The 144,179-nt window shown below is 35.5% G+C and overlaps 1 protein-coding gene across 8 annotated transcripts; it reads left to right on the top strand.

Moving 5' to 3' along the window:
• The first annotated feature begins 36,008 nt into the window (after nt 1-36,008).
• Nucleotides 36,009-117,516, top strand: dpr17 (defective proboscis extension response 17). Of its 8 annotated transcripts, none has more exons than XM_067763830.1 (7): nt 36,009-36,079; nt 40,115-40,643; nt 95,530-96,269; nt 112,861-113,095; nt 115,952-116,163; nt 116,434-116,539; nt 116,642-117,516. In XM_067763830.1, exons 2-7 carry the CDS (start codon nt 40,274-40,276, stop codon nt 116,755-116,757), a joined length of 1,779 nt encoding a protein of 592 aa, XP_067619931.1. In that variant the 5' UTR covers nt 36,009-36,079; nt 40,115-40,273; the 3' UTR covers nt 116,758-117,516. The 8 variants fall into 8 exon arrangements, with proteins under 8 accessions (XP_067619931.1, XP_067619928.1, XP_067619929.1 ...); XM_067763827.1 differs by having other exon boundaries at nt 36,026-36,964; XM_067763828.1 differs by having other exon boundaries at nt 36,026-37,008; nt 40,232-40,643.
• Nucleotides 117,517-144,179: the final 26,663 nt, after the last annotated feature.

Below are 144,179 nucleotides of genomic sequence, written 5' to 3'. Positions count from 1 at the left end.
ATCTGTATGAAAAACTGCTTATGTGTCGGAGCTATAACTTAATTACTTTTAAATTTATATGTCATTCTTTGACACCTTGCTCTTCGTGTGCCTGCTTAAAGCTACCCAGCAGTGTAGAAACATTGGTGCGCAATGTGTATAATTACGTTTCCAATAATTCTCAGAGAAGAACCTACTCAATTGAAAAATATAATTGCGCTATTGGAATTGCAGCCAAAAAAGATGCTGCATCCATATCAAACTCGTTGGCTATCCTTAGAGGCAGTAGTATACCGAGCATTAGAACTTTATGAGCCATTAAAAATGTTTTTTAACTTCGCTGTTAATGTTGACAAAATAGAGAGTGCAAAAACCATTCTTGGTAACTTGGTTGATATGAATGAAATTTATCTCACCATTCTGAAGTATATCCTTCAAGATATTAATAAAGTTAATAAAATTTTCCAGAGTGAGGGGCTTTAAGTACATAATATGTATTTCTAAAGACTTTATTTAAGTATATTGTATAATTTTGTAAAGCCAGGATATATTGCATTAGACATCATAGAAATTATAGATTATAAAAATATTTCAAATATATTGCAAAGTGATCAGATTTATATAGGAGTTTATGCGATGGATAAGCTTATCACCTCTAACATTTTCGAGCAAGAAGAAGTCAAATTTAAACAAGATTATATTATTTTTTATATTGAACTGTGTTATCAAATTAGAAAGAGTTTTGATTTTAACAATGTTGTTCTACAAAACTTAAGCTTCGTGGATCCCAAAGAAGTTGTTGGAAAAAAAAATTTTTTCTTGCAACGTTTTTCTCACACAATCAACCAAAAAATTGTGCAGGATATTGATAACGAGTATAGGGAATTAAAGTGTTTAGAACTAAAAAATTTATTTTGAAGATATTTCTAAAATTCCTCCAGAAGTTTTTTGGAAAACTATTTCTACTATCAAAATAGCTGACTCTACATACGCCTTTTCTAATTTATGTGCATTCGTTGCAGATCTAATATGCTTGCCACATTCACCAGCGAATGTAGAACGAATTTTTTCTAAAATAAATTTAAACAAAATAAAAATCAGAAACCGTCTGGAAACTGATACATTAAAAGGAAAATTGCTAGCCTAAGATTATTTAAAATTGAATGACTTTTTCTGTCTTAATATTGAATCGCAAATAAATATGCTAAAAAAAATTAACGCGAAAATGTATAACTTAAATAACTAAAATAATATAGGAGCTTATGCTAGGTTCGATTCGAGTTCAAAGAAAAAAATAATTGTTAAAATTACTGAAAACAAGTACCTTTTGTATATAATACAAAATTTATCTTTTAAGAGGTTTTTGTTATTTATAAAATAAAACGAAATGATAACAATCAAAAACAATTTTCAGAAAAGAAATCCGGCGATCCAATTTTGGTTTCCGGCGAATAAAATCGTACGTCCCCTGGTAATAACCCAACTTCGTTTTAACTCAACTTTGGTTGTTATTGGTTGTCGCCATAGATATGACGATTTTTTGGGCGGCGTCTGATGACTTGGAAAAAAAATATATGGCAACGCTGTGTGCAAATACTAAATAAATGCTTTGTAGTGTGTGAGCATGAGAGAGTGCGCGACAACCGAACTCATTGGTTTCAGTTGGGGTGAAATGTGAATTTTGGCAATAAAACAGCGTAAGTCGACTAAAAATGCAATTACATTAGCGGTGCCGGTATCACAAACAGTTCATTGGCCAGCCGATCAACCGCATGACCGAACGGTCAACAGCAAAGCAAATCTACAACCATTCTAATGGCAATTACTTAGTTGTTTCGAGTAAAACATAACTGAATGTGAACTCAAAAATACAATATACAATAACACATCAGTAAGTTACCAAAACTATAAAATTGGCTAGGTTTAAGTGTCTAACAACCTATAATAAGGGATTAATACATAAAGTACGGAGACTTGCAAAGGTGAAAATAAGCGATTTTAAATCCCCGCTGTTTTGTGAAGTTTGAAACTGAAAGCATAGACTGGCTGCTTCTATTATAAAGAGAAGAAGTAGTTTTAGTGCTTAAAATATACGTCAAATGTAGGTATCGCACTACGCTGCGCCGGTGTTGTTGTCATCGCAAAAACACTCACCGAATATTTGCGAAAATGGTAGGTCCATTTCCGGACATGAGTTCTCTACGCTATTACTTCTGTCTCGGAAACTATTTTTTTACCACTTTTACTCCTTACAGCTAACGCAATCTGTCAGCATCAAGTTGAAAAATTTCTCCCCACATTCCTTTATGGAAGAAAATTCTAAAATTGCTTAAAATGGATCTCGTCTATGATGGGAGTCCCAAAAGATGGTTTTGCAAAAGCAAGACTTAAAGAGTTCTTGTGTTATTGTCTCCAGCACAAAATTAAAGAAATAGCACGATAGGGGTCACCCTGTCTGAAACCTCGTTTAGTTTCGAGAGGTCCTTCCCAATTCTGACTGAGCTGATGGGGTTGCTCAACGTCATATTTCAAATCGGTATTAGTTTTGCGGGGGAATCAAATTCCGACATAGCGGTATATAGGCCGCTCATTTTCGATGGTAGATTTACGAGGTCTGAAGCCGCAGTTATAAGATCCAATGATCGCTTTCACGGTGTGCTTCAATCTTTCGTACAATACACTTGACAGGACCTTATATGCAATATTAAGAAGGCTGATTCCGCGATAGTTGGCGCAGTTTGCAGGATTCTCTTCTTCTGGATTGGACTATTATGAATTCATCATAATCGGGTGTGGGGATATTTATTCTATCATCATCGATTGCGGGATCGGGTTCGTCATCCCTGTGCAGTAAATCGCTGTATCCGCTTAGGAGAGGAGATAAGTGTTCCCTCGCTGAATTGTTTGGCTAAATTTTCGGTCATTATTCCTGGTGGCTAGCAGCTCAAGCTCCTCGCACTCACGCCTTTCTGCCTCTGCTTTTTTATTCCTGAAAAGGCGTCTCGCTTTCCTTTTCAACTCGCGGTGGCGTTCACATACTCCTCTTGTTCCGCTCGCCTTTAACGTAGCATTGCAGGCAACGTCTTTTTTCGGTTGCAACGCTTTCATCGTACCAGTTGTTTTTCCGTGGTCGCTGGTAATCAATTTTTTCATCGGCGGGAGTAAGAAGTGTATAGGAGATATGCTCCCACTGCTCCTGCATTCCGTCGGGTTGAATTTTATTTTCAGAGAGCAGGTTCGACAGTTGAGTTGCGAAATAATTGGCAGTCTGTTGCGATTGCAGCCTTTCGACGTCTAGCTTCCCTTTTGCTTTTTTTTCCTTGGTTTTAGCTTCGCAGAGGCGGGAGTGCATTTAGGCTGCGACGAGATAATGGTCCGGGTCGATGTTAGGTCCTCGGATTTTGCGAACATCTAAAACACTGGAGGCATGTCGTCCGTCTATCAAACATGGTCGTTCCGATTGCATGTATCTCTGTCGGGAAACAGCCATGTAGCTTGAGAGAAATTTCATTGTATAGGCTGAATTTTCCGACTGTGCGGCCATACACACCTTCTTTGCCCACTCTGGCGTTAAAGTCACCAATCACGACTTTTATATCATGGCGGGGGCAGCGCATGTATGTGCGTCCTAAACGTTCATAGAAGGCGTCTTCCACCTCATCGTATTTCTCCTCTGTTGGTGCATGGGGGCAGATGAAATGATACATTGAAAAATTTTGCTTTTATTCGGATAGCGGCGAGACATTCGTCCACAGGCGAGCACTTCAGTGCTTAGCAACAAAGTCTCTCTAACACCACGAATCCGAAGCCGAAACTGTAATGCCACTCTAACAGATGCCACAATTTTTAATCTTCTTTCTTCCTTGCTTCGTGCAACGCATTTCTTGGATGGAGGTGGTGTCGTATTTTGTTTTGACGTGGACATCAATCAGCCGGGCATCTGCACCAATCGCATTTAGGGAACGGACGTTCCAGGTGATGCCCTCAAATCATTGTCCTCGATTTGCATTGGAGTGCGGTTTGATGAGAATAATACGTTGTATAGCGAGCCGCGTGATTCATGACCCTGCTCGCTGGCAGCCGCACCTCGTGGTGGTGAAAAATCCCCCAGCTAGCCCTCAAACCAAGTATGTCACAGTGGATTAGCCAGGTTGTCGCCTTCTTACATTATCTCACAACTAAACGGATGTTCAGTGGCTGTCCAGAAGATAATTGGCCGCAAGCGACCGGCAGTAGTGGGCTGCTTGAATCGCATGCAAAAGAATCCCTCTGGTCATTCCCAGGTGAATGGCGGTCCGAAGCGTTCCCCACTTTCGTGAACTTCTACGAACAACTCCACCCTCCGTAAATATACTTATATATTCATAAAAACGGGCGAGATAATTTCGGTATCAAAAACAATAAAGAAACTGCTAAGCTAACAAAAATCGATCGGATTTATTTCAATGGAATTTCCTTTTTCTTGTTTGAGAATTGATTATGAATGTTTAAAAGCAAATTATGTATAACATAGCGAGTAACTTTTTCTCCCGCAAACCAAAATTCTTATTATATAAGTGCATTCATTCACTTCAGTGCTTGACAGTGAACCCGAATGCCTTTATGAATGTTTGGTATTATATTTAAGTGTCAACGCGTCATACATAATTTGGTCCTAAGTTTCCCACGTAGATTGAAATGGCTTGCATGCTTAGTGTTTGCAAATCTTTCCGATAAGAATTGGCTATGTTTACTGATTATTTTTATTGAATAAATTTAACAAAGGGATATTCTGCGGTACAAACAAGAACGAGGCTTATAAGTATTTCATATTTGTACACAAGTAAAGAATAACACATACATAGTTAAATGAAAATAAGAGCATAGACATTTTGTAGTTTGTAGGGGTATTGGGTGCTGATCTTAAGTTTCGATTCTGTAAACATTTTTTATGTAGTATTTATGCAACCATTTGTGGAAATGTCTAAAATACTCACAACACTTCAAGCAACATTGCAAAACAGCTGCTGCCGTATATTTCATTCAGCGCCGTACTTAACATATGTACGTATGTATTGTAAAGTTTGTAGCAAAATGAAAAACAGAAAAATGTTTAGCCATCTAAGTAAAATGAAAAAGCAGCTTACCGTTGTTCAGCCGCCACAAATGATGTGTAAATAACAAAAAAGCTGCAAACAAAACTAACCTACTGATTTATGTATTTCTGTACGTTTTATGAATCCCAAGAGATTTCAGTTTCAGCAAAGTTAAGTGCTTCATAGGCCTGCGGTTTTTTACTGAAATTTATATGGCGCTTTCCAGGCGCGAGCTGAATGTATAATTGTTTCTATTTAGATCAAAAGAGTTTTTTTAAAATCAATCCGTTTGTTACCTGTAAATATTTTTGTGCTGATGTGAGTGTCACCTGTCGCATTTTTTATTGTAAGCCGATGTATGCCTGAAATTTCAAATTATAAATTAATATGTAAAAGAAGGGAGGATGAAATTCCTCAATCTTTACCTGACACTGGAAGACCACATTCCTTATCTACATATTTTCACCTGAACCCTGTCTTGTATTGGAGTGTCAATGGCCAAATAAGCTGTACATTCAGCAGTGACACTCCACATTCCCCAAATAAACTCTGATATTCGCCAGTTTTGTTGTATTTTACAACGATTACTGAAATTGATGCAGCACTGTTCCAAATTTCTTTATGATTCATTTTAGGGTGACTGGGAATTAATATTTTCTTTTGAAAAAATTCATTGGAATTTGTATCGGTTTACTCTATTTTCCTCAGTCTTTTGTTGGGAGCTTTGTTTAGGCTTATGTGCCCCTGAACTTAACTGGGTACATATCTTTGATATCATTGGCTTAAATATTTACTTTTACTGCCTTTAGCATCAATTTTTATATCATTGTGTTTGGATTTTATGGCATCCAAAAACATAACAGCATATTAATGTGACGTAAGCATCTATGTACTTAATTCCAGCTGCAGCATTAAATTCAATTGACTTGTAAATGTATACATACATACATTTTAAGTATTATCTGAGTTTAGCAAAATTAAAAAAAAATTATAAGCGAATTGCGTTTTTGAAAACTTTTTAGAAAATAAATACATATATATGTATACAAATTTGATGGTTTTCACATAACAAAATAACAATAGTTTCCAGTCCCAATCCTGCAGGCGGTAGTACCACCGTAAAAAATACCACAGATACATACCGATATAGAAATGTATAATATATATTTTTGACCTAGGTTTCGCCGTCTGAAGGAATGAAATTTGCAAAATCGTTTATTTGATTTAAAAGGACAACCTCAATACACATACATTATTGTTTACATCTGCATCCAGTTCGCAGTATTAAAAGCATTTCTAATATCCAAAGTTATCAATGCACAGGGTTCAGCGGGCTATATTGACAACTGTTTATATTGCATCAATCGTGGATTTTGTTTTTCGAAATCCAATCTGACTACTCGAAAAGCCAAACGCTGCTGCAAACGCTCACTAATAACACGTTCGAGGCTCTTTCCTATAGAATTCAACGTACAAAGTGACCTGTGTGAGGACGGCTGGTCTTTGACGTGTCCATAAGCGGGAGAACACTTCCTTGGATACAGGTGTTGAAGAGTTCGGTAAATACTGATATTCTAGACCTTATCGCAGATTTATGGCTATATATGTTACTCCATCTGGACCTGGGGACTTATTAGCCGCAACTCTTAGGGTTGTATCCAGCACTTTCTGCTATTTTATTCCTAGAATTTTTATACTTTCCATGCCCTCTTGATAGGCCCAGCAATTTTTTGTCGGGAAAAGAGTATCTACGATTATTTTCACTAGTATGGGGAATATAGGCTGCTCTGATTTCCTCCCTTTCATTTTAATCTCTACATCTACCTCGACCTCTTCTGCCACACAGAAGTTTGAATATGTTCATAAATTGTGATAAATCAAGGTCGGTATTACTTAATTCTCCCATACAAACATGCGTTTCCTTGTACGCACTCATTGAAATCAAATCGATGCGAAAACTCGTAAATTTATAACAATAACTGAGTGAATATAGAAATAAATCAAAAATTGAGATTCTAATAGCTTAACTCGGAAGTAATAAATAATTACTCTAGTCATGTTAATTTTATTTAACAAATAAAGTCATAATATTTCCATTTCATTAATTCTTCTTTTGCAGGCAACATAACGAAACGCATAAGTAACCATCTAAACATCTAAACTAAATAAGTGCAATTGCAAGCCAACGCAATGTATGTATGTATATATGTATATTAGACTGGGTCGATTTATTAACCGATATCGCACCATCGATTTTTCGATAGGATTCGGGTTCAGGAAAAAAAGTTCCACTAGGCATACCCAAAAAAATAATTTTCGAGCCTGCGAAATTTCACTTTTTTTACCTTCTTCCACTTTGATTTTTAACGTTTTTTCATGACCTACTAAAAAAATTTTCATTGATTGTAAAATTTTCATTTTTTTTCACAAAACTGTTATTGATAACGTTTTTAGCGGACATTTTTGATACATATGAAAATTTTTTTAGTAGGTCATGAAAAAACCTTAAAAATCAAAGTCGAAAAATGTCAAAAAAATGAAATGTCGCAGGCTAGAAAATTATTTTTTGGGTATGCGTAGTGGAACTTTTTTTCCTGAGCCCAAATCCTATCGAAAAATCGATGGCGCGATATCGGTTAACTTTCGTTCATACAAATCGACACACCCTAATGTACATACATACATACATCTGTATCGTCGTATGTAGTTAAAGCATCGCAATGTAAACATAATCTCAGAGGAGTTTACAAAAGTCAAATATCATTTATGAAACGCTGCCTTGGCATTAACGAAACATCAGTAAGTGCTGAATTTTGCTTTTTGTTTTGTAAATTCATTCGTTTGCTTGTTCTAAAGCTCGTACATACTCACACACCCTGCAGATAAACAGATCGAAAGAAAATTACCCGAAAACTAGAGTGTACGCGCTTCATAACTTGTTACAATTATCTTAAAGAATGTAAGCGTAGTTACCAGGCCACTTATCGGAGCCATAGAAATGTTATCAAAACCGTGTTATCATTTTGTTATCAGCGTATTATCGATTTGCAATCGTAAAGTTCTCAATTTCTATTAAAAATATTTTCGATTTGTTATTGTTATTTTTTGTAATTTTTTTATGGACTTGGTACATGCACCCTTTTTTGTTTTGAAGGAAGGAAATCATAGTCATTCCATTTGAAAAAAAACTAAAATGCAACAGCTTCAATCAAAGGAATTAGAATCAGTTTATCAACCTTAATGTTAGCATTTCATTTTTTTGCTAGATATTCTGTTTTATAAAGTGGCATATGAAGAACAACAATTCTTTGGCTTTCCGGCATAACCGATAAATTGAAATTTAGTTAGTACGCGATTCGGTATCTGTAAATTGTAATCGTTCCAGAAAATATCAATTTATTCTGGAATATCCACCATTTGGCTCATACTAACAAGCAACTGCATTTTTCCCGGCATAACCGTACAACTCATAGTCTTCCTGGCATAAACAAAATTTAACCATACCTATCTTTCAATTCAGATTAGTTGCAGACTACGTCTTTGGAAGACTATTTCGATTTTTCTTTGTAGTTTATTAGTTTTCGGGTGTGTAGTTCCTGGTTTTATGTTCATGTGGGTAATTTGTTCAGCTACAAATAATGGTTGATACACTGAAGTACCTATCTAAATGCATGCGAGAGTTACATATGGCAGTTTCCACCAAATTATACCCCTCTGATCTAATAAATAAATTGCATTTCGCACCATCCAAACACATCAACATGGTCCCGACCATAAAAGGACAACGGGATAAAGTTGAATAATATGATAACTGCATCCGGATTTTTCAACTATCCGAACAAACCGGATATTCGAATAAACGGATAGCTTGAGAAAAAATCCGGATATCCGCTGTCCGGCTATCCGGATACGTAAAAGCAAAATCCGGATATCCGTATGTCCGGATACTGGAATATAAAAGTTGAATATCTGCATATCAGAATTGAGCGAAGCAAACATCGAAAAATTATTCACAAAATATGTTTGTAGATTATTAAATTAACGTCAAAATTTAAAAAACTACAATTTTACAAACAAGTGAAAATAGGAAGAGTGCCATTTGTTTATATTGTGAAAAAACGCTGTTAATTGAGCTAAATGCCCACGAAGTTATTTTTATTAATGTTAAATAAACATATATGGTACATCAATTTGTTGCTTTCACTGGATATCCAAAAATACGGTTATTAACCGGATCTTCACAAATCCGAATATACGGATAGTTTCACAAACGAATATTAACCGGATATCCATGCCGTCCGGATTTTATCCATACGGATATCCGGATATTTGAATATACGGATAGTCCCAGCCCTAGTCAAACAGCATCTATATACTAAAATACCAAAATTTCAGTAGGAAATGTTAGACCGATTTACTTGTTTCTAACGGAAATTTTTTTTTCAATCATGTATAAAGATAAATAGGCACTTATTAGATAGTGATATTCGTGAAAAGTGTAGACCGTAGAAGAAATAGGCGAACAAGGCATCTGAGGGTATAGAAGAAACGCAAGCTAAGGAGTATTCAGTCAGTTGATTTTAAAACGTTGTAAGTGAAGTACGCGAGTAATTGTGAAGTACTTCTACCATAGTAGTGTGGTAAATAAAGAGCATTTTGATATAATAAATATTCGAGTTATTTATTCAACACTGCAGAGATTCGAACGATAACAGGGCTGCAAAAGTCAAGAATATCCAAATTTGTTACAGCACTAAAGAGCATATATTGCATATATTTAAATGTGCATTGTGCATTAATTTTTTATAACTACGTCGTGTGGGTGTTTTAACGCATTTCACTTTCGAAACGCTGATTTATGCTATTGGCTGTAATTATCTGTAATGAAAATTATTTAATTTATAACATCAGCCGCAACAGCAGCCGCAATACAGATAAGCCAATATTATTGGGGTCTCAATTCTACATAAAGTTTTTCAAGCGAAACGCTAGTTTGAAGGGTCGTACAGCACATTTTTGGGAAAGAGTCGTTTTGTTCTCACTGCTAGTATTGTATATTGTTACAAAATGCAAATTTTTTTTGGTCCCCACTCTTCGAATATAAAAAAACTAGTAATTAAATAAACTACAACACTTTTCAAAACTAAACATGCAAAAAGTTTCGTATAGGTCGCCTAATACTTTTAACCGAATCTGTACTCGTTTGTTTATACTTATGGGCGTAAAAAAGTTGAATAATAAATAAAATCCCTCATTATTTATACCTAGCTTTGTTGAATTATTAACTAACTGTGCTATGTTAAATTATTAAATGACATTTGTAAATTGAGACTTGCGGATATTATTTATACTATAAACTAATAAAAATGTAATTTCTTTTTCGCTTGCCGATTTTATAAAGGATTTATTTTTTGTAGCTTATAGAATTCAGTTAAGTTAAAATTTACAAGATCTAATAAGCATCATTCTCTAAATCTCCCTAAGTATTAATAATTGAGGTTTCTCTTCGTAAGTGACGTGAGATTCCCTAATTCTACTCCTGAATCCCTAAAAATAGTGATGATTACTTTGGTAATAATATATGAATGTACATTTTGCAATAAACTTGTTCATTATCCTTTGTCTTTTGCTCTATTTTAAAATAAAATTTCTTAATGAGAATTGCATTTATTCTTAGAGAAATTTCGTGATTTTTTATTATCTGTAGAAATTTCAAGTTATATTCATACATTTAAGGAAACATTAAGTAAGTTAGGTTAGGTTTAACTGGAGGAGTTAGATTGTACCAATTTGTCAGAAAAGAGTCCTTGTAATAATGAGATACTAAATGAACTAAGTAGAATGAGAAATAATAGACAATTTAATAAAAACTAAAAACTTGCATTAAAGTAATTTAAAAAAATGTTTAAAGTTAAACGGTTTTATTGAAAAGAATACTTACATTACGTAGTAATAATACTAAAAGCTAGAAAATAATTAGGTAGGTCCTAGGTACTAGTCAACACACTCCTCATCAATCTAGGGCGTTGATCAGACAAATAAATAAACGCCTTGGGCGCGTAGCACATCCTAAAAATCTCCTGAAACTTGACAGACAAAATTGTATTGCGCCAATATCCCAATTCTTCCATTTGCAGGAGATGTAATATCGCACTACACGAACATTGTTTCATGTCATACCTTTCAAAATCCAAACTCTATCAATATTTTTATTTAGTATGACTTTTTATTTCCTTAGTTCGGTTGAATGTTTGTCCTTGTCCGCATTTTCAATACAAATCTTGCAATCGATTTTTAAATAACGTTTCATTGAGCTACAAACGTGAAACTTCATATATAGGTTTAGACACCGTGACAAAGGAACAAAAGAAAAAAAAGACAGAAAATAATGAAAGAATTCATTTTAAAATAAAGTAAGATTTTCTTTTCATTACAGGATGCTACATTTGAAATGTGTGTTCGAGATAAATTACCATTTAGTGCATTCATATAGCTGAGCTTTTAAACGTATACTTATGATTAAAAGAATACCCTTAGATAATAACTAAACAGCTCCACGTAAAAATTAGTCAATTTATTCATCATCGTTTCATTTAAACAAATTAGCCCCTAACGTAACAACAAAATTGTGTGTAGCGTGAAAAATCGATAAATTTAAGAAAACCATTGTCACAATTAAATGTAAAGTGAAAGTATCTACTCTACTGTCATCGGTGCGTACAAAAGCAAAAAATTTGCGATTCGTGCAGATATACACATGTACATATATACGTGTAAATATTTACAGCATATGTTGGTTAGGTGTATATGTTTTCTTTCAATTTACCTCCCTATGACTATGGCATATAAAGGTGATCCAACAAGATTTCTTATAACCACCTCAGTTGTTTGTACAAAACACTACACGGGTTACGTTAGAACATGGACTAGTGTTATTACACGATTCGATTCGCTAAGGGAACGAACCCGTAGGTATAATGACAGTTAGCCGTGCTTGCAGAATGGCAAGTTATTTTTTTAACTCAAAGTTAACTTCACGTGATGGGTGTAACTCATACATTTTTGACGAGTTTTTTAAACAAATTCTGAGCTTAAAAAACTAACTTGCCGTTTGTCATGTTGTATGCACGGCTTAGGTGATTCACTATTACAACTTTATTTTTTTTTTTATTTCATATCCAAGAGCCGGAAATTTTAAATCTCTTCACTTCATACCCATCTTCCAGGGGCGTGGCCATAAATGTGACATTTGTATAAAAATATCGACATCTGAAATAGTGAAAAAATGCCATGGGGTTCAGACCTAAAGTCTGAAAATGCATCAAAAATGATACATGCATGGAACAATAACGGATACAAGTGAAGGCTCCCATAAAAACATAATGTTTGCATCATAATTTAGATCAAGAAGATTGGTCAGTGTGAGTATAAACTCCTGTTAAAGTCGACAAGAGTTTAACGCAGCCAATTCTGCAGCCTAAGCCAAGATGGGCAGTAACATTTTTTGTAATCGAACAAAGTTTCAAGGTTAAGCTCTAATCAACTTTAACTTGATTTTAAACTCGCATTGAAAAATGTATGGAATAAGATTGAGATAAAAATAAATCGAAGGAGATACTTGTGTTTTTAATTAGTATTCCCTTAAAGCTATTACAACCTATTTAATAATGTATTATGTAATGGCCCGATTAGCGTCAGATAGCCGAATTAACACCTTGAGCGAATGTAGCGAAATAAATTTATGGGATCAAAAATACTCAACGGAGCGATTGGTCAACATTTGTGTTCGTTAAAGGCGCCCAATATCTCCATAAAAAAGTAGTAGAAAACTATGCTTTTAATTGAAAATTTTAAGCAATATCATTTCTGTGTTTTCAAATTTCTCCGAAATGAGTGCATTTTTTTATAACCAAAAAAACAAAAAAAACTCCGCAATTCGCAGTAAATAAATAGTTCCTCCATGGCACAAGGCAAAACTGGTCTTAGGCTCAATTTTTCAATGCGAGTTTGAACTCCAGTTAAAGTTGACTCGACCACTTTGTTCGATAACATAAAATTTTGAACTGAAAACTGGATCGTAACCGGAAAAGTTATGCTCTAACAAAATTTCACTTTAGATTTTTCTCAACTATTATTTTTTTAGCAACAAAGCATATTTAATGATGCCAGTGGTTTTTGTAAGCAAAGTGCGTTAATGCATAATTTTCACCTAAAAATGCTAACATTATTTCGAAAATTTAAAAAAATGTTTCCACCCTAATGCTTATCATACATAGTAGAACACATCGCAGATTTTTTACTGTACTCGCTTGCCTAAATAATAATAGTAACAATAACTTTTCTAGAATAATTAAACTCTTAAAGATTAAGGCCAAGCTTCCGTTCTATTTGAAAAGTGGCGGTAGACTACTAAGCGATTTTGTGGAAAAACCTTTCAAATTACTGATCTTGGTTTAGAACTCAGGACGTGAAGTAAATAAGTAAGCAAGCAATCAACAAACATTAGTATAAATGTATGTGGGAGCCTTAAAGTAATTAAGACATTTTACAACACTGTATGTCATAAAGCGACTGCAGGCGGACAACGGACTAACAGCAGAAACATGAATAAATAAGATAAAATGCAAACAAGCAACAAAGGGATAACGGAACTTTTAAAAATAGCGAATAGACAAATTTCAAAGTCATAGTTTGCGCTTGAGGACAGTTCATATGAAGTTGAGTAGTGAATCGGACGCGCCACGGCTAGTAAAAATAACTTCTTTTTTGTATATGCCGAAGCATAAGTGCAAAGTAAAAATGTTTAACTAAATAAATAAATTTGAACTAAAACATTTGTAAATGTGAACTAAACGTGTCTATGTAACCTATAATAGTAGCGTACAACGCAAAATAATACGAGCTTGAAATGTTAATTGTAAAACGGAAATAAATGAAATACAAACAATTTGACGTAATTTTAAAGAAAAGAGCGTGTTAATACCTTTTGAACCCCACAAATGGTGTCAGAAGTGCGGAAATTTTTTTAATAAAAACTTATTTCATGCGCCGTCCGATTATTTGTGCTAAAGCCGTTAAGCCACACACGTACATACAAAAAAAAAAGCTTGTCACAGATCGTTGTGAAAAATTCAGTGCTAGAAATGCAGCAATATCTGCATAAAACTGTACCAAAAATTCATATCGGGTTTAATTGAAGTCATACGATAGAACAGTTATACATTGGGGTGCCTATATGCAAAACCCTATCGTTGAAAAGCCGTTATGCTCATCGCTCATATTTTGCGTGAAAAAGAAATAATAAATTTTGTCGCTTTGCGGCGTCCGTTTAATGAACAACGGAACACGAACCTTGAAGTGTTGCTATACTGTGCTGGCGAACAAGTTGAGTAGCCAAGCAGTAAAACTTAAATGTTGTTGTTGTGGGCGACTAAGTAAAAGCCCCACCGTTGATGTGTTACTGTACTGTTGTTGGTGAACAAGTCGAGTAGCCAAGCAGTAAAACTTAAATGTTGTTGTTGTGGGCGACTAAGTAAAAGCCCAACCGTTGATGTGTTACTGTACTGACATGGGCGAATAAGTCGAAGTAGCCCAGCAGTAAATCTACGATTCCGATGATTGATAATATTTGGCGAACCTATGTTGCAGTTGATGGAAGAAACTTTACACCTACTAAGTTGCAGTTGTTGATACGAGCCGATGCCGCACTTACAAATGAGAAAGCTGAACACTGTCGAGACAAACTAACGATAAGTATAAGTTTATATACTAACTCGATTGTATTGTAGAATTGCTATTAGTACTAATTTTTGCAAAAAATAAGAATATCCATTTCAATACATTATAACAAGGTAGATACCAAAAAAAAGTTATAAAGCTTACCGTGGCACAATGGATAGAGATGAAATATTAGGGTTGACCGTAAGTAATTTGAAAAGCAAACTCACTGAACTAGGGCTTTCCACAAGTGGTCGTAAGGTAGTCCTTCAAGACAGACTTATGGAGCATTATGGAATTGAGCTTAGCGATGACGAAGACGAAGTCTTCGAGAATGCTTCCTCTGTACACTCCGTTGCCGTTGGGGTGCGTGAAACAACTAGAACACCCTTCACACTTCGTGACATCGAAGATTCTTTGTCTTGTTTTTCAGGTTCAGGCCAAGCATCAATAGAAAAGTGGTTAGAAATTTTTGAGGAGAATGCTGCAGCAGTGCAGTGGAATGAATTGCAAAAATTTATTTATGCAAAGCAATTGCTAAAAGGTGGTGCTAAGATGTTTGTTCAGTGCCAAAAAGGTATAAAAGACTGGGACTCTTTGAAAAAATCGTTAAAAGAAGAATTTGGTTCAGCGGTATCTGCGAATGAAGTGCATCGTATGTTGCGCAATAGGCGAAAACAGTATAACGAAGATTACAAAGAGTACTTGTACAACCTCATGGAAATAGGGAAAATGATTGATTTAGATGATGTTAGCATAATCGAATATTTTATAGATGGCTTGCCAGATACGAGGTCCAACAAGGCAAATCTCTACCTGGCAAGAAACATAAACGAGTTAAAAGAACAAATAAGAGTTTACGAGAAAATCCGGGGAGGTAGCCGAGCAGCTGCAGTTAAATCAAGCGAACAATCTGGGAAGTTACCAAAACAAGCGCAACACCAACAAGATAAACGCTGTTTTCGGTGCGGTGAAACAAACCACATTTTGCGTAATTGTCCCCAGGCTACAGTCACTTGTTTTAAATGCGGTCAACTGGGTCATATAGCGTCGAATTGTAAAAACCCCAAAAAGGAGTTGAAGGCAGAATCGCTTAATGCAACCATAATGAGTACAAAAAGCAGAACCGTATCACGGGGCGGACTTATTTTTAAAGACATTAAAATTCGGAGCTTCGTACATTCAGCACTCATAGATACAGGATGTGATTTATGCTTGATTAGATATGACGTGTTGGTATCATTAGGCGAATTCGAGTTAACCAACGAAAAGCATCAACTATTCGGTATAGCCGATAGTGCCTTGATAACTTTAGGTGGGTTTAAGACCGAAGTAGAGTTTGATGACTCCGCAGTTGTTATTAACTTTCATGTTGTTCGCGAGAGAGATTCCAGATTCGGTGTTATTATTGGCAATGACGTTTTGAAATGGGTGGACATAGTAATAAAGAATGATGAAGTGCAATTTAGAAAACGGGGAACTGTGTCCGCGAGTTGTGAGCCAATAACAATAGAAAGAAGTAGTGCAGTTGCTGGTGGACAGTCAGCCGTTGATAGCAAATTAGCTACGGACACTAAGTCAGTTGTTGGTAGAAAAGAAGAGACGTTCGAACTTTTTAATGAATTTGGAAATATATGCACGGCGGAAAGCCAAGAAAGAGAGAAAGAGTTAGATCTGGCGCACTTAGATGCACTCCAAGAGGCAAAAATTAGGTCTTTAGTTAAAAGTTATGTACCCGTGAGAAGTAAAATGTCTCCAGTAGAAATGAAGATCATTTTAACCGATGAAAAGCCAGTATATCAAAGGCCACGGAGACTTTCATATGAAGATAGGTGTTGGGTAGACGCCGAAATTGCGAAGTGGCTGGAAGAAGGCATCATCCAATCCAGCTCTTCGGAATATGCGTCACCTGTGGTTTTGGTATCGAAAAAAGACGGAAGTAAAAGACTTTGTTGCGATTACCGCCAGTTAAACGAAAAAATCTATAGAGACAATTTCCCTATGCCGTTAATTGACGACGTTTTAGAACGACTTCAAGGCGCCAAAGTCTTCACGACGCTCGACCTGTCAAATGGGTTCTTCCACGTGCCTATAGAGAAAGATTCCAGAAAATATACGTCGTTCGTGACCCATAGTGGTCAATACGAGTTCCTCTATGTCCCATTCGGAATTTCCAACTCACCCGCAGTCTTTTCACGGTACATAACGGCAGTATTACGCCCTCTAATACAATCAGGCGTGGTAGTCGTATACATGGATGACTTGATTATTCTGGCGAAAGACGAAATGGAAGGCATGAAGAGCTTGGAACTCGTTCTGGAAGTTGCATCCGCAAGTGGTTTGAAGATAAAATGGGAAAAATGTCAGTTCTTGAAGAAAAAAGTTGAATTCTTAGGTTATGTGATAGAAAATAGCACAATTAAGCCATGTTTAGCAAAGACAAAGGCAGTAGAGGGTTTTCCGGTACCAACTTCAAAGAAAAGTCTTCAGCGCTTTTTAGGGTTAACGTCGTATTTCAGAAGGTTTATTGAAGGTTACGCGATTATAGCAAAGCCGCTATCTGAGCTTCTCCGCCAAGACAATAGGTTTCAGATGGGAGACGAGGAGCTAGCCGCATTCCAGCAACTTAAAGTAGCTTTGGTTACGGCCCCGGTTTTAGCTTTATATAACCCTAAAGCAGTCACTGAGGTCCACACAGATGCAAGTATGTACGGCTATGGCGCGGTTTTATTGCAAAGAGACGTCGACGATAGAGAATTTCATCCTGTGCAATATATGAGCAGGAAAACTAAACCATTTGAGGAAACACTCCACTCGTATGAGTTGGAAGTTTTAGCAATAATTGAGGCACTAAAAAAATGGAGGGTTTACCTGATAGGCATCAAATTTAAAATCGTAACCGACTGCAATGCATTCACGATGACGTTAAAAAAGCGTGGTGTACCGTTAAGAGTTTCACGCTGGGCTTTGTATTTGCAGGATTTTGATTACACAATCGAACACCGTAGCGGAACAAAAATGAGACATGTAGACGCGCTCAGTAGAATGTCGTGCTTGCTATTGGAGGATACATTAAGTCATCGGTTGAAGTTAGCTCAGATGGACGATGATTGGATTAAGGCAGTTAGGAAAGTACTAGAAACAGGTCCTTACGAAGATTATTACCTATACAATGACATTTTATTCAAAGATCCAGTTAAGACGTTAGTGGTTATCCCATCTCAGATGGAGGACGAAATTATACGAACCGCGCATAACCAGGGACATTTTTCTAACAAAAAAACTCAAGAAGCAATCGAGAAAAAGTATTACATGCCACAGTTGTCAAAGAAGGTAGCAAAGTTTGTTAGATCGTGCATGGAATGTATTGTCTCGGAAGCGAAGGCGGGGAAAAAAGAGGGATTTCTGACTCCGATCAATAAGGAGGACCAACCATTGGGTACTTATCATGTAGACCACTTAGGGCCAATGGAAACGACAAACAAGCAATACAATTACCTATTTGTTGTAATCGACGCGTTCTCAAAGTTCACATGGCTTTATCCGACGAAGAACACGGGCGCAGAATCGGTGATCAACATACTAAAAGGGCAGTCGTCAGTTTTCGGCAATCCGAAACGTATTATTTCTGACAGGGGTACCGCGTTTACGTCAAATTCCTTCAGGGAATATTGCGTAAGCGAAGATATACAACTTTTAAACATAGCCACAGGTGTCCCTAGAGGTAACGGTCAAGTCGAGAGGATTCATAGAGTTATTTTGCCAATGCTAACTAAACTCTGCGTCGACGATCCAAAGTCCTGGTACAAACATGTAGATAGAGTACAACGCGCTATAAATAATACTCCTCCCAGAACCACAAAATTCTCACCCTTTAGAATCCTAACGGGGTTAGAAATGAGGGTTGCGGATGTACCAGAACTTAGGGAAATGTTAGAAGAACTTAGAGTCGAAGAGATAGATAGTGAACGTTATGAAGTCCGACAGACGGCAAAAGAGAACATAGAGAAGATTCAAGAAGAAAACAAGAGAAATTTTAACGCTAAACGAAAACGGGAAATAGAGTATAAACTAGGCCAACTGGTAGCCATCAAGCGTACCCAGTTCGGCACAGGGTTAAAACTGAAACCAAAGTACTTAGGACCATATAGAGTTACCAAGAAATTGAATCACGGTAGATACGAAGTGGAGAAGGTAGGAGACCACGAGGGTCCAAGACGTAGTACAACGGTAGCGGAGTACATGAAGGCATTCGACCCATCGTTCGAGGCGAACTAAACTCAGGATGGCCGGATGTGGGAGCCTTAAAGTAATTAAGACATTTTACAACACTGTATGTCATAAAGCGACTGCAGGCGGACAACGGACTAACAGCAGAAACATGAATAAATAAGATAAAATGCAAACAAGCAACAAAGGGATAACGGAACTTTTAAAAATAGCGAATAGACAAATTTCAAAGTCATAGTTTGCGCTTGAGGACAGTTCATATGAAGTTGAGTAGTGAATCGGACGCGCCACGGCTAGTAAAAATAACTTCTTTTTTGTATATGCCGAAGCATAAGTGCAAAGTAAAAATGTTTAACTAAATAAATAAATTTGAACTAAAACATTTGTAAATGTGAACTAAACGTGTCTATGTAACCTATAATAGTAGCGTACAACGCAAAATAATACGAACTTGAAATGTTAATTGTAAAACGGAAATAAATGAAATACAAACAATTTGACGTAATTTTAAAGAAAAGAGCGTGTTAATACCTTTTGAACCCCACATGTATGCAAATATTTGCGTGCACCATGTTTTTGGCACAATTGCAGCTTTCTACATGTGCGAAGATATGTATGAAAACACCCATCCGCATTCAAAACTATTTGCTATTGTTGAAATGGCATGCAATACTTACGAAGCGGAATTGGCAAAAACTCTACAAGCCCCTTTACATATGCCTTTATGTTTATGTATGTTTGTACATACAAACAAGATGGCGCAAAACAAATGAATGACCTTTTCAGCCAAATTTTACCATCCTAGACTTCTTTCTTTGAAATAGACGGTGACGGTAAAAACCCTTCGGAAAACACTACTCAAAATCATTAGTTTTTAAATGTAAATCATCAATCACAGAAAAAGGTGAAAGCTGCGCCAAGCTTAGTATTACATTCAGTTTTTTTGGTCAGCCAACCATTATAACAAATTTCGTGTGAATCGTCACTCCAGCCGAGTGGCCAATTTGAAACATCTTTTGAATGGTATAACTGGGTTCTTATGATCAATAAAAAAAAATTGAAAAAAATTTTAAGTTAAACGGTTTTATTGAAAACAATATTTACATGAAGTAATAATAATATTAAAGACTAGAAAATAATTGGGTAGCTCCTAGGTACTAGTCATCACACTCATCATCAATCTAGGGCGTTGATCAGACAATTAAATAAAAGCGTTGGGCGTGTGAAATTTCTATAAATGTGAAGCGTAGCATAACCTTATTAAGGTTCAGTTGGACTTATATATGACTTTCAATGGAAATTTGACGCTTCCAACGCTTTTATTTAATTGTCTGATGAAGGCCCTAGACTGATGAGGAGTGTGATGACTAGTACCTAGGACCTACCCAATTATTTTCTAGTTTTTAGTATTATTATTACTTCATGTATGTATTGTTTTCAATAAAACCGTTTAACTTAAAATTTTTAAACATTTTTTTAATTTCAAGTTTTTAGCCGTTATTTAATTGCCTATTATTTCTCATTATATTTAGTTCATTTAGTGACTCATTATTACAAGGACCCTTTCCTGACAATTTGTTACAATCTAATAGCGTTTTCTTTTCTGGCAAAAGTGTTACGATTTTTGTACGCCGCGCAAGGGTTGTAAATATATTTTGTTTTATTCTAAAAAGAAGGTAACGCCTTCACGGGGTATTTCGTTCTTTCGTGAAAATTGTTGCCTGCTCGTAACGCAAAAGCGTTAGACTTTTACCCTGCATAAAATGGCGGTGTGGCAGTGCAACTCTGCTAAACCAGCTGATCGTGACAATTTATTTTCGTAACTTCACAAATTTTTAGCGAAGAAAATTGAAATGAAGGAAATAATTGCTAATGAATTTATATCATCATTGACAGCACGTTTGTGAAAATCAGCTAATATACGGGGTAGCCATTTATGTTCATTGCATGCACTATAAATGTTGAAAATTTTCTGGGGTAAGAGTAACTCTATTAAGGCTTTACCATTTACTTAAGCAACAATTTATTTCAGAAAAGAAAAGGCTATAAGTCCTTAATACATAATCCTTACAAAAACTTTACTTGACTCTGTACCACGTATGCTTGTCCCTCCTCGAACTCCAAAATATTTTGATGTCACTTCTACCAGACTGTATGTAATATGTGTTCCAAATATGAACCAAATCGAACCACAAATACGATTTTTTGAAATATCTCAATCCATGCGCCACCTATTGGCTAAATAAAACCGTTTAAATGGTAGATACGTTTTGGGCCAGTTTATAGATGCGTGCGTGCATTATCTGGATGTCGAAAGTTTGAAAAAATGCTCGTTGCTCGTATCCACAATTTTTCTCGTCATTCTAATGTAAGATGCAAATACACTAAAGTGGCAACAGAATATAATGGAATTTTCATTTTGTTGTATTTTTATCACAGAAATATCTTATTTTTATAAAGCAATTTCAATGCCGTGTCTTTCCTATTTACATTTTAAGGATATGAAATATTTGAGAGCTGATAGGAAACCTCACACACACAGATTCATAAATTCATATTTGTAACTGTGTACTTAAGTGTGTTATAGACTCAAAACTAATTCGGCCTTTGCTACTTTAGAAGTACTTTCACCCAAAGGACAACGTTAGACTAATACAATTACAACTTTCTTGTTGTTTTATTGCGTTGTTTTCATAAAGTCAGCAGCCTTTGGGTAATTTACTTAACTCCCTCAAGTGTAATGGCACACTTCCTTTGAAATATTTGCGCAAGCGATTGTAGTAAGCAGCAAATAGAAAAGTTTGCTACGAAAGATTTTGCAAGTGAAAGTGAACTTTTGACGGATATTTACTCTGCAGGAAAGTTGGTAGCTGGTGATCAACATTTTCGGTTGAGCATTTTAGCTGGAAATTTAGTTTTTCAGTGGTGATAAAGTTACAAGAGATACGGCATGATATTTGAAAGAAAAAAATTAAAAAAAGTTAGGACCTAAATATTAGCCGACACTTTTCTAAAAATACTTGGCTCTCTGAATTTGAATATCTTAGCAGATTTTTTAATTTGGTGCTGCTTATCAAGATATTCAACACGTATGTACATATGTAGAAAAGACGCATTTTCGTCTGCATTCCCGCGTAATTTCGCCACGATAAATTATTTTTTAGTTTTTTTTTTTTTTATTGGACATATGCACTTAAGCTTTATATGAACTGCTAATAATACTTGTTGCGTATAAAGGGAAAGTCTAAGTTCGGGTGAAACCGAACAATACATACCCATATGTGTACTTGAAACGCTGTTGTTGTTTGCCTTGAGTGGTTGGTAGTGTTATAAGGCTATAAAAATGCATATATGTAACAAAAAAGGAGGCCGGCGAGTTCACGCCGATTTTCAAAATTTGTTTAAGTTTATTTTCTTAGCTCAACCATACCATTACTGAGGTAGAATATCAGACAAATGTAGTTAAATACCAAAGATTTATTGCAAACTTTGTTGTGGTTAAACTTTTAGGAAAAGTGGGCGTGGTCTTCAATCAATGATTATCTTCACTGGGTCTATATAATTTGGGAAGGATAATGTCTCTGCCAAATTTCAATGTTGTATCCTTCACGGCTTTTTATTTACGGCTTGTCAACATTTTCTTCTTCAAAATGTGAGTGGCGCCACGCCCATATTCCAAAATTTTTTGAAATTTATATTTTGCGTCATAAAACCAACTCAACTATTAAATTTCATTGGCTTTGCAGTATTCGTTTTTGAATTAACTCATTTTTTCCATTTTTCTAAATTTTCGATATCGAAAAAGTGAGCGTGGTTATCGTTCAATTTCGCTCATTTTCAATATCAATCTATTCTTGATACAGATAAGCCCGTACACGGAAATTGGTAAAGATATCTCGTTATTTGCTCAAGTTAGCATGTTAACGGGCAGACGGACGGACGAACGGACGGACCGACGGACGGACCGACATGGCTTTATCAAGTTTTTTTTCGATACTGAAGACTTTGATAAATAGAATTCTATATCCATATCGATTCTTTATACCTGTATAACCCAGCGTTATCCAATCGAAGTTATAATACTCTGTTTGCGAATACAGCTGGGTATAACAAGTGTGTATCGCTACTATTCTGCACTTTCAATTTTGGCATGCGTTTTACACTATTACCGTAAAGGTTTGTGTCTCCACTAGTTGTCCATACACTACTACTACATGTAATGGTCGATGATGTTAGCCGCAAATGTAGATGTATACACATGAAAGAAAATCGCGGCCAGTATATTGATATACACATTTGTAGGTCATTTTCCGGCACACTTTCCTATACTAGGGTTGGAGTTGTATAGCAGATGGAAAGCCGATTTAACTCTTTAATTTTTTTCAAATGTGCATTGTTTGCTGAAACCGCCCATTATCCAAAATACCAAAGGGAGTTTCTAAGAAAATTAAACTACAGCTTTGGGGAACAAATAGTTGTACTCTCAAACTTTCAATGTTGTTTTTTAATAAAGAAAATTTGTCGAAGCATAAAAGTGTAGCTAATATAGCAGAAATATTTTAAGAGGTTTCAGGTACTAATATCTCGAAACCCAAAATCAATTAAAAATTTTGACACCATTCTAAGATGCACATGCCCATAACTTGGTCTAAAATGTGTCGACCTGTGCAATGACCTTGTTGTGTTTTCGAATTCATTCATAGCGCATTAACTCAAGCTATAAACTTTTCCTGCAGGGTACGCCCAGAAATCAGCCAAATGTAAAGAGATTTTTGATTTAAAAATATTTATAGGTCTATGTTATACTGCAAAGTTTCAGAAACACACAAGCTGTGGCACTAAGCCTAGCTGCAGTTTCAGTCCCAAGTTAAGCCCAGGTTCCAGATTAGTCCTAGACTGAGGCCCAGGCTCAGGTTTGTTCTCAGTCTCAGCTTTATTATCAATATATGTACTAGGTAGGCTTAAATTGTACTACCTAACTAATATACAGCCAGTAAGAGGTTGTGTGAATATCTCTCAGTTCCAGTATAGAAACGAAATAATAGAGTAATTGGATAACCGTTTTTTAAACGTTTTAGCTAATACAAATTCTATAATAATAAATTTTAATTTAATGAACTTCATGAAAAAATCCGATTTTTTCGATAGCCACTATCGACTTAATCGGTGGTAGCGCATAGGAATTTTTTTTTACCCTACCAAGATCAACCGAAAAAATCGGTAGTCCCAACCGAAAAAAAAGTTTATGTTAGCATTAATTATCCATTCATCGGTCTATTCTTCAGCCTATTTGTCCGAGGGGTCATCATCATATATTTTTTTTTTTCAATAACTTTCATTTAAAGAAATGTATTGGAATGAAGTTCAACACGCTACTTCTTCTGACGGCGACTAATACTGTAATTATTCTGTAATTATTCAACACTTTACGTGATATTTGCGTCATTTATAAGGCTTCACATTGTATTTGATCAACGTCGTACGGTTGACTTAAAAACTATATTAAACTATCTTGAAAAAAAGCGCGTGGTGATGTTGATATTATTTATAACAATCGTCACTTCTCAAAATATAGTTGCCCTAGATATGAATCACAAAATCGGTTGATTTTCATGCCCACTTTATAACAATGAAAAATGCAGATATAAAACACACATACAAATTCGATATCTGCAGCATCTACCGCTTTTTCCAATGCATTTGAAAATTTGTATGAGTGTGTGAAAAATCGCAAAAAAGCACTCGTTTGTACGGGACGCAATTTTCTGGCTACAGTCAATCAGGTGAAACTTCAGCAAAACTGTTAGTATTTAAACAAAAAGTACTATATTTGGCAGTAGATATGTACTTGAATCAAGGTTTGTTAAAATAACAAACAAATTCGGATACGTTTATTCGAAAAAAATGTTGTTTAAAAATAAGCTATTTTTTCAGGGCACGTGTGATATTCAGTTTTTGAATTTAAATTTTCCCTTTTCAAGTGCCGAGAAAAGCAACTTCAATAATTAAAAAAATTGTCTCCTCAGTGAAAATTCAACTGCTTTGCAAATGTTGTTCGCAGCCTGCGAAGAAAATGTAGGACCAATCCGTCCAATTTGTAGGAAGATGTAAAAGGAGCACGATGAAAATTGGAAGAGTGCTTTAATTCTCTCCTGGAAATTCACTCCAGTTTACTTTTATTATTTCTCCGATTATATATTTTAAACCATTTTCTTGTTAACTTGTTTTTTCTGAACTAATATTAAATTAGTTCTCCTTGGTAAATTGAAGTGTGATAATTGTATTTAAACATATTGGCTTTAAAATTTTAGCAATTCGAAAATCTTGGAAAATTAACGAGTCTCCATGGCCAGACTTTGTCATTGTACTTCTAAGCCAAATTTTTATTTGCCACACGTAAGCGAAATACGTTAAAGCACTAGCGGTCGTGACAACCAATGTGCCAAATTAGAAATAAACACCCAAAAAACTTCCTCGGAAGATAAACATTGGAGAAGCTTTTTGCAATAGACAAAGAAAATTTGTCCTCAATTTATTATATGAATGTAATGAAGAAATTTTCCATTTATATAAGGGTTTCCTTTTAGTTTAAGAAAAGTATTAATGCTTTGAGAAGAAATTTCTATGGCGAAAGATCATTCCCATTTTGGAAGTAAAATTAATATGAGTGTAGATATCAGTGTCACAGATTGAAATTAGAATTTAAAATTCTCGTCACAAGTTAAATAGTTTTCTCAACTAAATTGAACAAAGGTGCCAGAGCCTCAAAGTAATTCTCCGATTAGTTGAACTTTTCTGAAATCTTCGCTAAAACTCAAACTAAGTTCCTCATTTGATTTAACTTTCTCTTCGGTCTACACATACAAACAATTTTACACAAAAATACGTACACTAATACGAGAAAAATAATTTTTGCAACTCCAATATATACATATCTACATATCTGTTGGTGCATTCGTCGCATAAATGGCTCTATCTTTTGGTCATTTTAGGCCAAACATCTACTTATATCGAATACATGTACATATGTATGTATACTAAGCTGGGTTGATTTGCATGGACGAAAGTTAACCCACATCGCACCATCGACTTTCGATAGGTTTCGGGTCCTCGAAAAAAAGGTCCACTAAGCATACCCAAAAAAATAATTTTACAGCCTGCAAAATTAGAGTGTTTTGACTTTTTTTTTCTTGGATTTTTAAGGTTTTTTTGATGACCTACTTAAAAAATTTTCATTTGATTTTAAAATTTTCATGTATACCCTGTCCGACTCAAAATTGTTCGCTAAAAACTTTGGTACGATAACAGGTTTTTGAAAAAAAAAATATTTTTTGGGTTTTGAGGAGTGTTTTGGTGAAAAAATTTATTTTTTCGCCATTTTTTTTAGGGGTTTCTTCAGAAACGTGCAAAAGTGTTGCCGATGAAAACGAATTTTTCTCATAGTTTCTATCCCACTTAGAATTATGCGCTAAAAACGTTGTCATTAACAGTTTTTTAAAGAAACATTTTTTGTTTGTTTTTGGGACTTGTTTTGTTCGAAATCGATTTTATTCATTTTCAAAGCTCCAAATCACTTTTTAACATGCTTTTATTAGCTTGGCCTGTATGTAACGGAATTTTTGAGCTTAATTTTGACCGGTTTCTAGAAGTCTGATTAATTTGAAACTTTGCATACGTATCAGGGACCGATGACAAGGCATTAATGTGGTGGTGTGGTGACATAAGGTCAATTGGACTTATTACCACTTTGAATGGCCATAAGTTTGATTGAAACATTGCACACGTATCAAGGCTCGATGACAATGCATTAATGTGATGGTGTGGTGACATAAGGTCAACGGACATACTCTATAACAATGCACTAATGTGATGGTGCGGTGACATAAAGTCAACGGCCATAAGGTCAATTGGCCTTATTACCACTTTGAATGGCCATAAGTTTGATTGAAACTTTGCACACGTATCAAGGCTCGATTACAATGCATTAATGTGATGGTGTGGTGACATAAGGTCAACGGCCATAAGGTCAATTTGCCTTATTACCACTTTGAATGGCCATAAGTTTGATTGAAACATTGCAAATGTATCAAGGCTCGATGACAATGCATTAATGTGATGGTGTGGTGACATAAGTTCAACGGCCATAAGGTCAATTGGCCTTATTACCACTTTGAATGGCCATAAGTTTGATTGAAACTTTGCACACATATCAAGGCTCGATTACAATGCATTAATGTGATGGTGTGGTGACATAAAGTCAACGGCCATAAGGTCAATTGGCCTTATTACCACTTTGAATGGCCATAAGTTTGATTGAAACTTTGCACACGTATGAAGGCTCGATGACAATGTATTAAAGTGATGGTGTGGTGACATAAGGTCAACAGCCATAAGGTCAATTAGCCTTATTACCACTTTGAATGGCCAAAAGTTTAATTGAAAATTTGCACACGATGACAATACAATAATGTGATAGTGGGGTGACATAAGGTTAACAGATATAAGGTCAATTGAACCTATGACCACCCCAAATGACCATAGATTTGAAACCTTGCTCATAATAGGAAAAACGCATTCCTTTAATAATGATAGAAGTGGATGCATGGCATATCTACGAAAGAGCATACTCGAGCTTTTTTAACACGCTTTTACTAGCTTGGCCTGTATCTATCTATGTATCTATGTATCCATGTGTGTATTTAACGGAATATAGAGTGTAGCAGAGAGCCCCGGTAATGCCGAGCTCCGAACTCCATTGCACCTTTTGAAGCATTTTAAGATAGGTACTTTTAGCTAATGCAGGCCACCAGACCAAGGCACCATAAAGAAGAATCGGGCGCACAATGGCTGTGTAAATCCAGTAGGTCGCCTTAGGGGAGAATCCCCAGGAGGTGCCAATTGCCCTCTTGCAAGTGAGCAGTTCTGCTGCTGTCTTCTTGGATCGCTCCACTATATGGCTACTCCATTATAGCTTCCTATCCAGAATGACTCCCAAATACTTGACTTGATCGCTAAACGCTAAGAACGTACCCCCAATTCTTGGCGGTGTAAGATTTGGTACTTTGTACCTCCTCGTGAGGAGGACAAGCTCGGTTATATTCGGGTTGAGTTCCAAACCTGTGGGGGGTTGTACTCCTGGAGCAGCTCCAGGATGTCAGCAGGGTCCGTTGGCGCCACTGGAACCCAGGCTCTAGCCCTTGGTCATGAGGGGATATCACGCGCCTCCACTACCTTGAGGTGCGCGCCCGGATATACCACCCCTATCAGCGTGACGGCGGCCCTATGGAGGTTTACCGACCTGGCGTCGTCACAGGCAATTAGCTTGACATTGCCCTGGAACCACCCTGCATCGGTGTAAGATGGCGGTGGACCAGGGTTGTCTTTCTTAACCTTAACGGCCACCGTAGCGAGCGCGGCTTCGATCCACTTCCACTGTTGTTTCGGGATCCTGCCATCTTCGCTGCTCTCGTCTATAATGCCAATGATCTGCCGACCCTTGGCAATTTAGGCGAAAGACCGCGTCCAGCCTCCCTGCATCTTGGCCTTTTTCGGTGCCGTGGGGTTGGATTCATCCACGGACCGCTGGCGTTTCGAGATTTCATCACTCTCGACTAAAACTTTTAAAATTACTTGAACTAAAAAATTAAAAATAAATAATAGTTTAAAAAAATAAAAGAACACGCTTTTATAGCAAACCGAACTAAAAAATAGAAAATAATTTTCAATTAAAAGTTTATATAAGAGTAGTAGAAGGTCAAACAATCGTTTATAGTTCATCACCTCAAAACAAAATTATAATAAATTTAAGTTATTAACAGAATAATTTAATTCACAGTAAAAAGCGTGGGGTGCTTGATATTGAATGTCACAATCATTCTATTGGCAACTATCTGAGAGGAAAGATATGAAATGTAGTCAAATGTAACTACTGTTATATAAACTCTTTTGAATTGAAAATTATTTTCTATTTTTTAGTTCGGTTTGCTATAAAAGCGTGTTATTTTAGTTTTTTTAAACTATTATTTATTATGTATATGTTTCCGTTAGACCCACCAATAAGTATACCAAAATGATCAGGGGACGAGCTAAGCTGATTTAGCCATGTCCGTCTGTCCGTCCCTCCGTTCGTCTGTCTGTCCGTCTGTCCGTTTGTTTGAACGCAAACTAGTCCCTCAATTTTTGAGATATCTTTATGAAATATGGTAAGCAGGCATATTTTGATGGGGGATTTGACATTTGTCGGAATCGACCGGATCGGACCACTATAGCATATACCCCCCATACAATCAATTATTCAATAAGAGGGTTTTCGCCATTTCTGCCCCATTTCTGCCTCATTTTAACAGCTAGCAACATCAAATTTTGCCACAAGATTACGTGTTGTGCATAGATGGTTGTCTGAAAAAATCGTCAAGATCGGACTAAAAATCGATTTCGACAAAAATGATGAAAACCGTCTTACCTGAACAGTTGTATGGGATATATATTATGAATATGTCCGATCTTGACGATTTTGGTGGGTCTAACGGAAACATATACATAAAAAATGATTTGGAGCCTTGAAAATGAAAAAAATCGATTTCGACCAAAATAAGTCCAAAAACCAAAAAAAAGAAAACATTTTCTTTAAAAAACTGTTAATGCCAGCGTTTTTATCGCATAATTCTAAGTGGTATAGGAACTATGAGAAAAATTCGTTTTCATCGGCAACACTTTTGCACGTTTCTGAAGAAAGCCTTAAAAAAAAAAAATGGCGAAAAAATAAATTTTTTCACCAAAACACTCCTCAAAACCCAAAAAATATTTTTTTTTTTTTCAAAAAACTGTTATCGCTAAAGTTTTTAGCGGACAATTTCGAGTCGGACAGGGTATACATGAAAACTTTAAAATCAAATGAAAATTGTTTAAGTAGGTCATGTAAAAAACCTTAAAAATCAAAGAAAAAAAAGTCAAAAACCCCAAATTTTGCAGGCTCGAAAATAATTTTTTTGGGTATACTTAGTAGAACTTTTTTTCCTGAGCCCAAAACCTATCAAAAAATCGATGGGTTAATAAATCGACGCAGCTTAATGTATACTCTGCATTAAAAGACAAAACTAGTCCGGCAAAGTAGACCAAACTTGTAAAAAGAAAAATTCTGAGTTTTGGCTGATACTGGTGAGTAATAGATGAAAGATTCTCATCAGATCTTCACATACCAATGCCTTATTCTATGTGAGCCGAGTACAGTTGTAAAAAACCGTCAGATGATAATTCGAAACCATCATAAGGAAATGAGAATAGTAATTTGTGAAAGCGAAAGCGTCGCTTCGATATGAGGATAGTCACTTTTAAATGAGGAGGCATCATAAGAAATATCGAAAACGTAAATTTTAATTAAGAACAGTTAGCTGTCAATGAACATAGTCAATTGTCAATGAGTGAGTGTTTTATGGAAATGAAAACTTTACAAAGAGATGAGAATAGTCACTTCTAAATAAGAAATAATCAAAGGTAAATGCGAATAGGCAATATAAAAAATGTAATTAAGATAAACTTCGTATGAGGCAACGGGCATATACTCTGAGGATAATAGCAATTGATGTGAAATTTGTTTGTTCCGACTGACATATCTTGACAGTTGATTATTCTCATTTCCTTATGACGCTTTGCGGCCACCGTGGTGTGATGGTAGCGTGCTCCGCCTATCACACCGTATGCCCTGGGTTCAACTCCCGGGCAAAGCAACATCAAAATTTTAGAAATAAGGTTTTTCAATTAGAAGACAATTTTTCTAAGCGGGGTTGCCCCTCGGCAGTGTTTGGCAAGCGCTCCGGGTGTATTTCTGCCATGAAAAGCTCTCAGTGAAAACTCATCTGCCTTGCAGATGCCGTTCGGAGTCGGCATAAAGCATGTAGGTCCCGTCCGACCAATTTGTAGGGAAAATCAAGAGGAGCACGACGCAAATTGGAAGAGAAGCTCGGCCTTAGATCTCTTCGGAGGTTATTGCGCCTTACATGTATGTATGTATGTTATGACGCTTTCGCATTTACATTTTACTGTTTCTAATTTCCAACTAAGTATTCTCAAATAAAAAATATACTTTCTTATTATTATTTCTTCATCATTAATAAGCGATTTTCGCGGATTCGAGGCAAGTCACGCCAGCTATCCATGTTTCGTGCTAACTGTTGACAATTGGGAGCACCAAGGGAGGTCAAGTCTTCCTCTACCTGCCTGTATAGTTCTGCAGCCAGAAATACCTTCTCCAGCAAAATGTTAAGGAGATCGCACGAACGGAAATAGGCTTGTGTGAAGCTTCGTTTGGTTTCGAATGGTGCGGAGAGGTCCTTCCAAGTCCCTAAGAATATGGTAGTGTTGCTCAACATCATTTGGCAGAGCCTAATTAACTTTTCAAGGAACTTAAATTCAGACATTCCTGCATATAAGCAGCTTATTTTTACGCTGTCAGATACTGCTTTGAATTCCACAAAACGATGGTGAGTGGTAGATTTATCAGGTCTGAAGCGGCACTGATAAGGGTCACTGAGTTTGTTGACTATGGGCTGCAGACTTTCACGCAGTACGCCAGAGAGAACCTTATACGCGATATTAAGCAGGCTCTTTCTTTGGCGCAGTTTGTGAGATCCAATTTATTGTGAATTGGGCAGAGTACCTACACTTAAGTTCCAAACTATATTTTGCATAGAAGTTGATGCATGCTCTTTACCAACTCTTCGCCGCCCTGTTTGAACATTAACTGGCGCCTTGTGATTTCTTAGCCGGGATATTGCCATTCTGTTTTCCATTATCGACGACTGGGATATCTGGTTCCTATTCTGTACGTCAGTTATCAGATCGCCATTATCATTCCTGCAGGAATCTGCCCCGGAGTTGAAACCGTTCTTCTGTCGCCGGACTTTTTAGTAGAATTTTCGGGCATTACTCATATCAACCATTTCATGCCGTTCTGCCTCACGTTTTTTTCCTTCCTAATAAGCGTCTCTCTTCTTTCTTCGCCATACGATAACGTACAGCATGGCCTTATAAGCGCGGTCCTTTTATTCCGAGGCAGCCCGACATTACTCATCGTATCAGTTGTTTTTGTGGGCTCTATGGACTTAGGGTGTCAGCAGCGGCGATGTTCTCTTATTTACAAATTACTCCTCTCATATCACCTTTTCAACTGGTATTGGTGCAGTTTTAGTCTGGTATATTTCTGGCTGAAGCTAAAAATTCAGATATTAAAAAATAAATAAAAATAATTGGCTAATTAGTGCTTTGGGAACGATTCATGTTTAAGGCGGTTTATTACTAGATAGTTTGATAGGTACATAAGTACATATGTTTATATACATATATCTTTATTCTATTTAACCAAAGTGCGATAAATTTCAGAAATATATCACAGATGGTATTTATACTACAATCACACTCAGTCTGCTGCGACTTCTATAAGCAGCACACGGTGTCTATCTAATTAGTTTGAAGAACTGCGAGGATAATTAAAAAGTACGTAGTAGTTTCCACTTTGTGTTCAACTATCGTTTGCCTCTAGCAAATTGCGAATAGAAACTTGTATATCTAGCGCATGCATATGTATGAACATCTGATAAGTTGCTCAAGTACAAACAAATTCTACAAACTTTTTGTTCTCATCCCCATTGGATATTTTTATTTATCGTGAGAAATGCAATAATTGTAGTGCTCATTAGCTCTTCTTCGTTTGTTTGTTTTCAGGTGCAACAAATCCAATCGAAATGCCCACTATTGCTGAAGATTAAATGCGAAAGTTTTTCAACCAACTTGTTGATTTATGTATATATATGTACGCTCGGACATAGACACACATACCAAACAAATACACAACCCAAAGAGAATTTACTTCTTTTTTTTTTTAAAAAGAATCCATATATAGATAACACTGGTTTACAGCCAAAATGCACCAGAGACGTCTTTATGAAATTCCTATGTAAAATCACCCCCTGATTTCGAAAATCAACGTTATTTTTAATTCTATGCTAACTTGTTTGAGATATTTACGAATAACGTTTTTTTCCAAAAAAAAAAAAAAAAAAAAAATTGTGTCCACTTAATCATATATATCTCAAGAACGAATTGAGCAATTCCAAAACGGTTTGAAGCTTTCAAAGGTAATAAAATTTGCTATAAACTGTGCATACAACACTTTTCGCTAGGTTCTGCAGATTCAAAGATAACGAACAATCATTACGGATTTTTTCCATTTTTTTGTAAAAATATAAAAAAATTTGTATTTTGCGAGGAAGGATCTCGAAAACTTTTAATATTTTTGCATATATGTTTTTTCTCTCTAAGCTCTGCTTTATTACAAAAAAAATAAGCTTTCATTCAACAAAATCGATGGACTAATAAAAAAGTTATAAACATTCAAGTAAATATGTATATCCATTTAATGCTTAAGTGCCCTACTGGTACATATGTGTTAGTTTTCGTATATCAGTTAGTTAGCGAATATTAACACATATGTACCAGTAGGGCACTTAAGTATTAAATGGATATATTTACTTGAATGCTTATAACTTTTGTATTAGTCCATCGATTTTGTTGAATGAAAGCTTATTTTTTGTAATAAAACAGAGCTTAGAGCAAAAAAAAACAAATCTGCAGGGGGGTCAGGGGGTGATTTTACATAGCAATTTCATAATGGCGTCTCTGGTGCAGAAAAAAAATAGGAATTTGTGATCCAGTGTAATTATGATCTTAATATATTTGAAATTCGAAAAAGCGTGTACGTAAGTCTAGAAAACGAATGTTTTCAAATTAACAAGAGCTAGGCCAGGGGTTGAAATTCAACTACACAACTTTACCACAAATAACACTATGTGCCGAACACAAACATTCTATATTCCCCCAAATAACATAATACTTCCAAACACAACTCAAATTCTGGATTCCATAGAACCGTGGATAGAACAAATACCAAAAAAAAAAATTCTTGACTAAAACAATGTTACAAGCAATTCACGAAAAATCGTTAATATGACTAATTTCTAATTCAAATATATTTTAAATATATCATATGAAGCAAAAGAATTTAAAATTTGTATGAGCTTAAGAAAAAAACAAATTGTTTGCTACAACAATAAAAAATTAAAAAACAACAAAAAAATTACCACCAATTTTTTTCTTGCATATCAAATAGCTAATAAAAAATTCAGAAGGTGCATTTCTGAAAAAAAACTAATTCTGAACCAGGAATATGTAAACTAAAATCATGCTTTAGATAATATTTGCATAGAAAACGAATTATTCAAAACTGAATTTCATATGTACGAGCACAAATGTCCCGAAAAAAGAATTTACTTTTTAAACTATAATATCTTCTTTTCCAATTAAATTATATTAATTTTCATGTTGGTTTATCAAAATCTGATACAAGTGCTATCAAATATAGTTTTTAGTGATTTTCAAATAACAATAGTTTCTCTAAAACTTCATCTGACTTACTGTAACCACGACATCCGGTGATGCTTTGCTGTCCCGCACAAACGCGTGCTGATTTTAGATTTTTCACACACATATACATACAGATATTTTAAAGGCAAGTTCCATTTCAGTACAAACCATTAATCGCTTCAGTAAAAATGTAAAGAATGTTAGCCTGGAGATTGAACGGTGAATTACTTTGGCCAACAACTTTGTTTTTGTCGCATAGCACAGCATCTGAATGCGTGTTATAGCGTAATCAGTCCCTGGAGAGAATCGGGACAGGGAGAAGCATACATCTATATCGGATCCCAGGGCACATGGGAATAGATGGGAATGAAAAAGCGGATGAACTAGCTAAAAAGGGCGCATCCCTTGAAGCTCGTTCCGTAGACGTCCCAGTTAGACTGGGCGAAATTAAGCGAAGGCGAGAGGTGCACGTGATCGACCAAGCAGGAAAATCGTGGGTTCAAGCGCGGGGCTGTAAAGTGTCGAAAATTATGTGCAGGTCTTACAACCTTAGACTAACAAAGTTGATTCTATCATTAAAAAGAGAGGCCTGTAGACTCATGACGGGTATTCTGACTGGACACTGCCTTCTGGCGTCACGTGCTTTTAAATTAGGCTTGGTCAGTGATAGCAGATGTAGAAGTGCGGGCTGGAGGAGGAAACGATCGAGCACGTTCTGTCCTCTTGCCCTGCGCTTTCCAGGCTAAGACTCCAGCTATTATTTGCCAAGAGGACGGAGTTATTTTATAATATAGGTCCCGGTTTTTGATAAGGTTTTTCAGTTTGGTCGTTAAAACAGACTTCTGGTAACACTACGGACTTATTCAGTCTATGTGAGGTCCTCATGGACCGACCAGTTCAACCTAACCTAACCTTGTCTTTGCCTTTGGACTGCCTAGCCAACTAAATTATAAAATTTTCCTTCCAGTTCAAGAATCATATTCTTTTAGTCCCTACCTATTCTGATTAATAGGCCGGAATCATGGATGATGACAAAAACAGGGAGGAATTGGATTTGTTCGAGCTTAAGGTTGGTATGAGACAGTTCAAATAAATAAAGCACATATGTATTAAGTTTATGTTATCCGAGTTGACCACGACTCCCCGGCAAGAAAATCTAAGTCTAAGTGGTAGGTATTTTTCCTCTTACGAAAATATTGGGCAGCACACAAGTTTATAAGGATATATTTGTGGAATATGAGACGTACAAAATAAAATGCGTTCCATTTCGAACAAGCGGGAACAGACATGCGCATTTGTGAATTAAAATGTTGGAACAAACTGCAATGTGTTGGAAACGAAATGGAACTGCGAACATAATTTTCAACGTACTGTTAAAATATATGTGTACATACATACGTACATTGTGGTCCATATAGCACATATTGTCGAAAAAGCATATTAATAAGAAAACATTGATTTGAAACTCTTCTCTGCTTTAAATATCGCTAACAAAAGTACGAAACACTGAAAATGGTACACAATCAAGTCCTATGTAGATTGGTGTTAAATGCATGCTGTGGATGATTTCAGTTAGAAATCTGCGATGTCGCGGTACGCGCTGGTAATACGCAACAAAAATTAACTTTCTATCGCGACAAGCCGAAACGATTGGTTTTATGGTTTGTGTAAAAAGAAAACACCCACTGTAAAGTTTTGGCTACAAAAGCAATAAAAAACGAAGAAGAAATAAATGCTATAACTACTGCAAGTATATATAGGCAAAATATGTGTGTGCAACGAATTTAAGAGAACGTATGTGGGTGGTACGGTTAATTCATAACATTGCTTGTATGCACTTGTGAGAGCATTTTAATTGTTGGTTGAAATAAAGTGAACAGCTGATGCCGTATAATGTGCGTTTTATCACAATTATTACTCTGATTATGATGCTTATGCCGATGTTTTACAAATATTTGCTAATGTAAAGAGATAAAAATGATGTGAAATAATTGAAGTTGTAATTTAATGGAAGATAAAAACAAATTACCTTTCTTTGCATATTCATTACTATATGTATGTGTAGATTGCTATGTAACTGTGATTTTGTCTCTGCTCTATGGTATTTAAATACCTACGCACTTAAATTTTTAATGTCACCGTTGTGTGTGTGTGCGCTGGCTGCTCCTAAATGGTTAAGATGGTAACAGAAAACTTTATAAACCGGCATCACCAAAAGTAAAAAATATAAAAAAACAGTTTTCAGAGTGAACATCAAAATCCAAACCACAATCAAAATTAAAATGGGTACTAAAATGAAAATGGAAATGATTATATAGAAAAACTTAAAAGATGAAAAAATAAAAGATTTAGCAGTGAAAGTGAAATGTAATCAGACTCTTAATCTGAATATTGTGAAATGCGAAATAGGGCAAACAAAACGAAAACTTCAATGCGCGTACAAGCGAAACCATGAAATAAGCATTGAACGATGAAATAAGAAGGCGTCACGAAAAATCCTACGTTCGATTGCATCCGAAAAATAAAAAATTATACATATCTAATATGTACGAATATAGATAAATGCATGAAAATAGAAAAATCTTGGGAGGTAAAGGTTCAGCACAAATTCAATCTATAAAGCGCAATTTAATAAGAAGGAGCAAATGAACTGTACGATATAAGGCTATATATTTTCATAGCACCTCGAGGGTTTATTTTTTATATTGGAATAACTGAATGAAAATATTTTTTAAATAATGAATAATAACTCAACTCTTTACTCAAAATTTGCAAAAATAAGAATGAGCGGTTATCATCAATCAGAATATTTTGAATAACGATAAAATGCTATTCATTATTCAAGAAATGCTTGAATACAAAATATCTTGTTATTCATCACTCAAGTTTTCTTGAAGAATGAATAAAAATTTATTTTTTCGTCAATCGTTATTCAAATGTGTTGATAACGCCCATCCCTGAATAGAAGCTTGCGTTTAAGAATGTCTAACCAGAGGCCTATCTTCGAGTATTATCTTGCAAAAGTATTTTGAAGGTAGCGGAGGAATGCATTGGAGTCCTTAATGATCTGGGAGGTAATCGCAAGGCACAATTAGGGAAAGCCAAAAGTAACTGAGAAATAATGCAGTAATGTGTAGAGCAAAGACAGGCAAAACTGCTTATACTCCCAGCAATGAGATTGTCAGCCACAGGACACTGTATTCTACGGTATCACCAAAGTAAGTTAAATATACCAGATAACAGTCGCTTTTTTTAGATATCCTCCATCTAAACGCAAGGCACACTTCCAGAAAACGAAGAAAAAATACAATTATTTTTGCGCCATAGAAACGCTTCCCTTGATCTAGACAAGTAATTTTCTCAAAAACTGGCAGGTTTTTTTTTTCCTTTGTTAAAGACTAATTTTTTAATATGGAGAAAAGGGTCTACCACGTTATCCCCAAAATCAAAATCCCCAAAATCAAAATCCCCAAAGAAAAAATCTCCAAAATGAAAATCCCCAAAACCAAATCCCCATTTTATATGTGAAATAAATTCAAATTAGGTTTAAAATCGCCGCGACCAAAAAAGGCTAATAATCCATACCAAATTTCTGCATAGGCGGCCTTCGGACGCGCTTATAAAAAATAACCCCGGGCTACGCCATCGAAGTCCGGACGTGTGTCATAACTGTAGCTACCGCCACCGTGATGTCCTTCTGCGTAGTACACCCATTTATTTTAGTATAGGTGAGGCTTGCATTTAAAAAGATTGAATTATTGCGATTAATAGTTCCACATATGCATAGGTAAAAATATGTATAGTCATAAAATTAAAATATGGTTATACATACATAAATACTAATTTTAGCTCAGATCGAACAATGTTTTTGCTATTTTTTACACGGTAATATTGTTTATTCAAACCATGGAAATTTTGTTTGGGGATTTGATTTTGGGGATTTTTTCTTTGGGGATTTTTGCCTTGGGGATTTTGATTTTGGGGATTAAGTATTTGGGGATTTTTTTTTCCTTGGGGATTTTGTGGCACTCCCGGAGAAAATTGTATAAAAAAATTAAAATATTGAATTGTGTAACTGTCACTGCCGTGAATTTCTATTCGAGGTCCGCAACTTTACAGTCGAGTACTCTTATTCGCTAAGCTAAATCAAACATGTATTATTGATTGAAAAAAAAAAAACCAAGAACAATCTTCCTGCCGTACCGTACATAAATTCTACATGCTGCTTATACTACGATTTAGCCTATTTTTCGATGGTTTCCACCAGTGGGAATATCAGCGGGAATGGCTTTAAAGGCATACTCATAGTCGAAGTTCCTTAAAGCTAGTGGCATTTTTTTGTAGATATAAAAATGGTATGTATATATATATATATCAAATATATGTCAAGTAAGAAATATAAAACCGCAAACTGCCGATTTTGAAACTAAGAAAATCTAGTTGCTATCGCTGTAGGCGGAAATTTTGATCACTAATTGCCGACTTCCTTTCAGGGAAAAAATTTTTATAGTTGCACGAAAGAAAAATTGCACCTAGATAACCTCCATAGTTGTTATTATAAAATCAATATGAGGGATTGCATTTCAAGTTATTGTTTATTCTTTCATGACATGTACATATGTTAAATAAGCTATGTTGTTGTTTTTGCTGTTCCAAATGTAAGAAAAAAAGGCTACCAGAAAATGTTGCATCACTGAAATGGAGTTCCGCAAAGTAGTGAAAACTATGTGGCCTATTCCAAGTACTCAGGTGTACTTCAAAATTTTTCAGAGGTTTTATCGAGGAGTAAAAGGAGAAATAGAAAAACAATAAGTTGATTTTAGTCATCTCAAGACAAAACAAGTCAAGTTGACTTTCGAGATGATGCATATGATGACCATACATCGTCATCTTATATTTTGCCCTGAAATTAGGGCGACATCTCTCCATTATCTCTAAATATCTCTTCCCATGTTTTTGGAAAGAGTTGGCATTCATATGACTGTTTGGGTATCTCCGTTGAATCAATAAAGTCATCCGCCTCACCAAGAAAGTAATATACGCCGAGTACAGCGCCTGCGAATTAGAATATGACACAAGCACACTTTCTAAAGTCACATCCCTAACCCGCTGCTTCCTTTTTTTGGATCATTCACAATTTTTTTTTTTTTTTTTTTTTTTTTTGTTGATACTCTTAGAAAATTTCTTGTTCCCTACATATCTATTATACTTATGACGTGTGCTTTCCCCTCAACCCTTAACGGGGCAAAAACCCTACCTTGAGTGCCTTGTTATTTAGGTAGAATCAACAATAAATTAGATATTTTTTTCCTGCTCCTCTAGCATAAGTATAAAAGAATACCTCTTTATTTCATTACAGTTAAGCATGAACTAGTTAAGTGAAGTACTTATTTAAAGAAAATGGATATTCTTGACAAATTCTGTAATATATGTAAATGTCCTAAATAAGATGTGTTTTGTTATAAACACTAAAGGCGGTCTTGGATTTTTATCGAAAAACTAATTTACTTAAAACTAACAAAGTAGTAAATATTTGTAATGTAAAATGTTACGCTGTGGAAACATCAATCATCATTCAACCATAATAGAGATTGAACCGGCAAAATTTGCTAAGAAAAAGAGTAAAGGACCTAAATAAAATGTTAAAATAAGTCCTTCAGTGAATATTTCAAAAATGTTTTATTGTTGAAAGATAGGTTTTAGTAAATAAGAAGAAGCAGCAATTGCATAGCCACATTAGCAAATGCTAATTGAATTGATATCCCTAAGGAATTATTTTAATAAGCAAAATTTGTGTGAATTTGTGAAAAAAGAAAACAGCAAAATAAAAGCCATATTATAAATTTACTCCACAAATGTGTACCAAAAGTGCGGAGAGCGCAGCAGCTGAGATAAGAAAAAGAAGAAAAATGTCAACATCGACCGCATCGATAACAACTGTCAGTCAGAGCAACAGAAATTTGCAGAACCACAAAAACCACAGTTTCACAGGCGCCATTGGCAACAACATTAACTGCGCCAGTGGGACCATTCGCATTGACAACAGTCAAGACAACGCAAAATTTGAGAACAATGTTCACAGCAAAAACAACATCAACACCAATCTACGCATTATCAATGACAAGACTTTCACAGCAGCAAGAAGAATAAGAAAGAAGGATGCGTTAGTAAGAAAGATATTGCTTACGACGTTCCTTGTATCGATCATACTCATCCAGCAAGCGGGTAAGTGAATTCCATATTCCTTAAATCCAATTTTGTGTACTATTTAGACTCTGTATTCAACCAATGGCAATTTCAAGAGAATTCGAGGTAGAGAAGACAGTTGATTGCATCCTATGTTATTTACATATAACTTATGCTTTACCCAACAAAATATTTGTAAGTTATTTGGCGGCCGCCGTGGTTTGGTGGTAGACTAAGCGTAACACACCGAAGATCTTGGGTTCAAGCGCCTGACAAAGCAACAAAAAAAATTTTAAACAATTTTTTTCAATAAGCGGGGTCCACTCTTCAGTGATTTGGCAAACACTCTGAGTGTATTTCTGCTATGCAAAGCTTCTCAGCGAAAACTTATCTGCCTTGCAGATGCCGCTCGGAGTCGGTATCTCGCATGTGTAGGAAAAACTAAAAGGAGCACTACGCAAATTGGAAGAGAAGCTCGGCCTAAAATCATAATCAGTTAAAGCGGCAAGCAGCAATTTTTATTTTCATATATTTTACAAGCTTAAAACTTTTCTGGCACTGCGACATTTTTCACAATGTTCCATAACAGGTCAACGCAATAAAAACGCACTGCGGAAGTTTTCCGTCGAAAAAGTCTCATTCACAATTATATGAGAGCATCCGAAATTGATATTACTGCGTAAGAATCTAACCCGATTTCCAATGTTTGTTCTGCGTGACATTTCGGTTTGACGTTTACACACATGTTTTACGTTGTCGCAACGCACGCTTATCTCGGTTAGGGCAAAAAAAGTGGTTTAAGTGCGTGCGCTACGCAAACGCAATGCGTTTTTATTAGGTTGGCATGTAAGAAATAAGTTTCATAGCTTGCTCTCTTTATATCATAGCAACGCTTCTCTCTTCCACTCTGACCTCCGCCCAAGAATAAAAAACATCTAGTATTCCTTGGGAAATTAAAAAACACATGATAATAGGAAAAAAATTTTTCAAAATCCTTTTGTAACGCTTAGTTCAAGGCGAATCCAGTACCAGGTGTTTTTGATTATTTTCCATACAGCGCCTTGTACTTTGATATGTCAGTCAATCGAAATCAATTAAAATTTTATTTTGACTTGACATTTTTCTGCACGGCGAATTTGTTGAGTTCGCTTTGCCACCACCTGGTATGGATTCGCCTTGGCTTAATTTTAAAAATTATACTTTATACGGAATCCCTCGTATCGGAATAAAATTTTCTTTCATACAGCTTTTCTTTATTTACAATACTCAGCTTTAACCGTTGCTAAAAGATTTGGTTTGCAGACAGCTTTTACTAACTTACTTTATATTACGCCTTACTCCACTTTTTATAACCGCTTTCAAGGTTTTTGTTGGGTGTTTAAATTTCAACATTTATGAAAGGAGCGTAAACTTCACCAACATACAAATACTTGGCCTAACAGTATTTGATTTTTTAGAGCAACGCGGGTTTGGATATATCAATAAAGCAAATTGTGAACAATTTTGTTGAAATTCTTTAATGTGAAAGTTAGTGATTGTTGAAAGTCTAATTTCCTTTGGGTAAACAAAAATTATGCTGTTTTCAGTCTATATCATACTCAATATCGTTTCTGATGTGTAGCTTGGAGTTATTAATGATCTGTATTAGCTTGCCTCAGATATGAATAAATATATTATAATCGTATAACTTGCTTTAACAAAATTGTGCTTAACAAGGGCTAGTGTGCAGCAATGAAAGCCACTCAAAAACATTGGTATCAGTTTGTGAGATCGATTACGCTACAACACTATCATAACTTTTCAAACAGAACCTCCAACTTCTTCAAAACTATCCTAACTCTTGTGGTGTCATGCAGATTTGCCTTATCAGTTTAGATCTACCTTTTGGATGTTAATATAAATCTAATTAAGCTCACCACTACTCAGCGCACATTTTTTAGTTGAGTAAACTGAACCACATTGTTGTTTCATAAATCTATAATTAGACCATTGAACATAAATATTTCTAGTCAAACGCGTATGAATTGTGCCGTAATGAAATTAGAAATGTTCTATTGTATGTATCAGAATCGGCATGTTCACATCAAGCTAGTAAATTTGTTTTTCCGTAGTTATTTATTACATTATCTCACGCTATTATTAACCCTCCGCATCTTAGCGTAGTCGTCTGGCCATACGAAATTTGATACTTTGAACTTTATCCACAAATATTTGAATTTTTATTTAAATTTTGAAAAGAATACGAACTATGAGGTCTTATATGCTTAAAAATATGTTAGTCTAGCCAGACGACAACGCTATAAAATGTGTCCTAATCAATTTTGGCACAAAAGAAACCATAAAATAAAAAGAAAAAAATATCGATTTCCGAATATTTATAAAGACCGCCTCTAAAGTTAAAAAGTGTAAGGCAATCCAGAAAACCACTTTGTGCTACTTTACTTTACTCTCACTTTTGAATTCACGACAAAGTAGCCAATGAACGACGATTCAAGAAAATATGAAATTATTAAAATGTTTTTTAAATATTTGGCAGTTGAATTTTATTGTACAAAGAAAACGGAATAAATTAGTTGTTTTTCAATTGCGTTCAAATTAATGCGAAGAACCTTTTTCTTTTTCTTAACGGTCGTCCTTACAAATTCAGAAGCGGGTAAATCCATACGGGCAAATTAAAACGTATCTTACAGAATTAATTGATTTAGTTGTTAAACGTATATATATGACTAAGTAATCAAAATGCCTCTTGCTAAGATAAATACGTTAAAATTAACGGATTTAAAAGAAATTTTGAACGAAAAAGGTTTGTCCACTGAAGGCCTGAAAAATGAGCTAGTTTTGCGTTTGTGCGAAGCTGTTGGGTCGGATAGTATCGAGATCGCTAGTGCAAATATACAGGACCAAATTAATGAATTACGGGACATGTTTAGTTCGTTGATGCATCAATTGCAATCCAATCAAAATGTAACTGCAACAACTACGCGCAGTGATCAAGAGCGGGCAACTTCTTCTGCTGGTAGTTTTATTACAACGACTGGGCGTAGTGGATATTCAGTGAAAGAAATCGCCGAAACTATTCCGGAATTTGATCCAACAAACGAATCGTCGGTATCTGTTGAACAGTTCGTAGAACGCGTAAATAGTGCGGTCCAAGCTTATCAGTGGGAGGAAAAATGTTTTTTATTAGCGGTGTATAGTCGACTCAAAGGTGCAGCAAAGCTCTGGCTGGACTCCACTGAAAAATTGTATTCAAGTTGGAGTGAATTATCGAAATGTTTATGTGAAGAGTTTAGTTGTGTGCCAGATGAAGCTGATATACATTTTAAAATGTCTCAAACGACGCGCAAACCAAACGAAAGTCTCCTTGACTACTGTTTCCGTATCGGTGCGTTAGGTAAGAGGTTTGGGCTAAGTGAATCCTCTATTGTTAAATACGCAAGAGACGGTATTAAACAACGGGAATTTCAAATTGCTATTGCAGCAAATCGGTTTAGTTCAATGCGCGAATTTCGACAAACAGTAATAGACTACTCTAAAAACTTACCCGTGCGTACATTTAAACCTGAAAAGACAAATTTTGAAACAAAATACGGCGAAACACGAGACGGTGAAAAATGTGAAAGTGATAAACAGTTAATATGTTTCAATTGTCAACAAAAGGGGCACATTTCATCGAAATGTCCTCAACCACAACGTAGACGTAGGTGCAACGATTGTCAGAAAGTGCATCCTAAAACCGAGCCTGAAAATTGTGGCAAGAAAAGTGCTTCGACGCGTACGACCAAAACGGAATATGAAACGGTAATTCCTGAAAAAGATTTTGAGAAAGTGGTTACAATAAACGATAAAACGTTCACAGCCCTAATCGATACAGGTAGTGAGTGTAGTATGATCACTCAAACAGGGGCAGGTCAAATAAAAGGTGTCGAAGAAAAGTGTGCTTTAAAAATAAGCGGGTTTTTTGGCGGTGTGATATATGCCCATTCAAGAGTACGTGTCAATTTGAAGGTTGACGGTATTGAGCAAGATGTGTATCTTTACATAGTTGGTGATACATTTTTGACGGTAGATGTGTTGTTGGGACAAGATGTGTTTAAAAATATGCAAATGGTGATTTCAGACGGTAAAATTAGTGTTATAAATGTATGCAATAAAAACATTAACTTAAATAACAGCAAAATAATTAATGACGATGAGATAAAGTGCGGCATCGACGAAAATGATAAAATAAATAAGTTGGTTAGTTTGATAAATAAATATCGTAATGTATTTGCAACGGATATGAGTGAAATTGGACGTACAGAGCTCGTAAAAATGAAAATCGATTTGGATACTAACAATCCTATTGTTCAAAAACCATTTCGTGTTCCTGAGCCTAAAAAACAGTTAATCGCGGATATGTTAAACGAACTTATTGATAATGATATAATTTGTAAGTCCGATTCCGAATATGCTAGTCCTATGCTTTTAGTAAAAAAGAAAAACGGGGGCGAAAGATTGTGTGTAGATTTCCGACGTTTAAACCAACACATGCGCAAGGAAATATTTCCGACGCCAAATATTGAAGAAGACTTACAAAAGGCAAAGCGTTTTAAGTATTTCTCGGTGTTGGATCTTAATAGTGGTTACTATCAAATTCCTATTGAGGAAAATAGTAGAAAATTTACCGCTTTTATCACGACAGAAGGTTTATATGAATTTAAGCGCATGCCGTTTGGGCTTAAAAATGCCCCGGCTGTTTTCCAACGGTTCATCGCGAAAATTAAAGAAGATCTTGAACCTGATGACGTGATAAGTTATATGGACGATATACTTATCGGTAGTGTAAACGTGGATGAAATGTATGATAAGCTGGAGCGTGTTTTAAAAGTTTTACAAAAAGCTAACGTTACTCTCAATCTACAGAAGTGTGAATTTTTGAAATTAACGATACAGTTTTTGGGTCACGAGTTAGCTCCTCATGGTATTTCTCCTGGTTTAGCTAAAACACAGGCAGTGCGTCAGTTTAAAACTCCAGAGTGTATATCCGAAGTTAGACAATTTCTCGGTTTAAGCGGATATTTTAGAAAATTTGTTCCGGGTTATGCTGTTATCGCTGCTCCGTTGAATCGATTATTGCGGAAAGATGTAGCATTCAGGTGGTCAGATCAAGAGCAAAAGGCGTATCAAAAGATAAAGTCAATTCTCGTATCCCGTCCGGTTATTGCCGCCTATAGTGTCGAGCATCAAGTACATACAGACGCGAGTGCAGTGGGCCTAGCTGGTGCATTAATGCAAAAAGAGGGCGACGATTGGAAGCCGGTTATCTATTACAGTCGTGCAACTACCGACAACGAGAAAAAGTTTCATAGCTACGAGCTTGAGGCTCTCGCAGCGGTTGAATCCGTAGAACGATTTAAATATTATATTTATGGCAAACGGGTAAAATTGATCACAGATTGTAATGCACTTAAAACAGTTATGAGTAAACGTGAACTTATACCACGCATAGCAAGGTGGTGGCTTCGTATCCAAGAATATGATCTTGAGATTGAACATCGCGCTGGTCAGCGAATGGCTCACGTAGATGCATTGAGCCGTGCACCTGTCGAAGAGTCACGGGACTTAGAAACGGCATCTTTGCGGATTGACAAAATTCAAGTTAGCAACGATGATTGGTTATTTGGAATGCAACTCCAGGATAACTCAATCAAAGAATTGGTAGAAAAGTTACAACAAGGCGATCCTATGGTAAGCAAAGAATTTGTTTTAAATCATGGTAGATTATTCAAAAAAGTAAAGGGGAAGAATCTTTGGGTGGTGCCAAAAGCTTTGCGCTGGCAATTTGTTAACAGTGCACATGATAAAGCAGGACACCTCGGATTGGAGAAAACGATTGCACGAATAAATGAGCATATGTGGTTTGCGCGCATGCGCAATTTTGTTAAGTCGTACTTGAAATCATGCATTGATTGTACGTACAATAAAGTACCTGGAGGTAAACAGGAAGGCGAACTTCATGTTGGAGAAATAGAACTTATACCATTCCGAACTGTACACCTAGGTCCGTTTCCGAAAAGTTCAAAGCGCAATGAACATATTCTCGTTATTATCGATACTTTTACACGTCTCACCATTGTGCGCGCAGTCAAGAGTACAGCAACTAAACACGTTATCGAGGTATTTAATGAATTAAGTAGTTACGTTGGGATGCCAGGTAGAATCATTTCAGATCGCGGAACGGCATTTACGTCCAAGGATTTTAAGAATTTTTGTAAAGAAAATGACATCCAACAAATTTGTAACGCTGTTCGAACACCAAGGGCAAATGGACTGGTGGAGAGATGTAACAAAACAATACTTTCGATGTTACTGCCTTCGGTTAACAGTGATAAGAAATGGGACGATGCATTACGAGCAATTCAATGGACTATCAACAGCATGCGTAATAAAACTACATCGAGGTCACCTCAGGAGTTATTATTCAGTTTTAAACCACGCGATATTTTGAAAAATAAAATAGTACTTGCGCTACAAAATGATGAATCAACGAATGAGAATTTGATAAAAGATCGTGAAGAGGCAGCTGAACGTATACAGAAGGAACGTTTTAAAAGCAAACAACGCTACGACAAAAACCACAAAACCCCGAAAGTGTATAACGTCGACGATTTGGTAGTGGTTGAATACGAGCCACCTAGTACTGGCAATTCACGCAAACTTGAACCGCGATACAAAGGTCCATTCCAAATATCACGAATTCTTGGTAATGATCGGTATGTCGTACAAGACATACCTGGGGCTCAACGAACTAGAAAGCATTACTCTTCAGTTTACTCAAGTGACAAAATTAAACCATGGTGTGCGCTTCCCGATATTTTTGATGATGACTTAGATAATATCGACGACGAGGATACTGATAATTTACTGGTCACGAATCGAGGTCGATCCGAAGCTGCAGGTATGGCCGAGTTGTAAGGCAATCCAGAAAACCACTTTGTGCTACTTTACTTTACTCTCACTTTTGAATTCACGACAAAGTAGCCAATGAACGACGATTCAAGAAAATATGAAATTATTAAAATGTTTTTTAAATATTTGGCAGTTGAATTTTATTGTACAAAGAAAACGGAATAAATTAGTTGTTTTTCAATTGCGTTCAAATTAATGCGAAGAACCTTTTTCTTTTTCTTAACGGTCGTCCTTACAAAAGTCACTAAAGGTTTTCATGATCGGGTGGGTAGCAGTAAAGTTATTCACGAAAATAAAGCCCAGACGCCAAAATCTATCGGAGGGTTAACCTGGTCAGTTTGTTGAGCAGCACGAATAAAAAAGCCATGGCGGGGCGTGCTTTATCATGGTGTGAGAAATAAAGAAGAAAATTTGTCCTAGAAAGTATTCTTATCAGCACACATTCGATCTCCCTTGATAACACCAACTGCCGTCATTTATAGCTTAGGTGTGACTTGTTATGCAACGACCAAAATCCTCTAAGGGCTTAAATAACAATTAATGAAGATAATTCCATCAAACTTCCTTAAATCAAAGTTATCAGAATCGAAATCTGGTGTGCTGGCTTATCTGTACACAGAAGGGTTTGGTTTTGAAAATGGGCGAAATCAAGCAACAACAAAACCCACTTTTTTGATATCGAAATTCCAAAAAATGGGTGAAATGCGTTAATTCATTGCCAAAGACCGGCAAAGTTATGTAACTTGATACGGCGGTTCAAAGTTGAATCAAAAGGCAAATTAGAAATCCGGTAAAATCTTGAAAAGTGGACGTTGCACCGCCCACATTTAAAAGAATAATATTTAAAAGTTTTCCTAGCAATAAATCGAAGGAGATTAAAGATGTCAGGTTGAAATTTGGCAATATCGGAATGTGAAGTGTTTGACGTAGCGGCGTTCGTTGGAATGGTGATTTACATATCTGTTACATATTACCTTTTTGCTTATATCATGAAATTTTTTCTTTTCCCATTTAACCTTCTTTATTAAATGTAAATCTTCAGCGAAATCGGAAGACATGTTTTTTTCAAAGCTTAAATTGGGAAGCACACCGTATTGGAGTATGAGTGGTTAAAAATTTTTTTTTTAACAAAGCAATGAGCTAACATAGAGCTTTACATATTTCGATGCCTCGAAGTCAATTTCAGTGATATAAAAATAATATTTCATGCAGGTATATATCTGGGCCTACTTTTCCTATTAAGCTGTTTTACACAAAAATGGAACATCGACCGTTGACCCCTTTCTAAACGTAATTCATAGATTCCACACCTGAATTAAAAGTACTTAGGGATGTGAACAACCTGTTATGAAAACAGAAACACCATTTTCTTAAAATCGTGATCGTGGTGTTCCTTAGGGCATCCATCTTGGTCCGATTTTGTTCTTGTTGTTAATAAACGATTTATCCAATACAATAAAATACTATCAAATCATGCGCGTCCGCTGAGGAACATTCCTTGCTTCAAACGGATTTAAATCACTTGGTTACTTGGTGCAATGTAAATTATATCCCGCTCAATCTTAAAAATTTTAAAGTTATGTGTTTTCTGGTAGAATTTCGCCGCCAGCTTCATATATAATTAACAACTATAGTCTAGAAATTGTAAATAGTTTGTTGACTTGGGAGTCATGATGGATTCCAAACTTAGTTTCAACTTAATGCTACAGTGAATAAAGGCGAAGGTGTTTTTGAATTTGTTAAACTGTGGTCAAAAGAATTTAACGACCCTTATGTAAGTAAAGCACTTTTTACAACATTAGTTGGGCCAATATTAGAATATGGCTCAGTAATCTGGAATACGCGTTATCAAATCCATGCAGAGAGTCTCGTAGCAATACAAAAACAATTTTTACTATTTGCCTTAAGAAATTTTTAATGGGACTCTTTATATAATCTTCCACCTTATACTAATCGATTAAACCTTATCAATCTTCCAACTCTTGCTAATCGAAGGGAAATGCTTGGTGTAATATTTATGGCAAAACTTTTAAATGATAAATTTCAAGCCCATTCCTTCTGAATGAAGTGAGATTTTGTGTTCCCTCTCGGACTTCGAGACACTTCAAACCTCTCCTGCTGAAACAATGTAGAACGCATTTCGAACTAAATGAGCCTTTTCGGTGTTTATGCCAAGATTATAACTCTCACTCAAACACATTTGATAACTCGGACACCCATTTTTCTATAAAAAGACTGTTCTCACCACTCTTAATAATTAATGAATAAAACGATTGCTTTTGTTCTCTTTAAGCATTACGCTTGCCTGATGTTATCTCTTCTATAGCTAAGCGGTCTCAGATCTCGACGCTTGACAAAACGCTGCCCATCAAAGACTCGGCAAAAGAAAAAAAAAGAAAAAGTTATAATATATATATATACGTAAATCGGGCGCGTGAACAGGATTAGCCTGGTTTCATTGGGCCACTTGAGGGCAGCGCGCTGCCCCAACGTCCATTAAAAAAAAAAAATTCTGTTCGCTTCTACGTCATAATGTCTCCACTACTAATCACATTAACAAATCAGGCAAAGCCTAAAGCGATTTTAAACATTTCAAAAAGAAGAGTCAGCTTCTAACTCTTTCAATTATTGATTGTTATCAATAAGCATAGACATTTTCTTGACACATTTAACCACATTCACAATTAATGGATGTGATAAATTTTCTCTGCCTCTAATGAAGTCTCTGCTGAAAAATTTTATAATAGCACAGAATAGGTATAGTAACGTAACCTCTAAGGCAAACTTTTATTGTCAACTTATAAATTGTTATCGAAAAAGCAGCTCTCCTCGCATATGAATTAATCACAGTCCAACTACCCAAATGGAGCCATTTCCACAAACTGGAGATGAAACCTGTAAACAAGTATACAATGATACAGTATATAAGGCCTTAAACTTAGCTTTAGGTTTCCCGCGTCACAAGTTTTTATAGATCATGGCGGGTTCCGCAAGAGGTACACAAGATGTACTGAGGTGGAATGAAGACCATAAATGGCCGCCCGTTTACCGACAATGCCCTGGAATGTCAACTTCAATAGTAAATTCGATCGTGAGGTACTTTAGTAAAAGCGATCCCTTTGAATTTATTTTTCGTACAATTTTGATCACTTAGTATGAATATGCTTAGCTTTGTGGCGGTCCCTTCTTTCGAACTTCTTTCTGACTGTAGCCTTCAAATATGATATTAATATCACAAGGGTACCAAAGAAACTACCATTCAAAAAATTTGGTATTTTCTAGACCTTACTAATATTAAGACATCTACGTTTGTTTAAAAACTTATGATCTTCAGAATAAATGTGCTCAATTTATTCAGGTAAAGTGCATTAAAGTTTTTTGTTGGTGACCTACTTCGCAAATACATGTTTTCACAAATTATGAAATAAAAAAATCCAAACTGTCGACTTTATAACTGGAGAAAATTGAGTTACTAACGAACTTGTACTTATTTGGCGCAAGGTCTAGTTGAAAACCAGAAATTTGTATCACTAGTGACTGACTTCTCTTCAGGGAAAGTCAAGCTGACTGGGTTTCAATAAAATATAAAATAAAAAATAAATGTAAGGCGCGATAACCTCCGAAGAGATCTAAGGCCGAGCTTCTCTTCCAATTTGCGTCGTGCTCCTCTTGATTTTTCCCTACAAATTGGCCGGACGGGACCTACATGTTTTATGCCGACTCCGAACGGCATCTGCAAGGCAGATGAGTTTTCACTGAGAGCTTTTCATGGCAGAAATACAATCGGAGCGCTTGCCAGACACTGCCGAGGGGCGACCCCGCTTAGAAAAATTTTCTTCTAATTGAAAAATCTTATTTCTAAAATTTTGATGTTGCTTTGCCCGGGAGTTGAACCCAGGGCATACGGTGTGATAGGCGGAGCACGCTACCATCACACCACGGTGGCCTGTTCATAAAATGCCTGTTCATAAAATATGGCATATGTAAACCAATTGTTTTAATCTCGTCTCTCTGTCCCTGGTAATCACAATATATTTACATTTGATACCAATACATATGTATGTATGTACATATCGCACACTAGCTACAAAAGAGTCACAACTTAAAATTTTTCAAAATCGGTTTTTTTCCATAAACCAATTCACAGTACACATCTCTAACTGCCCCTTAAATTTCGTTGTCATTATTTTCTTCCTTAACTGGAAAATTACCGTTATGCCAGTTTTGGAGTTGATTGCATCGCTTGCGCTCTATCAACTAAAGAGTACTATTTTTAGATGTGTCAATGTGCTTAAGAACAAGTAAACAGTTTTTTTATGCATAAAGTGTATTATTTTAAAATCTGACTATCGTGTTGCAAAAAACTTTAAACTTTGTTGTGTATTAATTAAAATTGTGTCTTTTTATACGTAAAGAGTGAGTAAAGTTGCTTGTATTATTGCGAAATGTGTCTTTTTTGATAAAATAATTGTGAATGTACGTGTAGTAAGTTTTCTTATAAATAGTCATAATTCAGAACTGCTATATATTTTGTCCGTAAACAAATAATTACAACAAAATTTCGTCAATTCATTTTATAATGAAAACTTCTTTGTAAAACTGGATTTCAGTATAACATTACAGACGTTTTCACATAAACCGTTTTTCTTCTCTCCTGAACATTTACATTTTTTCAAGTTGTGACTCTTTTGTAGTTAGTGTGCTATATGTAATTTACTTTAGTTCTTGTGTTAAACGGGGCTTTGCTCGTCGTAGCACTTTATCTGTTGTTTGTTGACATTTCCCCAAAGCGCTGACAGAATACCAAAATTGTTTTTACATCCCAAACTGGCAGGTCAATTTGTACGTTGGCCGTGTTGTAGTCATTTACTTGTATGCGTAGAGATTTTCAGGGAGAACAAAAAGTCGCAAGGTGCGACTGAGTGACAGTAGCGCTGGTTGTGCAATCATTCAATGCCTTGTAGGAAAAATTTATACTTTTCAAGAGGTATGCTGCTATTATATTTGAAACCATTAATCAATCAAAAAAACACTTAATATAAAGTACTAAATTTCAAAAACATTGTGAATTTCTACGAAAACATTGTTGTAAATAACATTTGTTTACCGCTGCTTCACCGAAGATCGAGATCTTTGCATCGAGAACCCTTAGAGAAGCATATCTTATTTAGCGGTACTCGAATAGGCGTAAGTCAAAGGCCAGGGGATTTCAATCAAAGGTAAAAGCTCAGCTCGCCTAACTATCCAACAATTACAAGAACACGCTGATTTGAGCTAATATGCCAGTCGCACGGGTATCTGATCGGATATAAAAATGTTCAAAGGGTATAAGATTTTCCTGTCCCTATAGACTGCACAAAGGATAGCGCCATAAAACGGAACCGTTTGCCAGAACTCAAGATTTTACATATGTGAATTGCATAATAAAAGCGGATTGTAATTCCGCAATTCCAATTTTTGCATGCGTTTTCGATATGGCTTGCCTCCAGCTAAAAATTGCTGCAGTTTTGTTTTCTTTATTGTCTGTTCCTTTTTTTAAATTTATTTATGAAATTAAGTACGTTGGGGTGTATCCCAAATGCACTCCGAATGGCATTGCGCCACCTTTCGATGGAATTATTTGTTCGAGCTTCACCTAATTTGGTGATAGTATACATATTTCGTTATTCGACTGGATATAACGCATTCTTTCGATGTTGCTGTGTTCCAGGAAGCAATAAATTTACATATGTTACCTCGAAATAACTCAATAAGTTTTGTGTTCCGGAATTGTATTCCTCTTCTTTGCTATCCACATAAAATTTCATTTCGGATATCAATCGGAATGCATGAATTACCATCCCTTTGGAACAACTGCAAGATAATAAATATTTCAATTTAATAGCGAAAATTGCACAATTTGTGTAACTTGTTTACAACCCTAATGATTGGATATGTCTCCAAACGTTTTTGGCAAAGTGGAAAAAACAATAATGAACCAATGCTTCGGCAAAACCGGACGGCTGAAAAATATTTCATAAGACAAAATTCAGAAAGTAATCAGACGGCAAAAAACCATTTAATTTTGCGAACAATTTTATGTTTATTTGCCGTCTGATTACTTTCTGAAATTTGACTTCTGAATTTTGACTTTCTGAAAAACGGGGGATTATGTTTTCTGAAAAAAATGTTTCTGAATTTGTGGGGGAACTATTTGAAGTACGATTAGTTCAGTTTTAACGCCATTGAAGAAGTTATGATCGAAACATTTTTCTCACGAGTAATTCAAATCACTACAGGGTATTCATTTGAATCTTTGTAAATCGTAATTGATGTAATTGGGTTTGTTGCTTTAGTGGTAAAACACTTTTAACACCTTTTTTGCGGCGAAACGTATAGGTTAATGAAAAATTTACCATACAAAATGGGAAAGTGGAGCGTCCTGAATGTACGTAGCTGCAGTTGCTACCAATAATATTGGATACTGCAACATACAACACATGTTCCATACATTTTACAACATTTTTATTGATGTTATTGATGTTTTTTGTTAACATAAATACAATGTGTAATTTCATTCCGTCGCATGCACTTTAATATGGCAATTCATTATGCATTTTTTGCACGTGCATTTATTTACAGAAGGTAACTGCATTTACAAGGATTAACAACATTAGTATGCAAGTAAGGTGTGTATGTTTTCGGGGAGTATGCAAAAATTTTTAGAAACGTATGTGTGTATTTATATGTAAGGTCGAAATGGTGTGAGTGTGCCAGCCAAAAAAATTTCCGTTATGACTTAACGCAAATTATTTCCTCTACTAGCATGAAAATCAAAATATCCCACACGTCCAATCAATTAGCCAGCTGCTGCATGAAAATTATTGGTAAATCTTGTAACAAAGGTGATACATATTTTTTCTTTTACTTTTTTTCCTACTTTTTTAAACGTTTTAATGTGGTTGAGGGCATGTTGGCAAAATTTCTTTACCATTTTTGGCGAGCAGATTTTTTTTTTGAGGAGTCTTTCAGTAATAAATTTATTTCGTTTAACTCGGCTAAATTCATTAGCTTGCATAAATTGCTAATCGGAATCTTGAAAAGAATCGAAAATATGCTGCAAAATCTGCAGGACAATGGCCTCATAGGATCTCACGACCGCCGTCAGATACCTAAAATAAAAAAAATTAAATCTATTTAATAATTTGGGAAAAATTTAAACAACGTTACATCAAGACGGACAAGGCGACAGCTGTTTCGATTATACCTGGTAAATCTCTTCAAAGCCTTTTCTCCCGGGAGTGGGATTCGAACACGCACTCCTACGATAGTTGGAATGGTTACAAACGCATTCAGCTACGTCATGCCTTAGTTGTTCTAAAGTTTTTCCCAATTGCCTTCTTTCACATATATTAACCTTCTACACATCACATATGCAAAAAAGGCAATTGGGAAAAATTTTACAACAATTAAGGCATGACGTAGCTGAATGCGTTTGTAACCATTCCAACTATCGTAGGAGTGCGTGTTCGAATCCTACTCCCGGAAGAAAAGGCTTTGAAGAGATTTACCAGGTATAATCGAAACAGCTGTCGCCTTGTCCGTCTTGATGTCACGTTGTTTAAATTTTTCCCAAATTATTAAATAAATTATAAAATTAAAAATTGCTTGAAATAAATGTTTTCATACATTTAAAACAATACGGGCAATCCCCGTTTAACTCATACAAAAAAATTAAATCTGTTGGCAATTGTCCTACAATGGGATGAGACATTGACGAAAATGTAATAATATTCATACTTGAACATTTTTCAAAGTTTAAAATTCCAAATTCGCCATCGTTTGTCGACGAAAACTCACAATTTGATAATTCGCCAACTACATGTCAAAATCATAATTCATTTTATTTCTTTGCGATTCAAGAACCAAGTATAGAAATTTTCGAAAACTGAAGAATATCAAAACAATTCATCTAGCAACAAGTATTGAACTTCAAAGTATCGAGTTATCTGCAAAAGAGAAATAAAATGTATGAGTACTTCAAAAACAAAATGTGTCGAATATGTTTATTTTAGAGAGATCTCACATACTCACATACTCGCTACTAACGCGTAAAAATATCTTTCAGCAAAATGATTCAAGGTTCGATTCGAGCTCGAGGCCAGAACAATAATTTTTTAATGATAATTATTGTTATTTTTAAATTTTTCTATAATTGAAAAATTGTATTTTCTTTTTGGAATAGTAAGTAAAAATTTTTTCAGACAACCTGTCATAGCTGCGCAGATAGTTCCATTTCGAAGGGTGCTAAGCCTTCGTCATCAGTACGCTCTAGGCACGCTCCGCTAGGCACGCTAGGCAGCAACATATTTGAACTACATGTTGCTAGCCAACCGTCCTTGATCTTCTTTAAATTACAAAGTCAACTCACAATTCCTTTTACATCGAAGCCAAAGTTTAACAGAAAAGATTTTAGATGATACACGCAGAAAAATGTATGTTGATGTGTATACTCGATGGAATACAGGATGTAACCGGAACCTTTCGAAGGTCAAAAGCCATAATAAAACAATAACCTATCGGTATCGATTGCTATCACTATTGGAGCCCGTTCATTTCTGGTAAAGTTGCCTCTATTATCGTTTAACTTAAACCACTGGACGAGCTTTAACTAACATGAACATATCTGTTTTTTAGACGTTTATACTTCACGGGTACTTGATACTCATGCCTTTTTTTCCATGTTTGTCAGAATAGCCCCACGTAATATTATGGTTATTGATACTAATTTAAAAATTGCTATTGGTTATATTATATTATCAGTTGACAAAATTTAAAAGTTTGCGAATTCGAATCAAAATTTATTTTCGTGTATCAGTCTCAACTCCAAGTGTTAGACTGTGAAATAACTTCACATCTTGTAACATCTTGAAAGCATGTTTATAAGGATGTGTGTCATTGCTAAGGCCATGTTTGAGTCACATTAACAAATCTCATAATGATGCATGAACTCTGCTATGCTGACTACGGAACATCATTTGTCTATTTTCAGGTGCGACATTGCTGCGTATAGATGAAACTCTGTATGTTGTATTTACGTGCTGTGAGCATTCGTAGTCATACAGGGAAACAAATGTGTAGGTACATACGTATTTAAGAGTCACACACGCACACACACCTACACACACACACACGCACACACACACAATAATCACTTTCAGTGCGTCACCCCTAAACACAGCGCGACATTAATTCCAAGTTGCGTATACGACACGGGGTCTCAAGTGAAACAAGCAATTGCAAAAGACGTGAATTATACTTTACAACGTAGCGCTAGAATAACAAAAATATACAAAAATTGTATTAGCATTCAACAGCAGCGGTGAAGTTGACAAAGAACGAGAGAGTCATCAATAAAAGCGTCTTCCAAAAAAGTTTTTTTGAAAAATTGTTGAAATACTTAGTATTTAAGTCGCTACTATAGTTCATGAATAATATAAATATGTTATCTTTAAATATGTGTTTCCCAAAATTCTTTAACAAAAAGTTATACGGTTTTTATGCATTTTTTTATATCAAAGCCATGCTTTATTAAAAATAAAAATATAAATAAAAACAACAAGCACCCTTGTTTTAGAGAGCAAATAACGTTTTTTGACTCGCTGGGGTGAAGATGTACTATGCTGGTATATGTATGTCTTAGGTTACGGGGCAACTAACATCAGAATGAGTTTTTAAAATGGGGTCGCCCCTTGAAAGTTGTTTGGCAATGCCTTAGAATGAATTTCTGCCATGAAAAGCTTTTTGGTTAAAAATTGCAAAAGCAGCACACCACTAATTGGTAGGACTAGTAATAGATGATAGATGCGTAGTAAAATTATGGCTCTTACTTTGATACGTGGAACTTAATGTTAAATGTGAAGCCTTAATTCGAATAGATGTTTTGCCAACTCCCAACGTACGGATTCAAAACAGACACGATGTCGAGAACCACCGCCACTTCTTAAATTTGTGGTAGCCCAACTTGACTGCGACCAAATACAAAGTAATGGATTATTACTTGTACTCATACACTGCACTGCAAACTTATTCCCTTAAATGATGCCCTTCGCCAGGCGCATCTCTGATGTTGGTTTTGTTTGAGAACGTAGCACATTTGGCGCAGACAGCCGCCGTTTAAAAATTGGCACGTAGAGCGGTCGTATGCAAGAAGATAAACTGTCTGCAAATATTGAATGTGTGCTGTTGTGAATATCTTAAACACTTCTCTGGCAAATGAGAACGAATATAAAAATAACAACACCCAAAGATATACTTTTAATAAAGCTGTTTTTTTAGCTTAAGGAGATGGACAAGCGGAAATATGCTTACTTTTTGCTGGAAATGAAATAATAAAACCCACATAAAGGAAGAAATTAAATTTTAAATAAAATAATTTAAAAAAAAATTTTAAGTTAAACAGTTTTATTGAAAACAATACTTAATTGAAGTAATAACATGCGCGGTTCCAGGAGGGGGAACTTTTTTTTTAAATATATAATAATAACGTAAAATAGCAAGAAAAATTAAAACTTAGTAAAAATCCGTTATGTGATAAGAAATATACTTCAATACAGTCAATACAAAAAAAAGTTCCCCCCCCCCCCCCCCCCCCCCCTGGAACCGCGCATGATAATAATAATACTAAAAGCTATAAAATAATTAGGTAGGTTCTAGGTACTAGTCTTCACACTCCTCATCAATCTAGGGCGTTGATCAGACAATTAAATAAAAGCGTTAGTTGCGTGAACCTTATTAAGGTTCAGTTGGTCTTATATATGACCATGAATGGAAATTTGACGCTTCCAACGCTTTTATTTAATCGTCTGACCAACGCCCTAGATTGACGAGGAGTGTGATGACTAGTACCTAGGACCTAATTTATTATTTTATAGCTTTTAGTATTATTATTACTTCATGTAAGTATTGTTTTCAATAAAACCGCTTAACTTAAAATTTTTTTTTTATTATTTTATTTCCAAGTTTCTAGTCTTTATTTAATTGCCTATTATTTCTCATTCTATTTAGTTCATTTAGTGATTCATTATTACACGGACTCTTTCCTGACAATTTGTTACAATCTAGGTCCTTAATACATAATCCTTCCAAAGACTTTACTCGACTCTGCGCCATGTATGCTATGATTTTTGTGAATATCTCGATCCTTGCGCCACCTAGCGGCGATTCCTTTTCATAGGTCGCTTTCTATTCTTGTATGTATTATGTGTTCCAAAGATGAGCCAAATCGGACCACAAATACGATTTTTGTGAATATCTCGATGCTTGCGCCACCTAGCGCCGATTGTTTTCTTATTATTGCATTGTCATCGGGTTCTGAACTATATTCCAAGTTTCAAGCTTGTAGCTTATGGGGAAGTTACTTAAATTTTAATTACAAAATTCGTTCATAACGGCCGGCCGTGCAGCCTGTCAAGTCAACCTAAATTAAACCGTTTAAAAAGATTAAATGAAATGTGGTGACACGGAATAACAGTTTAGATTGAAGTAAGAAAATGTGATTATTAATTATTATCATTATGTATTCGCTTAGTTGTTCTTACTAAGTTTAACTTCCGCAAAATGTGGCTAAATCATTTAACGTGGAAATAAGCCATATGCAATAAAAAAATTAGGTATATTGCAGAAAACGGCCAAACTTATAATGTGACCGTTTGAATTAGCTTTATACTTACTTACTACTAAATTTCAAACAGCTCATCAGAGAATCTTCTTTGGAACTCGCTTATCCAAAACGTCGATGTCCTTAAATCTTTCGAAGATTTTTTCTCTCGAAGACTCCCAGACCCATCTCGTCTGATGCGATCATAATTCATAATTCTGCACCATATACCAGGAGTGGAAGCTCGGCCAAATTTCTTCTGAGGGATATCGCGCCTTATGTGGGTCTTTGCTGTACTTCAGAGCTGATGTTGTTTGTGTTAATGCTGGTTCTCAAAAAAAGAAAGTCTTTTACTATTTGCGTGGTTCTTAATGAGCAAATGCACTGAGTCTTTGCGCGATGACAGCAGGCACTTCGTTTTGTTTTCATATAGCATCAAACCCATCTTTTCTGCTTCTTTTTTTCAGTTTGGATAAATCAGAATTTAAGGCGCGGGTGGACAGACTAATGATATCAATGTCCTCAGCATACGTCAGTAATTACACGCTTTTATAAAATACTGTTCGAAAGAGGTTAAATAAATAAATAAATGTAGGGCGCGATAACCTCCGAAGAGATTTTAGGCCGAGCTTCCAAAGCGGTTAGGTTCTGGTTTTATTGTAGTTTCTATTAGTTGCACCAGAATAAAATTAAAGAAATCGCATTATGGGGTGTCACCTTGTCTGAAACCGCGTTTAGTTTTGAACGGGCCGGAGAAGTTCTTTCCAATTCTGAATGAGTTGACGGTGCTGCTCAACGTCATTTCACATAGCTTTAAAGTTGCGCGCGGAAACCAAACTCACACACAACGACATAAAGGCAACTACATTAGGTGCCGTCGAAGGCGGCTTTAAAATGGAACAAGTAAAGGTTTCTAAGTTCTGGTGTAACCGAACATTACATACTCAGCGTGAGCTTCAATTGTACATTTCATTTCAGATAAATTACTTTTCTACAGAACACGTGGTACCGCCCGTTTAAAAAAAATGTCTAACCCTTTCCTCTTACAATAAAACTTGATAAGTAAAATATAATGAATTCAAAACTATTTTTTTATGTTATAGCTTATTATTTTCGTCTACGACCCTTTCAAAAAATTTTTATATAAAGTGGGCGTGGTCTTTAACCGATCGTGTCCATTTTTTCTAGAAATATTTCCTGCTGTAGGGACAATTTGTGTACCCAATTTTATTACGATCCGTTAATTTTTCTTTGAGTTATGGCTCCCGAAACAAAGAATTGCTTAGCCATAAAAGAGGCGGTGCCACGCCCATTTTTTAAAATGTGAGCTTTTTCTTATTTATTGTTATAAATCCACTTGGAAAATTAAATACCATTGATATAAAGCTTTTTTTAAAAAGTGGGCGTAGTTATCATCCGAATTCGCTCATTTCCAATACCAATCTATTCTGGGTCCAGATAAGCTCGTGTACCAAATTTGGTGAAGATATTTCAAGATTTACTCAAGTTACCGTGTTAACGGACAATCGAATTTTTTTTCGATACTGATGATTTTGATATATGGAAGTCTATATCTATCTCGGTTCCTTTATACCTGTACAACCAACCGTTATCCAATTAAAGTAACTATACTCTATGTGCAAAGCACGCTGAGCATAATAAGAGGTGATGTGCGTCGATTTTTTTCGCGGAATTTTTTCCAAGATTTGGCGCATAATAAAAATCTGGTCGATGGTAGATTTTAAAACCTTCTTTTTTTGGTAGACTCCGAGCTTTATTCCCACTCACGCCTATCTGCCTCTGGTTTTTACTTCCTATAATATCTCTCGGTTCCCTTTTCAACTCGCTTTCAATTATTTGGGAATTGTTAGTACAATAAGACCACCTTCCGATCTTTTATAGTACAATTTTTGTTGCGCTCTCTTCTTAAGGCAGGATTTGTATTCATCCTACTGTTGTTTTTGTTGTAATAGTGCTTCAGCTCATCCAATAGGTGCGATCATTAACAAATAGTCATCAATATCACCTATCGGGAAAACAAAGGATATTGAAGTTTCAACAGAGTTAGACCAAAAAGGTATGGGTGTTGGAGGCATTGGTTCTACACTCAATTCAAAGGATGGTTGATGTCATGTGCGGACACGTCACAACCGGCATATATATTGCATATGTCGGAATTTATTCTGAATAAGTAAGAGCTTATCTTTTTACAGTACCCAGATCGAAGTTATGCCAGAGTGACGCGCGTCTCCCTGGGGAGATAGTTTCCTCAACTGTGAGTTTCGCTGAGTTTACTCCTAAAATCCCTGAGAGGCTGGGTCTCTTCAATGGGATGCTTTTTTTTATACTCAGCGTGCTTTGCACACAGAGTATATAAACTTTGATTGGATAACGGTTAGTTGTACAGGTATAAAGGAATCAAGATAGACATAGACTTCAATATATCAAAATCATCAGTATCGAAAAAAAATTTGATTGAGCCATGCCCGTCCGTCCGTTAACACGATAACTTGAGTAAATATTGAGATATCTTCAGCACATTTGGTACACGAGCTTATCTCGACCCAGAATAGATTGGTATTGAAAATGAGCAAAATCGAATGATAACCACGCCCACTTTCTATATATATAACATTTTGGAAAACACAAACAACCTTATTATTTAGTAAATAATTCACCTGGAATATTGAAATTTGACGTGTGGGCTGATATTGAGGCTCTTGAAAAAATTTAAAAAAAAAATTTTTTTAAATGGGCGTGGCACCGCACACTTGTGATAAAATCAATTTTACAAATGTTATTAATCATTACTCAAAAATTGTGAAACCTATCGTAACAAAATTCGGGGGAGATGTTACTTTTACTATAACGAATTCTTTGAAGAAAAATTAACGAAATCTGTTAAGAACCACGCCCACTTTTATATAAAAGATTTTAAAAGGGTCGTGGACGAATAGAACAAGCTATATATTTGCAAAAAGAAGTTTTATATCAATGGTATTTCATTTTCCAAGTGAATTTATAACAATAAATAGGAAAAACTTCAAATTTTAAAAAATGGGCGTGGCACCGCCCCTTTTGACTAAGCAATTTTCTATGTTTCGGGAGCCATAACTCGAAGAAAAATTAACGGATCGTAATGAAATTGTGTACACATATTTTCCTTATAGCAGAAAATATTTCTGTTTGTTTTAATGGTGTGTTCAATTTATACTTATTATTAAGAATTCATGAGCTTAACACCGGCTGATAATTATTTAATATTCAGTTATTATGTTATTCTAAGAGAAACTGAAAAGAAAGAAAGAAACATTTACTGGCATATTGCGATGGTACCATTGTGAAAACCGCCACGAATTCATCGTCAGACAATTTCGTAATGTTATCAAAGGTTTCACCGAGATTCGAACCGCGAATCACACGGTGGAATTGGAGTTGCCTTAACCACTAGGCTATCCTGCCACGTCCATTCGTTTGGGCAGTAGAGAAAGTTGCTTGTGAGCAACGTTGGGCAAGTGTGGTATATAAAAAATTTTGTTTTGTTATTATAGCCGTATGAAGATTTATTAAATTATTTTAAAAGTTAAGTATGAAAGGACAAGAAACTATTTTTGTTATAGTTACAGCAAATATGTACTTTACATTTAAGATATTTGGATATTGGGGTCCCGTTTTGCACAGTCTGCAGCGACTTTTTTCGCCAAATACTACCCAGTGATCCACTTCATTATCATACCTATTTGTATGTGGAGGGTTCGGCTTGAACCTATACTTTTTGGTGCTTTGCGAAGACACACTGCTCGAGACAGAGATACCATCGGAAGATTTTGGATTATTTTTTTCCGGATTCGATGGTCGACCTCTTTTTCTTTGGATGGAACCTTCAGAAACTGAACTATATTGCAGAAGTGCATTGGCAATTTCCAGTTGAAATTGTATTAATGGAATATGTTTCTGGTTGGGTTGAAGTAGACGAAAATGTTTTCTATAAAGCAACCAGACATTTGTAACGGATGTTCCTAGGCACCAATAAAAGATTTTTATGTACCACTATCTGAGCGAAGGTTAACTTTGTACAGTCCCATGAGCATATCAGCTAGGTTAACCCCTCCCATGCCTTTATTATAGGAAGCAACAACAGCAGGTCTTGGAACATCAATGTAAGTTTTTTCCTTCGGTCTCCAGCGCTTACAAATCATACAAAAATTTTTTTCTTTTTGTACATATCAGACGATAGGTTTTGTTCTTTTACCACTGTTGCTATGTGGGCAAAGACTAAAAAATAAAGTAGAAATATTAAACACAATGTAAACAAGTAAGAAAGGCTAAGTTCGGGTGTAACCGAACAGTTACAGCTGAGTGCTTTGGAGACAAAAAAGGGAAAATCACCATGTAGGAAAATGAACATAGGGTAACCCTGGAATGTGTTTGTATGATATGGATTTCAAATTAAATGTATTAATGAGGGTTTTAAAAGGGAGCGGTGGTAGTTGTATATGTGAAGGCGTATTCCAGATATCGACCAAAATGTGGACCAGGGTGACCCAGAACAGCATCTGTTGGATAACACTAATTTATTTGTATATGTAATACCACGAACAGTATTCCTGCCAAGATTCCAAAGGCTTTTGATTTCGCCCTGCAGAACTTTTTCATTTTCTTCTACTTAATATGGTAATTTTACAAAGTTGTTTCTAAAGTTATATTTTGCGCCAATAAACCCATCCAATTACCATGTTTCATCCGTTTTTTTCTTATTTGGAATATAATTATGGCATTTTTTTAATTTTTCCTAATTTTCGATATCGAAAAAGTGGGCGTGGTCATAGTCCGATTTCGGCCATTTTTTATACAAAGATAAAGCGAGTTCAGATAAGTACGTGAACTAAGTTTAGCAAAGATATATCTAATTTTGCTGTAGTTATCGTGTTAACGGCCGAGCGGAAGGAGAGACGGCCGGCTGTGTATAAAAACTGGGCGTGGCTTCAACCGATTTCGCCCACTTTCACAGAAAACAGTTATCACCATAGAAGTTATCTATGCCCTTACCAAATTTCAAGGTTTGGTATATTTTTGGTCCACTTATGGCATTAAAAGTATTCTAGACAAATTAAATGAAAAAGGGCGGAGCCACACCCATTTTGAAATTTTCTTTTATTTTTATCTTTTGTTGCACCATATCATTACTGGGGTTGAATGTTGACATAATTTACTTATATACTGTAAAAATATTAAATTTTTGTTAAAATTTGACTTTAAAAAAATTGTTTTTTAAGTGGGCTTGTTCGTCATCCGATTTTGCTAATTTTTATTGTGCACACATATAGTGATATGAGTAACTTTCTTGCCAAATTTCATTATGATATCTTCAACGACTGCCAAATTACATCTTGGAAAACTTTTAAATTACCTTCCTTTAAAAGTGGGCGGTGCCACGCCCATAGTCCAAAATTTTACTATCTTTCTATTCTACATCATAAGGTCAACCCACCTACCAAGCTTCATCGCTTTATCCGTCTTTGGTAATGAATTATCGAACTTTTTCGGCTTTTCGAAATTTTCGATATCTAAAAAGTGGGCGTGGTTTAGTCCGATTTTGTTCATTTTAAATAAATTACGAAATTCTGAGATGAGTGCCCAGGAACCTACATAAAAAACTGCATCAAGATACCTAAAAATTTACTCAAGTTATCGTGTTAACGGACAGACGGACAGACGAGCGGACGGACGGACGGACATGGCTCAATAACATTTTTTTCGATACTGATGATTTTGAGACCTTTATACTTACCTTTATACCTGTACAACCAACCTTTATCCAATCAAAGATAATATACTCTGTGTGAAAAGCACGCTGAATATAAAAATATCGAAATATACGCGCAATATTTTTATATCCCAACATGGAAAAAGTTTAGATTAAAGCAAAAATATATTAAGGGAAATCCGTGAAATGAAAATGTTTCACGAAAAACTTTAAGCCAAGCAAAAGTAAAAACTAATTTTCCAAAAAAAAAGTATGATAAATAAAGCTGATGCAGTTTTTAAGCCTTCATCAGCCGCTCCAACAACTCGGTATTATTCCATCAATGGAGAAATTCCAGCTTCCGAAATAGAACGCTGTGCGAACGGTCAACAAATAGTAGCCACAAAATGTGAAGACAAAAAAAATTTAAAACAAGTGCAAAAAAATATTGTTGCCATGCTGCTTTGTATTTGCATCGTTGTTTTATTTTTACTTTGCAGGGCCACACCCACACACGTGCTGGTAACGTGCCTACAGCGGAATAGTAGTCCGTCCACATACTCAGGATGGCACGCTCCGTTTTTAGTATTAAGCCGCATACATAACAAATACTTTGTAATCAACGCCCATTGCATATCATTTTTTTTTTTTTTTTGCATTCCAATGTGGTTGGTTTATCAGCAATTTTCCATTATGTCCATGTTGCTTTGTAGCCTAAGAATTTAATCAGATTTAAATTATGCAATACGATTTTCCTTTACACAGAATACATAGTTGCGTGAAGAAAATTTTTGCGAAACTATTTTAAAATAACCAAAGGCGTACTAACTAATATTCAATATGGAAGCAGAGAATAGCCACTCACTAGGTTTCTTAACCTTAACCCGCAGCCAAAGAATGGGGGAGAATACTACCAAATATCGTTTTTTTTTTTATTTTAATAGTTTCGCTGACTGGCTGATTTTTCGGCCAAATGGATTATTGTAAACCCATGTAACCCAAAATTTAGATTTTTTTAGATTTTACGATACCCCACCAACCGACTGGTAAGATTATGTTCACAAACATAAAATGCTCCTAATGTCAAAAGTGACCGGCCTAGTGGCCTTTGAATTACATTTTTGTATTGAAAGTGTATGAGAACATAAAACAATGTTTGCGTTTTCACAACAAATTTAATTTTGAATTACATCTGCCTACAAAGAAACAGGGAACATGTACTACACAATATTGATGCACTAAACAGTTTGTCTGAAAAAGTTATTTAGTTCTTTAATTAAGGTCTTAAAATGGAATAAATGTGTGCGTGGAAAATCGAGTGGAACATTATTACCTTCGCTGGGTGCTTTAAAGCTGCTGAGTACACTCTGAGCAGTGTTTACCAGGTCGCCCTTTTAGTTCTGACAGAAATATCACCCGGACATGAAATCTTGCGACTGCGCTGAATTTTTGGTAACATTTTAAATTTTTCCTATGCTCTGTGCATTTTTTTCGATCTGGTGACAGCCATGTAGCTTTATGTATCTTTTAACATTTGAACTTTGAGCTGGATATGAAAACATTTTGGGAAACAATTAAGTCGATCGTCCTCACTATATTAATTAATATCTGGAATTGATTTATAAATGTATTTTTGTTTTATGAACAACATACATTATTTCATTGCCAAATACATTGGAAAAAGCGGTAGATGCTACAGATCTCGAATTTGTATGTTTGTTTGTTTGTTTGCTTTCTTTATTTACTTATAAACATTTATAATTATACGGTATTACAATCTAAGTTAATAATTAAATAAGAAAATAGATAATGACATTAAATACTCATATTATGAGCAGTGGAAATGCCAATTCTTCATGTTAGTTTTCAGTTTTTATAGAGTCTACGCCAATTCTAGTTTGAAAAAGAAATATGGTTATAAATAATATCACAACATCTTTAAACATTTTTGAGATTGATGCAAGGATTTTCAAAAGATTCGAGCGGCCTTACTAGGCGTAGCCACCCGTTTTTTTTCCAAGATAGTTAAATACAGTTTTTAAGGCAACCTTACGAAGTAGATCACGTAAAGTTTTAGCATTGCAGCTTTATAAATACCGGAAATATTCATTCTCACAAAAGTGTATTTCATTTTGAAATAATATTTAATTTGTGCAGGTGTATTAGTCGCGGTGAGAAGAATGAGTGCATCGAATTTCATTACAATACATGTTTATACTCAGTTGAGCAGAGCTCAGAGTATATTAACTTTGATTGCATAACGGTTGGTTGTACAGGTATAAAGGAATCGAGATGGATATAGACTTCCATATATCAAAATCATCAGTATCGAAAAAAAATTCGATTGAGCCATGTCCGTCCGTCCGTCCGTCCATCCGTCTGTCCGTTAACACGATAACTTGAGTAAATTTTGAGGTATCTTGATGAAATTTGGTACGTAGGTTCCTGGGCACTCATCTCAGATCGCTATTTAAAATGAACGATATCGGACAATAACCACGCCCACTTTTTCGATATCGAAAATTTCGAAAAATCGAAAAAGTGCGATAATTCATTACCAAATACGCATTAAGCGAAGAAACTTGTAGGTGAGTTGAGCTTATAACGCAGAATAGAAAACTAGTAAAATGTTGGACAATGGGCGTGGCACCGCCCACTTTTAAGTGAAGGTAATTTAGAAGTTTTGCAAGCTGTAATTTGGCAGTCGTTGAATATATCATGATGAAATTTGGCAGGAACGTTACTCTTATTACTTTATGTCTGCTTAATAAAAATTAGCAAAATCGGAGAACGACCACGCCGCCCTCTTTTTAAAAATTTTTTTTTTTAAATTCAAATTTTAAAAGAAAAGTTAATATCTTTACAGCATATAAGCAAATTATGCCAACATTCAACTCCAGTAATAATATGGTCCAAAAAAATACAAAAATAAAAGAAAATTTCAAAATGGGCGTGACTTCGCTCCTTGTGAAATTTGGTAGAGGCTTAGCTTCTAGGACGATAACTGTTTGCTGTGAAAACGGGCGAAATCGGTTGAAGCCACGCCCAGTTTTTGTACACAGTCGACGGTCTGTCCTTCCGCTCGGCCGTTAACACGATAACTTGAGTAAAAATCGATATATCTTTACTAAACTCAGTTCACGTACTTATCTGAACTCACTTTGTATTGGTGTAAAAAATGGCCGAAATCCGACTATGACCACGCCCACTTTTTCGATATCGAACCTTACGAAAAATGAAAAAAATGCCATAATTATATACCAAATACGAAAAAATGGATGAAACATGGTAATTGTATTGGTCTGTTGACGCAAAATATAACTTTAGAAAAAAAATTGGTAAAATGGGTGTGACACCTACCATATTAAGTAGAAGAAAATGAAAAAGTTTTGCAGGGCGAAATCAAAAGCCCTTGGAATCTTGGTACGTGGTATTACATATATAAATAAACTAGCGGTACCCGACAGATGATGTTCTGGATGACCCTGGTCCACATTTTGGTAGATATCTCGAAAACGCCTTCACATATACAACTAAGGGCCACTCCCTTTTAAAACCCTCATTAATACCTTTAATTTGATACCCATATCGTATAAACAAATTCTAGAGTCACTCCTGGTCCACGTTTATGGCGATATCTCGAAAAGGCGTCCACCTATAGAACTAAGGCCCACGCCTTTTTAAAATACTCATTAACACCTTTCATTTGATACCCATATCGTACAAAAAAGCTCTAGAGTCACCCCTGGTCCACCTTTATGTCGATATCTCGAAAAGGCGTCCACCTATAGAACTAAGGCCCACGCCTTTTTAAAATACTCATTAACACCTTTCATTTGATACCCATATCGTACAAAAAAGCTCTAGAGTCACCCCTGGCCCACCTTTATGGCGATATTTCGAAATGGCATCCACCTATAGAACTAAGGCCCACTCCCTTTTAAAATACTCATTAACACCTTTCATTTGATACCCATATCGTATAAACAAATTCTAGAGTCACCCCTGGTCCACCTTTATGTCGATATTTCGAAACGGGGTCCACCTATAGAACTAAGGCCCACTCCCTTTTAAAATACTCATTAACGCCTTTAGTTTCATATCATATCGTATAAACAAATTCTAGAGTCACCCCTGGTTCACCTTTATGGCGATATCTCGTAAAGGCGTCCACCTATAGAATTAAGGCCCACTCCTTTTTAAAATACTCATTAACACCTTTCATTTGATACCCATATCGTACAAAAAAGCTCTAGAGTCACCCCTGGCCCACCTTTATGGCGATATTTCGAAATGGCATCCACCTATAGAACTAAGGCCCACTCCCTTTTAAAATACTCATTAACACCTTTCATTTGATACCCATATCGTATAAACAAATTCTAGAGTCACCCCTGGTCCACCTTTATGTCGATATTTCGAAACGGGGTCCACCTATAGAACTAAGGCCCACTCCCTTTTAAAATACTCATTAACACCTTTCATTTGATACCCATATCGTATAAACAATTCTAGAGTCACCCCTGGTCCACCTTTATGTCGATATTTCGAAACGGGGTCCACCTATAGAACTAAGGCCCACGCCCTTTTAAAATACTCATTAACACATTTCATTTGATACCCATATCGTACAAACAAATTCTAGAGTCACCCCTGGTTCACCTTTATGGCGATATCTCGAAAAGGCGTCCACCTATAGAACTAAGGCCCACTCCTTTTTAAAATACTCATTAACACCTTTCATTTGATACCCATGTCGTACACAAAAGTTCTAGAGTCACCCCTGGCTAACCCTTATGGCGATATCTCGAAAAGGCATCCACCTATTGAACTAAGGCCCACTCCCTTTTAAAATACTCATTAACACCTTTCATTTGATACCCATATCGTACAAACAAATTCTAGAGTCACCCCTGGTCTACCGTTATGGAGATATCTCGAAAAGGCGTCCACCTATAGAACTAAGACCCACGCCCTTTTAAAATAGTCATTAACACCTTTCATTTGATACCCATATCGTACAAACAAATTCTAGAGTCACCCCTGGTCCACCTTTATGGCGATATCTCGAAAAGGCCTCCACCTATATAACTAAGGCCCACACCCTTTTAAAATGCTCATTATCACCTTTCATTTGATACCCATATTGTACAAACGCATTGTAGAGTCACCCCTGGTCCACGTTTATGGCGATATCCCGAAAAGGCGTCCACCCATAGAACAAAGGCCCACTCCCTTTTAAAAAACTTACTACACTTTTCGTTTGACACCCATATTGTACAAACAAATTCTAGAGTCACCCCTGGTCCACGTTTATGGCGATATCTCGAAAAGGCGTCCACATATAGAACTAAGGCCCACGCCCTCTTAAAATACTCATTAACACCTTTCATTTGATACTCATATCGTACAAACAAATTCTAGAGTCACTCCTGGTCCATCTTTATGGCGATATCTCGAAAAGGCGTCCATCTATAGAACTTAGGCCCACGCTCTTTTAAAATACTCATTAATACCTTTTATTTGATACCCATATCGTACAAAATAAATTCTAGAGTCACCCCTGGTCCACCTTTATGGCGATATCTCGAAAAGACGTCCACCTATAGAACTTAGGCCCACGCTCTTTTAAAATACTCATTAATACCTTTTATTTGATACCCATATCGTACAAACAAATTCTCGAGTCAGGCCTGGTCCACATTTATGGCGATATCCCTAAATGGCGTCCATCTATAGATCTATGGCCCACATTCTCTTAAAATACTCTTTAATACCTTCCATTTGATACACATGTCATACAAACACATTCCAGGGTTACCATAGGTTCCTTTTACAACATGGTGATTTCCCTTACTTTGTCTCCACAGCTCTCAACTGAGTATGTAATGTTCGGTTACACCCGAACTTAGCCTTCCTTACTTGTTTTAAATTAAAGTTCTTTCAAAAAGAACATGTGATGATGATCCTCGGAAAATAGGCTGACAAATAGAATAAGCGTAAGCATATGCTTATAGCGTTGTCTTAAGAAGTGGTATGCTATATGGGGGAATATTGAATTTAGGTGTAAGTATATTCAGTCTACTGTAAGTGGAAGAAATGTATGTGGTAGAGTTGATATGAGCGAAATCAGATAGCAAATCAATTTATGGATATTAATGAGGAGAGAAAAACAAATCGATGGTATATTGTATATAGATATACACGCAAATGTTTTGAGGAGAAAGTGAAACGACAAAGGAAAAGAAGTAAATGTAAAGAAGATGGAACAGAAGATGAAAGAAAAGAACTGTATAAAAACACTGTCGATAGTAATGCGGATAATAATTACGATGCAAGGCAAGAAAGTAGTGGAAAGGAAAAAAGAAATGGAGGGGAGAGGAAAGGAAAAATTATACGTCAAAATCGAAGAAACCGAAACCAGATGGCGTGTTATCAATTTGTTTATGGAACGGGTGACATTTTGTTATCGAAGTATTAGCAGTTTGTTTCCAATGAATTATAGCTTTGTTATAGGTGTCTTATCGACGAGTTGTCGAAGTGTTATAAATATGCTATTGATAACAAAGGTTAGAGAGTTGCTGATGTTTAATGTACGAGTTATAAATTTGTAATAAGAAAATTCTCCATTTATTATATATTAGTAATCGAAAAGTTATTGATATCTTACCCAAACAGTTATCGAAAACTTATTGATTTGTTTTCAAAAAATTATCTATATATTATCGAAAAGTTATTTATTTATTATCGCGATATTACGGATTCTTTAACCGAGAGCAATCGATAAGTTATCAAAAGGTACTCGATTTGTTATCAGAATATTACCAATTTGTTATTGGCGTTTACAAGATTTTTTATCGAAAAATTCTCGATATCGAAAAATAACCATTATCTGTTATTTATAGGAGTGCTACCGATTTATTATCGGTGTGTTATTGGTTTGTTTTCGACGGCTCAAGGGTTTCCTTTAAAACTGATTGTGAGAAAATCGGTTTATTAAGTTAAAGCACTCATAAGACATCGACAAAAATATGACGATAGTCAGCTGGTCAAAGAATATTACTATTATGGTTTTAAACTTTTTAATCTACATCATCTCTAAGTCTTCTGTATGCAAGATGAAAGTTGTTGAGTTAGTTCCCAACACTCTCTTACCCTTAATCAAATAATAATTTGTCGGTACCGGTTGTTACAGACAATAGACCTACGTAGCTCTTGCTAAAAAGCCATAAATTATTCTTTCTTTTAAAACTGCTTTTGTTGTGGTTTAAATACCACTTCTGGGTAAGCTCTAGTTAATTAAAAAGCGTTAGTTTTCTTGTCGTACACATGTTTATTTATTGACAGATCGTGGCTCACGAATACTTGCCACTCATTCATGCCTTTTTTATAAGTGTAAGTGACTATTTATAAAAATTACTATATTAAAATTCTAATATTTATGTATGTGTTTCACGGCCGGGATCTCTTACAACTGAGCTAAAAATAAAAAACTAAACTGACAGGAACATTTGTGAAAGTTTCGTTTTAGTTTATGTTTCACTTTGGAGTCAGAACATACATACATATGGCGCACTGACATTTTTATAGATAAAATGGCAGCTTAAAATCGCAATATGCTTCATTCATCGAGTTCTCGTTTTATTTCATTTAACAGCATTTTGAATTCGGGCTGACAACATTAAATTTATGGTGCAACGGAACATAAAATAAAGCACATAAAAACAAGTAAAACAGTTAACTGTTAGCTGTAATTCATGTTCATCTCCATGCCTACATACACGATTAAAAGTTTGAGCCACAACTTGAAACTTTTTTGTACTACTTACATATGTATATGGCCAAAACCAAATTCGGTTTAAAATACAAATTATGAAAGTGTTTGTGAAAATGATAGGATTGAGTGCGGTTTTACCTTTAAAACCTTTAGATTTAAAATTTAAATCACATTTTTTTTTTTTTTTTCTTAATTCTATACCGAAAAAATCTGAAAAGCAAACTAAGTTGAATTCAATTGTAAACCCCCTTTGGATTTAAAGCTATTACCCCATTACCAATAATATTGCGATATTAAAAACACTTCAATAATTAAATTAATTTATTGACACACTTTAAGTCAATGATAGCCCAATTAAAAATTCTTGAATATCTAACAAGAATTTCACAATTCTGTATTACGAATACCGTTATCACTTAATAAAGGTCAGTTATTCAGTGCAAGTTTAAGTTACGTCAGTAAACGTTTGTAACGAATCTTTCCTTTACAGAAGTTATTGTTTGATCTAAGATTCTAAAAAAACTCTACTTTATATTTAATTTTGGGGTCCATAATTACTTCATCATTCTGCTCATATTGAAATTGAGTTGGTTTTTTTCTTGGGCGAATGGTATATACTGGTGGAAAATCTGTTTCAACATTAAGTTCTTGAGCCACTTTGGAAGCTTCTGTTAGAACAATTTGAAAGTGTTCATCCGTGCGATATTCTGTGAACTTAGCAATTAATTTTATTACAAGATTTGAGCAGATTTGAATATTCATTGTGGGACTCTGCATCATTTTACTAAAGGCATTAATTTCGTTTAAAATTTCGAACCAAGTTACCACCGAGCAAATAAATCTATAATTTGGAATATTAAGAGCAAGCGAATGAGCTTTATGAGAAATATTGCAATCCCATTCCGAAAAATTACGAGATATTTTCAGCAAGGCGTCATATATTTTTTGAAGGTGGTACCTTTAATTTTAAATCTGACAAATGTTTGCAAATTAGCGACCACCTTTTAGTTGGCGATGAAAAGAAAACGTAAGTTCCTTGAATTATATTAAAGAAATTAACGGTTTCGTGTGTTATATTTGCTGCATCGATCACTACCAAATTAAGGCTATAAGTCGAGCACGAGACATAAAATGCGCGGTTATTGATTTGCAAAATTTTTTTTGTAGTCCATTGTGTTTTCCACGCATACAAGAACCGTTATCATAACCTTTACCGCTTAGGTTATGAATGTTGAGATTTAATTGTGAAAATAAGTCCAAAAGAAAATGGAATTAACCTTCACCTGTGGCGCTGGTGATTGGTGAACGAAATTTTCTCATATATATCTCAACATTATTGGTTTTGCGATTTAACAGAACATGCCTCAGTACAACTGTAATTTTTTCCGTGTGTCTTGCATCTGGTATGCAGTCCAATATAATGGAGAAATATTTTGATTCTCTCACGTTGTTCAGTATATATTTTTTTATAGTCGTGCCGAGCATATCAATTATTTCATTCTGAATTTGATCCCCTAAATAGTGAGTCATACGACCTGAATCTAATTTTGAGGATTGAAGCCTGTGAATATGTTACCGTATTGCTGGATCAAAAGATGTTATCATTTCGATTGCTTTGAGAAAATTACCATTCTCAGGTTCTTATAATATTTTTGACGACCCCCGTAAAGCCAGGCACTCTCTAGATAAAAACATGATAACAGCTATGACTCTTTCTAGCGTCGCACCAGAGTATATTAACTTTGATTGGATAACGGTTGGTTGTACAGGTATAAAGGAATCGAGATAGATATGGACTTCAATATATCAAAATCATCAGTGTCGAAAAAAAATTTGATTTAGCCATGTCCGTCCGTTAACACGATAACTTGAGTAAATATTGAGATATCTTCGCCAAATTTGGTACACGAGCTTATCTGGACCCAGAAGAGATTCGTATTGAAAATGAGCGAAATCGGATGAAAACCACGCGCAATTTATATATATATATCATTTTGGAAAACGCAAAAAATCTGATTATTAAGGAAATAATACACCTAGAATGTTGAAATTTGACGTGTGGACTGATATTGAGACTCTTGATAAAAAAAACTTTTAAAATGGGCGTTTAACCGTCCACTTGTGATAAAATCAATTTTAAAAATATTATTAATCATAAATCAAAAATCGTGAAACCTATCGTAACAAAATTAGGCAGAGATGTTTTCTTTACTATAAAGAATGCTTTGAAGAAAAATTTACGAAATCGGTTAAGACCAGCGCCCACTTTTATATAAAAGATTTTTAAAAGGGTCGTGGACGAATAAAATAAGCTATATCTTAGCGAAAAAGAGCTTTGTGTCAATAGAAATTTACTTTTTAAATTGAATAATAACATTAAATTGGAAAACACTAACTAATTTTTGAAAATGGGTGTGGCACCGCCCTTTTTATGACTAAGCAATTTTCTATGTTTCGGGAGCCATAACTCGAAAAAAATTAACGGATCGTAATAAAATTGGGTACACATATTTTCCTTATAGCAGAAAATATTTCTAGTGAAAATGGACGGGATCGGTTAAAGACCACGGCAACTTAGATATAAAACAAGTTTAAAAGGGTCGTAGACTAGAATAATAAGCTAAACCTTGGCAAAAAATAGTTTTGATTCAATGATATTTCACTTATCAAGTTTTATTGTAAGAGGAAATGGGGAGACTTTTTTTTTAAACTGGCGGTGCCCCGTGTTATGTAGAAAAGTAATTTATCTGAAATGAAATGTGCAAGTATATAATGTTCGGTTAGACCCGAACTTAGACACCTTTACTTGTTTAACATGTTATTCAATTGTACCCACGATTTTACATGTTCACTGTGGTAAGCACTTGTTTCATGTCTTTTCGAGGTTAATGATAAATGCTGCCAATCAGAAACACCATTCAAAGAAGATAAACTACTAATAGATTTACCAAATATTTTACAACAAAAACAATAGACAGAACCTTTTGAAGTGGGGTAAACAAGCCATTCTCGTATAGCTTTTTCTCCATTGGCAAGATTTCTATAATAGTAATTGTCTGTGAATTTTCTTCCGTCGTCATTTAGAGGAAAGTTGTAGTTTGACACCTGTATGGACCCACGACTAACTAAAATATTTACAAGGTTATTAGAAATACTGGCAGGCCACAAGCCGGAATTATCACCACAATCTAAATTGCTACAAATTGTTAATAAGCCGATAATTAAACAATATAATATCAGTATCAGTTGTTTCTGATGAGAATGACGAAACTCTTCTCAAAAAGCCCAAAATTATTTGTTTTTGATAAAATTTCCTCTGCCGGGGTCTAACTTAAACCCCCGGGCGAGTTCTATTTAATTTAAAACAAGTAAGGAAGGCTAAGTTCGGGTGTAACCGATCATTACATACTCAGTTGAGAGTTATGGAGACAAAATAAGGAAAATCATCATGTGGGAAAATGAACCTAGGGTAACCCTGGAATGTGGTTGTATGACATGTGTATCAAATGGAAGGTATTAAAGAGTATTTTAAGAGAGAATAGGCCATAGTTCTATGGATGGACGCCATTTAGGGATATCGCCATAAAGGTGGACCAGGGCTGACTCTAGAATTTGTTTGTATGTTATGGGTATCAAATGAAAGGTGTTACTGAGCATTTTAAGAGGGAGTGGGCCTCAGGTCTATCGTTGGACGCCTTTTCGAGATATCGCCATTAAGGTGGGCCAGGGGTGACTCTAGAATGTGTTTGTACGATGTGGGTATCAAATGAAAGGTGGTAATGAGTATTTTAAAAGGGAATGGGCTTTAGTTCTATAGGTGAACGCCTTTTCGAGAAATCGCCATAAAGGTGGACCAGGGGTGACTCTAGAATATTTTTGTACGATATGGGTATCAAATGAAAGGTGTTAATGAGTATTTGCAAAGGGAGTGATCCTTAGTTCCATAGGTGGACGCCGTTTCGGGATATCGCCATAAAGGTGGACCAGGGGTGACTCTAGAATGTGTTTGTACGATATGGGAATGAAATGAAAGGTGTTACTGAGCATTTTAAGAGGGAGTGGGCATTAGGTCTATAGGTGGACGCCTTTTCGAAATATCGCCATTAGGGTGGGCCAGGGGTGACTCTAGAATGTTTGTACGATATGGGTATCAAACGAAAGGTGTTACTGAGCATTTTAAGAGGGAGTGGGCATTAGGTCTATAGGTGGACGCCTTTTCGAAATATCGCCATTAGGGTGGGCCAGGGGTGACTCTAGAATGTGTTTGTACGATATGGGGATCAAATGAAAGGTGGTAATGAGTACTTTAAAAGGGGGTAATCCTTAGTTCTATAGGTGGACGCCTTTTCGAGATATCGCCATAAAGGTGGACCAAGGGTGACTCTAGAATGTTTGTACGATATGGGTATCAAACGAAAGGTGTTACTGAGCATTTTAAGAGGGAATGGGCATTAGGTCTATAGGTGGACGCCTTTTCGAGATATCGCCATTAGGGTGGGCCAGGGGTGACTCTAGAATGTGTTTGTAGGATATGGGTATCAAACGAAAGGTGTTACTGAGCATTTTAATAGGGAGTGGGCATTAGGTCTATAGGTGGACGCCTTTTCGAGATATCGCCATTAGGGTGGGCCAAAGGTGACTCTAGAATGTTTGTACGATATGGGTATCAAACGAAAGGTGTTACTGAGCATTTTAAGAGGGAGGGGGCATTAGGTCTATAGGTGGACGCCTTTTCGAGACATCGCCATTAGGGTGGGCCAGGGGTGACTCTAGAATGTGTTTGTACGATATGGGTATCAAATGAAAGGTGGTAATGAGTATTTTAAAAGGGAGTAATCCTTAGTTCTATAGGTGGACGCCTTTTCGAGATATCGCCATAAAGGTGGACCAAGGGAGACTCTAGAATTTTTGTACGATATGGGTATCAAACGAAAGGTTGTACTGAGCATTTTAAGAGGGAGTGGGCATTAGGTCTATAGGTGGACGCCTTTTCGAGATATCGCCATTAGAGTGGGCCAGGGTGACTCTAGAATGTGTTTGTACGATATGAGTATCAATTGAAAGGTGGTAATGAGTATTGTAAAAGGGAGTAATCCTTAGTTCTATAGGTGGACGCCTTTTCGAGATATCGCCATAAAGGTGGACCAAGGGTGACTCTAGAATATTTGTACGATATGGGTATCAAACGAAAGGTGTTACTGAGCATTTTAAGAGGGAGTGGGCATTCGGTCTATAGGCGGACGCCTTTTCGAGATAACGCCATTAGGGTGGGCCAGGGGTGACTCTAGAATGTTTGTACGATATGGGTATCAAACGAAAGGTGTTACTGAGCATTTTAAGAGGGAGTGGGCACTAGGTCTATAGGTGGACGCCTTTTCGAGATATCGCCATTAGGGTGGGCCAAGGGTGACTTTAGAATGTTTGTACGATATGGGTATCAAACGAAAGGTGTTACTGAGCATTTTAAGAGGGAGTGGCCATTAGGTCTATAGGTGGACGCCTTTTCGAGATATCGCCATTAGGGTGGGCCAGGGGTGACTCTAGAATGTTTGTACGATATGGGTATCAAACGAAAGGTGTTACTGAGCATTTTAAGAGGGAGTGGGCATTAGGTCTATAGGTGGACGCCTTTCCGAGATATCGCCATTATGGTGAGCCAGGGGTGACTCTAGAATGTGTTTGTACGATATGGATATCAAATTAAAGGTATTAATGAGGGTTTTAAAAGCGAGTGGCCCTTAGATGTAGATGTGAAGGCGTTTTCGCGATATCGACCAAAATGTGGACCAGGTGATCCAGAAAATCATCTGTCGGGAACTGCTAATTTATTTATATATGCAATACCACAAACAGTATTCCTGCCAAGATTCCAAGGGCTGTTGATTTCGCCTTGTAGAACTTTTTCATTTTCTTCTACTTAATATGGTAGGTGTCACACCCGTTTTACAAAGTTTTTTCCAAAGTTATATTTTGCGTCAATAAACCAATCCAATTACCATGTTTCATCCCTTTTTTCGTATTTGGTATAGAATTATGGCATTTTTTTAATTTTTCGTAATTTTCAATATCGATAAAGTGGGCGTGGTTATGGTCGGATTTCGGCCATTTTTTATACCAATATAAAGTGAGTTCAGATAAGTACGTGGACTAAGTTTAGTAAAGATATATCGGTTTTTGCTCAAGTTATTGTGTTAACGGCCGAGCGGAAGGACAGACGGTGGACTGTGTATAAAAACTGGGCGTGGCTTCCACCGATTTCGCCCATTTTCACAGAAAACAGTTACCGTCATAGAATATATGCCCCTACCAAATTTAAGAAGGACTGGTAAATTTTTGTTCGACTTGTGGCATTAAAAGTATTCTAGACAAACTAAATGAAAATGGGCGGAGCCACGCCCATTTTGAAATTTTCTTTTATTTTTGTATTTTGTTGCATCATATCATTACTGGAGTTGAATTTTTACTTAATTTACTTATTTACAGTAAAGATATTAAATTTTTTGTTAAAATTTGAATTTTAAAAAAAAATTTTTTAAAAAGTGGGCGTGTTCTTCATCCAATTTTGCTAATTTTTATTTCGCACATATATAGTAATAGTAGTAACGTTCTTGCCAAATTTCATCAAGATATCTTCATCGACTGCCAAATTACAGCTTGCAAAACTTTTAAATTACCTTCTTGTAAAAGTGGTCGGTGCCACGCCCATTGTCCAAAATCTTACTAATTTTCTAGTCTGCGTCATAACGTCAACCCATCTACCGAGTTTCATCGCTTTATCCGTCTTTGGCAATGAATTATCGTTTTTTTTGGGTTTTTCGAAATTTTCGATATCGAAAAAGTGAGCGTGGTTATAGTCCGATATCGTTCATTTTAAATAGAGATCTGAGACGAGTGTCCAGGAATCTACATTCCAAATTTCATCAAGATACCTCAAAATTTACTCAAGTTATCGTGTTAACGGACAGACGGACGGACGGACGGACGGACGGACATGGCTCAATCAAATTTTTTTTCGATACTGATGATTTTGATATATGGAAGTCTATATCTATCTCGATTCCTTTATACCTGTACAACCAACCGTTATCCAATCAAAGTTGATATACTCTGTGAGATCTGCTCAACTGAGTATAAACATTAGGTTGATGGACATACGCTAATATGTTTACAAATCGAACTTCACGATTACTTGGTACTCACTCCTTTTTTTATACTCAGTTGAGCAAAGCTTACAGAGGATATTAATGTTGTTCGCGTAAATGTACATTGAAACGGCGTAAACTAATCGAGATAGATAACTTCATATATCAAAATTAACAGGTGAAAAAAAAATCATTTAGCCATGTCCGTCCGTCGGTAAACACGAGATACCTTATTGAAATTTGGTTCGTGTGTTCCTTGACACTCATCTCCGGAACCTATTTAAATTGAGCGAAATCGGACAATAACCATGCCCACTTTTTCGATATCGAAAATTTCGAAAAACCGAAAAAGTGCGACAATTCATTACCAAAGATGGATAAAGCGATGAAACTTGGTAGGTGAGTTAAACTTATCACGCAGAATAGAAAATTATTAAATTTTGGACAAAGGGCGTGACACCACCCGCTTTTAAAAGAAGGTAATTTAAAATTTTGCAAGCTGTAATTTGGCAGTCGTTGAAGATATCATGATGAAATTTGGTAAGAAATTTACTCCTATTATTGTATGCATGCTTAATAAAAATTATCAAATTCGGAAAACGACCACGCCCACTTAAAAAAAAAAATGTTTTTAAAGTCAAATTTTAACAAAAAATTTAATATCTTTACAGTATATAAGTAAAATGAAATGAAATTATGTCAACATTCAACTCCAGTAATGATATGGTGCAACGAAATACAAAAATAAAAGAAAATTTCAAAATGGGCGTGGCTCCGCCCTTTTTCATCTAATTTGTCTAGGATACTTTTAATGCCATAAGTCGAACAAAAATTTACCAATCCTTGTGAAATTTGGTAGGGGCTTAGATTCTAAGATGATAACTTATAACTTCTGTGAAAAAGGGCGAAATCGGTTGAAGCCACTCCCAGTTTTTATACACAGTCGACCGTATGTCCTTCCGCTCTGCCGTTAAGACGAAAACTTGAGCAAAAATCGAGATATCTTTACTAACCTCAGTTCACGTACTTATCCGAACTCACTTTAAATTGGTATAAAAAATGGCCGAAATCCGACTATGACCACGCCCACTTTTTTGATATTGAAAATTACGAAAATTTAAAAAAATGCCATAATTCTATACCAAATACGAAAAAAGGGATGAAACACGGTAATTGGATTGGTTTATTGACGCAAAATATAACTTTAGAAAAAAACTTCGTAAAATGGGTGTGACACCTACCATATTAAGTAGAAGAAAATGAAAAAGTTCAGCAGGGCGAAATGAAAAAACCCTTGAAATCTTGGCAGGAATACTGTTCGTGGTAATACATATATAAATAAATTAGCGGTATCCAACAGATGCTGTTCTGGGTCACCCTGGTCCACATTTTGGTCGATATCTGGAATACGCCTTCACATATACAACTACCACCACTCCCTTTTAAAATACTCATTAACATCTTTCGTTTGATACCGATATTGTACAAACGCATTCTAGAGTCACCCCTGGTCCACATTTATGGCGATATCTCGAAAAGGCGTTCACCTATAGAACCAAGGCCCACTTCCTTTTAAAAAGACTCATTAACAGCTTTCATTTGATATCCATATCGTACAAACAAAGTCTATAGTCACTCCTGGTCCACCTTCTGGAAGCGCAAGAGGCACGTATATCTGGAATGTCGGCAAAAATTTCGGAACAGGTATCTTCGCAGCTTTTTGCGAAACTGGAAGAGCAGGATGCAAAAATTTTACAACTCGAGGACAAAGTTGATGCCGAGATAGAAGCGTTGAAAGGTCTTATGAAACAGTTACAACTAAATCGCCCAGCTGTTCCAGCGAGCAATCCGCAGGTAAAAACTCCATCTTTGACGGCTCTGTTCCTTTCGAGGTATTCAAGCTTCAATTTGAGAAGACGTCAGCCGTGAACAACTGGAATGCTGAAGATAAAGTTGCTGCATTGTTCGAGGCATTGAAAGGGTATTCAGCTGGAATCTTACAGACCATTCCAGAGTACGAACGGAACTACTATGAAACATTGATGAGCGCTCTAGAGAGACGTTACGGAAGCGATCATAGGAAACAGATATATCAAATTGAGTTGCAAAATCGTTACCAAAAGGCGAATGAGACTTTGCAGGAGTTTGCGTCGGATGTTGAAAGATTGGCTCATCTCGCAAATGCAGACGCACCCGTGGAATACACCGAGAGGGTTAAAATTCAGAGCTTTATAAATGGAATACGCGATGCCGAAACCAAACGAGCTACATATGCGAAACCAAAGCCAACATTTTCTGAAACGGTATCCCATGCACTGACTCAGGAAACAGCGTCACTTTTGAGTAAGCCCGCATACAAAGCTCATCGCGTGGAAGTGGAAAGGCCAGATTGGGTAGACACAATTTTGGATGCACTGAAGGGATTACAACAAAAAAATGCTGGAGTTATTAATTGTTCCAAGTGCGGTAACCCAAGTCACATTGCATGTCATTGCAGCACCGGTCCTGGTATTTCCAACTTGGCTGGTCGCAAACGCAAAGCTGGAGGAGATATGCAAGAGCGAGTCAGATGTAAAGATCGAAAACTTGTCCCAGCTATTGAATGTCGTGTGATACCTACCTCGCAAACTGGAAGGAAGTCGAGCAGTCTTACCGTCAAAGGAAATGTGGATGGCAAGGAGCCTGTACTGACTGTAGATACGGGCGCATTTCATTCTTTAATCCGATCCGATTTGGTGAACAGGAGGGTAAAGCCATTACATGGAGCAAGATTGTGTACGATTACTGGTGAGTATAACCAAGTCCAGGTACAAGTGGTATGTGAAGTCTTAGTTGGGGAGGTCATGGTTCTACACAAATTCGTTGTGGCAGTGATCCTTGATGAAGTCATATTGGGAGTGGATTTTTTAGTTGACTATGACATCAGGATCGATATGCGGGGAAGGATTATGCAGTATAAGAACAAGTATGTGTCACTTAACTTCAGTTTTGAGCAAGGGTTCAGCAGTAAGTGAGTGCTATTGAATAAGATTCGACAAAAACCACAAAAATCAAAGGCAGCAGATCGGGCAAGGGTTGATGGAACGAATGGGCCAAACAAGAAAAACGAGAAAAACATTGGCATTGACAAACCCTAATGGACGCACTGAAACGACTGAAAGAATTTTCCAGAAAGAATGCAAGGGTGGTTTAAAGTCAGCGCGCACTAATAACGTCAGCACGATACTGATTATGCAAAGCCAATTCGTCAAGATCAAGCCTTACGAAGTAGTTCATTGGCCAAACAACAGAGTGTGACGGAACGGGCCAGGGTAATGAGTAGTAAGATGAAAAACTGGCATGAAAATATCTTTAATTCGGAAGGTTTCTTGCAGGGAGATTTGGTACTGCTATACAACCCTCACCGGCGGAAAGGTGTTCCATCCAAATATCGGTGCAGTTGCGAAGGCCCGTACAGAGTTGTGAAGAGGATCAGTGATGTCATCTACCGCATACGAACAATTGGGAAACCACGAAATAGAAGAGAAGAGGCTATCAGCGGTTAGATCGAGAGATCGGGACGATCAGATTTAGGTGGAGGGCAGTGTTACGAATATTAGTAACACTAAGGGGTACTGTCATCTCTAAGCCGATGCTAAGCAGTGTCTGTATGCACATCAATAATTAAATCATTATGTCTACACATATGTACGTACACGCAGCGGAGAAGCAACGCACAAACACATGCAGATATCTTATCTGAGATATGCGATTACAATAGTGGAAGTGTCGCTCACAAATACACGCGCATATGAGAGCTATACACGTACATCTGTAGTTATAATTATATAGCAGTAACTAAGTAAATTCTGGAAGCACCTAGAAGATGCAACGAGGAAATCAGGGAGTATAAAAGGCAGCAACCGTAGTGGCGCTACAATCAGTTTGATTTAAGAAGCCACCTGGCGAGCAATGGTAGTTATTGTGAAGTACTTTAATAAAGGCCATTTTGCATTATTGAAAAGTGGAGTTATTTATTCATCAGTTTAGCGATACGAGCGTTAGCAGAGAATTTGAAATAAGAAGAATTGCAGTAAATTAGTTACAATGAAATGAAATGAAATGAAATATTTTTGAAAGCGAAAATCTAAGTAGTGTAAGTAAAAAACATAATTTTAAAGAATTGTTAATTTTTTTGGTTATTGCAAGTAAAACGGATTTAATACTAATATTTTGTATTAAGGGGATATAATAATGAAATATAGTACCCAGGGAAGGTAGAGTCGCAACTTATGACGGAAAAAACAATTCCAAAGGATCGTTCTTTTTTATTTTTTATCGTAAGTACTTTCGTTATATATTGGGGTATATTCATAGTCAAACCTAATTAAGAACTATAAGTAAGTGACAGCTTTTTGACGTAATTTCCTATGGGCTATCTGTCAAAAAAGCTGCAACTAACTTTAAGCACCAACCAAATTCCTTCTATGAATATGCTCCATTGAGTACGTAGCACATCTCGCAATCTATCAGTATCCCTTATATGAATAGCGACAAAAGTATCAAAATATTCTGGTCTGAAACAAAACTCCTATTTTATCAGAGCGTTCAATCCCTTCAATATCTGAAAGTAAATCTGAGTAGCTGTGTTAATTTTTTGGTGTTTTGTAGTGCTGCATGGGAATGGAAAAGGCTGCTACTCAAAGAATATTTACCAGGCATAATTAGGTAATTTTTTTTTTAATTGGCGGCCACCGTAGTGTAATTGTAGCATTCTCCGCCTACCACACCGAATGTCCTGGGTTCACACCCCTGGCAAGGCAACAACAACAAGTAGGTCCCGTCCCGCCAATTTGTAGGAAAAATTAAAAAAGAAGCACGGCGCAAATTGGAAGAGAAGATCGGCCTAAAATCTCTTCGGGGGTTATCGCGCCTTACATTTATTTATTTATTTAATTAGTTAGTTTTTAGTGAAACGAAACACAACGAGTGCATCTTGAGAATTTTTAATATGAAAATACCAGTATCAATGAGCCAGAATATTTCCGTGATAATTGAGGGTGATACGGAGCTAGAAAACCGACCGAATGATCGCTATTTTTATTGAGTTTGGAGTGCCATCAAGCGGCGATGGGCGCTTCCACCTTCTGATAGACGAAGTTTCTTAACGGATTCCAAGAGATGTGGTTGTTAGGGCAAAGATTGCGGTCCGAGGTAGTAAGTTTTTTTTTTTATTCTTCAGTGTGGACGACTATTTATTATGAAATTGACTTTCAATATTACATCGTTCGATTTGGCGCCCCTTGGACGTGGCGCCCGAGTACTGTGCACGTCTTGAATGCCCGCTTACGGCGGAATTTGAAGCTGTAGCGGACTTGGACGTCATAAAATGTATATCAAAACCACTACACTTCTAGAATTCTTTACACCACCATTATTCTATCAGTCATTCCTTTTACATACATCCTTGATGAGTTTTTGGTGAAAAGTTTTTATGGCATTTCCTTAATTAACATTTTTCCAAGTATTTTTGTGACACTTGTCATTTGAGCTATGCTGTTACTTTATTTAGAAAAAATGGTGGCCGCGGTGCTTAGGTGTCTTTGTATTTCGTTCCAAATTTATTTAAACTATAAATCGGAAAAACCAAAACATTTAAAGATAAAATAGAAATTATAGTTATAGATAAGAAAAATACAAAACGAAATTTCAAGGGACCTTAGTTGGAAAGTAATTTAAGCCGATGAAAAAGGTAAGGTAAAAATAAATATATGCAAGTAACCCTTTTCTACAATATATGGCGAAACATAAATTGCCAACATGTTTTAAAAGGTTTACACTGAATATTTGGGGTTGCATAAATTTTCCTTGTGATTATTTGTTCTTAACAAATGAATGAAATAAAAAGCATTCGAAAGATACGCAAATTAAACAGTATTTTTTTTTATATTTGCAACATAAGATTTAGTCAACGAACAATAAATATCAGAATATTTGGAAGAATATTGGTACATATCGAACATTTACTTCAAAAGTGACATAAGTCAAAAAACACAATTTGTGAGACTATCTCGACTTATATGCTAAATATAATGATCGCAATTGTCTAAAACATTATTTGATCTCCAAAGTTGGCGTTAGAGATGTAAAAAAATGTTAGCTATGGTTACCAAATACGTCGGTTTTAACACATTAAAATTACTATCTCAAAAACTATGCATTTTGCTATGAATTTGTGCACTGAGAGAAAATTGCGACTAATTCTTTATTGCTGTTTTTTTTTTTTCAAACCCTCTAGGCTGCTGAATACATATGGAAATCGAATTTTCATTTAATTATCGAACCTGCAGAAAAAGCGGGCGGCTATCACCCAAAGGGACAGTTTCACACAAATATTTAATTACTATATCCGAACTGGTGCTAAGTAAAAAATATTTTTTAAGATTGTTACATTACAGTAGATGGTTAACTGAATCAAACGCTTTTGAAAAGTCAAGCAGGCAAAGCAATGTCAGTTAATTTTTATCAAAAGGTATTCCAATATCATCAAGTATATTCAGCGGAGCAGTATTGCAGCTATGGTGGGAAGAAGGAGATTATTGAATTGGATGTGCAAAGGCATTTGCTTAGCCAAAAGCATTTGGAAGACTATTAAAAGCGCCGAGAGTATATTTATGGGTGGAAAGTATATAGGATGCAGGGTAATATGATTTTTATAAATTTAGGTGGAAGTCTGTCCTCCCCTTCCTTGTTAAAACTTATTTTAAGCAGATATTTTCCAACACTACATTAAGACACAGATACGAACTCTAAGTTAGGACCCGTAAAACAAAGACTTTCACGAGCAACAAAAGGTGAGGTATCAATACAAGATGGACTACTCTCTAGAAAAGCATTCTTGTCATTGTTTGGATCTAAGGTGCAAGGCACCTTCTGTTTTTCTAGTACTTTCAGATTGTTAATATTGCAACAGAAGTTTTTAGCAGGGAGCTTAGAGTTCAACTTTATACTAAAATAAGCTTGCTTTTCACGCCTTGTAATAAGCGAAGCGTTGTTCCTAGCAGCTTTGAAAGTTTCCCAAAAATCGCAATCTAATAGCCTTCAAACTCCATGTTTATCAAAGTTAGATTTTAAATTTATTCGTAAAAAAATTATGTTTTCCATCAACAGATAGAAGTTTCCTATACATGGTTATGTCTATATTATCCATGGTGTAATGGTAGCGTGATCAGCCTACCACACCGAGGATCCAGGGTTCTCGCACCGGGCAAAGCAATATCAAAATTTTAGAACAAGGTTTTTCAATTAGAAGACAATTTTTCTAAGCGGGGTTGCCCCTCGGCAGTGTTTGGCAGACACTCAGAGTGTATTTCTGCAATGAAAAGCTCTCAGTGAAAACTCATCTGCCTTGCAGATGCCGTTCGGAATCGGCATAAAACAAGTAGGTCCCGTCCCGCCAATTTGTAGAAAAAATTAAAAGGAGCACGACGCAAATTGGAAGCGAATCTTGGCTTAAAATCTCTTCGGAGATTATCGCGCCTTACATTTAGTTATTTTTTATTTTATCCATATCACGGTATATCTTATTCAGGTAGATGTCGCGAAAATCTCTGTAAGAGAAACATTCATTTTCAGAGGGACGCTCAAGATTGATATCTAAGCAACAAAAATCAAGTCAGGATCAAGATACGAAATATTTTTATTAATTTCTTTTTTTCTACATTTCTGTTCTGCTATAGAATTTTTAATAGACAGAATAGCCAAGTTACATAACCTGTCTTATCTCATAGAGTTTCTTAAGTAGGTTTTTATCTATTTTAGTTTTGAAAATGATCGTTCAGCACCAGCTGTAATCACAGAAATTGTAAAAATTTTATTATTAATAAATCAGCGTGGTCTCTAACATACGACGGTCTTTCTCTTTCGTCTCTGAAAATGGGTCGAAAATTGGGAATTTCTTTGGCAAATGATTCAAATATTTCTGTTTAATTTATGTCAACCAATTCTAGAGCTTTTTTTAAAAGACCAGTGTCATTTAAAACATTTTAAGTGGACAGCTGCAAAGCACTGGAATTTGAAACAATTTCATTCATTGGAATGAAACGCGATTTCACTTGGTTTATAATGATGTCCAATACTCGTTAAGAAGTGTTCACTTTGAAAACCAATAACATAACAAAATTGGTGTTTTCGATCTTCTTTTTGAGTGAAACAGCTTCATATCTTTCGTATGATTTGCTTTTTAACAGAATTTTTTCGTTAGCGCTTTTTGGACTTCAAAAAACCGAACTTTTAAAGCAAAAACGACATCATAGCTTCCTGCCCAACAAGTAGGGCTTAATGTTTTTAATGTTATTTAAGTTAAAGACTCACTTTCTTTCTTATACATACAATTTGATAACTATGCCCAAAAAAAATATAAATTTGTTGAATTGTTTCAAAAAAATTCTGCATATCAACAACTTCTCTCACGTGTAACGTGTACATGTCTAAAAATGAATCAACATATTTTTGTTTAGTTTCGTTCAAAAGTCTAACGATTGACTCGACATTGTATTATGACCTTTAGTGGTCCTACTTTGGATTTTAAGCAGAATTTGTGAAAATATACTTTTCAAATAAAATAAAATACTCAGGTACAATGCAAAAACAATTTTTTTTAGCTCGCGGCCTCTTGGCCCGGGGGCCTCTTGGCCCGGGGGCCTCTTGAGTCGGGGCCCGTGGCATTTTGCCAGCTCTGCCACCCTATTGTTACGACACTGGTATTGAGATAGTGAATCTACCTGTAAGATCAGGTAAATACATATGTTTGTACAAATTCGTGTGCCACATAGGTCTGCTCTGCTAAATTCACCAGTTCCGCAAAAGATATGTATGTGGGTGTGTATTTGTAAGTAAGTATCAATACAAGGGAACAATTTAAAAACATATTTTGCACAGCTTCATCATTGCTGAATAACAGATGTGCATATAAATTTATTTATTATAGCACTCGATTTTTCATAGCAAACATCAATGTTATTTGTTGTTTTCATCATCGATATCTCGAAAACTGGGGCTTTGTTAGCTTCGAAAGATATTTTTTCGGATTTCAAAACAGATTTACATATGCGATCACATAATAGGATCTCTACTTCCAGCTCAAATAAATGTTTGCAACAAATCTGTTGTAAGCTTATTTCTATTGTCATAACGCCATCCAACTTTCCATGCAACAGTCGACAATAATCTCCGTCAAAATTATGGGAACTAGGAGCATTTTCACAATTCCGGTTAGGACTTACGGGCAGTTTATTTGACAGTTCATTGAAGAAATTTCGTCAAGGCTGAAAAAACGATCAGTCATATCCCATTTTTTTTTTAAAGCATCATTCATCGAATTGAAATCGACGTCACCAAACGTTATCTATACTTTATCAAAAAAGTTAGTTATAGCGTGTATAGTCCATCACTATACTAAATAAAGTGTGGCATGATGGTGTATTGCATATGCACAAACATACAAGCAAATGTGAAATTATGAAATCAAATAGTTAACAAGCAGTACTTTGACAATCAATCCTAACAAAAGGAGGATGAAGTGATGCGTAATTTTTGTTTTTGTGTTTTCAATATTAGCTCAAATTTCTTTGATTTTGTTTATAACTGTATCTGGTTATTTGAATTTAAACATGCTGATAAAATAAAAATTTGCTTACAAAACGCTCTAGAAATATGAACAGGCAATAAAATAAAGCGTATCTAAGGACTGTGAGTTGGATGGAATTGAGGAAGAAAAAAAGTGAGGCCCATTAACTTAATACCCAGCAGGAAAAGAAGCTAATTAGAATTTTTTTATCAATAGACACCTAGTTTCAGTATCAAATTAAATCAGCCTACTTCTAACTATTAGTCCAAACAATTTTCAAAACTACGAAGTAAAAAGAAAAAAAATGTTTTATAGTCTAAATATTTTTAGGCTTAATGTTTTTCAATTTCATTGTCATGGCAACCTTCAATTACTTTCCAACCAGACCATTAGAAGTTAACTAGAAATGAGTTACTTACTGGAATGCGCTTTATTTAGCAATTTTTAATATTTTGTAGTAGATAATGATCCGAGATGTTTTTAGAGATCACATGGTATAGTTAAAGCTTTCAAGCTTGATAACGTGTCGTATGATTCTTGATCGAAATAAGTTGTGAATCGGATTAATTTCATATTTGAAAAACTCTCACTCATAAAATTAATAATTTATTATAATTTTAACAAATAGCTTGACAGATCCACATTTGTGTCGAGAGAAATTCTTTCTGGGCAGCAGCGTCTTCAGTCATTCGCATACTCGAGAGAGGGTTTTACCTTTCAATTGACTATTCAGTACAAAGAAGCTCTTGTTACCAAGATTTAGACCCTGTTTTGATTTCTAAGCTGAAATTATTTTGCATGATGTGATGACACAAGTTTATATTTTTCGTCTATTACAGCTTATGATGGCCGCAAACTTAATGCGGGATATAAATTAATATAATGCAGACAGCATCGGACATAATTGCAGTCAAATAAATTAGTTTGGAACAGTGAAACAGAAATTTTCAATTAAATCTTTTACTGCTTAATTGAAATTAATGTGTGCGCGTGCTTATTTAAATCGCATATAGCAATTTGTTTTTGTTTTTAGCCAGCATACAAAATTGAATTCAAAAGCAGTGGTAATCACAATACATGAAAACAATAGCGGCAAATGGTGGAAGCACAGCGACAACAAAATAGTCACGCAGCGCTGATAATATTGGGATTTTGTTACATTTTCTATTTAAATTAGTTATGCCGCCATGTGAGTGTTGCGAGTTCCACGTGAGGCACTTTTTACATTTAAATTCAACTCTTTGGCTTTTGACGATAAATGAATGCAAAGGCCTTACTAAAATCAAATAAAATAAACCCACAAACAAATTTTGTCTGAATTCGATGTATGATGTATGTCGGATGTATCTCATAATTTCCATTTTCTCAATCCTGGCAATTTTCAGCCACAATCCAGATAAATTATTTGGGACAATAGAATATAAACCGATGAATTTTGACAGAATATTGTCCTTTCAATTACGTACGGTCAACATTGGGTAGTTGTAGAAGTATAATTTCGGAACAATGTCATTAGGCATTTCCTACAGGGAATAAGTTTGTGCGAGCCCGTCATACGGTTCTAATATCAAAACAAGTAAAGGTGTCTAAGTTCGGGTGTAACCACACATTATATACTCAGCGTGAGCTTCAATTGCACATTTCATTTCAGATAAATTACTTTTCTACATAACCCGGGGCACCGCCCGTTAAAACAAAATCTCCCAATTTCCTCTTACAATAAAACTTAAGTGAAATGTCGTTGAATCAAAACTATTTTTTGCCAAGATTTAGCTTATTATTCTAGTCTACGACCCTTTTAAACATGTTTTATATCTAAGTTGCCGTGGTCTTTAACCGATCCCGTCCATTTTTACTAGAAATATTTTCTGCTATAAGGAAAATATGTGTAGACAATTTTATTACGATACGTTAATTTTTCTTCGAGTTATGGCTCCCGAAACATAGAAAATTGCTTAGTCATAAAAGGGGCCCATTTTTCAAAATTTGATTATTTTCTCTTTATTATTATAAATCCACTTGTGAAATGAAATACCATTTATATAAAGCTCTTTTATGCAAAGATGTAGCTTATTTTATTCGTCCACGACCCTTTTAAAATCTTTTATATAAAAGTGGTCGTGGTCCTTAACCGATTTCGTTCTTCAAAGCATTCCTTATAGTAAAGGCAACCCCTCTGCCCAATTTTGTTACAATAGGTTTAACGATTTTTGATTTATGATTAATAATATTTGTAAAATTGATTTTATCACGAGCGGGCGGTGCCACGCCCATTATCAATTATCTTTTCAAATTTGTATCAAGAGTCTCAATATCAGTCCACACGTCAAATTTCAACATTCTAGGTGTATTATTTACTAAATAATCAGGTTTTTTGTGTTTTCCAAAATGTTATATATATATAAAGTGGGCGTGGTTACCATCCGATTACACTCATTTTCAATACCAATCTATTCTGGGTCCAGGTAAACTCGTGTACCAAATTTGGTGAAGATATCTCAATATTTACTCAAGTTATCGTGTTAACGGACAGACGGACGGACGGATATGGCTAAATCAAATTTTTTTTTCGACACTGATGATTTTGATATATGGTAGTCTATATCTATCTCGATTCCTTTATACCTGTAAAACCAACCGTTATCCAATCAAAGTTAGTATACTCTGTGTGCAAAGCACGCTGAGTATAATTACACTAAGGGAACCCAAACTGTTTTCTTTTATAATAAAAGTCTTTCAGAAAAAATTATTTGCAAACTTTTATTTTACATTATGATGGTAGCGTGCCCCGCCATCCACACCGAAGATCCTGTAATCACGCCCCGGGCAAAGCAACATCAAAATTTTAGAAATAAGTTTTTTCAATTAGAAGAAAATTTTTCTAAGCAGGGTTGCGCCTCGGCAGTGTTTGGCAAGCACTCCGTGTGTATTGCTGCCACGAAAAGCTCTCAGTGAAAACTCATCTGCCTTGTAGATGCCATTCGGAGTCGGCGTAAAACAAGTAGAAAAAATCAATATCAAATCACGACGCAAATTGGAGGAGAAGCTCCGCATAAAATCTCTTCGGAGGTTATCGCACCTTACATTTATTTTAAAGTCCGGCCCTATAACATTGGAACGGATATTCCCGGGTATCCCCTGGATCCCATAAACTCTCACCTAGGAAAATTTTCTGACCCAGACTTTTTCAACAAAAAAAATTTTATTATTAAATTTGGTTCCTGGTTATGACACCCACAGTTCCATGTAATAAGTTTAAATAAAGATATAATCTAACAGTTTACGAATTCACGACATCCACAGTTCAAACATTTTACTTACTTTTAACATATTTGTAATGTAGTGCGAGTTGAACACTTCATCGAAAATGGTAAATTTTGCCGATGTGTTCTCCTTATTAATTCAATGCCAATATACTTTAAACGTATCGCATCTCAATTTATGTGAGGAGTAAAGAGAATTTGTAGCTATAACAAAGTTTAAAAAACACTTAAAACTAAACAAGTAAGGAAGCTTAAGTTCGGGTGTAACCGAACATTACATACTCAGCTGATAGCTTTGGAGACAAAATTAGGGAAAATCTCCATGTAGGAAAATGAACCTAGGGTAACCCTGGAATGTGTTTGTATGACATGGATATCAAATGGAAGGTATTAAAGAGTATTTTAAATGGGAGTGGGCCATAGTTCTATAGATGGACGCCATTTCGAGATATCGACCAAAATGTGGACCAGGGTGAACCACAACATCATCTGTTGGGTACCGCTAATTTATTTATATATTTAATACCACGAAAAGTATTCCTGCCAAAATTCCAAGGGCTTTTGATTTCGCCCTGCAGAACTATTTCATTTTCTTCTACTTGATATGGTAGGTGTCACACCCATTTTACAAAGTTTTTTCTAATGTTATATTTTGCGTCAATAAACCAATCCATGTTTCATCCCTTTTTTCTAATTTGGTATAGAATTATGGCATTTTTTTCATTTTTCGTCATTTTCGATAACGAAAAAGTGGGCGTGGTCATAGTCGGATTTCGGTTAGTTTTTATACCAAGATAGAGAGTTCAGATAAGTACATGAACTAAGTTTAGTAAAGATATATCGATTTTTGCTCAAGTTTTCGTGTTAACGGCCAAGCGGAAGGACGGACGGTCGACTGTGTATAAAAACCGATTTCGCCCATTTTCACAGAAAACAGTTATCGTCATAGAGTCTATGCCCCTACCAAATTTCACAAGGATTGGTAAATTTTTGTTCAACTTATGTCATTAAAAGTATTATAGACAAATTAAATAAAAAGAGCCACGCCCATTTTGTAATTTTCTTTTATTTTTGTATTTTGTTGCACCATATCATTACTGGAGTTGAATGTTGACATAATTTACTTATACACTGTAAAAGTATTAAATTTTTTGTTAAAATTTTACCTTAAAATAAATTCTTTTTGAAAAGTGGGCGTGTTCGTCATCTGATTTTGCTAATTTTTATTTAGCACACATACAGTAATAGGAGTAACCTTCCTGCCAAATTTCATCATGATATCTTCAACAACTGCCAAATTGCAGCTTGCAAAACTTTTCAATTATCTTCTTTTAAAAGTGGGTGGTTCCACGCCCATTGTCCATAATTTTACTAGTTTTCTACTACTGTTACATAAATTCTTTTTAATTGAAAATTATTTTCTATTTTTTAGTTCGGTTAGCTATAAAAGCGTGTTTTTTAGATTTTTTTTTAACAATTATTTATTATACCAACAACACGTATAAAAATGATAAAAACAGAAATAATCAAACAAACAAATCCAGCAGCTTGGCTTAATGGTAGGCACTTGTTCGTTTCGAATTTAGAATTGAATTTTTTTCTGATTTTCTGTTGCAGATTATCTCAGTCAAGCAAGTGCAATTGTAGCCAAATACTTTCGAGTATTTTAAATTTTATCAAATGTAGAAAAATGTCGTTCGGTAAGTGATGTCCTTGCCAAGTACTTGTACAAAATTTCCAACAAGTCGATACAAGTGGTAAACTCTAAACGAGCATCAAGTGGTTAAGTCTTTTTGCTAGCAATAGCTTTATATGTTTCAGCTATACAGAATTTGCATACATAGATCTTTGCGTATGTACAACGAGTTCATTCACGTACTTTAGAGCGCATTACGATACATGAAGGAAAAAAGTTCAAAATGTGTCCCACGGGTTTCAATACTTACCTTAAGAAGAAATTACATTTTTTGAACATCAGAATTTAACTTTTCTCTATGATTTTTCCATTTAAGTTTCGTTTTTCACTTTTGTAGTGTGGCAAATAATAAAAGATGGTAAAATATTTACTCAATTATGACTCGAATAAAGATTGTCAGTTCTGGGTAAATGTGAATAAAATTTTAACGTGACCAGAGAGGTTGAAAACTTCGTCAAACGAAATTTACTATCTTTACAAAAATATTTCAGTGATCAAAATCAAAGATCAAATAGATCAATTATAAAAAAAGTTACGCTGTTGGTTCAGCGTTCTGAAAATTAACATTATTTTTTTACTATTAAGCGGAGGATGCCCTTCATTGCTTTTTAGATTTCATCTTGACACACATTTTATGTAGTTTATATGTTAATCCGTATAAAATTTTGGAAAATTTGTGTTGGGAAAGGTTGATGCAGTGGGATTGGGGGTCGGAGTGGGGAGCGGGAGGGAGATAAATTGAATGAGATATGGACAAGTATAAAAACGAGAAGTTGAAAAAGGGAAGCGAGTCTCACTTTTTAAAAGTAGACAGACCAAATTTCAGACAGGGAAACGCTAGTTGAAAACTTATTACAAGGGAAATTAATAAACAAGAATTTAAAACTTTATAATAAAAGCTTAACCCTTTTTTACTTGAGTCTTGGCCCGAATACGAGCACTGTAAAATTCAAACAATCTTTGTTGAATGAATTTTGTTGCTAACGAATTTTTTCCTTATTTCAAATTTTTTCCCCCTATAGCAACCCCTATTTAAAATGAAGATTACTTCCATCATATATTTTAAAATTTGCATAACCTCGTGTATATTGTTTTTATTTCACAGATACAACAACAACAACGACATCGAATGCAAACGCAATAAATGAAGTGTTACTTTTAAGTCCGTCGGCGGACAACGTGTCGATAGCAATATTGGTGGTGGCGGGACAAAATATTGCTAATGCAGTCGATATTAAACCAGAACCAACAACAAATTCCACGAATTCAGTAAAATCTACACTGCCAGTGACTCCAATAACAAGTTCCACCATGCCACCTGCATTTTCATTAATATCAGCCAAAACAATAATAAACGCCCCTGACTCTTTGCCCGCTGATGACACAAAATTACTCACTCCACCCCTTCAACTGCATCAGCAATCATTTGCGCCACCAACACTAGACTCACCAAACCGCACTCCGCTGGCATTGTCAACACTGAAAACAACAAAGCCATTCGGGACAAGTGAATCACCAATAGAAATATTTACAATAGATACTGCAACAGAAGGTGATGATAATGCAGCCGTCAGCCTTCAACCTCCACCACCTTCTGATGTATTAATAAAAGGCTTTTCCATACCAACATTTTTGCCACCATATCCGGCATTTGCCATTGCTAACTTACCATCGTACACGTCTGCACCCAAAGCTGCATCCATGGTCACACCAATTGAGTCAATAGATCCACAGGACCAGTTGTATTTAGCTGCATCTAAGCAAAATTCGCCCGCACAAAATCTTTCGCAACTGGAAACAAATATCACAGTTCAAATGGGAAATCACGCTTATCTGCCATGTAATGTAAGTTAGAGATGATTTAGATATTCAAAGCCATTCCATGTACATTACCGATCATCTGAATAAGTTCAAAATGGAATATGCGTTTATTCGCAAATTAATTGTTTAAGGCTTTAATAATATTCCTCTAAAATAGAGTGCACTATAAAAGAACAATGTAAATACAATTTCAAGTTAGAAAAACAGCTTTAAAATGGTTCTTACATTTTAAAGATTTTTACAATTTTCTGAATGGCAGTGACTAACAATTTAGGAGTTAGGTGCAAACAGGGAACTTCTTTGAAAATTTATATAATAATTTATATAAAACTGAACCTATTCTTTCTATTTATCAGTTTTACGCAAAGAGGGAATGCCGGCTCTTTTTGCACGTAACTCCCCAATTGTTATAGTTAACTTTTTATTGAAACATTAAAAATTATGGAAGAGTTTCTATTTTTTAAGACAACTGCCAGTCATTGCGTGTGAGCGAGGTGTTAGTCGACATTTTTAGCAAATTTTTGAGGCAGCAGCTTCGCAAAAATGTCCACGTATTTTCGAATTTTCGAGGATCAAAATTATTTTTCAGGGAAATATCAGAAACTTTCCCAACTTGCATATAAGTACATTCAAATTTAGAAGGCTGGAAAGGTATACTCAAATTTGTGACTAAAAATCTTCAATTAAAAAAAACAAAAATGCTCATAGATCGATTCAGTTTTATTACTTTTTGCTGAAGTTTGATTTTTCTTTACACTGTTCCAGCTTGAACCTAAACAAAAAAACAAAAAAAGTAGTTTTAACCCGTTGAAAAGATCCGCAGTGTATATATTATATATTTATGCGGCCTCCGTGGTGTGATGGTAGCGTGCTCCGCCTACCACACCGTATGTCCTGGGTTCACACCCCGGGCAAAGCAACATCAAAATTTTAGAAATAAGGTTTTTCAATTAGAAGAAAAATTTTCTAAGCAGGGTCGGCTCTCGGCAGTGTTTGGCAAGCGCTCCGGGTATATTTCTGCCATGAAAAGCTCTCAGTGAAAACTCATCTGCCTTGCAGATGCCATTCATAGTCGGCATAAAACATGTAGGTCCCGTCCGACCAATTTGTAGGGAAAAGCAAGAGGAGCACGACGCAAATTGGAAGAGAAGCCCGGCCTTAGATCTCTTCGGAGGTTATCGCGCCTTACATTTATTTTTTTTTTTATTTTATTTTTTATTTACGTTTGCTAAATTTTTATTGATATATAATTCACAAACTCACAACTGAAGTAGTTAGGTGAAATGTTACGCTTTCTGAAAAAAAATCATAGTTTTGAATAAATTAACTGCCAGATTACACTATCTAACAATTTTCGGGCCATTGTCTGGGGCGGATATGCATGAAAAACTTAAACCTTAAGCCCATTTAAAACTTAGCCTCAAATTTTAACCAATACTGGGAGTGTACTGACTTCAGCTGTGTCGCTTGTACATTTAGTAAATAATAATTTTTCACTTATACTCATTATTTCTCACGCGCCTTCCAAAATCGATACCAGCGGCGTACCAAAAAAAAAGGGCCCGATGACTATTTTAGCGTAAAAAACGAAAAATTCTTGAGCTGGTTTAAATTAGCTGCATCACGATTACCGATGCGAAATTTTATTTAACCTTCATTTAATATCACTGTGATTCTTCTTAAACATCGTTGCACACTTTCGCATTGTTTAAATTTAAATACTATGGTGGTCCTTACGAATACAATTTTCGATTTTTCCATCCTCACGCTTTCAAACGGCAAAACCAGGGTCAGAAATATCGTTACGCGTGTTGCAGAGAGATTACAGCTCAGATTACACTATAAATACTCAATTTGTTAAAATATGAACCTCAATCTCTGTTAGTACTCCTCAACCTATTCCACTCAGCACCAAAACTTATCTGTGATATGGGCTTTTATAATTATATTAATTTGGTTATAAATCACAACTTTAACCCGTGTGCGATATTACCGCTTGAAGGGGAGAGACTGGAAAAAAAGCCTACGATTGATTTATAAGAACCAACCTAGTGAATACACATAAGTTATTGAAAACATATAAAAACATACAACTTGTTGACGGAACCAATAAAATTCCAGTCTACGCATTCAAATTTTCAAGCATAACTCAAATAAGCCTTCAATTATATTATTTTGAATAAATATCTATTAATAGAACATTTTTTGCAATGGCGCAGCCTTTCATTTTGTAATAAATTATGCTTACATACATTCGTCATTACAACAGCACGAATTTGTATATTAGCATATCTTCGAAAATGTTTTACATACATTTGTAATAATTCTAGCGGAAGATTTAACCCCAAAATTTTGAATTACTTAAAAATAATATGAAACCAAATATGAACGAGCAAGGTTGTTTCATAGCAGCGTCGACATTTTGCGATACACAAAATTTAATATGTACGAAGATTTAAGTTGGCTTTTACGTATTTTAAAACATACGTACACAAGGATAAGATAGAAGCAACGACTAAGAAAAAGGAAAATACACATACATACAAAAGACATACAGCCTTGTATATTAACAGCACTTGTCACTTGCGAACTTCAATAAAAACAGAAGCTACCGACTGTCTCAAAATGTAGGAAGAATATCACCTTCTGTAATGACGTGCTGTGTTAATGGCATTTTGTAATTTTCCCTGTTTTCAACTTTTTCACCATCAACTAGTGCTTGACTATCTACAGCAACTCTACACCCACCTCTTTTGACAGACTGCTATGTAGACGAATATCTGGAGCAACGCAAGTAGTTGAATTTGATGAAGATAAATTATTCAAAACGTCAAAGTACTGTATGTATATAATTACAAAGACAACATTAATAATATCACAAAACTGGGTACAAGATCTGTACATTTCATCAAAAGGAAATCTTCAAAGACAAACACTAATGTTATTATTAACAGCTATTTCAGTTACTCTTTATGTCAGCGCTATACCGCAAATACCTGCACGTTGTAATCGTTTCTTCCGACAAGTCGCACTTCCTATATCTGCTATAACTGACGCTGCCTAATTTGAGAGCATTTGACACTGGAGGGCAGCGTCTATTCAGAATATCCATCATGAGCGTACAGTCATCTCTTTTTAGTGGTAATAGTAACTTTTCAAGACTAAGCTTGTAAGACCTGCACAAAATTTTCGATACTTTGCAGTCCCATGCATGGTTACACACCTTTCCTGCTTGGTTGATATGTGCAACTCTCGCTTTCTCTTAATCTCGCCAATCTGATTGCTACGTTTACGGGGGGTTTGTTTACCCGCGCTAAATTTATTGAATTACCATAAATTGCCCATTAGTGTTTTCAAGAAACTTGTCTCTTATTCGCCCCCTTTATGAATTCACAATAATCACACCTCAGTGAATAGTAAGACAATGATGTAAGTTGACATGAAATCATGCAATAAAACCAGACAGGTGACTAGAATTGCGTAGCGCCTGAGAGGAAATAAAAAAGTTTTAGTCAACGGAACTGGATGCCAAAATCTTCAGAGTTTACATCAGTGAGTTGTTCGACGATGTGGAATAATATCATGACGTTGTTGATGACTAGTGGGGTGGGTAAAGAATATATAACACCAGAGGTTTTACAGCAACGATGTTTCGAAAAATCAGAGTTACGATCAAACCAGACGGATGCTGTTCTGATTGTATGTATCCACCTGCCTCTCTTCTGTCTCACTCTCTTCCTCTAAATTCCTCTCCTTTTCCTTTTTTTCTTTCTGTTCGCTTAGTTTGTTTTTGTTTTCCAATTGAAATTTCTTTCTAAGCGAGCAGAAAAAATGTTTAAACTGCAGAAGAACAAGTAAGGAAGGTTAAGTTTGGGTGTAACCGAACATTACATACTCAGTTGAGAGCTATGGTGACAACATAAGGGAAAATAACCATGTAGGAAAATGAACCGAGGGAAACCCTGGAATGTGTTTGTATGACATGTGTATCAAACGAAAGGCATTAAAGAGTATTTTATGAGGGAGTGGGTCATAGTTCTATAGGTGGAGGCCATTTAGGGATATAGCCATAAAGGTGGATCAGGGTTGACTCTAGAATGCGTTTGTACGATATGGGTATCAAACTGAAGGTGTTAATGAGTATTTTAAAAGGGAGTAATCCTTAGTTCCATAGGTGGACGCCGTTTCGAGATATCGCCATAAAGGTGTCCCAGGGGTGACTCTAGAATTCGTTTGTGCAATATGGGTATCAAACGAAATGAGTTAATGAGTATTTTAAAAGGGAGTGGTGGTTGTTGTATAGGTGGTCGCATTTTCGAAATATCGCCATAAAGGTGGACCAGGGGTGACTCTAGAATTTGTTTGTACAATATGGGTATCAAAAGAAAGGTGTTAATGAGTATTTTAAAAGGGAGTAATCCTTAGTTCCATAGGTGGACGCCGTTTCGAGATATCGCCATAAAGGTGGGCCAGGGGTGACTCTAGAATTCGTTTGTGCAATATGGGTATCAAACGAAAGGAGTTAATGAGTATTTTAAAAGGGAGTGGGCCTTAGTTCTATAGGTGGACGCCTTTTCGAGGTATCGCAATAAAGGTGGACCAGGGGTGACTCTAGACTTTGTTAGTGCGATATGGGTATCAAATGAAAGGTGTTAATGAGTATTTTTAAAAGGGAGTGGGCCTTCGTTCTATAGGTGTTCGCCTTTTCGAGATATCGCCATAAAGGTGGACCAGGGGTGACTTTAGAATATGTTTGTACGATATGGGTATCAAACGAAAGGAGTTAATGAGTATTTTAAAAGGGAGTGGGCCTTAGTTCTATAGGTGGACGCCTTTTCGAGGTATCGCAATAAAGGTGGACCAGGGGTGACTCTAGACTTTGTTAGTGCGATATGGGTATCAAATGAAAGGTGTTAATGAGTATTTTTAAAAGGGAGTGGGCCTTCGTTCTATAGGTGTTCGCCTTTTCGAGATATCGCCATAAAGGTGGACCAGGGGTGACTTTAGAATATGTTTGTACGATATGGGTATCAAACGAAAGGAGTTAATGAGTATTTTAAAAGGGAGTGGGCCTTAGTTCTATAGGTGGACGCCTTTTCGAGATATCGCCATAAAGGTGGACCAGGAGTGACTCTAGAATGAGTTTGTACGATATGGGTATCAAATTAAAGGTATTAATGAGAGTTTTAAAAGGGAGTGGTGGTAGTTGTATATGTGAAGGCGTTTTCCAGATATCGACCAAAATGTGGACCAGGGTGACCCAGAACATCATTTGTTGGATACCGCTAATTTATTTATATATGTAATACCTGCCAAGATTTTAAGGGTTTTTTATTTCGCCTTGCAGAACTTTTTCATTTTCTTCTACTTAATATAGAAGGTGTCACAACCATTTTATAAAGTTTTTCTAAAGTTATATTTCGCTTCAATAAAACAATCCAATTACCTTACCATGTTTCATCCCTTTTTTCGTATTTGGTATAGAATTATGGCATTTTTTTTCATTTTTCGTAATTTTCGATATCGAAAAAGTGGGCGTGGTCATAATCGGATTTCTTTCATTTTTCATACCAAGATAAAGTGAGTTCAAGTAAGCACGTGAACTAAGTTCATTAAAGATATGTCGATTTTTGCTCAAGTTATCGTGTTAACGGCCATGCGGAAAGACAGACGGACGACTGTGTATAAAAACTGGGCGTGGCATCAACCGATTTCGCCCATTTTCACAGAAAAGAGTTAACGTCATAAAATCTATACCCCTACCAAATTTCAAAAGGATTGGTTAATTTTTGTTCGACTTATGGCGTTAAAAGTATCCTAGACAAATTAAATGAAAAAGGGCGGAGTCACGCCCATTTTGAAATTTTCTTTTATTTTTGTATTTTGTTGCACTATATCATTACTGCAGTTGAATGTTGACATAATTTACTTATATACTGTAAAGTTATTAAATTTTTTGTTAAAATTTTACTTTAAAAAAATTTTTTTTTTAAAGTGGGTGTGGTCCTTCTCCGATTATGCTAATTTTTATTAAGTGTACATATAGTAATAGGAGTAACGTTCCTGCCAAATTTCATCATGATATCTTCAACAGCTGCCAAATTACAGCTTGCAAAAGTTTTAAATTACCTTCTTTTAAAAGTGGGCGGTGCCACGCCCATTGTCCAAAATTTTACTAATTTTCTATTCTGCGTCATAAGTTCAAATCATCTACCAAGTTTCATCGCTTTATCTCTCTTTTGTAATGAATTATCGCAATTTTTCGGTTTTTCTAAATTTTCGATATCGAAAAAGTGGGCGTGGTTATAGTCCGATATCGTTCATTTTAAATAGCGAACTGAGATGGGTGCTCAGGAACCTACATACCAAATTTCATCAAGATACCTCAAAATTTACTCAAGTTATCGTGTTAACGGACGGGCGGACGGACGGACATGGCTCAATCAAATTTTTTTTCGATCCTGACTATTTTGATATATGGAAGTCTATATCTATCTCGATTCCTTTATATATGTACAACCAACCGTTATCCAATCAAACTTAATATACTCTGTGAGCTCTGCTCAACTGAGTATAAAAACGCCTGTTAAGTGGCTGAAAGAATACAAAATGTTAATTTTTGGGAAAAGGTTAAGCCTGTAGCTGGATTTTGAAAATTTAGCTTAATATAAGCAGACGGGAAAATTGTACTAAAAAACTCGGCAGATGACGGAGAGATTCAAGACTTAGATTCTTGCAGTAATGATAATGACAAAACTGGCAACTGACGTACAAAGGCCGCTTAAGTTAAGGACGGATCTTTTCTTTTCATTGCTAGTAATTATTTAGTTGAAAAAGGTATGAAGCGTGAACTTTTGCAAACGCCAGTTAAAATTTTTGGCCAGGTAATCAAGTTACTCAGTTCTGTATCTTGTCATATTAATTTGGACTCGACATTGTCAAATGTGAAGCTATGAGAACTGAACTGCGGCGAGAATCAAATACGTATATTTTGTACAATTTTAAAAACAATGAACTAGCAGATTTTATGATACGATTTAACCGAAAAAACCAACGTACCAACCAAGATAACCATTGCTTTATCAGCGGATAGTGTGTGCATTTTTCAGTTTGCTGATGGACGAAATGCAACAAAATTGCTAGACGAAGCAACCACCAAGCAAGCGCAAGTACATAAATGTACTGAAATATTTACCCAATAAACATACAAAGTACATAAGTACATTTAAAATTATATGATATATGTATATATATAGCTTTGCCATAAAATTTTGCTGGCGAAGAGGGTCTTTAGCAAAACATCTTAAGAAAGTGGATTCAAGTATACAAGAAAATAGAGAATACAATTTTCAGAGAAATTTTGTATGTTATAAAACACGTCCTCTTTCCTCGATGTCTATCACATGTTGAATTCTTATATTTGATTGTCTTCCCCTTACATACTTTGGAGTAGTAGTAGCCATTCACAATGATATCTACTTTAATTATGTTTGGCTATATTCACATATATCTACTTAACAACTGCATTTTCTCTCAAAAACATTTTATTACCATAAACCAATGCAATTTTGGTGAAGAAAAGAAAGGTGGTTGAGTTTTGTGTGAGAAGTAACACCAATAATACAGAAACAGCCTCTCCTTCGGCTTAACTTTTGTTGAAATCAAAGCCAAAATTATAGGTGGGTAACTACATACATACATACATACTTACAAGCTTTTTTGTATCAGCACTAACACAACTTACGGTAATATATGGAACATATCCACGGCCAATGGCCACCTAAATGGCTGCGTTAGAATGAAATTTTCATATATGTAGGTTCGCTCAACGCAATCTTATACATGACAGCGTTTGTGGCGATGTTACAAAGGTAAACTTTATTTATGTCGCTAGTCTCGTTCGATCTGCCCGTCTCCATAAAAATACGAGCAACCTACTCATCATGCATAAAATTTCAATGAGCGCATCCGTTTGAAAAAGTTGATTGTGACGCGGCCCCAATAGAACAGCCCAGCCACACAGGTTAAGTACAACAACGAAATAGCCAAATTGAGTGTATTTACATGTTTGCAATGCGTTCTTTTCATGAAGAACCATATAGCCAATTATGTAGGAGAAACCCAAGAATAAATTCAAGCAATCGGGGAAAGAAATAAAACAAAAACATAAAATAAATTGTTGATATGCAAATCAGTAAATCTGATACTGACGCGACACAAAACTTTACTGAAATATTTGTATTTAGTATTTATACACGCAGAAACATTTTCGTATACTCGTAATTTATAAAAAATACTAGTAGACCCGGCAGGCGTTGTTCTGCCCTAAATTTGGTATATCTGCATACATTTTAATAAACTTTTGCGTCTAACTCTGCCCTCCCCCCTCTACACTTTTTCCCAATCTTCGTGTTCACTCCTCCCTCCATATTTTCCCCATCATCTATCTTCATCTTCGTCTCTTTCTACCTCTTTCTCAGTCTCCTCCTTCTCTCTTTTCTCTTCTATCAAGTTCTTTTCATTCTTCTTCATCGCTTATTGCCTGTCCCAGAGGGTGGTATGTATTTTGTTCTAGTCCCAGTCTCAGTCCCACTCCGATTCTCAGTCCCAGTCCCATTCCGAGTCTCAGTCCCAGTCCGTTTCCGGGTCGTAAATATTAATATAGGCAAATTTATATACCAAATTTGAGGCAAATTGCATAGGACGTATGTAAATAGATATGTGGGTCTTTAATATTAATTCATGTCCTTATTTCGGATTCGCATGCATATTTATCAGTTTTGCCAGGTTGATGCGACTAAATCGAATATCACAATGGAAATTTGATATCCATATTACCCACACATTCTAGGGGTACCCGGGTCCATTTTCCGGCCTATATCTCTAGACCCTGTACGTCGATCCCAATCAAAGCTATGCAATAACCACCGCGTGAAGTATAGGCAACTTGTGTGAAAGCTTGAACAAAATCGACCGACGCATCTCTTCAAACACCGGCGACCAACTAACACACATTTTGGCCTTTCTTTTAATATATATAGATTTTTATTTTTCACACTTCACTATAATTTTAAAACGAAATGCAGATATTCGGTGCTTTTGAAATTCGGCTTAAAAATTGCACATGGAACAACTAAAGACTCTCCTGAATTAAAAAAAAAATGTCTTAATACCTCTAAGCCGCGGGCCCCTCAGAAACCCGGGCCCGGGGTAATCCCCCCCGTCTCGACGGGCCTGGTTATGTGCTATTCTTGATATCATTCGCTATAATATTTTTTATTGATAAGCACGTTGTTTAATTAAACACCAACCAATTACACGGAAGTATATCCGCACCACCTAAAATATGAGTTCCGATGCGTATACGTAACATTTTATTAATACATATAAACATTTAAAAGAAATTGCAATAAAATAATATTGCGACTATAAACTGAGATAAAACCTATCCTATATTTCAAGTTAGATCAAACTAAACACGGGGTGCAAAACAAATTCAAAATCGGTTCAGTAGTTTAGGAGTCCATCGCGGACAAACATTGTGACACATGATTTTTATATATAAAGATGAGGCTTTTAAGCGAACACAAACATACATACGTAGCCCCACACATGCAATATCACCTGGAAAATAGAGTTCGTTTGCTGTTTGTGTGAACGTGTGGTACATATGTCACTTCGAAACATAGCCAACACCATCAAAAATGCCTTTAGTGCTGCTACTAATAAAAAGGCAGTCACAAAAGAACAGATACAATTACTCATCCAAATATACATACATATGTGCATATGTACCTAAATAAATAGTAAATACAGAAAAAAAATAGAAAAATGTTTCAACTCTGTGTTTTCCTATTAAAAATTTAATTCAACTTCCATTACTTTTACCCTGAGAAGCAAATTGATCATACATTAAAACATATCTCTCCGTGGTGGCCGCCGTGGTGTGGTGGTAGTTTGCTCGCCTACCACGCCGAAGGTCCTGTGTTTAAGGCGCGGTAAAAACAACATAAACAAATAAAGGTGTCTAAGTTCGGGTGTAACCGAACATTATATACTCAGCGTGAGCTTGAATTGTACATTTCATTTCAGATAAATTACTTTTCTACATCACACGTGGCACCGCCCGTTAAAAAAAATCTCTCCCCATTTCCTCTTAAAATAAAATTTGATAAGTGAAATATCATTGATGCAAAACTATTTTTTGCTAAGTTATAGCTTATTATTCTAGTCTACGACCCTTTTAAACTTGTTTTATATCTAAGTTGCCGTGGTCTTTAACCGATCCCGTCCATTTTTACTAGAAATATTTTCTGCTATAAGGAAAATATGTGTACACAATTCCATTACGATATGTTAATTTTTCTTCGAGTAAAGGCTCCCGAAATATAGAAAATTTCTTAGTCACAAGAGGGGTGGTGCCATGCCCATTTTCAAAAATTTTAGTGTTTTCCAATTTAATATTATAATTCAATTTAGAAAGTAAAATTCTATTGACACAAAGCTCTTTTCGCTAAGATATAGATTATTATTTTCGTCTACGACCCTTTTAAAAACCTTTTATATAAAAGTGGGCATGGTCTTTAACCGATCTCGTCCATTTTTTGTAGAAATATTTACCGCTATAGGGCAAATCTGTGTACACAATTTTATTACGATCCGTTAATTTTTCTTCGAGTTATGGCTCCCGAAACATAGAAAATTGCTTAGTCATAAAAGGGGCCCATTTTTCAAAATTTGATTATTTTCTCTTTATTATTATAAATCCACTTGTGAAATGAAATACCATTTATATAAAGCTCTTTTTTGCAAAAATTTAGCTTATTTTATTCGTCCACAACCCTTTTAAAAATCTTTTATATAAAAGTGGGCGTGGTCCTTAACCGATTTCGTTAATTTTCCTTCAAAGCATTACTTATAGGAGAGGCAACGTCTCTGCCGAATTTTGTTACTATAGGTTTAACGGTTTTTGATTTATGATTAATAATATTTGTAAAATTGATTTTATCACAAGTGGGCGGTGCCACGCCCATTTAAATTTTTATTTATTTTTTTTCAAATTTTTATCAAGGGTCTCAATATCAGTCCACATGTCAAATTTCAACATTTTAGGTGTATTATTTACTAAATAATCAGATTTTTTGTGTTTTCCAAAATGTTATATATATAAAAAGTGGCCGGGGTTCAAAGTGGCTCATTTTCAATACCAATCTATTCTGGGTTCAGATATGCTCGTGTACCAAATTTGGTGAAGATATCTCAATATTTGCTCAGTTATCGTGTTAACGAACGGACGGACATGGCTCAATCAAAGTTGGAAGTCTATATCTATCTCGATTCCTTTATACCTGTACAACCAACCGTTATCCAATTAAAGTTAATATACGCTGTGTGCAAAGCACGCTGAGTGTAAAAAAGATTTTCTAAACGGGTTCGTTCTTTGGCAGTTGTTAGACAAACACTCCAAGTGTAATTCTGCCAGTTAAAGCTTTTTAGCAGAGGTTTACCTGCCTTACAGATGCTGTTCACAGATGGAGATATAAAATGCGGACCGTTAGGACCGGTACATTGTGAATTCATACAAGTGAAATAGCTTTCTATTCCTCCATTTCCATAACTACCTGTCAAAGATTAGCTGACGGAGAATTGCTGACACGAATGGCCAGATAATGGAAGAAAGGTTTGCGTTTTGCTCGCCGTTATTAAACTGGAAGGCCATGAATCGCCCATTTGTGTTTAAAAACAGCTTTTCTTTTAATTGTGTATACAGAAAATTAGACCACATATTGATTTTAACTTTTAAAATCTAGTTATTAGATAAAATATGAGCAGCCAGTTAAGCAAACATTTTAAAATATGTAAGTAACGCAATATACCAGTTCTTTACAAAAAAGTTTAAAAAACACTATTGGCAAATGATTTAAGTAATCGAACATCGACTGAACAGGTGATCGAGGTTGTTTACTATTGTGAACGTCTTTCTCAAACATTCGCCACTTGTATGAATTCATAATGGACCGGTATTTAAAAGGCTATATTTTTTCCTTCGCTTTTGCATCGCTTTTGTTAAAACGTCTAAAAGTTATTAGAAAAGCTGTACAGTACACAAATGCAGACAGATGTGTACAAGCATAAGATAATCAAAAGTGTGGCATCAACAATTTTAAAACTATGATTAGTTTATTAAAACTTCATTTTATGTCGAACAATTCCATGGAGCATAAATATCAAAGGATCAATAAGATAAATACAGTAGTCATAATTTATTGACATTTTCATATGATAATAAAACCAAACAATTTTAATTTAATTTTTACAAGTCTAAGATGCGACAAAATTACTAGCATACCCTCGACAACCAGGTTTATGAGTCGGCTCAATCAGGACGCATTTCAAGCCAAAGACCGTTACTCCGCAAATAACAAATAACCAGCTATGATGGGAAATTAGTGACTTGCGAAGCAGTTCACATCTCCATTGAAAATTAAATTATTCAGAAGATATTTCAACTTTCACGTGTGTTATTTTCTGAAGTTTTCTCGTTTTCTAGCCTATACTCTTAGCAGAAAAAGAAGCTAACTACAAGTTGGTTACCAATAAGCTAAAGTGCACTATTATCTGTTTATTTTCATTGAAAAGAGCTAACTACCTTTGTATGGCATTTGCCGAAAAACAGTGAAAGGTGGTTTTTTCTGCATTTCTTGTCAACTAACTTATTAAGAACTTATTGTACCATGAACTAATTATTGACAAACCGTCATGTATATATACATATATAAATAAAAAAAAAAAAAAAAAATACATAAATGTAAGGCGCGATAACCTCCGAAGAGATCTAAGGCCGAGCTTCTCTTCCAGTTTGCGTCGTGCTCTTCTTGATTTTCCCTACAAATTAACCGGACGGGACCTACATGTTTTATGCCGACTCCGAACGGCATCTGCAAGGCAGATGAGTTTTCACTGAGAGCTTTTCATGGCAGAAATACACTCGGAGTGCTTGCCAAACACTGTCGAGGGGCGACCCCGCTTAGAAAAATTTTCTTCTAATTGAAAAACCTTATTTCTAAAATTTTGATGTTGCTTTGCCCGGGGTGTGAACCCAGGGCATACGGTGTGGTAGGCGGAGCACGCTACCATCACACCACGGTGGCCGCCAATATATAAATATACATACTATTTTATAGCCAATAACAGCCAGAGACGTTGAAAAGATTATGGCAGAGGCAACGGATGTAGTTGAGAACAAAAAAACGATGCAGTGAAAATATTACCTGTAGGCGATGTAAAATGAATAAAGAATGAAAAGAAAAGATGGATTTAAATGACTAAATATTTGTTAAGCGAAAACCTTGAAGCTTTCTTTTTAAGGATGTAAAAGATGTGTGCTTATAAACTAACTAAAATGTGCATCAATTACCCCGTTTAATATGTCATATTATAACTGTTAATGAGCAATTCTTTTATATTTGTGTAAACTGATACCAGATACCGGTTTCATATAAGTTAGAAATGCGAAAACTGTGGTTTTTCGGAAAAATTGCATCAGAAAATACTTATGTATATAATATTTCTTCATAGATACCTGGAGGCCATGATGAAATGAATATTCAGGTGTTCGTATCCCGTTGACATTTTCCCCTATTCTGACAAGTTCGACATGTATATTTTAGAGGGTTGCCTATCACACAGAACTGCCTTTCAGGTCTACTACGATCGGAGTAGATTTTACTAAACGTTTAGAAATATTTTAACTACATATATAAACCGCTAATAGAATTGTTTAACCAAAAAGATTAATGTAACTTTGTGTTTCCCTAAAGAATATAGACAAAATTTTGCAGAAAACTAATTTTTTGGCGAAATTTGTACAAAAAATGAAGCAATCAAAATTTAATACTTTTGTAATGCAAGTGAAGCTGTGTTGTCGGCATCACCTTTGTTATTACATCAATCATGCCTGGAGGCAACACGACAAAACTTGAAAGTAAAGAGTGGCAAAACAACAATTTTTGAACAATGATGTCGGTCCGACAAAATTGTCGTGACAGTAATGACAAACCTAAGTAGTTCCATAGGCGGGTAAATACGAAAAAGTTGTCTCAAAATAAAATTTCTCTGTAACGGTTTAGGCTAGAGTTATCACACAAAAAAAGCTTGACAGGCCAATTCCTTAGCGATATGAGAAAAATCGAATATTGATAAAAATTTGAACACTAAATATTGAAAAACGTTTTAAACAAAATATCATTTTGCATTTCGTTACCTTTTTTTTTAATAATTAACCCTAATTCGGCTGACGATTCTTACAACTCATTTTGGCCGACGCAGTCACCCCGGTGACTGTTTAATAAAATGAAAGTTCAGCTTAAATGCAGGGAACAAATTTCAGAAAAAATAGGTGTTAAATGAAGCGCCCGATGGAACTCAGTGGTCTCAGAATCCATCACCAACAGGTGAAACTCGTGGCCACAATATACTTAAACAAACAGGTCAGCCAATGAAGTATATATTATGTTCAAATAATTATTTATGTGCTTTTGATTATGTTTAGGTGAGCCTGCTTGCCAAGGAGCTATCAGCCTCTTGGATGCGTTTAATTTGTTGTTTTCCGACGTTATGAAGGATATAATAGTGCGTCACACAAACACAAAAGGCGATCAGCTGGCCCAAATATGGAACGAGAAACATCAACAGTCGCCCCCAAAAATATGGCAAAAACACTGACAGTATTGAAATGGATGCATTTTATGGTATTTTATTAGCTTGTAGTGTCCATAAGTCCATCATGGAGACGATTGATGAGTTATGGGCTTCTTATTCATTTCCACTATACTGTCTTGCGATGAGCAGAAATAGATTTAAAGCTATTCTCCGCACCATTCGTTTTGATGATAATAGAACACGTGAGGCTCGAAAGGAAACTGATAAAGCAGCTCCAATATCGGAAATTTGGACGCTTATGAACGAAAATATGCGGAAGCATTATCGAACCTACAGTAATATAACAATTGATGAGCAACTTTATGCATTTCGTGGTCGAGTGGCGTTCCGTCAATATATCCCCTCAAAACCATCAAAATACGGCATAAAAATATTTTGGGCGTGTGATGCGGAAACCACCTATCCCTTGCATGGAAAGGCGACAACCTGGGCAGGCAACATCTTCTAATTTAGGTGAAAAAATTGTGCTTAAGTTGGTGCAACCATGGAAAAATAGTGGACGAAATGTTACCACGGAAAACTTCTTCACTTCATTGCACCATGCCTATGAGCTAAAGAATATCAAGCTCAGTATAGTTGGCACTGTCCGCAAAAACAAGCGCTTCATTTCTAGAGAGCTGCAGTTCGATAAGTCTTCGCCTTTGGGTGAATCTAAGTTTGCGTTCCGCAATGAAACTGTCCTCCTGAGTTACAAATCCAAAGCCAACAAAAATGGTTTTTGCTCTCTACCTTGCACAATAATGCATCAATCGATTCTGCCTCAAACAAGCATGAAATAATTCTCGACTACAATCATACAAAAGAAAGTCGCATCGGTGGCCATTGGCTCTATTTTTCAATATGTTTGATGTAATGGCATTAGGTGAACAAATTATTTATAGGAATAATTATGTAAAGAGTGGTGTTAGTATCAGCCGCCGAACTTATCTAAAAGAACTTTCTCGTGAATTGGTCACTGGGGCTATCAATCGGCGAGCATCAAACCCCTTATCCTGCAGCATTATCACGTACGTACCGCTATGGAGGATGTTCTGAATACCCGTTTATCTCTGCCCTTTGCATCGGAATCGCAAATTGAGCAACGTGTCGAAACAGGTCGAATGAAAATCAAAGGCAAGTGTCATGTTTGTCAACAAGTGAATAAAAGACAACGGAACTCCCGGAAAGTTTGCTTAATTTGTAAAAAGCCAGTGCGCCAAGAGCACATTCAGCCCATTGTCAAATTTATTCAGTGCAGCGAATAAAGTTTCTATTTTTTATAAAACTCTGTTACCATAAACGATTCTATGCCAATAATATTTTCATATGTACATGTCTTGCTTGTAATTTGTATTTACTCGTGGTCACATAGGTGACTACGTCGGCCAAAAAAAGAATAAAAGTTTTCAACCCGTTACAGTTGCCTATGACCAAAATTATAAAACCTTATTTTGTATTTTTTCTACTTAAAATTCATTTACTTGGATGATAGTCAGAACCCTTTTTTCAGAAAGACGAAATTCAGAGGTCAAAATTCAGAAGTAAAATTTCAGAAGTCAAAATTTTTTGTCTATGAGTGCCACTGTTGCCAGAGTGTTAAATATTATGCGGTCAGCAAATCGTGCATCGTGATATTGTGTATTTATGCAATAATAGCTACGAATAGGTTGCTTTGAAATTTTTTTTTTGAAAAGTCTTTCCTGATATATTTGCTCTGTTTTACGCCCGTTTGCTCCATTCGCTTTTGACAGCTGCTCTACTTTGCTCTACCTTGAGTTCGATAAACATACTATTTTTAAATAAGGGAAGATCCTTGATTTCCTTAAACTTCTTTTATAAACTCTTATGTGGACGTCATATTAAAACAAATGCATAATAAACAATTGTTCTTTTACCTTCTTTTGTATATTAACAGGTACATCGAATAATGAATAAACCAATTTCTTGGGTACGGCTTCGAGATGGACACATTGTTTCTGTTGACCAAGCAACATTCATTGCTGATCAACGCTTTCAGTCAATATTTCAAGGGGAAGAAGACACTTGGTCATTGCAAATCAAATATGTTCAGGATACCGATGAAGGTTGGTACGAATGTCAAGTGTCTTCGGAACCAAAAATTAGCTCAAAAATTTATTTGGCAGTGGTCGGTAAGTATAAAGACATAATTGCTAAATTATTTTTATACTCAGTTGAGCAGAGCTCACAGAGTATATTAGGTTTGATTGCATAACGGTTGGTTGTACAGGTATAAAGGAATCGAGATAGATATAGACTTCCATATATCAAAATCATCAGGATCGAAAAAAAATTTGATTGAGCCATGTCCGTCCGTCCATTAACACGATAACTTGAGTAAATTTTGAGGTATCTTGATGAAATTTGGTATGTAGGTTCCTGAGCACTCATCTCAGATCGCTATTTAAAATGAACGATATCGGACTATAACCACGCCCACTTTTTCGATATCGAAAATTTCGAAAATAATTCTTTACCAAAGACAGATAAAGCGATGAAATTTGGTAGGTGAGTTGAAGTTATGACGCAGAATTGAAAACTAGTAAAATTTTGGACAATGGACGTGGCACCACTCACTTTTAAAAGAAGGTAATTTAAAATTTTGCAAGCTGTAATTTGCCAGTCGTTGAAGATATCATGATGAAATTTGGCAGGAACGTTACTCCTATTACTATATGTACGCTTAATAAAAATTAACAAAATCGGAGAAGGACCACGCCCACATTTAAAAAAAATTTTTTTTTAAAGTAAAATTTTAACAAAAAATTTAATATCTTTACAGTATATAAGTAAATTATGTCAACATTCAACTCCAGTAATGATATGGTGCAACAAAATACAAAAATAAAAGAAAATTTCAAAATGGGCGTGGTTCCGCCCTTTTTAATTTAATTTGCCTAGGATACTTTTAATGCCATAAGTCGAACAAAAATTTACCAATCCTTTTTAAATTTGGTAGGGCCATAGATTTTATGACGATAACCGTTTTCTGTGAAAATGGGCGAAATCGGTTGAAGCCACGCCCAGTTTTTATACACGGTCGTCCGTCTGTCCTTCCGCATGGCCGTTAACACGATAACTACAGCAAAAATCGACATATCTTTACTGAACTTAGTTCACGTACTTATCTGAGCGCACTTTATCTTGGTATAAAAAATGAACGAAATCCGACTATGACCACGCCCACTTTTTCGATATCGAAAATTACGAAAAATGAAAAAAATGCCGTAATTCTATACCAAATACGAAAAAAGGGAGGAAACATGGTAATTGGATTGGTTTATTGACGCGAAATATAACTTTGGAAAAAACTTTGTAAAATGGTTATGACACCTACCTGCAGGGCGAAATAAAAAACCCTTGAAATCTTTGCAGGTATTGCATATATAAATAAATTAGCGGTATCCAACAGATGATGTTCTGGGTCACCCTGGTCCACATTTTGGTCGATATCTGGAAAACGCCTTCACATATACAACTACCACCACTCGCTTTTAAAACTCTCACTAATACCTTTAATTTGATACCAATATCGTACAAACACATTCTAGAGTCACCCCTGGTCCACCTTTATGGCGATATCTCGAAAAATCTTCCACCTATAGAACTAATCCCCACGCCTTTTTAAAATACTCATTAACACCTTTCATATGATACCCGTATCGTACAAACATATTCTAGAGTCACCCCTGGTCCACCTTTATGGCGATATCTCGAAAAGGCGACCACCTATAGAACGAAGGCCCACTCCCTTTTAAAAATACTCATTAACTTCTTTCGTTTGATACCCATATTGTACAAACGTATTCTGGTCACCCCTGGTCCACCTTTATGGCGATATCTCGAAAAGGCGACCACCTATAGAACGAAGGGCCACTCCCTTTTAAAATACACATTAACACCTTTCGTTTGATACCCATATTGCACAAACGTATTCTAGAGTCACCCCTGGTCCACCTTTATGGCGATATCTCGAAAAGGCGACCACCTATACAACTACCACCACTCCCTTTTAAAACCCTCATTAATACCTTTAATTTGATACCCATATCGTACAAACAAATTCTAGGGTCACTCGTGGTCCACCTTTATGGCGATATCTCGAAACGGCGTCCACCTATGGAACTAAGGATCACTCCCTTTTAAATATTCATTAGCATTTTTTTTTTATACCCATATCGTACAAACAAAGTCTAGAGTCACCCTGGTCCATCTTTATTGCGATACCTCGAAAAGGCGTCCACCTATAGAACTAAGGCCCACTCCCTTTTAAAATACTCATTAACACCTTTCATTTGATACCCATATTGTACAAACGTATTATAAAGTCACCCCTCTCGCGATATCTCGAAAAGGCGACCACCTATACAACTACCACCACTCCCTTTTAAAACCCTCATTAATACCTTTAATTTGATACCCATATCGTACAAACAAATTCTAGGGTCACTCCTGGTCCACCTTTATGGCTATATCTCGAAACGGCGTCCACCTATGGAACTAAGGATCACTCCCTTTTAAAATACTCATTAGCACCTTTTTGTTTGATACCCATATTGTACAAACAAATTCTAGGGTCACCCCTGGTCCACCTTTATGGAGATATCTCGAAACGGCGTCCACCTGTGGAACTAAGGATTACTCCCTTTTAAAATACTCATTAACGCCTTTCATTTGATACCCATATCGTACAAGAAATTCTAGAGTCAAGTCTGATCCACCTTTATGGCGATATCCCTAAATGGCGTCCACCTATAGCACTACGGCCCACTCCCTCATAAAATACTTTTTAATGCCTTTCATTTGATACACATGTCATACAAACACATTCCAGGGTTACCCTCGGTTCATTTTCCTACATGATTATTTTCCCTTATGTTGTCACCATAGCTCTCAACTGAGTATGTAATGATCGGTTACACCCGAACTTAACCTTCCTTACTTGTTTGAATATGCTCTGGTTCTAACTAACCTACCTCATCATACAGTGCCTCACACTGAACTGATTGGTGATCAGAATAGATTTGTGAAAGCTGGCAGTAAGGTTGCTCTGCATTGCATTGTTCGCGATACATTGGAGCCACCAACGTACATTATCTGGTTTCGGGGCAAGACGCAAATAACTAACGACAATGAGGTTGGTTGGTACACAGAAATCGATCGCACCATATTTGGTGATGCCGACAGCAATCGTAATACAGTGAGTACATTAAAGTCAAACAAATAAATGCAACTTGATTTTGTATCAGTAAAAAGTTTATTTTTTACTAAAGTAGAAGTTCGATAGACATCTAAAATTTTTTCTCGCTTTCGAGAAGTAAATTCAATTTTTGTAGACAAGTTTTCATTATAAGGCCCTTCTTGTTTTCAAATTTTTTCCTAACTTTAATATTTGTATATAGATAACTTGTTTTCGAACTCATAACTTATTTAAATATTAAATATAAAAATAAATAAATTATATGAACAGATTGGATCGTTAGTCATACCTCATGTGCGGAAAAAGGACTCCGGCAATTACACTTGTCAGCCATCAAATAGCGCGCCAGTATCTGTGGATCTGCATGTTTTGAGCGGTAATTATCTCTCTTATTTATTTATTATTAATTATTTATCTCTTATTATTTGAAATTGACTTGAACGCATATATTTTATCAAATTCGTTAAATTTCTTACAGGGGAGTACTCAGCTTCAGCAATTATGTCAACAGCGAGTTCATATAAACTTAATGAAAATATGGCCTTCTTTCTTTTGCATTCTATGATAATATTTGTTGTTGTACCGAAGACGTGACTATGTCATATTTTGACGTAAGACGTCGAGTTTATATTTTAGTTTCATTATCTTTTTTCTTTTTGGATTTGTTTAGCCTAACTTAAATTGTTTTAGAGAAGCTACTTGTACATAATTAATTAATATTGTTAATGCTATTGACTTTTACAGAAGACCGAAATTATGTACATAAATAAATACTTACATTATAGCTTCTATTTATGTATATATTTATATGTTGGTGTGTAGTTAGAATAGTATAAGGGTTATAGAGCAGCGTAATAACTGACGATGAGCACATTAATTATAAGAAGAGATTAACATTACGTAATAACTTCATATTCTATACGTAAGTGACTTTTTTTATTAACGTTATTTAACGTACAATATTATAAAGAGGATGAACAGAATGTGAGAAATTAAAGTTGTGAAACATCAATAACATTTAAGTAGCATAACAAATTTAATATATATGTAAGTAAGTAAATCGATTAAATATGCATTACACTAGTGTCATTAAATATCTAAATCAGCTAAGTCTAAATGGTACAACTAGAGAAAAGAAAATCGTCAAGTTGGTTATGAATATGTGAGTTAGAATTTCAAAAGTAATAAAATAACAAACAATTAAGATGGAAATCATAAAAATCAAAATCTTTTCGATCCACTCAATGACTAATGTAAATACTAAATGATCTTTCATTAAAATTATAAGTTTGTACCAACATACATAGATACATATTTACACACAAAAAATGTATATATAGAACATAAAACCGAAAAATAAAGCTTAGTAAATTATTATAAATGCGTTTGGCGAATGTGTAATTGAGCATGAGGTATGTATTAATTGAAACAAATATATCTCGTACCAGAATTTTTCCAAATAACAATTTTCGAGTGTTGCCATCATGCCTGTGTGGGGGATCATGCATCATGTCTGCAACAAAGGTTTATCAAATATTGCTTACTTACATAATTGCCGTCCAACAAGGCAAGTCGCTTCTTCGCTCTGCTCACTGGCGCCAATTGGTCACACCAAGCGAGTTTAAATCGTTTTCCACCTGGCCTTTCCTGCGGAGTTGGGGCCACTCTCTTCCTCTGCCTCAAATATTAACCTAACCAAATTTCAAGCAAATCGCTTCATTAATCATATATTTGCGAATATGTCAGTTTCTCAAATACCAACATAAACAATGCGCTGTCTCTGTAACAAATTTCAAGCAAATCGGACCACAAATAAGAAGTTCCTACTTTTTTCCTATTTCGTAATTTCGACCTTTTGATTTAAAACTTTTGAAAAAGAAAAAGTATGAATTTTGAATATTTTTCTAAATCATTGTTTTAGCAACGAATTTTTTCATCGCTTTCGTTTCAAGCCTTTTAAATAAAATGGAAGATTTAAGCAATGGAAAGTGCTTCGGAATCGGGTTTTAGCAAAATGCACTTTCGAAAACAGCGGATTACGTTATTTTACTCATTTGATAATTCATCGTTCATTTATTCATTCACCGCTAAAATGTGCTAAAAAAAGAAACAAAATGGAGGTTTTAGGAGTCTTTCTTTCACTGGAATATCGAAATTGACCAAAAAGCACCAAAATGCATTTATCGTTTTTAGGCGATGGAGAATTGCTTAAGCGGGCCGAGCCGTGATGTCGTAAAGCGAGTGTGCACTCTCAAAATTTTTAAGTCATGCTAGCCTATAAATAGCACATAATTTCAAACATTCTACACGGGCACCATCTAGAAAAATTGAAAAGGCCACTTAAAACAAATAAACTCTTCTATCCAGACAGATATGAAAAGCAGGCTTAATAAAATGAATTTATTTTAGGAGTGAATAAAAAAAATTTTTCAAAATATCCGTTAAAATGATGTAAAAAGAAGTTTGGAAATTTGGACTCCCCATATACATAACTTATAGAATTTCAATGAGTTGTCCCAATTTTACTGAAATTGTTTTTACGGATATATATATATATGTTTTTCTTTTATTAAAAGCCATGAATTAACTACATTTTTTATTACCGCCGTTCATATAGCTTCCCACCCAGGCAGAAAAATAAAAAAATTTGCTTCTTATACAATTTTTCAAATAGGGGGCGTCTAGTATAGGCCAGTTTCAGCACCTCTATGAAGTAACCTAGAAAAAAATCGACTGGCTCCGGGACATAATTTCATCTTCGGGCGACACGGAGAGTAATCTAGCTTTTAACTCTACGGAATATACGAAACTTTGTTAGTAAATAGGCAAACATACGTTCCCCATATTGGAGCCTAACCAGGCTCCGACATATATAGCTATAATGGTACATAACTATACAGGACCAATTTATGTATATATTTCCCAAGATTATGCAGCCGGGAGATTTCTCCATTTTTCACCCCCTATTCTAAGGGGGAAAAGTTTTATGTATTTAGCTCATTATAATACTTATAATACCTATTTATCATAGGCTGTTAACAATTATGGTTTGTTACTCCTAATTTGGATTTTTTCGAATATATAAGAAGCATAGCTGAAAATATCAATTATTTCGTGAGCATATCAACCGTTCCTCGTATATGCTGGATAGTTGATCAATATCAAAATTATAATAAAATGTTAAAAAGCCAATTTATTGGTTAACATCTGGTAAGTATTTCTGTGAACTATTAGTGTTTGTATTTGTTCGCATTTATCTAAATATTTTATTGCGGCAGAGAATTTGTCAACATCGGAAGGTCATTTGGTTTCGATTAGGATTAAGTGTAGATATTATTGAATAGCGACGTTTGCAATATTTATTTCTTTGTTAGTCGATATTCTTTCTACATTTTTCTTGTACGTTAGTTTGCTGCTGTCACATTCTGGACGATGACTTTAGTGCTGACGCGTCATTGTGGCACTCGAAAATTAAAGCTTCTGCTTTTCGTTAGCTACATTCGGAAACTTTTGATGCGCCAACAATGGATAAATTCATAGACTAATAATATATAAATGATTTGAAAGGTTTAATTTAGGTCCAATTCGATCGTTTGGGTATACCGCAGCAAATAGAAAGGACATTTAAAATGTATTATAAAGAAATCGGTGAGTATTTCAGTACCTACTATTAAAGTACTATATCGGTTTTGATGGTACATTTTGTAAGCAGCTTGATACTGATACAGGGGGTAATAAATTAGATAAAGCAGAGAGATTTATGTGGTTCTATATACGTATGTATATCGGGCATATAGTTCCGTAGCAAATACTAGGCAAAAGCTACGCAGCGGTGGGAAATGTTTAAGTATTAATAGGAGTTAGCGCAGAACACCTTTTCGGTGAAACTACACAAAGCGTCCTTGGAGTAAATAAATGAAATATGGTCCATTCGCAAGGCACTACTCTTGGATGAAATTGTACGAACGATCCGCTAGAAATTGAGCCGAAATGTCAGCCATTGGTCCTAGCATACACCCCGGATCACTACAGTATATAGATCCGGTTGCCGTGACAGATCCGAAATGGTCAAAACGTCGATCTCGATTTCCCTTAACACATATAAACCAGACCTGTTAAATTTGGATTAGCATTAGTAATCAATTAATTAGATGCCTATTTTAATGGCCAATGATTATTTCAATTGTTTTCCGAAAAAGTAATTACTAATTGAAAAAAAAAAATCAAAAAAAATCATGATTTTTTCTGATTATTGAAAAAAATCGTTTATTTATATTATTTTTGTTTTTTTGTGATTATTTTTGGTTTTTTTTTTTTTTGGTAATTTTTCGAAAATGAAACTACTAGCAAACCACGCCTACTTACAAAGTATGTAGATGACTTATTTGCCATTGTAAAAACTGAACAAATTGGAAACATTCTCACTGAACTCAACAGCTACAGCAGAAACATTAAGTTTACAATAGAGGTTGAGAAAGATGGTCAACTACCGTACTTGGACACGTTAATCAATAGGAGAAACAACAAATTATATATTGACTGGTACAGAAAACCCACAGCTTCGGGAAGACTAATTAACTATTATTCAAAACACGAAAAAAGTACAATAATAAATACCGCCAAAAGCTTCATAAGACGGGTACTTACAATAAGCGACAGAATGTACCACAAGAAGAATATCACGATCATCAAAAAAACTCTAGAGGATAATGAGTTTCCAAGTAGCTTGGTTAATAAACTGGTCCGAAATTTCTATACCAGAGCACGTAATGAACGTAAACCTGAAGAAGCAAATAACAAAATATACAAAGCGATAACCTATGTCCCAAGAATAGCAGAGAGGATCAAGAGATCGGATTTATATGACAAAGAAAAGGTCAAAATAGCGTTCACATACAACAATACATTGAAACAAATTTACAGTAATACAAAGGACAGAATTCCAAAGGATGAGAAATCCAACCTAATATACAGAATCCCATGCAACGGTGACGGGTCTCACTTATGCGAGAAGGTATATGTGGGGACAACAAAATTAAAATTAAAGACAAGGATTTCCGGCCATAAGTCCAATATTAAACTTAGAAACAACGCTTCGGAAAATAAAACGGCCTTAACGGCCCACTGTAAGGATACGGGCCACTATCCCGATTTCCAGAATGTTACTATATTGGACATAGAGAAACAATATAATAAGCGCTTCACCATGGAAATGCTCCACATTATGAACACGCCTAATGATAAGAGAATTAATTTTAAAAGTGACACAGACCAATGCGCATATGCATATCGCAATTTATTGCTTAAACAACAACACAAAATGCAAGTCTCACGGCGCGCATGAAAGAAAGCAGCGTACAGAAATTATTCCGCTAGCAGCATACTTGGGATCAACAAATCATAATGTTGGATGACGACATATTCGTTGATCTATTGTTTGTATCCCTATATATTTGTTTGTGCATATTTTAGTTTACACTTACTGTACTTTAAAATTGTATACATTTTTGATGTTTATTTTACTTTTGTTTTCCGAACATATGATCAGTCGATAAAGAATAACCACAAGTGTAAGTTGTGTTTCGTTTATATGTATACCTAGTTGCATAACGTAAATTTTAATGACCATGTATCTGAAATGAATGCCCCCTTTTTATACATTTGTGTTTACTTACAGTCCTGAAGATGGCTTCAGACTGAAGCCGAAATATTGACAAATTAAAAAACCAATGAAATTTTTTTTTTTTTTGTTTTGATTTTTTTTGATTATTTTTGATTATTTTTCCGCTTTGTTGAAAGAAACATTTTCGTTTGTTGCATGCACTGGATAATTTCTACATACCTACAAGTACATTTTAAGATGCAATAGTAAATCGTAAGCGCTTACCGAGGCGAATATATATATGCAACATATAGGGCGAATAGTATATGAGCGTTGATGCAAACATATTCTCCGGTAAGTATACACACATCTGCATATTTCACTGCATCAGAATTCGTTTTAGAGGTATGGTTCCTTCGGCAAAGTTTCTTATTTTGATCCCTAGAATACGATTTTCGCAGAGCAATGAGCGATTTTTAAATCAACCCGCCCTTATATATATATATCCACTATTCTGGATTACGTTATGGCTATGCACTGATTATTTTGTACATACAAGTACATCGGTGGATGTAACGGTATATCGGGAGCCCTTATCTATGCATATGGGTACATATATACCCAGCTAAAAATTATCGTATCTATAGATGTAACCGCGTATTGTTTTAGGACAAAACAATATGCTCAAACAATATGTATGGGTAATACTACTTAGGCTGATAACTTCACTTCCAACTGGAGCGATCCTCTAACTTGTCATTCATCATCATTATCAGTTGTCTAACCAAAAGTTGTTATATCCTAGAAAAACTTATTAACATATGTCCATGTACATTAGGTTGAAACTTGTTTTTTAATTTCTTATGATTACGTCCAGAATCTATAAAATTTTATGGTTTGCAAAGTGAGCAATTTTTTTAGTACTAACAATGGAAATTCCACACATTATTTTTTTCGGCATAGTTGGAAATTTTCCAAGAATATATATATACGTTTTAAAAGTCTATAACAGCGGTCGGCTGCTAACACGTGCCCTAAAAAATTAGCTTGACCTCAGTATTAATAATCCGAAGGCGAAAAACAAAAATTTTTAGTCGGTCAAAATATATTAACGAAGGAAAATGCTTATATATGATAAAGCTCTCTAAATGGGACGAAGAACGCTCACATAGTGGCGATGATATGAAACCAATATTACTAAAATAAAGCGAACAATATGATAAACTTTGATTACAAAATAATCAGTGCATAGCCATAACTTAATCCAAAATAGCGGATATATTAATTTTAGATACAAATTATAATTAGCTTGACTTAAGGATGAAACCATTATTATTTTATATAATAATGCGCATGTGTATATACTTACCTGAGAATTTGTTTGAATCAACGCTCATATACTATTCGCCCTATATGTGGCATGTCGGCTCTATAAGCGCTTACGATTTACTATTGCATCCTAAAATGTATTTGTATGCATGCAACAAACGAAAATTTTTCTTTCAACTTACTTTTGATTATTTTTCATTTTTTCCTGATTTTTTTTGATTATTTTTAGTTTTTTCAATAATCGGAAAAAATCATGATTTTTTTTTTTTTGATTTTTTTTATCAATTGAAAAGTAATCATTAAAAATTAATGGCAAGTAATGGTTAAATGACGTTTCAAGAAAATAAATGGAACGGCTAATAATTACCATTAGTAATCATTATTTAACAGGTCTGATATAAACAAAGCCTTTCCGAATAATTACTTTTTTAAATAAGAAAATCAAGTTGTTTAATGTAAATGCGCCGCGACGCCGGCCTCGCCGCCGCCGATAAAGTGATAGGCGTAAAAACTCAGTCTGAATTAGCACTTTTTCCTGCAAAGTAAGTACATATACATACATACAGAGAACTTTAGCCCATAAAAGTTAATTAAGTAATGAAGAATTTTGTTAATTACCAAAAAGAATGCATAATAAATAAATAATGAACAGGAATAATCAAATATGCAGACGAATGAGTATGTAATGGCTTCGACTTCGATCCTTACAGTTAGAGTATTAATTATCAAAGCATCTTAACAGACGAACACTTACTTACTCGTCAATAGGACAGATTTATGTTTACGAGAGGCAAATTATGGTAACGGCTAAGCCGAAAAACCACCAACACGGATCAAAGGGCAAAATTACGCAAAACCGATTAAAAAACCTCAAACAGATAAATATCATTACACGAAAGCATAAAAACGAGTACATATTTATCTATACGTCTGCAGGCCTGAAGGCAAAGCATTATGGATGTATTTACGTATATTAAATGCGTATAACAACAAAATAACAAAAATTGCTGTGAACAAAATGGATATCGTTTTCGTATTCGCCATTTGACTCGTTATATTAATCTGTACATTATTTACTAGGTTCGGTGAACAATTTTAAGAAGTTCTTTTCATTTTTACCGTTAAAAGTGGTGAATCATTCATTGGAGTCCCCTGTAAACTTCATGGGCTATTTTTTTTTAATTCAAATAAATTTTTCAGTTAAAGAAGATACAAAAAGTAGTACGCCCTACCTTCTCTTACTCAATCGGCTTCTGGGTCTCTTTAGCTTGCTTCAACAAACGCAAGAAAATACAACATTGAACTTCTTTCATATTTTTGTGATACAAACAAAAACAATTTTTCAATTGCAAATGAAAACTTAAAATGTTTTCATGGCTTTCAACAAACTGCAATAACGGATGGATAACGCATGGAAAAACGTACGCGTTCCGTTAATGGACTGAGAATACAGCAATTAAAACGGGTATTTTCAAAGTCAGCCGTTTAGGCAACATAAGAAACGGCGCAAAAGTTGAATGCGTTTGGGGCTTAAGGGGAAAGGTTGTATTAAAATTTGGAAACCCTTGCGACTTTAAATGATGGAAAATATTTAAACTCACCAATCCTCGTAACGTAATACTGAACAAATTTTTACTATTGACAATTTGAAAGTATTTTCATACACATTTTGCAGTTAATTTGCAGCTTTCACGTTTATTTTGTGCTACACCAAAGATTGTGTAGCTTTAATTGTATAACGGTAGTACGTAATGGCATAAGGGAATCGAGATAGATATATACTTTCTTATATCAAAAGTATCACTTTTTCGCTATCAAAAACTTCGAAAAATGCAATAATTCATTACCGTAGTGAAGGAAGTTGATACGCGGGTTGACCTTATGACTAACTAACTAACAGAAATTTTGTGCATAACTTGGGAAAAATTTAAACAACGTGAAATCAGGACGGGCAAGGCGACAGCTGTTTCGATTATACCTTGTAAACATTTTCAAAGCCTTTTCTCCCGGGAGTGGGATTTGAACTCGCACTCCTACAATGGTTGAAATGTTACAAAAGCATTTAGTTTACAACAACTAAGGCATGACGTGGCCTTAGTTGTTGTAAACTTTATCCCAATTGCCTTCCTTGCATTTTTTAAGCATTTTGTTAGTGGCGGTTTCAAAGAAAATAACCATCGTACGATTGCGGGTTCGAATTCCACTCCCGGGAGAAAAGGTTTTGAAGAGATTTACGAGTAAAATCGGAACAGCTGTCGCCTTGTCCGTCCTGATGTCACGTTGTTTAAATATTTCCCAAATTATTCAATAAATTATAAATTAAAAATTACTTCAAATAAATGTTTTCATACATTAAAAGCGATAAGGACAATCCCAGCTTATTTCATATAGAAATTTTTTTGTCCTCGATATTATATATGCACTTTATGAAAACTGACAAAATCGGTTAGCGACCACGCCCAGTTTAAAAAAAAATCGATATTGAAATTTCGATAAACGGAAAAAACAACGATAATTCATTACCAAGGACCAAAACAGTAATGAAACTTGAAAAATGTGTAAACTTTATGATGGAAAATATTAGCATGTTAAAATTTTGGACATTGGGTGTGACATGGCCCACATTTAGGAGAAGAAAATTTGAAAGATTTTATGCCTAATCAACAGTCATTCAAGATAGCATGTTGAAATTTGTTCACGGAGATTGTCCTTGCTATTATATATTCATCTTGTGAAAATAAACCAAATCTCGTACTTAAAAAAAAATCGACATCGAAATTTTCGAAAAAATGGAAGTTAGGTAAAATTTTGGAAAATAGGCGGAGCACCGCCTACATTGAAAAAAAGAAGATTTAAAAGTTTTGCCAGTCGTAAATCAAAAGCCATTCAATTTATCATGTTGAAATTTGGCATTGTGGTTGTATTTGGAATTGTATAATTATTTCACATCTATGGTGTAGCAAAGTATGACAATTTTAAAATTTTGGAACTCGCCACTTTTTTAGCTTATCTCTCTGTAATACTATTAATGCCATAAACCGAAAAAAAATCGAACCATAATAACGAAATTTGATACAAGTATTGTTGCAAACAAAAAATTTAATAGCAGTTTAGATAAATTTTGGAATTTAGGTCTGGCACAGCCCACAATTAGCAGACGAAAATTTTTAAGATTTGATCATAAGCCGTTAGTATCACATTGTAATTTTCACAATTATGGTTTTTGGTCTTATATTTAGATCGGAAGAAAAATCTTAAATGATCACGCCCAATTTTTTAAAAAATTTGGTAGAAAATTGAACCATCCTAAAATTGGCATGTATATACGACATTTAACTGCATTGCCATTATTCATGGATATGTTAGTACAAGGTACGAAATTTGTAAAAAATATTGTAAACGGGCCTGGTCCACTTCTTTTAATTAACTTCTTCACAAAAGTTTTAATATGAAAGTGGAGGAAAACGCGACAAAATTGAACGATATTTCGAAAGAACATTGTTTCTATGACTATAACTTTTTTTTATCTTTCTACCGAAGACGATATTTGCATAAGAATATGCATGTGTGTTTGTACATATATAAAATCCATCAGCTTTATCAATTTAGTAGTGAATGTGCTTAATGCGCCAAAACAGCAGATATTTCATTGTTGTCATTAATAAACAGACAAGTCGGCGTTGCAGTATTTTATATTCTTTAGTGATATTAGTCTATGTTTTAAAGTGGTACTTAAGCTCTATTGCTGCTACTGAGTTTGATTTAATCATGGCAGTTTTTGTGTGTTGTAAGAAAATGTTATCAATGCGTTGGTTTCATTTTGAGTTTGCCATCTCGTTTGACAATCCCTACTTCAGTGAAATGAAAAAAAAAACAAGTAAGGAAGGCTAAGTTCGGGTGTAGCCGAACATTACATACTCAGTTGAGAGCTGTGGAGACAAAATAAGGGAAAATCACCATGTAGTAAAAAGAACCTAGGGTGACCCTGGAATGTGTTTGTATGACATTTGTATCAAATGGAAGGTATTAAAGATTATTTTAAGAGGGAGCGGGCCATAGTTCTATGGATAGACGCCTTTTAGGGATATCGCCATAAAGGTGGACCAGGCCTGACTCTAGAATTTGTTTGTACTATATGAGTATCAAATGAAAGGTGTTAATGAGTATTTTAAAACGGAGTGGGCCTTAGTTCTATAGGTGGAAGCCTTTTCGGAGTATCGTTATAAAGGTGGACCAGGGTTGACTCTAAATGTGTTTGTACAATATGGGTATCAAACGAAAGGTGTTAATAAGTATTTTAAAAGGGAGTGGGCCTTATTTCTATGGGTGGACGCCTTTTCGGGATATTGCCATAAATGTGGACCAGGGGTACTCTAGAATGCGTTTGTACAATATGGGTATAAAATGAAAGGTGTTAATGAGTAATTTAAAAGGGCGTGGGCCTTAGTTCTATAGGTGGACGCCTTTTCGAGATATCGCCATAAAGGTGGACCAGGGGTGACTCTAGAATTGGTTTGTACGATATGGGTATCAAATGAAAGGTGTTAATGAGTATTTTAAAAGGGCGTGGGCCTTAGTTCTATAGGTGGACGCCTTTTCGAGATATCGCCATAAAGGTGGCCCAGGGGTGACTCTAGAATTTGTTTGTACTATATGAGTATCAAATGAAATGTGTTAATGAGTATTTTAAAAGGGAGTGGGCCTTAGTTCTATAGGTGGACGCCTTTTCGGAATATCGTTATAAAGGTGGACCAGGGTTGACTCTAGAATGCGTTTGTACAATATGGGTATCAAACTAAAGGTGTTAATAAGTATTTTAAAAGGGAGTGGGCCTTATTTCTATGGGTGGACGCCTTTTCGGGATATCGCCATAAACGTGGACCAGGGGTACTCTAGAATGCGTTTATACAATATGGGTATAAAAAGAAAGGTGTTAATTAGTATTTTAAAAGGGCGTGGGCCTTCGTTCTATAGGTGGACGCCTTTTCGAGATATCGCCATAAAGGTGACCCAGGGGTGACTCTAGAATTTGTTTGTACTATATGAGTATCAAATGAAAGGTGTTGATGAGTATTTTAAAAGGGCGTGGGCCTTAGTTCTATAGGTGGACGCCTTTTCGAGATATCGTTATAAAGGTGGACCAGGGTTGACTCTATAATTTGTTTGTACGATATGGGTATCAAATTAAAGGTGTTAAGGAGTATTTTAAAAGGGCGTGGGCCTTAGTTCTATACACGGAGAGAATTGTGTGCAGAAACTATGCGGTATGGGAACAACTTATGCACAAATTGTCCACGAAAAATGACCAAGAACAGTTGTTCATAATCTATGCACACTTGTTCATAACTTAAGTTCAGCACTATGAGCATGTTTTATGAACAACTGGGCATAGATTATCAACAACATTTTCATAGGTTGTGAACAACTGGGAAAGACTATGAACAACTGGGCATAGATTATGCACAACATTTTCATAGGTTGTGAACAACTGGGAAAGACTATGAACAACTGGGCATAGATTATGGACAGCATTTTCGTATATTCTGAACAACGGGGAAAGGCTATGAACAACTGGGCATAGGTTATGAACAACATTTTCATAGATTGTGAACAAATAGGAACACATTTTACACTTCCTGCTAATATTAAAAAAACAAAATTTCATTTTATTTTCAAATGTCTTTATTTCAAAATACAATTGCTTACTAACAAATATTATATATATAAATATTAAAATAAAATAAATCATATACTTCAGTATTAACATGTTCATTTTATATAATTTATAAAGTCATTAATTTTTTTTACATTTCTATAAAATTTTTATCATAAAACATAGTTTAGTGCTTAATATTGGATGAAGCTCAAAGGTTTAGGAAATTCAATATCTGTAATGGATTTTAATACATAATTTTCCGTTCTTTCCCCAATAATATAAGCATAATAATGCAAATCAAAATTTTCAATTTGGTATTCATTAAGTAATAAATATATGCCGTCTTCTAATAAAATTATATCGACAATACTATAAACACACTGCTTCATAAAAATATAGTACCCAATTTTGTAAATTGTTCCTCTGTAACTTATAGAATTTGAAACATTTAGTTCTTTTTTTGTTTCGAATGGTAGTAGTAATTGTTTAAATGAATATTCTTGAGTTGTGACTGTTTTCATATTATTAATTTGAATGATATTGAAAGGATCCTTGTTTGCAAGCATTTGATTTGAAAATTTTACACAGAACTTTTTTGCTATTGATAGCTCTAAATTAACTCTCGAATATGAAATTTTGGAGTATTCTTTTAAAATTTTGTTTTTACTTTCATGTCTCATACACCATAAGTCCTTCAAAGGGCCAACTGCTCTTATAATAGAGCAATAATGTGTTATGTTATGGTGTTTTGGCTTTAAATTAGTTTTAAAGCAATCCGTATACATTTTATGGTGCTCAGATATAATGCAAGTCAAATTTATAAGTTCTGCGTTTCTAAATGAATCTTTCAATAAAAAATCTATCACCTCTTTCAACTTGATAATATACCGCCATAATTTATTTTTTTGAGGAACGAATTCGCCTACGAAAACAGTAAAATAGCGAAAAAAAGAAATTGTTTCTCTGGCTGAAAAATTAAGTTTATTTTGTTTTAACCCTAGAAAACACACCCAGAAAATACCACGTAAACACACACCCGGGATACGTTTGTACCCGGGACCTTATTTTGCGGTTTTTTTAATGCTTATTCAACCGATTTCTCTGATGTTTTTTTTGAAGTGTATATTTTAATATATAACAAGTATTTTGTCTTTTGTTTCATTCGAATATTCCTACTGGTTCCAGAGATATGGGCAAATAAAGTCAGGACATGCAACAGTGGATTTTTGTTTTTGTTGTTGTCCTGATAAATGCAAAACAAAATAATATAATTTATAATAACATACTTGTAGAGTAACAACGAATACACATTTTGGTTTTTATTTCATTGAAATATTCTACCTGGTTCAAAAGATATGTGCAAAAAGGTCGCGCAAGTTATGGGTACGTAGGTAGCAAATACACTGGTATAACTGGTTTTTGTATTTTATATGCAGCTGCAAGGGTTGTTTTCACACGAGGTGTTGTTATAAATGCTGTCTGTTGATATATTCATTATTGTTTTGGTGCTCAAAAGTGTAAGAAGTGAAAATATAAGTGAAAATAAATATAACTGAAACTATAAATAACTGAATACGAAATGACTTCAAGAAGAAACGAATATTTATCAAAAGCAGCATATAGAAGGTAAAAAATGTAAAATAAGCAACAATGTAAACATATACTAATTTTTTTTATTATGCAGACTAACTGAGGAACAGCGAGAATCATATATGCAATCTTTATTTGATGAAATTTGTGACGATGACGCTCCCTATGACTTTGACTCAGTAGATGAAGAAGAAATTCAATTCAATGACATTGAAATTGCTGATGAGGATGCTGAAGTTTCGCAAACTGCCGCAGAAGTATTACCTGATTATGCGGACTATGAATATGATGAAGAAGTAGAAGAAAATAATGAATTATCTGCTAGTGGCGAAAAATTTGTTGCACGTGATGGTACTGAGTGGATGAAAGAACCAAATGTAAGTCGTCAGGTACTCGGACAAAATATTATAAGAGAACGTTCTGGACCAGCTAGATGCACTGAAATGTTGTCAATAGAGCAAACATTCAAATGTTTCATGAACGTTGAAATGGCTGATATAATTATGCGCCACACAAATAAGTTAGCAAAAGAAACTTATAATGCTTACAACAATGCGCATCCAAACACAACTCCTAAGTCATGGACGCCTGTGTCAATAACAGAGCTGTATGCATTTTTTGGCATACTTATTATGACTGGTGCGAACCACAGCAATGGAGAACATGTTCGAGATTTATGGAGCGTCAAAAACTATCCTTTATATCGCGCCACAATGGGAGTCAACCGTTTCTGTTCGATATTGCGGTTCCTAAGATTTGACTATAAAAACAATCGTGCAAGAAGCTTACTAACTGATAAAGCAGCACCGATCAGTGAGTTGTGGACGATGATGAACAATAATCTTGCTGCACATTACAAGCCCAGCTCATGCTTGACGATTGATGAACAATTATTTCCTTACCGTGGACGCACACGGTTTACGCAGTACATACCGTCAAAACCTGCTAAATATGGTGTCAAGGTTTGGTGGATTTGCGATGCCACAAATGCATATCCACTGCATGGACAAATATATACTGGCCAAGCAGAAACTGGTAGGGAAACGAAGCAAGGCGAACGAGTGGTGAAGGATTTGTCTATCAAATACCAAGGAAGTGGTCGAAACATTACAATGGACAATTTTTTTACGACCTTGCCAGTTGCAGAACTGCTTCTCACCTGGAAACTCACGATCGTTGGAACTTTTCGCAAAAACAAATCATATATTCCTTAAGAAATGAAGCAGAACAAAAACAGGACAATTGGTTCAACGACATTTGGCTTCAAAAATAATGTGACAATGTGCTCTTATGTTCCCAAAAAAAATAAAGCAGTAATTTTGTTTTCGACCATGCATAATGATGCTGAAATAGCTGACAGTGGGAAACCTGAAATAATTGAATATTATAATCGTACCAAAGGTGGTGTTGATCGAATGGACCAAATGTTTGCGGAATATCCAACACAAAGACAAACAAAACGATGACCACTAGCGATGTTCTTGAACATGTTGGACATTACAGCTCTTGCAGCCTACATTGTCTACGATTTGAATAACCCTATGTTGCCTTGGAGAACAAACAACAAGCGTAAGCAGATCCTGCGCAGCTTGGCTGAAGCATTGTGTATGCCCATTATTGAAGCCAGATCCATAAATCGTCAAGTGACGCGAAATTTTTCGACTAAAATTGCTATTGAAGCATATTTCAACCGACCGCTGGAATCAATGGTGTCAACAGCAGCATCAACATCTGCCGCAGCGCGTACGCCAAAACCTGTGTCCGGATCTTGATATTTATGTTACGCACAAGAAGAAAAAAGCCGTAGAAAAACCAGAAAGCTGTGCGCCAAATGTAAGAAGCCAATGTGTCTTACATTCGGTCACATCAACAAATTGCTCTATTTGCCATGATTTTCCTTAGATATAAGATGCATTTTTATAATTTTTATAATAAAAGTCAATAATATAATGTGTGAAATGAATATTTTTAATTCTTCAAATAAAAAAATAATATAAAAAATGTTTTTTTTGATTATTATGAAGATTTTTTACTATTGGGGTACAAACGTATCCCGGGTGTGTGTTTACGTATATAATGTGTTTGGAAGGCTGTAGCTCCTGAACCGATCTGGTTCAAATTTTGAATTTGAACTCAAAACTAAATAGTCTTCCTAGATCCGAAGTTACAATACTCTAGGTATAGCGGTTCAAAAGTTAGAACACTTCAAAGTTGATACTGGATACATTTGTACCCGGGTGTGTGTTCTAGGGTTAAGTGCTCTAATTTAATATTGCCAGGAGGCTTGCTTCGAAGCTCAATGGAACCGTATTCAAATGTATTAATTTTGTCATTTAAGACATTGATTGAAAAAAAATTTTTTTCTAATATAAAATATTTTAGAGATTCTATTAAACCGAATTTTACACAACCTTATAAGCAATCATGAATAAAATCAGAATACAAGTTTTGTGTGACATGGAACATTGTTAAAGCATTTAATGGTGAATTGGTTTTAACTCCAGTTTTGCTATAATCATTTGTAAGGAGATCTTTGTTATAATTTTCCAAATTTCTTAAAAGGCTGCTGTTTTCTACTAATGAATTATTCATTTCAAGTTTAGACATTTTACATATTTTGCAACTGAAATTATGGCTAAACGATCCAGAAAATCCTAAAAGATTATTCAACGCCAAGTTATCGCCAATTACAAGTCCAACTACGAAATGAACATGAAAAATTCCATCTTTTGTATTTATCTCTATTCCCTTTTCTAAAGTTCTCAATATGTCAATGAATGGAGTCAAAGTTTTTGAGAGGGGAAACTTTTTGAAATAAGCTGTTTTCATTAGCATCGCAACAAAGATATTATCTACTGAATTACAATTTTCAGGCAATGACGGAAAATGATAGTAAAATGCAGCAATGGATTGATTTCCAGGATGACTTCCTAAGGCATTACCCATTTCTATATCATCGTAATACAAAATTATTGGTATAGCAATTTGTCCTTGATCGAAGTATGTTAGTTTATCATTCCATACTGAACCTTGCACAAAATGTGTAATTTTATTTTCGTTAACACTTCTTAACGAATTTATGTAGCTAAGAGTCGTTCTTAAAACATTTTTTTGCTCAATAAATAGTTTAATTTGATGCTCTATAGGCATTAAAATAAATTCGCTTTTTTTCATCGTTAAAGTACTTCGATTTTTTTTATATATATGTGATACAGAACTATCGATTTCTTGCTTAGTAGGAGGGTTGTATAAACATTTTTGAGCTATAGTGTTCAAAAATTAATATTCTGTGTTAATGCCCTTAAAAGGATCAGAACAGCAATTAAAAAGTTTTTCTATTTTACATTTTTCTTCCGACGGGACTATTGGAATTATTATGCATGACAATAATGTAAACATCTGTTTGGTTATTATATCTGTAAAATATGCTAATATTGATTGAATAGCTTTCGTGGTCATATGATTTCCACTGAAAAGATTGCTAACAAATGCTAATGCGTTGTCTCGCATATTTTTTAAAAAAATTTCAATATCTGCCTCATTTATGATTTCAAGTTTCTGTCTTTTTTCAGGGATCACAATTTCTCTACTATTGCTTTGTTGATCACGAATCATGTTATTATATATTGTTGTAGATTTTGCTGCAATTGGAAAATGTGGTTCACTTGTTACCATTTTAACGTGGCAAACACTTAAAATATGTTTTTTATAGATAGAAAGGTCATGAAATTTGCAATGACATTTGGAACATACTAATTGGTTATTCTTTTTGAGGGAGTGTATTAGTTTCAAATGGCTTATTAGTACATCGGCCGATGCGAAGCAAGAATTGCAAAGAAAGCAGTTGAAGTTCATGATTATTAATTTTTTTTTTCAACAATACTTAAATTTCTTTCTGAAATTATTTATGTTTTAACTGTGTGAAAATATCTAGTTCTCGTGAGTTTATTTTAGTGGTTGGTATATCATACAAAAAATGTTGAACAAAGTTCCAGAAAATTGTGTTTTCAAACGGGTATTCTAGGTTGAAGACGAAAAAACACTTGAAATATATATCAAAAGCATTAAAAGCGTCAGCAAAAAGATAAACTAGACTTTCCACAATTAGAACATATTGATATGAACTGATGTCATTTCGATCCTTAAGAATGATCAAAAATAGTTGAAAATTTATGTTCTTGCTCACACAAAATTCTTTGCGCTTGTTTATAGTGCTTTGTATGTCAGCAGCGCTGTTTATTTCAACGACGGAGGAATTCCAAGCGTCGCCTGTGCTAACCTTCCACGTCTGTTTCGCAATTGTTTTTCTTGCCACAGGCTTAAAAATTGCTGCCGGCACCTTCGAGACTTCAATTAATTCTAAATCTGGAAGAAAATTAAAAAATTATAATTAAATTAGTTCTTTATTTCATAAGTTTAAATTGTTATTTTACCTTTGTTTGTTGGAAGATTATTTATAATTTTTTTAGCAGCTGGCAATGTCAGAAAGTATAAATTTTAGCGGATGGATATTAATGTCCTGGCGCCGAAGAGCAAAGCTGGAGTTCCATTTCGATTCCACCGTCTCCCAAGGCGAATTTCTTGTTTTCAGCCAAATTTTATCTTCTGAATCGATCCCTGATACCAAAATAGCACTCACTTCTCGACTCTCCAATTCGAGTTTATTATTTGTTCTTACGCGGAGATATTTTTTAAAAAAACCATATTTTCTGAAGGCTCTGGACATCGAACGGTATTTGTTGTACAGTTTTCGGTTCCGCTTTTCCTTTTGAAAATAATATTCCTGTAAACAATAAAATATGATCAAACAGTTGTATATCTATTTTGCCTAGTCTTGTACTTTTTTTTCTGATGCAAATCGTTTTAATATGTCTCCTGTTATATTATCGAACATAGCATAATTCATGGGCACGTCTTTCTCTAAATGATCTCTGACTATATTTGATATCAAAGTCTCTCTGTCTGATGCACCCAATTCATTGTTTGCGTTGTAATTAGCGCAAATTTTTATTCCAACTGCGGAATCCAAGAAATTTTGTAAACTCTGAAATATTAACAATTTGTTATATATCCGATATTTTTTAGAGGAAAAAAGTGTTATACAAATTTGTATGTAGAGCTACCCGACTCTGAAAATAAAGAAATCGAGTCCGACTGACTGATTGAGCCACTAGATGAAGATTGGTCTGTATGTTGGCAACAACATGTTGAAATTGGGGCCAATTGCTGGGATTAAAAAAATTCAATACATTACACTATAATTCATATAAAATTTGCTTTCTCACATTTGCAAGTCGCCACTCATTGACTAGGCCACGAAACTTTATGCGAGTGCCAATTTCGTCATTAAAAATCTCTTTATTGTCAGCTTCTGTCATGGCCTTGAAGCAGTCGATATTTATTTTAGCATTTGTTAAGGACAAATAATACTCTTCTAGTCCATATTTATTTAATAGATTGAAAATTCAGAGTCTACTTCTCTTACAGCGACAATGTCAGCGCCTGACAAATCTGAATTAAAAGAAAAAAAAATAAACAGAATGCTACATTTCTGAACTATCGCACAAATAACAGCAAATTTAATTAAAATACAAATTAATACCTTCCAAACTTGTAGAAAACATATATTCACGGCTTTGTTGACATGCGGCGTTTTCAATATTTAGCACTTCAATGCATGTACACTATTTCGTTTTTAAAAAAAAAAACCATCGTTAAATGTCATAACTTCAGTGATAATATATGTATGATAATAACTCAACACTTACCTCTGGTTTTCTTAATTTGCACAATTATATATTTCTAAACAATATTAATGATATATAAACACACTTGAAACAACCGGCACTCTTGACACAAAGAACACAAGTGAAACTAACACCCCTATTATGAACTCGTACGATACACGATAAACGCTCGCAATCTGTTCTACCGTATTATGAAATAAATTCTAGCGTGTGAAACCCGATCGTTAGCGTTTATCGTTTATCGTGGTATTGCCATACGCTAACTATCGCGAACGCTGTTCAATTTTCTACGCTAGCTTTCGTTGATAAATTTGTCCACGATACGTTGGGAACTATATAAATAAAAGTAAATATACAATTATTACATAATCCAAAATAATCCAACTACAGGCTCATTCCCAACACTCTGTTGCAACACCCTGGGCAAGAAGCCTTAAAGTGGCACAAACCTTCAAAATATTTGGGATGGATGGCCTATTTTTACGGGCGCGCAAACTGCCTTCTATTTCTGTTAAGACATACTCTGACATCAATATTGTTTAATTTACTTTTTTTACTTTTAACATGCCAAGTACTTACAGTGTAGAGTTCATTTCAAGAAGATTGGAAACATCTCTCAATTTTCTTCTTTCTGTGGAATCTATTCAAGTTTCGTCAATTTGTTCATTTGAGTTAATATGAAAGGCAGAAAAGGTTGCAGAAAACATACTATTGCAGCTTTTAAAACTTTGAATGAATTGTTGGTATTTACGTTTTGTTTTGCTATCTGTTTCGTATAGATTCACAAAAATTTGTAAACAAAACTCTGCTGTCATTCACAATAGCACATCTATCGGACGTGTGGAAATCGCAATATGACAGCTGATCTTTTACGATACGCCATCAAGCGTTTATCGTCTATCGTATGAAAATTCATAATAGGGGTGTAAGTCGCAATTAATGCATACTCATTATCCATGTGTACGCATTGTTCATAATATATGCATAAATGGGCACAACTGGGAACAATAACTGTTTATAGTCACATATTATGCACAATGTTCATATATTATGATCAATTGTGTTTGATTTTCAAATGATTAAGCTATGAACAATGTTCACAAACTGTGCACATTTTTTGGGTATAACTTATGCACAATTTTAATAGATTGTGCAGAATTTTTGATTATTAGGCATAATTTATGCGTAAAGTTGCATATTCAAAAATGTACCTAAACATTTTATTGTTATGAACAGCTTGTGCATTAATAATGCACAACAGTTTTCTCCGTGTAGGTGGACGCCTTTTCGAGATATCGCCTTAAAGATGGACCAGGGGTGACTCTAGAATTTGTTTGTACGATATGGGTATCAAATGAAAGGTGTCAATGAGTATTTTAAAAGGGAGTCGGCCTTAGTTCAATAGGTGGACGTCTTTTCGAGATATCGCCTTAAACGTGGACCAGGGGTGACTCTAGAATGTGTTTGTACGATACGGGTATTAAACTAAAGGTTTTAATGAGGGTTTTAAAAGGGAGTGGTGGTAGTTGTATATGTGAAGGCGTTTTCCAGATATCGACCAAAATGTGGACCAGGGTGACCCAAAACATCATCTGTCGGGTACCGCTAATTTATTTATATATGTAATACCACGAACAGTATTCCTTCCAAGATTCCAAGGGCTTTTGATTTCGCCCTGCAAAACTTTTTAATTTTCTTCTACTTAATATGGTAGGTGTCACTCCCATTTTACGAAGTTTTTTTCTAAAGTTATATTTTGCGTCAATAAACCAATACAACTACCATGTTTCATCCCTTTTTTCGTACCTGGTATATTACTATGGCATTTTTTTAATTTTTCGTAATTTTCGATATCGAAAAAGTGGGCGTGGTCATAGTCGGATTTCGGCCATTTTTTACACCAATACAAAGTGAGTTCAGGTAAGTACGTGAACTGAGTTTAGTAAAGGTATATCGATTTTTGCTCAAGTTATCGTGTTAACGGCCGAGCGGAAGGACAGACGGCCGACTGTGTATAAAAACTGGGCGTGGCTTCAACCGATTTCGCCATTTTTCACAGAAAACAGTTAACGTCGTAGAGTCTAAGCCTCTACCAAATTTCACAAGGATTGGTAAATTTTTGTTCGACTTATGGCATTAAAATTATCCTAAACTAATTAAATGAAAAAGGGCGGAGCCACGCTCATTTTGAAATTTTCTTTTATTTTTGTATTTTGTTGCACCATATCATTACTGGAGTTGAATGTTGACATAATTTACTTATATACTGTAAAGATATTAACTTTTCTTTTAAAATTTGACTTAAAAAAAATTTTTTTTTTAAAGTGGGCGTGGTCGTTCTCCGATTTTGCTAATTTTTATTAGGCACACATATAGTAATAAGAGTAACGTTCCTGCCAAATTTCATAATGATATCCTCAACGACTGCCAAATTACAGCTTGCAAAACTTCTAAATTACCTTCTTTTAAAAGTGGGCGGTGTCACGCCCATTGTCCAAAATTTTACTAGTTTTCTATTCTGCGTCATGGGATCAACTCTAGGTGAGGCAAGTTTCATCGCTTAATCCGTATTTGGTAATGAATTATCGCACTTTTTCGATTTTTCGAAATTTTCGATATCGAAAAAGTGGGCGTGGTTATAGTCCGATATCGTTCATTTTAAATAGCGATCTGAGATGAGTGCCCAAGAACCTACATGCCAAATTTCATCAAGATACCTCAAAATTTACTCAAGTTATCGTGTTAACGGACAGACGGACGGACGGACGGACATGGCTCAATCGAATTTTTTTTCGATACTGATGATTTTGATATATGGAAGTCTATATCTATCTCGATTCCTTTATACCTGTACAACTAACCGTTATCCAATCAAAGTTAATATACTCTGTGAGCTCTGCTCAACTGAGTATAAAAATCAGCTGATGAGATGAGCCAACCATATAGTTGATCTATGGGTTTAATTAAGTCAATTTTATCAAAATTTTAATAAACGAAGAATCGTTAAGTATATTTTAGTGAAGAACAACCAAAGGCTCTGTGGGTAAACAAATTTTGTTATTTTATCTATGATCTCTATATATTGATTTTTTTTTTTTGTTTTGTTGACAATGACCTTAAGTTCAAACTGATTCTAGGTCAATTTTGGTCAATACTTATGACTTCTTTCACAATTTTAAATACCGGTTAACTTTGTCTCTTCGCTGTTGAAGTCTCCAACTGATTTACTCAAAAATTATTAAATTTTTCAACCTAATTTAATCTTTGCTTTTTTAAATGGTATTTTTAACCTTTTAGGCTCCGTGAGTGTTACTAAAATAATTACAAAACCTGAAGATTAAACTATTTGAAATGGAAGTCATACATATGTAGTTTTGTTTAAGCTACTACAACTTGTATAAATTTCTGTCATAAATTACTGTGCGCCCTCAACACAGCCATCACAACGTTCCAAGCAATAAACTTCACGCACTCAGGCTGGTGACTAACTGTCAAGCATATGTCACAAACTTTTGCTTACAATATTTCAAATATGCAAAACTTTTTCCAGTTGCAGTACGTAACAAACAAGATGTCTAACATAATTGCAGCATTGCAGAATCTGATCAACAACAATACAATCCTCGTGTTCCAATGGAACATGAACCAGATAGTGATCCATATGGTTCTCATTATTGCCGCATTTGCATGTTAAATCTCTATCCCCATATGGTTAACATTGTTGTTGCATTTGCACGTTAAATCTCTATCCCTATCTGGTTCATGTTTCATTGGAACACGAGGAATGTGTCAACAGCAGCCACAGTCGAAGCCAGTGTTGCCCTTTTAAACCAAATACTTCCACAGCAACGCGTATTTGACGGGGTATGGGAATGTTCAAAATATTCACGGACTTATGCGGATTGGCAATAGTAATCACCGAAGAAGATTTACCAACAGATATAACCATAGCTCATAGAATTAAGACCCAGCGCTCTCATCCCAAAGGTTGTTGTATTAACGATAAGGACACTTCCCGAAAGCTTTGCGGAGTATTATCGATGTTGATGGTCCTTTGCCGGATATAGATCCGGTACGTTCCGGTAACAAAGCACCATAAAGGTACTAGCCCGACCATCTCGGGAACGATTTATATGACCACATTGAACCTTTAAGGCCATCCCTCCTTACCCACCCCCCAGTTCCATGAGGAGCTTGGGGTCGCCAGAGCCTCGTCTGTTAAAGAAACAGGATTCGCCAGGGGTAGGTGAGGTTGACAATTGGGTTTGGCAAGCTATATATTGCGCTGGTAACCCCTTGAGAGGCTTGCGCTACACAACCCCTTGAATCCCCCATCCCCAAGGTCATGTTTTCCTTCGTCTTAGATGCATTTTCTATTGTAATTCGTTTATGAAATCATCGGTAAAGATAAGCGATGACTCCATTGGAAGGACAAAGTGTAGAATGTAGGTAGATAGGTAGGTGAAATGGATGCGACCCTGGTCGCCCAAGTAGCTATTTAAAGCCGTTTTGATGCCATATAACTCGTCTAAAACCTACGGAATGTTACGGTCAATGTATTACAACCAGCCAGAGTTGTTGATAAAATTAAGATTATTCGGGATTGCTATCACAGATATACCTCTGAGGTCTTCTAGAAACGGGGTTCCAAGGAACTTTAGTCGGGCTCTGGCAAGAGCCGGACATTTACACATAAAGTGTTCAACCGTCTTCTTGGCATTTGGATCTTTGGAGCTTCTGCAATAGTCGTTATACGGAATGTCCATCTTTTCCGTATGCGTGCCTACTGCCCAATGACCGGTGCAGACTGCTATCAGTTTGCGTGTGTTGGCCCTGGATTTGTTCAGAAGACCTCTCGTCCTCCTTCCATCATAGTTTGGCCAAATGGATCTTGATATTGCACAGGTGGTGATGTTATTCCACTTTGTTTGTGCTTTCTTCAAGTAGAAGCTTTGGATATTCCCCTTGGCTACTGCTAAGGGTATGCCTACTTCAACACTGGTGATTTCCTCCCTCATCTCCTATGAGCCCCTACATGCCAGCTCGTCGGCCTTCTCGTTACCCTCTATCCCCCTATGACCCGGGACCCAGATAACGCATAGTTCTAGATTGGTGGATAACTGGAATATTAGTCGCTTACAAGCCCACACTAATTTTGAGTTAATGTGTGGCGAGGAAAGCGCTTTTATCGCTGCTTGGCTATCCGACAGGATGCAAACTTTACCAGTACATTCAAGCCCTCCAGTGATTTGCAGACTTGCCAAATCACGAGGATTTCTGCTTGAAACACGCTGCAGTGCGATGGGAGTCTGAATGATGCAGACAAATCTAGGGACTCAAAGTAGACTCCGGCCCCCACTCCCGATTCCATCTTGGAGCCGTTAGTGTAGATTTGGATGTCTTCGACCCTTATGCCCGGATTTCTCTTCCACTCGTTCCTCCTTGGAATGGCGATATTACAACCGTACTCAAACTTCAGTTTGCGAGAGTAGTAATCTGTCGCGGTACTACATGTACCATCCGGAAGTTTATTTAGGATACTACTATGCCTTGCTGAGTATCCTTCCAACACCCAAACTCCCTGAGTCTCATTGCACTTTGTGACGTCTTCTCTGTATCGAGTGTAGAACGATCTCTTGGAATTTCCAATTGGCACCAGAAAGCACGTACGTATGCCTCATATTTAAAAAGTGTTGTATACAACGGTGTACTGAAACGGCCAAATGAGAAAATCTATAACAAAAACTTTGTCACATAACTTTAAGAGCATCATTTCCGTTCAATAAGTTTGCTCGCCAACTTTGATATTTTCATGACTTTTCTTTTTTGGTAACAAAATTTAATTTATGTTTTGCAGAAGTTTTCGAAGCCCTAGTTACTACCTTAAATAAACTTGGACTGGCCGGTCTGCAAGGACCTCACACTGACTGGATGAATCTTTAGTGTTACCAAATAACTAGCTTCAGCCTTTTATTTAACAAAATTTTTCAAGTCCCAGTCCGAAACAAATAAAAGTCTCAGTCTAATAGTACGTATGTGTAAATGTGTGTATGTATGTGAAAGAGAAGTAATGCATTTTCTGTTTTTTTTTTTTTGGCATTTAAAAAAATATTATCTATATATATAAAATAGGATGTATGTATGTATGTATGTATGTTTTAATGTTTGTATGTTTGTATGAGGCTTACGGACTCCGAAACTACCACGCCGATTTTACTCAAATTTTCAGGATAACTTAGTAGGAACCCGGAGGGTGTTTGTGAAATTTTTTTTTTTCGAGAAGTGGACCAGGGACCGATTTATTCTAAACTATCGTATATATGGCTCTATTTGCCTGAAATTTGGTATGTAGGTAGCGTTATTTCTAGAATAAAATTTCGGATAATTTTTCTTCCGGGAAGTGGACCAGGATACATATTGGTGACTAGGGTCTCGAGATATAGGACAAAAAGTGGACCCGGGCACCCCTAGAATGTGTTTATACAATATGGATATCAAATGAAAGCTGATGATGAGTGCTTTAGTACAGGGTAGTTTTCATACCTATTGGTGACTAGGGTCTCGAGATATAGGCCAAAACGTGGACCCGGGCACCGCTAGAATGTGTTTATACAATATGGATATCAAATGAAAGCTGTTGATGAGTGCTTTAGTACAGGGTAGTCTTCATACCTATCAGTGACTAGGGTCTCGAGTTATAGGCCAAAACGTGGACCCGGGCACCCCTAGAATGTGTTTATACAATATGGATATCAAATGAAAGCTGTTGATGAGTGCTTTAGAAGTACAGGGTAGTTTTCATACCTATTGGTGACTAGGGTCTCGAGATATAGGCCAAAACGTGGACCCGGGCACCCCTAGAATGTGTTTATACAATATGGGTATCAAATGAAAGCTGTTGATGAGTGCTTTAGTACAGGGTAGTTTTCATACCTATTGGTGACTAGGGTCTCGAGATATAGGCCAAAACGTGGCCCGGGCACCCCTAGAATGTGTTTATACAATATGGGTATCAAATGAAAGCTGTTGATGAGTGCTTTAGTACAGGGTAGTTTTCATACCTACTGGTGACTAGGGTCTCGAGATATAGGCCAAATCGTGGATCAGGGTAACACTAGGATGCGTTTTTACATTATGGATATCAAATGAAAACCGTTGATGTGTGCTTTACTACAGATAATTTTTTATACCGCTGGGTGTCTTGGGTATCCAGATATAGGCGAAAACGTGGACCCGGATACCCCGAGACAATGTTTATACAGTATGGGTGTCAAATGAAAGCTGTTGATGAGTGCTTTAGTACAGGGTAGTTTTCATACCTATTGGTGACTAGGGTCTCGAGATATAGGCCAAAACGTGGCCCGGGCACCCCTAGAATGTGTTTATACAATATGGGTATCAAATGAAAGCTGTTGATGAGTGCTTTAGTACAGGGTAGTTTTCATACCTATTGGTGACTAGGGTCTCGAGATATAGGCCAAAACATGAACCCGGATACCCCTAGAATGTGTGTGGATTTTGGATATCAAACGAAAGCTGTTTCTGAGAGCTTTTAAGTAATATTCATTGTGATATTCGATTTAGTCGCATCAACCTGGCAAAACTGATAAATACGCATGCGAAGCCGAAATAAAGACATGAATTAATAATACCCACATACCTATTTACAAACGTCCTATTCGATTTTCCTGAAATTTGCTATATAAATTGGCCTGTATTAGTATTTACGATGCCTTTACGGGAATTAGACCAGAGACGGACTGGGACTGAGACTGAGACTCGGAGTGGGACTGGAACAAAATACATACCACCCTCTGGGACTGACAATAAGATATGAAGAAGAATGAGAAAAACTTGAGAGAAGAGAAAACAGAGAAGGAGAAGGAGACTGAGAAAGGGATAGAATGAGCCGAAGATGGAGACAGATGAAGGGGAAAATATGGAGGGAGGAGTGAACACGAAGATAAGGAAAAAGTGTAGAGGGGGAGGGCAGAATTAGACGGAAAAAGTTTATTAAAATGTATGCAGATATACCAATATAATATCATAAGAAAAGCAAAATAAATGTTTCGTCTAATTCTGGCAGTATCGG

Source organism: Eurosta solidaginis, chromosome 1 (assembly GCF_040869045.1).
Source record: "Eurosta solidaginis isolate ZX-2024a chromosome 1, ASM4086904v1, whole genome shotgun sequence".
Lineage (NCBI taxonomy): Eukaryota > Metazoa > Arthropoda > Insecta > Diptera > Tephritidae > Eurosta > Eurosta solidaginis.
Note: the sequence above shows the minus strand (reverse complement) of the source record. Positions and strands in the feature narration are given on the sequence as shown.

Bases quoted from the DNA above. Each gene is read 5' to 3' on its own strand.
- dpr17 (XM_067763830.1), top strand. From the start codon at position 40,274: ATGTGTACCAAAAGTGCGGAGAGCGCAGCAGCTGAGATAAGAAAAAGA. The intron at 96,270-112,860 runs GTAAGTTAGAGA...GTATATTAACAG, and splicing joins ACGCTTATCTGCCATGTAAT to GTACATCGAATAATGAATAA. The intron at 116,164-116,433 runs GTGAGTACATTA...TTATATGAACAG, and splicing joins CCGACAGCAATCGTAATACA to ATTGGATCGTTAGTCATACC.